Below are 144,179 nucleotides of genomic sequence, written 5' to 3' on the forward strand. Positions count from 1 at the left end.
GTGTGCATGGTTTAAAAACCCAGATCGGTGACTTTTTAAAAAAAAAATTCTAACCATTTGAAAAACATGCAAAAAATTTACTTCCATGCCCAAAAATTAATAAATTAAACGTCGGTCAGCCCTAAATTTAGGACTTGCAATACACAAGCTCAAAGAAGTTGCCGCTTGGAAGCTTCAAGCGGCGAAATTGAAGAACCCATGTCAAACTTCAATTCTTGCTTCCAAAACAACTTCGTATTCTCAAAAAAAATAAAGGAAGTTACTTTTTTAGGAAAAAAAATAGAAGTAGAAAAGGATTATGCAATAAAAATTCAGATTTTTCATTCAAAGCAGAGAACTTCAAGATTGCATTGTGGGTGAAAGCAACACATGTAGTAACCCAGTTTTACCGCGGTTAATTTAATTTTAACTGGCTTGGGTTCGGGTGGCTGAACCTAGGTTCGGTCGCCCGACAAGACATATACAAAAAAGTTTTTCAAATAAGTTTGGTCGCCCGAATAGAGTATTAGCAGCTCGAATCAAAGTCAATAGCCAAGCTACGTAATTTCGGGTGCCCGATCCAATGTTCGGTGGCCCGAACGCATGAGTTCGATTCCCCAGGGTTCTTTTTGAACTAAAACCATCGGTCGCCCGAGTTGGTGAACAGTCCCTATCGAGGGGTTCGGGTACCCGGGGAAGATGTGTACATTTATAGTTCGATCCCCGAGGCCTGGTCAACTTTTTGACTTTCAAAGTTCGGGCGCTCGAGGAGTTTCATACTCCAAAGGTTCGGTCGCCCAAACCCTCTTAACTTGCTTAGTTTTATTCAATTTTTTAACACAATTATAACACACTCATATATTTTATGCTGTGTGTGTGAGTGTTGGAGCCTAGGGTCTTGCTATGGTCTAATTGAGCTTACGCTATATCTTGTATGCATGATGTGCAGGTGATAAGCATACATACGTAGCCTAAGTTACTATTACAGACCCATATAAATTATTACAGACCGATATGAATTACAATTACAAATTACAAATCTTCGCGGTCGTCTTTTTTCCTCAAGTGTCCTTCCTTAGGATATTAATTTGAACCTACACAAGCACTTGACAATCATCAAATATCAGTATTTGTTATTATCAAAACCGGGTGCGACCTATAAAGTCAACATTCTCCCCCTTTTTTATGATGACAAATACACCATGCAAAAATTGGGTATAGCCTAAAGAAGCTCCCCCTAACAATATGCATCATGTATTTAACCTAAGTTCCCCCTAACAATATGCATCATATTTAACCCAAGTTTTTGCCCTATATCTTCCCCTTATGGCAACAGCAGAAAGGGTCATAGGAGTGAACACTCTAGGCAATGAGTAAGTGTTACGTTTATACATAAGAAATTTTGGAAGGATTTTGAAAAAAATTCGGCAGAGTGCCGTTTGTAAATCATACTTTTCCAAAATAAACCCTATATAAAGTGTAACCTGTTTGAGTTTATATTCCCTAACAGTTTATCCACAACTACTCAAGCAGTTCAGTATTGGCCAACAATCAAGTAGAATTGTCAGTATCATCATGAAGGTAATAAGCAACATGCATTACATTCAATATGATCATGTTATAGATGTATGATATGTGCACACAAGCAATAGCCAGCATTTACAAAGTCTAAGGCAAGTAAACAAATTGACAATGTTATTGGTTGCTAAGACTTGTTAAGTTTTATTTTAGAGCTCCCCCTGAATTTATGCACACTATGAAACATTTAAGAAGCCTCTCTACTATGTATTGTATCTAATTCACATCTAATTTGGATAAATCTATCCTCAAGAAGTGGTTTAGTGAATATATCCGTCCATTGTTCATTTGTGCATACGAACTCAAGAGTCACATCTTCTTTTTGCACATGATCATGAAGGAAGTGATGTCTAATCTCAATGTGTTTAGTTCGTGAATGTGATATAGGATTTTTAGAAATGTTAATTGCACTAGTATTATCACATTTAATTGGTATTGTTTCATAGTGCAATCCGAAATCCCCAAGTTGTTGTTTCATATAAAGAGTTTGGACACAACAACTTCCAGCCGCAATATATTCTACTTCAGTTGTGGATAAGGCAACTGAGTTTTGTTTCTTGGAGAACCAAAAAACAAAAGATTGTCCTAAGTAATGACAAGTGTCGCTAATACTTTTCCTATCAACCTTACTACTGGCAAAGTCAGCATCAGTATAACTAACAATCTCAAAAGTAGTATGCTTAGGGTACCACAAACCTAACTCTATAGTCCTAACTAGATACCTAAGGATTTGTTTAATAGCTTTTAAGTGAGATTCCTTAGGGGCAGCCTGAAACCTAGCACACATGCACTAAACATAATGCTAGGCCTACTTGCAATAAGATATATAAGAGACTCCCAATCATGTCACGATATAATTTTACATCAATAGGGATTCCTTGCTCATCTTTATCAAGCTTAATGGAAGAGTTCATAGGTGTACCAAGAATTTTACAATCTTTCATATTGAATTTCTTTAGCAAGTCCCTAATATATTTAGACTGGCATATGAAAGTTCCATGTTTGGCTTGTTTGATTTGCAGTCCTAAGAAGAAACTAAGTTCACCCATCATACTCATTTCAAATTCACTTTCCATGCATTTTGCAAACTCATTACACAACTCATCATTAGTTGCTCCAAAAATGATATCGTCCACATAAATTTGAACAAGGAGCATATCATCATTTTTGGATTTGATGAAGAGTGTAATGTCAATATTTCCATGGGTAAACTCATTTTCTAGTAGAAAACCACTAAGCCTCTCATACCAAGCTCTAGGAGCTTGTTTCAATCCATATAAGGCTTTAGACAATTGGTACACATGATCGAGATATTTATGATTTTCAAAACCGGGTGGTTGTTCTACGTATACATCTTCATTAATGTAGCCATTTAGAAAGGCGCTTTTATATCCATTTGAAACAATTTAAAATTTTTAAAAGCGGAAAAGGCAAGTAGAATATGAATGGCTTCTAACCTAGCAACAGGAGCATATATTTCGTCAAAGTCAATCCCTTCCTTCTGGTTATACCCTTGGGCAACTAATCTAGCTTTATTCCTAGTTACTACCCCGTTCTCATCTTTCTTATTTCTATATGCCCATTTAGTTCCAATAATTAATTGATTATTAAGCCTAGGAACTAGAGTCCACACCTTGCTTCTCTCAAATTGATTAAGTTCTTCTAGCATGGACATGACCCAAGACTCATCTTATATTGCTTCTTTAATATTTTTAGGTTCTTCTTGGGACAAGAAAGCGGAATGATTCACTAAATTTCTCAGGGAGGATCTTGTGGCTACACCACGGGACGGTTCACCTATGATTTGATCTATAGGATGATTTTTAATAAATTTTCAATCTCTAGGCAACTCCTGATTTTCATTTTCATTATCTTCAGGTGATTTTTCATTTGCTTCTTGATTTTCTCTTACATTGTTTTTAATAGACATTTTTTCTAAGCAATTTCTAATATCAATATCATCTTCATCATCTTTATTAGAAAATGGATTAGATTCATCAAACACAACATGAATAGATTCAATTACGCTCAATGTTCGTTTATTGAAAACTCTATATGCTTTACTATTGAGTGCATAACCTAGGAAAATGCCTTCATTAGATTTAGAATCAAATTTTCCTAAGTGTTCATTATCCCTAAGCACAAAATATTTACAACCAAACACATGAAAATAGGAAATATTGGGTTTATGGTTGTTCCACAATTCAAAAGGGGTTTTATTTATTGATGGTCTAATCAACACCCTATTCATAACATAGCATGCAGTATTTATGGCCTTGGCCCAAAAATATTTAGGTAATTTATATTCAATCAACATGGTTCTACCCATCTCTTGCAGTGACCTATTCTTTACCATTTTGTTGGGTGTCCTAGGTGCAAAGAAGTTGTGTGATATGCCCTCTAAGTCACAACATTTTTCTATGTTCTCATTTTTAAATTTCATGCCTTTATCACTTCTTATATGAGTTATCTTATATCCTTTTTCATTCTGAATTCTCCTACAAAGTTTGGTAAATTATTCACATGATTCATTTTTATGTGCAAGAAATAATACTCATGTGAATCTAGAAAAGTCATCCACAATTACAAAAACATAAGATTTACCACCAAGATTTTGCACAGAATTAGGTCCAAACAAATCTAAGTGAAGCATCTCAAGTGGTCTAGTAGTAGAAATGAATTTCTTTTTCTTGAAACTAGATTTGGTTTTCTTACTCATTTGACATGTATCACAAATTTTATCATTTACAAAAGACATTTTAGGTAAGCCTTTTACTAGTTCTTTTCTAACAAGTTTTGACAACAAATTCATGCTTGTATGTCCTAAGCACCTATGCCATAACCATCTAGCTTCATTTACAGTAGAAGAGCAGGTTACTTGTTGTGAAGCTAAATTATCAAGAGAAGTAGTGCAAACATTTTCATTGCGATCGGTAGTGAAAAGCACTTTGTGATCTGATTTATTTTCTACTATGCATTTATCATTTTCAAAAGATACTTTATATCCTATGTCACACAACTGACTTATGCTAACTATATTATTCTTCAGTCCATCAACCAATAAAATGTTATCAATAGTAAGATAGGAATCCTTACCAACCTTACCTACCCCGATGATGCGTCCTTTGGCGTTGTCGCTAAATGTCACGTAGCCTCCATCCTTGGGAACAATTGAAGTGAATTTTTCCTTGTCCCCGGTTATGTGTCGTGAGCACCCGCTATCCAAGAACCACCAGTCCTTGGAGGAGGACAATCTTAGGCATACCTGCAAAATAAGCTAAGTAACTGATGCTGGTCCCCAAATTTTGTTGGGTCCACGGGGGTTAGTAGCAGGATCTCCCTTAACTACTCATACCTTCCTAATTCTAGCATGTTTATTCCTAAGTGGACAATCAAATTGAATGTAACCAATCTGTTTGCATTTAAAATATTTTAATCTACACTTAGGATATGTAGGAGGAATATAAGATTTTGACTCATGTGTGAAATGCCCTAGGTAAAGATTGGGTCGTCTAACATTTTCAACATCATTAAAGCCAAGACCCTCTTTACTTAAGGAGTTTCTTTGGGTACCAAGTAGTTTTTTAAAATTGCATTTGCCCTCGGTGAATTTAAAAATGATTTTGGAGCTATCCTCCAATTTCCTCTCAAGCTTAAAAATAGTAGCATCTTTTTCTTTTAAAATAGAAGCATCAGAGGTTTTGTCATATTAAACGACTTTGACCAATTTTCACATTTCTTTTTCAAATCATTATTTTCTTTGGTCATTTTTCCTAACAATTTAGAAACACAGATATATTCAAACTGTAACTCTCTAAATATAGGCTTACAATCAGAATCACAATCATCAAATGAATAGTATGAAGATAATGAACTAGAAGACAATACCTCATTCTCGTGTGTCATCAAGCATAGATTAGTGACCTCCGAGTCGCTGTGATATGATTCTAAGTTGCTACTACTGAGTTTCTCCCATGAAGTCCCAGCCTTCATGGCTTTCTTCTTTTTCTTAGCCTCCTTTTTTAGCAATGGACAGTCAGGTTTGATGTGCCCCACCTTGTTGCAGTTATAACACATAGGAGCATTTGATTTTTCTTTTCTTTTGTTGGACTCTCCCTTCTCATTAGTGGACTCTCTATATTTTTTATACGAACTCCTGTTCTTTCTGAAGAACCTGCTGAATTTTCTAGTTAGCATAGCCATTTCATCATCAGTGTCAGATTCACTGCACTCACTAGATGTGTTAGTGGAAGCTTTCAATGTAGTAACCTTCTTAGCCCTATTATGCTCATTAAGTCTCTCTTTTATGCTCAATTCATATGTGATGAGGGAACCTATCAATTCATCTAAGGTCATGGCCTTAAGATCTCTACCCTCAGCAATGGTCATAGTTTTGGCTTCCCAAACAGAAGGTAAGCCTCTAAAGATCTTCCTAATCATCTCATATGTGGGATAGGTCTTTCCTAATGCATGCAGTGAGTTTATGATATGTGTGAATCTAGTGTACATGCTCTGAATGGACTCACCTATATTCATTCTAAATGCCTCATACTCGCTGGTCAACATATCTATCCTACTGTCTTTCACATCTCTAGTACCCTCATATGTGACCTCTAACTTGTCCCATATTTCTTTTGCAATAGAACATGTCATAATTCTATTAAATTCATTTACATTAAGACTACAGTATAAAATATTCATGGAAGTGGCATTAAGGCTAACAACTCTCATATCATCATCATCATATTCATCTTCAGTCTTAGGAACCCTAGCTACACCCTTTGTTTTCATAGGGATATAGTTTCCCTTAGAGACAATCCTCCACACCTTCCAATCAGTATTCTAAAAGTATATGCGCATCCTCTATTTCCAGAAGGTGTAATTAACACCACTGAAAACAGGAGGTCGTGTGGAAGATGGTCCCTCAGGGAAAGGGGTCACGGAACTATTAGTCATATGTGATCTTTTGCAAAATAACAATTAGTTTATGCTACGTATCTCTGATACCAATTGTTAGCTTTACCATGATCCCAAGAAGGTTGTGAATTGGTATTTTAAAATTTAAGCCCTAGGTCAATCACCTAACACCAGTATATTCACAACCCCATGGTCAATCTAATGCAGGTAATGTAAATATATACCAGAAAGTAAGTGATTACGCGTGCAAATTGCGTAATTGGGCACTTTAACTCGGTCTTTATGGCGTATATTTTTAATTAAGTGTCTAAATTTGTCCAATATTTCAATAAAGTGCTGAAATTATCATGCTTGAGTTTTATTGTGCAATTTACGAGTTTTTGATAATTTTTTGTCGCAGGAAAAGTCCCGAGAACTAAAACTAACACTTGTTCGTATTTCATGCATAACTTTTCTGTTCAAACTCCGATTGAAGCGATTCAAATTTTTGGAAAAATAGAAAAGGATTATCTACAACTTTCATGTTTTGAGTTTTGTGAGACACTAGCTTCAGAAGGGTCAAATATTGTAGTGAACAGAGAGCAAAAATGTGACCCGGCCATGTAGGCCGGGTCGGGTCAAGTTGTTGGGTCGAGTTGGCTAACCGGGTCTAGGGCTTCCCCCAATCTCTTTTAAATTCTTCTTCTTCTCTCCCTTCTTTCCTAGACAACCCTGTGGGCTGCTCTCCATCTTCCTCTTCTTCTCCTCTTCTTCTTCTTTTTCTTCTTCTTCTTCTTCTCCTACTTCAGTTTTCTTTTATTCTTGCCTCTCTTCTCTGCCCTCTATTCTCTTCTATCTTTCCCCTTGGGTCTTTGTTCAAACAACCAACCCCCTTCTATGCCAGTAGGTTCTTTAGCCAGCAGCAGATCCTCTCGGCCACTCTTCCAGTCTCTCTGCAACCCAGCACAGCTCCGGCCACACCAGTTCCAGTCGAAGACCCAACACAGCAACTCTCCACCCTCTGTCCTCTCTCCAGCGAGCAGCCCCCTCAGTAGGAATCAGCAGGCTACAACCAAGTCCGGAAGCCCAGCCAGACCACAAACCAACCAATGATTCATAACAGAGCATCTCCAGCTCCGGCCATTCTCCAGCAGCCAAGCTCCGAGGACTCTCTCTCTCTATCTCTTTTTTTTTTTTTCCTATCTCTTTCTTTTATTTATTTATTTATTTACTTTTTTTGTATTGAAAGTTGGACATGGTTAAATTAGTATTAAGGTTTATTTTAGATTTTAAATAATTGTTAAGTCGTTTTTGCCTTTGGAAAATTAAATTAGTTGTGTTTTTTTTGTTCAAGATTTATTTTATTTTTTTTTTTGTTGAAACTCAATTTAGATTAGGTTCAGTTTTATCAAAGTTTGTATTTTTCTTATGGTTTTTCGTTTTATTGATGCAATGAGCCACCATAGAATTAATTTAACCCGAAAAGTGTGTATTGTTAGCATGAGTGGCTAAGTTCGGTAACTCGGGTTATTGGTCGATGTTGTTTGCTTTCTATGGTTTATTAGTTCTCCTAAGAAATTATTGATAAACTTTTATTTGGTTGAACCCAAAAATTTAAGGTATCGTTGATAAATCACTAGCTCTTATTTCTTATTTTATTGTTGACGTTAGGCACATCAAAACCTTGATTTAATCTATGATTTTCATTAACTAGTTTACATGACATTCGATTGATGCTTAATGAGAGTGTTTATTTTCTTCCGTTTGGATGTGGCCAATTTACTCGATCTTTAGTGATAAAATTTCATCTTATTAATGCCTTGATTGGATTAACAAGAAGAGGACTAAGGCCTAGGAAATAAGTAAACGGTGGAAGCAAACAGATGTTGAACCCGTAACCCGAGTGTTTGGTAAAATTGTTTCAGTTAATTTGTTTAGTTTTGGTTGCGTTATTTGATTTACATTTTTGGAAAATTGATAAAATTTTAGTCTCATTTTGATAGTTTACTCAAGCATCTTCCTCTTTGTTTACTGTTTTTAAAATCATAAAAGACCAAAAATATTTTCAACTTACATTTTACAGCAACAGGATTTCACTAAACTTTCGCAAATACTTTGATACTCAGTGGTCCCTGTGGAATACGATCCTGGACTCATCCTTGATACAACTTGACACTTCTGCACTTGGAAGCATAACTCAAAACAAGTCAAGTTTTTGGTGCCATTGCCGGGGACTAATTGGTGTCATCAAAGTGTTTCTTAGATTTCAGAGAGGTGTTTTAGAGCTATGAACGTCTTCACAGCCTGGGTGATATCTACCTCCTCTCCTTTGACTTGTTTGCTTTTATTGCATTTATACTGAGTTTGTATGACTGGTTGGGCTAGAGATAACACATTTAGGCTAGTCAGGACAGACTCATCCATCTCATCATTGAGTGAACCTGTTTCACTTGAATCACTTGAATCACCATCTGACACGCGTCGCATCATGGCTGAAAATGAACCTCATGATATGGAGAACTCTAATAGGACACTCATATGTGATCTTTTGCAAAATAACAATTAGTTTATGCTACGCATCTCTGATACCAATTGTTAGCTTTACCGTGATCCCAAGAGGGTTATGAATTGGTATTTTAAAATTTAAGCCCTAGGTTAATCACCTAACACCAGTATATTCACAACCCCATGGTCAATCTAATGCAGGTAATGTAAATATATACCAGAAAGTAAGTAAATCAATTTGATCAAATACATATGCACCAGAAAGTAGTACATTAAAGGTGACACGCAGAAATGTTATCGAGGTTCAGCCAACTACCTACGTCCCCGCCTTGGCTAACAAGCACAAGGAATACCACTATAACTTGCTCACTTAAACAGGTAGAGCAACACCTAATACAACCAAGTCAATTCAATGGGCTGACCTCAACCGTTACATACAATCCTTAGTGGACTAGATTACCACCCCCTTAGGCCACGCCTAGAAACACTAAGATTTTACAATCAAATGGTATAGAAATAGTGCTTTCACGTAAAGCAAATTTATACCCAAATATGCACAATCACATACGCATCAATAGCACGGATATAGTGTAAGCTCAGTGATGCAAGATTTGTTCTATCAATACTCAGCACAGTATAGTCAATATGAAGCTCAAGAGTATTCAACACAATATGATTAGTATGATGCTCAAGAATAATCAATACAAGCAATGACTTGGAATCTAAATAAGATATTTCAACAACATATCAATATTCCAAGTGTACCAAATAGATAATCAAACTAGTTTCAGAATAGTTTTCTTCAATGAAATAAGCACAATGCTAGTTTGAAAAAAATTACTTGCTTGTTTGAAAAATCTTTGCACACCAAAAGCAAAGCTCTTGGACACTTTCAATGAAATGCAAATATCCTAAGCTTTCTTGGTTTAATCTCACACGAGATTTATAAAGGAGAAATCCGTGGGATAAACCTAAGCTAAGCTCCGAAAAATTAATCTCAAGCACACACACAAGTGGGAGTATTAGCATAGAACAATAATCACATAAGCACAAGAGAAACTTTCACACTCTCAGATTTCATCAAAAGGATGCAAGATATGAGAGTATTTGGACAAAGGGTAATTTTTCAGTAGAGAGGATTTTTTCTTAATCACTTTTTTCTAATCTCCCTTTAATCATGAAAATGAAGGCATATTTATAGTCAGGTAAAAAATTATAACTGGTCAGGGAAAAATGGGTATTATTAAAAAAAGTCCCAAATAATTAAAATCCAATTAGCCTCATTTAACCCAATTTTACCGCTGTTAATTTAATTTTAACCGACAGGGGTTCGAGTGGTTGAACCTAGGTTCGGTCGCCCGACAAGACACATACAAAAAAGTTTTTCAACTAAGTTCGGTCACCCAGATAAAGTATCATCAGCCTGAATCAAAGTCAATAGCCAAGCTACGTAATTTCAGGTGCCCAATTCAATGTTCGGTGGCCCGAACACATGAGTTCGGTCTCCCAGGGGTTCTTTTTGAACTAAAACCATCGGTCGCCTAAGTTGGTGAACAGTCCCTTTCGAGGGGTTCGGGTGCCCCGGGAAGATGTGTACATTTATAGTTTGGTTACCCGAGGGTTGGTCAACATTTTGACTTTCAAAGTTCGAGCGCCCGAGGAGTTTTGTACTCCAAAGGTTCAGTCGCCTAAGCCCTCTTAACTTGCTTAGTTTTGTTCTATTTTTTAGCACAATTATAACACACTCATATATTTTATGTTGTGTGTGTGAGTGTTGGAGCCTAGGGTCTTGCTATGGTCTAGTTGAGCTTACGTCATATCCTATATGCATGATATGCAGGTGATAAGCATACATTCATAGCCTAAGTTACTATTACAGACCGATATAAATTATTACAGACCAATATGAATTACAATTACAAATTACAAATCTTCGTGGTCTTCTTGTTTCCTCAAGTGTCCTTCCTTGGGATATTAATTTGAACTTGCACAAGCACTTAATAATCATCAAATATCAGTATTTGTCATTATCAAAACCGGATGCGACTTATAAGATCAACATAGAACACAGAAATACTCATGTTGCCACACACTAGTACTAGTTTATTTCCCTTACTAAGAGGTGTCTCACCCTTAAACTTCATACACATTTCAGGAGCCCCGGATAGGAGAGCGGATAAAGCTCCACTGTGATTGTTACGGCTGATTTGCCCTCTCTAAAGGGTATGTATTTTGTGATAGGGTCAGATGGATTTTTATGGGAAGTGACCCTAGGACTCCTTTGGGTGGTTTACATATGTAATTACAATGGATGTAGTAACTCTGGTGTTGAGATGGATGATTTGTATTTATGATATTATGATTTTATGTTTCTTAGCTGCTTAGGCTTCCGTTTTGTGTTTCTGTTATATCCCTAGTATCCACGGGTTTAGGTTGATTATGATCTGCTGGATGAGTTATACTGATTTGCATTATTTAAGGTAAAAAAAAAAATTGTGAAAATTAAGCATTTCATTACAACACAACCCAAAGAGAACGCTAGCTAGAGGACCATATCAAGAACATAAATGCAAAGAAAGACAATCAGGAAAAAAAAAAAAACAAAGAAGAAGAAGAACCTACTAGCCGAGCTTTCGAGTTAGTGGAACGACCTCAGGTGAGTGGCAAGAAGCAACAGTGGCGGGAAGCAATGACGGCGGCAAAGGGGGCTGTAGGGATGGCTAAAGAAGACATGCATGGACCGAAAAGAAGAAAGGAACAAGGAGGAAAGGAGGGGGGATCGACGCAAGAGATTGGGGAAATCATGCGGAGAGGGTAATTTTGCTAGGTTAGAGTATCAGTAACGGTTTTAAAACCGTCATAAGAACAACAACAATTGTTGACCTAATTAGACTTTTCAATCTTGTTTTGATGATAACAAAATGAAGGATGCTTTAACATATGATATTAAGTGATGTGTTTTAGGTAAAAGAACTCTCAAGGTTGATAGGTTGAAGCTCAATGTTAATCTAGTGAAAACTCATCAGAATGTTGAAGACAATGAATGACAAATGAAGAAGTTTAAGGGCAAGCAAACTCAAAGTCAAAAGTGAACCTCAAAAGGCTGAAGGAGGCTAAAGAATTTAAGAAGACCATAATTAGAAGAACTGTTGTAAGTACTTCAAAGCCAAATGCTAGTTAGATATGTGAAGCTATCATAAGTCAAAAGAAACAAAGAAACACCTTGTTAAAATAGCTTAAAATACGTTTTTTCTTTTTTTTTTCATTTTGAAGCTTATTAAGCAAAGAGACTTAGAGACTTTAGTTTAAGTCTTGGAACACATTTTTCAAGGTTAAACAAGTTAATATTCCAAGATTAATTAAGCAAAGAAGAGTTCAATTCAAAAATTTAATTAAATAAGGAAATTGTTCTTTGGAAAAATTTTGAATTTCAAAATTAGTTCAATAATTTAATTAAATGAGGAAATTGTTCTTTGAAAAAATTTTGAATTTCAAAGTTAATTCAATAATTTAATGCTACCTAATTAAATGAGGAAATTATTCCTTGGAAAAATTTTGAATTTCAAAATTAATTCAATAATTTAATTAAATGAGGAAATTGTCCTTTGGAAAAATTTTAAATTTTAAAATTAATTCAATAATTTTTGGTACCTAATTAAATGACAAAATTGTTTTTTGAAAAATTTTGAAATTCAAAATTATTTCAATAATTTAATGCTACCTAATTTAATGAGGACATTATTCTTTGAAAAAGCCTATAAATACCTCTTTGGATAATGAAAAAACAAGAAAGAGAAAACACAAGAAAAGAAAGAAATCAAATAAAATTTGAAGTTCATCTTGTGCTGAAATTCTCCTGAAGTTCTCCTTTGCTCACATCTTTTGCTCGAGAGGAATTCTACAATTTGGTAGATTGAAAATATCAAAGCTCGGTTCCAGGTTGCAATTCCATTTCTCTTTTAAACGAACCATTGGTAACTTCTAAAAACTTTAGAGATTCATATATTCTAATTTTCTTTGATTTTTTTAATACAATTTACATCTCAATTTGTACAACCTGCTCTAAATTTTAAGAGTATTTTTTGTACGCAGAATTTATATTATATTCTTGTAGATTGTGACAATTCCAGGTTTTTTGGATCGTTGGCTAGGCGAGGGATTATTCCTTAGAGAGGTGCTACTCTAGCTTTCTGAAGGAGTGTGTAAAGGTATTGTTCCACCCAGTAAAGGAACAGGTTTAGTGAATCCTTTGGTGGTTTTTCCAAAGGCGAGGATGTAGGCTGTGTTGAAGCCGAACCTCGTAAAATTCTGTGTCTCACTCTCTCTTTCCCTTACTCTTTATTTTCAGTATATTTGTATTGCGTGAATGGTTTAAATTTGAAATCATATACACTACGTATATTTGGAAATCAAACAAACTTAAAGTTTAATTTTGATTTAAGTTGCGGAAACCGAAAGGGAGTACGTTGGTTAAACATACTTTACAGAAACCATACGGGAGTACGTTACTTGGTTGAAACACCCAAAGAAAATTAACTAATAGTTTAATTAAATTATGAATTTTGGGAAGAGTGTGGATGTGTGGTTGTAAATTATATAAAAGAAGCAAATTTATTTTAACAAGCATATCATTCAACTACAGGGCTTGATTCATATTTATAAGGCATACATAAACAAACAACCGTCCTAATTTCTTACTACTGTATATCTTAATTTTGGTTTGGTTGTTTGCTTTCAAATTGTGTTTGATTAGTTTGGATAGTGTGGTTGATTAAAAGGTTGTTTGGTAATTTAGTTGTTTAAGTACTTGTGTTGTTGATTGTATAAAAGAAACCAAGTTATTGTGTGTTTGACAAATTAAACAAACAAGTAAAAGAATTGGTTAAACAATAAAAGAAGTTAAGTATTCTTAAAATGGATTAAAAAGAAAGTTTTTAAATTCCCAATTCACCCCCCTCTTGGGAAGCTATCCTAATTTCAACAACAACAAAACCAAGCCTTAGTCCCACTAAGTGGTGACAGCTATATGAATCATTTTCCGTCCATTTATGCGATCATGGACCATTTCTTTTGATAGATTCAAGAATATTAAATCCTAACTCACTATCTCCTCCCAAGTTATTTTATATCTATCCTTACCCCTCCTACTGCTCCCCCATAATAACTGTAACGATATAATAAAAATTATCAGGGTCCCGTCGACGAACACAGGGGATTTGTCGACGAGAGTACAAGAGGATCTCATCGACGAGGACACGTTTTGTCAACGACAAGATACCAAGAGGCTGTTTTTTCAAGTTCTGAATTTCGTCGACGAAAAAATGGCATTCATCGACGAACCTCCTTCTTAACCTTGTTGACGAGATGACGTGGCTCGTCAACGAAGTCCACAGTATAAATAGTGTTAAACTCTGATTTTATGTAGAAATTTTCAGTAAAAAAACCCTCTCTCTCTCTCTCTCTCTCTCTCTCTCTCTCTCTCTCTCTCTCTCTCTATTCTACAATTCTTTCCTCCTCTCTCTTTGATTTCAGCCCCGTTAGTCGCCGGATCGATGATCTGAGGCCACCACGGCACTCCTAGGAAAGTTACCTCCAAGTCTGCCGGAGCAGATCGTTGGTGGGACTAAGTTACATTCCATCCTAAATAAAGTGCAAGGCCTTTTATTCAAAGTTAGACTTTCCGGTAGTTGTAGAAAATGTAGTAGACATATAAATAATGATATTTTGTTCTGGGAAATGTTGCTTTCAGGGTGTTGAGTAGGGAACCCTACAAGAGTAGAACCTATCACAGTAGGAGATTTTCATAGAAATCAGGTAAGGGAAATATGCTATGCTAGGCAAATCTAGTATGATTTTCAGTATATAGATATATCTTACCAGATTATTATTCACAGCTAGAATTTTATACAGTTTATTAATTATGCTTAAGATGTTTTAATTACTATGTGGCATGAGAATATGGATACAGTATAGAAATATGTCTTATAGTATTTTCAGGATTATATTTTACAGAATATACAAAGAGGGAACATGTTTTACAGTATTTTTTTCAAAATACCATAATTATACAGTTTTACAGTACCATGATATACAGATTTACAATTTATCTCAGAAATACAGTTAATATAGTTAGCGACGAATTTCCAAACCGTCACTAATATAGTTAAATAAATTATTTTTATATTTTTTTAAATAAAAACACTATTAGTGACGGTTTTCATAAACTGTCCCTACTATCCTATCATTAGGAACGAATTTTCCAACCGTCAATAATATAGTTAAATAAATTATTTAAAAAAAAAAAAAAACTATTAGTGACGGTTTTCATAAACCGTCACTAGTATCTTATCATTAGCAGAAAATTTTCAAACCATCACGAATATAGTTAAATAAATTATTTTTATATTTTTTTAAAATAAAAACACTATTAGTGACGATTTTCATAAACCGTCACTAATTTTTATTATTAGTGACGAATTTTCAAACCATCACTAATATTGTTAAATAAGTTATTTTTATATTTTTTAAATAAAAAAATACTATTAGTCACGTCTAATAACGTTCGTCGCTAATAGTCTATTATTAGTGACAGTTTTCATAAACCGTTACTAATAGCATATTAATAGTGACGAATTTACAAACCGTCACTAATATAGTTAAATAAATTATTTATATATTTTTTAAAATAAAAAAAACTATTAGTGATGGTTTTCATAAACCGTCACTAATAATAGACTATTAGTAATGAATTTTGAAATCGTCACTAATATGGTTAAATAAATTATTTTTATATTTTTAAATTAAAAAACACTATTTAGTGACGGCTAACAACATTTGTTGCTAATGCTAGACTATTAGTGACAATTTATAAAAATCGTCACTAATAACATACTATGACTAACAGTTTCTTAAATCGTCACGAATATTAGCTTTACTGTGATCCCAAGAGGGGGGGTGAATTGATATTTTTTAAATTCTAAGCTTTAGGTCAATCACCTAATACCAGTATATTCACAACCCTATGGTCAATCTAGTGCAAGTAATGTAAATGAATACCAGAAAGTAGATAAAGCAATTTAATCAAACATACATGCACTAGAAAGCAGTAAAGTAAGGGTGACACACATAAATGTTATCGAGGTTCGGCCAATTGCCTACGTCCCCACCTTGGCTAACAAGCAAGAGTATTACCACTATAACTTGCTCACTTAAACGGGTGGAACGGCACCTATACAAAATCAGGTCAAATTATCACAGGGCTGACCTCAACCTACACAATCCTTACCAGACTGGATTACCGCCCTCTCAGGCCACGCCTGGAACGCTCAAAATTACAATCAAATGGTACAATCAGAATGCTTTCATGTAAAGCGAATATGTACCCAAATAAGCTCAATCACATACACCACAATATGATTTAATATGTAAGTTCGATGTGATCTTATATTTTAACTCTCAAGTATGTTTACTATAAGTGTAATGAGTGTGAGAGAGTATCAATAAACAATCTTTGCATCTCAAGATATTCAAGCAATCGTGTTCACACAAAGATGCCAATCACACTTCATATATTTTAATCAACAAGTTCTCTCAATATATATATATATATATATATATATATATATATATATATATACATATAAGTATATGAAGCTTTGTATAAGTTTGGTTTGCAAAAAGGTTTAAATCTTTGTATCCAATAAAAGATATAACTCAATGAATGTTTCTCACAAAGATTTTTATCACACAAACAAATATCTACTCAAAGATTTATCAAAACAAAGCACACAAGATATTTAAAAGTATTTTGAAAATATTTTGCAACCAAAAACAAATAAAATCTTCTTAAGATGTTGCAATGAAAGTGCAATTCTCAGAAGATCAAATAAAGTCTTCTTATGATGAACTTATTAGAAAATTTCCCTAAGAATCCTTTTTGGTTTGGCTCTCAAGAAAATCGTGTCAATCAAACAAATCAAGGAGAGCAAACCTTTCCAAGCAAAACACTCAATCGACTTACAGCGTGTTTAGACAATAGTTGCAAGTAAGTATAAGTGGATGGATATTCGAAGTTACAAGGTAAAAGCTCTGGAGAAATATTCTTAATCGTATATTTTCAATCCATATCTAATTTCTCTAAATAACATGTATATATAGGTATACCATAAATGATGCTCGCTGGGGACACGATCGGAATTATTAGAAAAGAATAATATCGTTTTTAGTAATTATTATAGTTAAATATGGAAACTTTTCAAAATAACCTGAGAGCACCGATTGACTAGAAACTTTTTCGGTCGACCCAAGTTCGTATGGTTCGGTCGACCAGGCCAAAAATGAACTTTAGAGTCGATTGACCAAATTAGTATATCCTAGGTGATTTTTCCAAATTATCGAGATTCGGTCGATTAGAGTAAAAATGAACTAAGGTCTCGGTCGACCAGAAAGAGGCAGTTTTTCGATTCTCTGAGGTTCGGTCGACCAAGATTAGAATGAACTAGACTGGTCGGTCGACTAGACCGTTGGATCCCACACGTGGGGATTCGATCGACCAAGTTGGTGTAGTATAAAAATCTCTCGGTAGACCCGGAGGTCAAAATGTTGACTCCCAAGTGGTTCAGTCGACCGAGGTCAAATGAGCTGTAGAGGCTCGATCGACCAGACAGTGGTCAACTTGTTGACCCGGACTGGTTTCGATCGATGAGGAGAAAATGACCTATATAGGTCGGTCGACTGAAAGTACAAAACTAGTACATTTCTGTCATTTTTCAAGCATGCAATCACCCAAATCAAATTATCAACCATATGTATGCATGAGTGAATGTCCTAGGGTCATTTCAGGCCTTTTTGAAGACACCGAAAAAATTTGGTATTAGTCGACAGTGTAATGACCACCTTAATTAATTGGGTTTTTTTTTTAATATACTATAACATTCTACATGCTCTAATACCATACTGGGAGTAAACTCAATCAGTAACCTAAGCAGCAAGAAGCATAAATCACATAGACATAACCATATGAAAATATATATAACATACCAAACCAATACCACACAATACCAGAGTACTACATGTTTTCCAAAATATATATACATATGTTTGTTCCCCAAAATACCCTTAACTAGTTAGGGTATACAAAAATACTCCCAAAATGTACTCACTCTCCACTGGCAGGGCAGTACAGAAGCTCCTCTATCTACGAGCCTGGTCTACTCGCCTACCTGGATCTCCTGAAAAATGTTTCAACACTGGGATGAACCAATGCTTAGTAAGAAGAAATATGCTATTACTAGTGTGTGGCAAATGAGCTACTATATCATGAAAATCTGTTTTCAAATAAACGTGTATGACTGAATATATAAATAAAGTATAAGTGATAAAATCCACCACCCCTGTCCCTAATGTTTAACATGCTAGTATCGGAGAATATTATTTAAAATACTTCTAGTATAAGTAAGTATGTTCCCTGTTTCTGCAAATATATACATACGTAATAATAACTGAAACTGTTCCCTATGGATATCTGTGTGTCATGACTTACCCCCTCATGACAAGGTTGTGAGGCCCGTAGGCGGGATTTACCCTAACTGGCCAACCAGGAATAAATCATTATACTCCATCGGTCAATCTGCCCACCTCAACCCATATCTGGATGGGGAGCCTAACCTCTTCAAGGGCCTACGTGATCGACCTTACCACGTATTATCTAAATCGGTGGTTGCACTCAAAAAGTAACGTAATATCTGTAGCAATGATACCGTGTTCTGTAGCTGCATAGTCCAATAGGGTCTAATATCATATAATATATTTATATATATATATATATATATATATATGATTTACCATGATTCTGAAATACTAAAATAACCATGATGCTGCATAAACTGTAACTATAGTTCATATGTAATACTGAGAACTGTATAATCATAACATTGACATCTGCATAATCATAGTACTGAAATTGCATGATCATAATACTGATATTCGTAGTATCATGGTACTGAGGTTCATGAAATCATGGTACTGAAATATCGTAAAATCAAAATACTGAGATATCGTAAAACATATCTCCGTACTATATTCATATTCACAAGCCACACGATACTGTAATATATAATTTTCATCATTTAATAAACTATATAATATTTTAAAAATACCTAGCATAACATATTTCCCTTACCTAACTACTGGAAAGCCCCTATGGAATACTAGCCTAACACCCGCAGGGCCTCCTATACAACACCCTGAAAACAATATTCGCTAGAACAAATTATCAATATTTCATCGCCTACATCATTTCTTATAACTATCATAAGGTCAAAAATAGGCTAAAAGGTCTTACCCTAAATTTGGGATGAAATCCAACTTCGTTTTCCCAACGATCCGCTCCAGAAGACTTGCAGAGAACTTTACCAAGAGCGTTGTGGTAGCCTCAAATCTTCGATCCGGCGACTGGCGGGGCCAAAATCAAAGAGAGAATGGAGAGAGAGACGTAGGAGAGAGAGAAGCGTTAAAAGTGAATAAAAATCCGGTTTTTAGCTATTTATAGGGCCAGATTTGTCGCCAGATTTGTCGACGAGACACGTCACCTCGTCGACGAGTCCTTCATTAAATGCGTCGACGAAACCCTATATTCGTCAACGAAATTTAGAGCAGCCAAAAACCCCGCTCGATATTTTCTCATCAATGAAACCTTGTATTCCTCAACGAATTTCCTTATGCACTCGTTGACGAAGCCCTGTATTCGTCGACGAGTCCTAGCAATCCCTCGAATTTATTATATTCTCCAAAATGCAATGTCATCGACGAACGCAGGGCGTTCGTCAACGAAGTCTACGGCCTCCTTTTATTTCTGTTTCTATTTCTATTTCTCTCCCTCTTATTATTATTAAAATGCTATTATTCTTCGGGTCATTACAGACAGGGTGTTAACATCCTAAGATCTTTCTATGGTCATTATGATTTTTAGGAGATGTTCGGTTTGAGCTTACAAATCAAATCATGCATGTGATGTGTGTGATTGTTATAAGTAAAAACCCTAGTTACTATTACATACCCTTTACATAAATATTAAATACAATACACATAACACTTGAGTCTTCAACTTCACTTTCTCTTTGTGTCTTATGATTTGTCAATTTGAGTTCCTGCACATAACCTCAAACACCCATTAGATATAATGAGTATTTGTCATTATCAAAATCGGGCATGACCTATAAGGTCAACATTCTCCCCCTTTTTGATGATAACAAATACAACAAGCAAAAATATGGGTTAAGCCTAAAGATGCTTCCCCTATCAATATGCATGAAGTATAAGTCACTTTTTTTAAAAAAATTTTATTTAACCCTTATTATTATTTTTGCCCTTTACATTTCCATCTCTCCCTTTTGGCAATAGCAAAAAGGCTATAATAATTAAGAGCTTAAGGCAATGGGTGAGTATCATATCTATACAGTAGAAATTTTGGAAAGATTTTGAAGAATTTCGGCAGAGTTCCGTTTGTAAATCGGACTTTCCAAAATAAATCTTGTATAAAAGATAATCTGTTTGAGTTTATATATTTAAACAGTTTATCCATAACTACTCAAACAGTTCAGTATGGTCCAACAGCCAAACATAAACTTCAATATCATCATATCGTGAACAAAGGAATTGACCATCACAAGGTATACGCAGTATCCATTACATCCAATATTATCATGCTATAGATATAAGACATGTGCACTCAAGCAAAAATAATTATGCATAAAGTCTCAAGCAAGAAGACAAATCAACAATAATATTAGTTGCTAAGACTTGTAAATTTCATGTAAGAGTTTCCCCTAAGTATATACAGGTTATGAAATATCTAAGAGATTTCTCTACATACATCAAACCTAATTCGCGTCTAATTTGTATGAACCTATCCTTGGGTAGTGGTTTAGTAAATATATCTGCCCATTGTTCATTAGTGCATACAAGCTCAAGAGCCACATCTCCTTTTTGCACATGATCACGAAGAAAATGGTGTATAATCTCAATGTGTTTAGTTCGTGAATGTGAGATAGGATTCTTAGAGATGTTGATTGCACTAGTATTATCACATTTAATTGGAATTGTTTCATAATGCAATCCAAAGTCCATAAGTTGTTGTTTCATATAAAGAGTTTGGGCACAACAACTTCCAGCCGCAATATATTATGCTTCGGCAATGGATAAGGCAACTGAGTTCTATTTCTTGGAGAAGTAAGAAACAAGAGATTGTCCTAAATAGTGACAAGTGCCGCTAGTACTTTTTCTATCAATCTTACTACCGGCAATGTCAGCATCGGAATAACTAACAATCTCAAAAGAAGTATGCTTAGGGTACCACAAGCCTAACTCTATAGTCCCAACAAGATACCTAAGGATTCGTTTAACAGCTTTTAGATGAGATTCCTTAGGTGCAGCCTGAAGCCTAGCACACAAACACACACTAAAAATAATATCAGGCCTACTAGCAGTAAGATATAGGAGACTTCCAATCATGTCACGATACAATTTTTCGTCAACAGGAATTCCTTGCTCATCTTTATCAAACTTAATGGAAGAATTCATCGGTGTACAAAGGATTTTACCACCTTCCATATTAAATTTCTTTAGCAAGTCCCTGATATATTTAGATTGGCATATGAAAGTTCCACATTTAGCTTGCTTAACTTGTAACCCCAAAAAGAAACTAAGTTCACCCATCATCATTTCAAATTCATTTTGCATGCATTTGGCAAACTCATTATACAACTCATCATTAGTGGCTCCAAAAATGATATCATCTGCATAAACTTGAATAAGAAGCATATCATCATTTTTGGATTTGGTGAAGAGTGAAGTGTTAATCTTACCATGTATTAACCCATTTTCTAATAGAAAACCACTAAATCTTGCATACCAAGCTTTAAGAGCTTGTTTTAATCCATACAAGGCCTTAGACAACCGGTAAACGTGATTTGGATATTTATGATTTTCAAAACCGGGTAATTGTTCTACGTACACCTCTTCATAAATATAGTCATTTAGAAAAGCACTTTTAACATCCATTTGAAATAATTTAAAATTTTTAAAAGCGGCAAAAGTAAGTAGCATACGAATAGCTTCTAACCTAGCAACAGGAGCATATGTTTCATCAAAATCAATTCCTTCCTGCTGATTATGCCCTTAGGCAACTAGTCTAGCCTTATTCCTAGTTACTACCCCATTCTCATCTTTCTTATTTCTATATACCCATTTGGTTCCAATGATGGTATGATCACTAGGCTTGGGAACAAGAGTCCACACTTTGCTTCTTTCAAATTGATTTAGTTCTTCTTGCATGGACAGTACCCAAGACTCATCTTCTATGGCTTCTTCAATTTTTTTAGGTTCTTCTTGGGATAAGAAAGCTGAATGCCTCACTAGATTTTTCAAGGAGGATCTTGTGGCTACACCACGGGATGTTTCACCTATGATTTGATCTAAAGGATGACTTCTTATATATTTCCAATCTCTAAGGAAGCTTCTGTTTTTCACTTTCTTCAGATGATTTTTCATTTGCTTCAGGGTTTTCACTTGCATTTTTTTCAATAGATAATTTATCTAAGCATCTTCTAATGTCAATAGCATCTTCATCATCTTTATTAGAAAATGGATTAGATTCATCAAATACAACATGAATGGATTCAATGACAGTTAATGTTCTTTTATTGAAAACTCTATACGCTTTACTGTTTAGTGTATAACCTAGGAAAATACTTTCATCAGATTTAGAGTCAAATTTTCCTAAGTGTTCATTATCTCTAAGCACGAAACATTTACACTCAAACACATGAAAATATGAAATATTAGGTCTATGGTTGTTTCACATTTCATAGGGAGTTTTATTGATAGATGGTCTAATTAGCACTCTATTCATAACATAACATACAGTATTTATGGCTTCAGCCCAAAAATATTTAGGTAAGTTATGTTCATTCAACATTGTTCTACCCATTTCTTGTAGTTACCTGTTCTTTCTTTCTACCACACCATGTTGTTGAGGTGTCCTAAGTGCGAAAAAGTTATGTAAAATGTCTTCTAAGTCACAATATTTTTCTATGCTTTCATTTTTGAACTCTGTGCCTCTATCACTTCTAATATGAAGTAGCTTATATCCTTTTTCCTTCTGAATTCTTCTACAAAGTTTGGTAAACTGTTCATAAGATTCATTTTTATGTGTGAGGAACAGTACCCATGTAAATCTAGAAAAGTCATCCACAATCACAACGGTGTATGATTTACCACCAAAGCTCTATACAGGATTAGGACCAAACAAATCTAAATGGAGCATTTCAAGTGGTCTAGTAGTAGATATGATTTTCTTTTTCTTGAAGCTAGACTTTGTTTGCTTACCCATTTGACATACATCACAAATTTTATCTTTTACGAAAGACATTTTAGGCAAGCCTGTAACCAGTTTTTTTCTAACAAGTTTAGATAGAAAATCCATGCTAGCATGTCCTAAGCGCCTATGCCATAACCAACTGGTTTCATTCACAGCTAAGAAGCAAGTGACTTGTTGTGATGCTAAATTATCAAGAGAAGTAGTATAAACATTTTCATGGCGATTTGTAGTAAAAAGGACTTTATGATCTGATTTGTTTTCCACTATGCATTTATCATTTTCAAAAGATACTTTATATCCTATGTCACACAACTGACTTATACTAAGTAGATTATGTTTCAGCCCATCAAACAATAAGACATTATCAATAGTAAAAGAGGAATCCTTACCAACCTTACCTACACCGATGATGCGTCCTTTTGCATTGTCCCCAAATGTCACATAGCCTCCATCCTTGGGAATGATTGAAGTAAATTTTCCTTTGTCACCGGTCATGTGCCGTGAGCACCCGCTATCCAAGTACCATCGGTCCTTGGAGGAGGACGATCTTAGGCACACCTGCAAGATTAGCTAAATAATTGATGCTGATCCCCATATTTTGTTGGGTCCATGGGGGTTAGTGGTTGGATCTCCCTTAACTATCCATACTTTCCTAATCTTAGTGTGCTTATTCCTAAGTGGACAATCAAATTGAATGTAACCAATTTGTTTACATTCAAAACATTTTATTCTACACTTAGGATCTTTAGGAGGAACAAAAGACTTTGACTCACGTGCAAAATGTCCTAGGTAAAGATCAGATCGTCTCACATTTTCAACACCATTAAAACCAAGACCTTCTTTACTTAAGGAGTTTCTTTGGGTACCAAGTAGTTTTTCAAAATTGTGATTGCCCTCTGTGAATTTGAAAATGATTTTGGAGTTATCCTCCAGTTTTCTCTTAAGTTCAACAATAGTAGCATCTTTTTCTTTTAAAAAAACCGTATGAGAGGTTTTTTCAATGTTAAGCATTTTTGACAAGTTTTCGCATTTCTTTTTCAAACCATCATTTTCTTTGGTCATTTTACTCAACAGTTTAGATATGCGAATATAATCAAATTGTAATTCTTTAAATATAGGCATGCAAGCGGAATCACAATCATCAGATAAATAATATGCAGATGATGAACTAGAAGACGATACCTCATCAAAGTGTGCCATCAAACACAGATTAGCAACCTCTGAATCATTGTTGTCTGATTCTGATTTGCTGCTGCTAAGTTCATCCCATGATGTACCAGCCTTCATGGCTTTCTTCTTTTTCTTAACTTCCTTTTTCAGCAATGGGCAGTCTGGTTTGATGTACCCAACCTTATTGCAGTTATAACACGTAGGAGCATTTGATTTTTCTTTTATTTTGCTAGACTCTCCCTTCTTAGTCGTAGACTCTCTGTACTTTTTGTAGGGCTTTCTATTTTTCCTGAAAAATCTGCTAAACTTTCTAGCTAGCATTGCCATGTCATCATCAAAGTCAAGTTTGCCGCAATCACTAGATGAGTTAGTGGAGATTTTCAATGTAGTCACTTTCTTAGCCTTATTATGCTCACTAAGTCTCTCATTTATAGCTAATTCATACATGATAAGAGAACATATCAATTCATCTAAAGACATAACCTTAAGTTCTCTACCCTCAGCAATGGTTGTAGCCTTGGCTTCCCAAACAGGAGGCAAGCCTCTAAAGATCTTCCTAACCATTTCATATGTGGGATAGGTCTTACCTAATGCATGCAGTGAGTTAATTATATGTGTGAATCTGGTGTACATGTTCTGAATGGACTCACCTACATTCATCCTAAAAGTCTCATACTCACTGGTCAACATATCTATTCTGCTGTCTTTCACATCTCTAGTACCCTCATATGTGACCTCTAACATATCCCATATTTCTTTTGCACTAGAGCATGCCATAATTTTTTTAAATTCATTAACATCAAGGATACAGTACAAAATATTCATGGCAGTGGCATTTAAACTGATAACTTTCATGTTATCATCATTATATTCTTCCTCGGTCTTAGGAACCCTATTTGTACCCTTAGTTTTCATAGAAACATAATTTCCCTTAGAGACAATCCTCCACACCTTCCAATCAGAATTCCGAATATAGATGTGCATCCTCTGTTTCCAGAAAGTGTAATTGACACCACTAAAAACGGAAGGTCGTGTGGAAGATGGTCCTTTAAGGAAAGGGGTCACGGTACTATGATTCATATGCGATCTGTTGCAAATTAACAACTAGTCTATGCTACGTGGCTCTGATACTAATTGTTAGCTTTACCTTGATCCCAAGAGGGGGGGTGAATTGATATTTTTTAAATTCTAAGCTTTAGGTCAATCACCTAATACCAGTGTATTCACAACCCTATGGTCAATCTAGTGCAAGTAATGTAAATGAATACCAGAAAGTAGATAAAGCAATTTAATCAAACATACATGCACCAGAAAGCAGTAAAGTAAGGGTGACACACATAAATGTTATCGAGGTTCGGCCAATTGCCTACGTCCCCGCCTTGGCTAACAAGCAAGAGTATTACCACTATAACTTGCTCACTTAAACGGGTGGAACGGCACCTATACAAAATCAGGTCAAATTATCACAGGGCTGACCTCAACCTACACAATCCTTATCGGACTGGATTACCGCCCCCTCAGGCCACGCCTGGAACGCTCAAAATTACAATCAAATGGTACAATCAGAATGCTTTCATGTAAAGCGAATATGTACCCAAATAAGCTCAATCACATACACCACAATATGATTTAATATGTAAGTTTGATGTGATCTTATATTTTAACTCTCAAGTATGTTTACTATAAGTGTAATGAGTGTGAGAGAGTATCAATAAACAATCTTTGCATCTCAAGATATTCAAGCAATCGTTTTCACACAAAGATGCCAGTCACACTTCATATATTTTAATCAACAAGTTCTCTCAATATATATATATACATATAAGTGTATAAAGCTTTGTATAAGTTTGGTTTGCAAAAAGGTTTAAATCTTTGTATCCAATAAAAGATATAACTCAATGAATGTTTCTCACAAAGATTTTTATCACACAAACAAATATCTACTCAAAGATTTATCAAAACAAAGCACACTAGATATTTAAAAGTATTTTGAAAATATTTTGCAACCAAAAACAAATAAAATCTTCTTAAGATGTTGCAATGAAAGTGCAATTCTCAGAAGATCAAATAAACTCTTATTAGGATGAACTTATTAGAAAAGTTCCCTAAGAATCCTTTTTGGTTTGGCTCTCAAGAAAATCGTGTCAATCAAACAAATCAATGAGAGCAAACCTTTCAGAGCAAAACATTCAATCGACTGACAACGTGTTTAGACAATAGTTGCAGGTAAGTATGAGTGGATGGATATTCGAAGTCGCAAGGTAAAAGCTCTAGAGAAATATTCTTAATCGTATATTTTCAATTCGTATCTAATTTCTCTAAATAGCAGGTATATATAGTGAAATAAGGAATAGCTTCCCAAGTGGGAGGGGGGGAATTGGATTCTTTTGAATTTTAACGACTTTTAAGCTTTTGATTTTAACACCCAGAATATATAAATGATAATCACACTTAAAAATATTGAAATTTAAATTCACAAGTCAATTAATGAAATCAAAGTAATTCAATCACTCAACCAAGAATATTAGAGCTTTAGTTAATTTCCCTGTAAGCTTTTAGAATGCAACTCTCTTGATCAAGATTTCCGCAAATTAACCAACGTACTCCCTTTTGGGTTGCCGCAAACAGTTAATCAAAACGTACTTTTTGAATTTCAAGTATCTTTGTTTCTTTCTCACTTAAAAACCTACCACTTTTAAACCATACAATGATAACAAGTAAAGAATATAAAGCAAAGCAGAGAGAAAGAGACAAGAATTTTTACGAGGTTCGGCTTCAACACAGCCTATGTCCTCGCCCTTGGCAAAATACCAAAGGGTACCACTATATCAGTTCTGTTACTAGGTGGAACAACACCTGTTTACAACCACTCCTTTTGTTAGGCTAGAGTCTGCCTCTCCAAACAACAATCCCTCGTTTGGTCCAACAATTCAACAACTCCAAATCGTCTAAGAATCAAGATAAAGAGATTTTGTGTACAAAAGAAAAACTCTCACAACAAAGTAGATTAGTACAATAATCAGCACAATGATACTTCAAGGTAATTCAAATATAAAAAATTTGAAGCTCAATACTTAGTATGAATTACCAAATAATTTTCAAAGAAAATTAAAGATTCTGATTTTTGAAAGCTTTGCTTCAAAGTATAAATCAATAGCAAATCAGTAATTTGAACACAAGAGAATTTTAGATCCTTTGAGAATTTTGAATGCTTGAAGATCTGATTTTTGACAACTTTGCTTCAAAGTAAAAATCAATAGCAAATTAGTAGTTTGAATACAAGAGAATTTTAGATCCTTTGAGAATTTTGAATGCTTGAAGATCGCTTGATTTAAAAAACCTTTGAGGGTTGCTTGATCTAAAAACTTTTGAAAATTACTGGATCTGAAAACCTTTGAAGATTACTTATTTTCAAAAACCTTTGAATATTGCTTCAATTTGAAACCTTTGAAGATTTAGACTATTTATAGATGTTTTAGAAGTCATTCATTACTCCCAAAGATTCCTAAAAATCATTTCCAAATATTTTGAAATAAATATGTCCAAAAATGTGGTTTAAAAGATCTTCCCGTTGAGAGATTTAATGCCAACGTTTGAGTGGCAGTCGCCTGCCACAGAGCAATCTCTCAATACAGAATGCTGGCAGTCGCCTACCAAAACCAGGGCAGTCGCCTGACTTGTTCACGCAGACGTCTGACAGGTTTAGGCAGTCGCCTGTCTAGCTACTGACTTTTTAAAAAAAAAAAAAAAAAACTCTTTCTTAATATGGCAGTCGCCTAGCCCTTCAATATATGAAATTTTTTCCTTTTTTCAACAACTTTCCTTTTCATTGATTATAAAAATATTCTTTAGAGTATATATATAAAAATATATTTTTGAATTTCTAGGAGCTTCAAACCAATTTATACTTGAAAATAACTTTGAAGTACTTACATCTAGAACATCCTTAAAAATATAATTCTTTGATATTCAATCTTGTTCTTCCATCATCTTTGTTGTTTCAATCTTTTTTTTGAGTTTTTCACCAGTATAACTTTATTCCTCATGCTCTTTGTAATCCATAAACTTTACTTTATGTTCTTCAAGAATTCTTTGTAATCCATAAGCTTCCTTATGCACTTGAGCTTTGTCACTTTCCTGAAAAACTTTTACTTGAAACATATTAAACACATCATTGATTTGTTATCATCAAAATAAGAATTGTAAGCCTTATTAGGCCAAAAATTAGGTATACCATAAATGATGCTCGTTGGGGACACGATCGAAATTATTAGAAAAGAATAATACCGTTTTTAGTAATTAATATAGTTAAATATGGAAACTTTTCAAAATAACCCGAGCACCGATCGACCAGAAACATTTTCGGTTGACCCAAGTTCATATGGTTCGGTCGACAAGGCCAAAAATGAACTTCAGAGTCGGTCGATCAAATTAGTATATCCGAGGCGATTTTTCCAAATTATCGAGATTTGGTCGACCAAGGTAAAAATGAACTAAGGTCTTGATCGACCGGAAAGAGTCGATTTTTTTATTCTCCGAGGTTCAGTCGACCAGGATTATAATGAATTAGACTGGTCGGTCAACCAAACCGTTGGATCCCACACGTGGGGATTTGGTCGACTAGGTTGGTGTAGTATAAAAATCTCTCGATCAACTGGGAGGTCAAAATGTTGACTCCTAGGTGGTTCGATCGATCGGGGTCAAATGAGCTACAGAGGCTCGGTCGATCGGACAGTGGTCAACTTGTTGACCCAAACCAGTTTTGATCGACCAGGAGAAAATGACCTATGTAGGTCGGTCGACTGAAAGTACAAAAATTGTACATTTCTGTCATTTTTCAAGCATGCAATCACCCAAATTAAATTATCAACCATATTCATGCATGAGTGAGTGTCCTAGGGTCATTTCAGGCCTTTTTGAAGACACCAAAAAAATCCGGTGTCGGTCGACAGGGTGTTCCCTAAGGTCTTTCTATGGTCATTATGATTTTCAGGAGATGTTCAATTTGAGCTTACAAATCAAATCATGCATGTGTTGTGTGTGATTGTTACAAGTAAAAGCCCTAGTTACTATTATTGACCCTTTACATAAATGTTAAATACAATACACATGACACTTGAGTCTTCAACTTCACTTTCTCTTTGTGCCTTATGATCTGCCAATTTGAGTTCCTGCACATAACCTCAAACACCTATTAGATATAATGAGTATTTGTCATTATCAAAATCGGGCGTGACCTATAAGGTAAACAGCTAATATTGTTGACTTTTTCTACTAGTACAATACTATTAATGACGGTTTATTAACCATCACTAAAAAGTGCCTTTTAGTGACGCATTGAATTCGTCACCAATACCCTAGGAATTGTCGCTAATAATTTCTCGGGATGGTTTTTGTGCAAAAAGTGATTTTTCGCGATGGTTTAAGTGGGGAAACTAGTCAAAACCATCATTAATACCACACTTTTAGGGACAAAATTCAAATCATCACTAATACTTCTATCACTAAAAATCAGTTTTCTTGTAGTGTTAGTTACTAATCCAAAATCGTCACTAAGCCATCACTAATAAGTATTAGTGACAGTTTGTAATCATCACTAAAGGCCTTGTTTTTTGTAATGTGAACACATTTAACAAATCAAATGATGGAATAAATTATAAAATGAAGCAATGATGTCCTAATTTTCTTAAGGTGTAAACAACAACAACAACAAAACCAAGTCTTAGTCTCACTAGGTGGGGTCGGCTATATGAATCATTTTCCGCCAATTTATGCAATCATGAGTCATTTCTTTTGATAGATTCAATGATATTAAATTCTTACTCACTATCTCTTCCCAAGTTATTTTAGGTCTACCCCTACCCCTTCTACTGCCCCCCACAGTAACTAAGTCTCTTCCTCACAGGTGCACTATGTGGCCTACGTTGCAAGTGTCCATACTTTCTCAATCGTCCCTCCCTTATCTTATCTTCTATAGGAGTTACATCTAACTTACCCGAATATGTTCATTCCTTAATTTATCTTTCAATGTTATTATAACGCCCCAACCGGGGTCTGTCAGGGAGCACTGCGTCTCTCCTCCTCCACCTGGATCAGACAACAGGGGGCGGGCCTTATCAGACTAAAGACTGGCCCCACAAACCGACACGTGTCCTTTTCAGTGTATTTTGTCCTCACTCACACACTTCCTGAGAAAACTTCTCAGGTGGTCACCCATCCCAAGATTGCTCCAAGCCAAGCACGCTTAATTATGGAGTTCTCATGGGAAACCTCCCGAAAAAAAAGGTGCACCTTGTTGATATAGGTAGTAACATCTAATCTTTTAAGTCTTTCATCCATGGGGTATCATAGTTATATCACTCATCTATCTAAGCATTCTCGTCTCGACAACTTTTACTTTTTAGATATTATGTTTCTTCGTCCCCCAACATTCCGATCCATGTAGCATAGCTGGTCTTATAGTTGTCCTATAAAACTTCCCTTTCAATTTTAAGGGTATTCTACGATCATAGAGCACACTTGAAGCACTTCTTCATTTTCCCCAACCTGCTTTAACTCTATGTATTACATCATCTTCAATTTCTCCTTCAGCTTGCCTAATAGATCCAAGGTATCGAAATCTACAAGTGCTATTTATTTTTTCATCATCAAGTTTAACTTTGCCTCCAGTATTCGTCCTATCATTACTAAAATTACATTTCATATATTCTGTCTTATTTCTACTTATCCTAAAGTCTCTAGATTCCAAAGCTTTTCTCCATAATTCTAACTCACCCTCTACTTCGTCCCTAGTTTCATCAATTAATACAATATCATCTACAAACAACATACACCATGTGATGAATAAACACGATTAATTTTTTAAAAAGTCATATATGAAAGAATTCATAGTTTTATTAATTAATTAGGTACCATTTCATGGAATAGTGTATAAGGGGAAATAATAGCTTTCAACTTTTCTTTTTTCTTTTTTCTTTTTTCTTTTTTTTTGGGTAAAAGAGGGCGGCACCTCCTTTCTTTATTAGAAACCCCCTCACTTATGGTGGAGGAATACTGTAATTTCAGCAAAATAAGGTACAAACAGATAAAACAATAATTGCTCTCCCCTACTTACCCTAATCTTGAATTATACCATAGTAGCATAGACTGAGATTACAAATCCCTTAAACCTGCATTTATCTTACAGTAAAGTAATCAATAGTAATTAGATAATATAACCATACTTGAAAAAATAGAAGGTTAAGAACTTTGTCTATAAGTAATGATAAATCCATATTCTCACTATACTACTCTCTTAGTTGCCATTTGGATCAAGCTTGCGCATTATGACAAGTGTCATTTTTAATCTTACATTCATTTTGACAACTAATGAGAACAAGCAAAGTCTAGGTTGATTGATTATACGGAGTTGTATATGAAAAACTGACAAGATCACTCAAAATACACTATGTGTATACCAATGTTCTTTCCCTTTACTAACTGAGAAGTAGATATCTTAAATTATTTAATGCCATTCTCCAACTGCAATTGATTAATTAAATTAAGTTAAATTAGAGGTTTTAAAAATCTATCTGATTAACATGCATCACTAATAGAAATAAAGAATATTTTCTTTCAATTAAGGAGATGACAAATTCTAATGCATATATATGCAAATATATATAAATGGACAGCAACTATATAGGAATATATATATATATATATATATATATATATATATATATATATATATATATATCTATATATATAGACATAGACAAAACATTCTCCCTACCACCTCATCAATTAATCAAAACTTCAGACATTGATCTTGAAGGTAATTAATTAGTTCAAATCTTGAAAAGGGTAGAAAAAAATGTGAAATGAAAGGCTGATTACTTCTTGCTAATGAACTATGAAGAAAAAGAAAAAAAAAAAACTTATGTCACCCTATTATAAATCAAGGTTATGCAATCAATTAAGTTGGGTCAAATCAAATCAACACACAAAGTGAAAATTGCAGCCATGTTTACTTGGGAGCACGTGAGGGGTAGGACATGAAAAGGGACAGAAACCCTAAACCCCATTTGTATGCACCCCCTTTTCCTTTCCAGCCCTTCACTTCTCTTCAAGTTCCAAGAAAGGCCCATATTAACATAATCTTCTTTTGCCTTGGGTTCACAAAATCACAAGTTCCGGTTAATAATGATATGGCTAAGCTAAGCTAAGCTATAGGTAAGGTTGGTTCATTTGCATCTTCTCAGTGAATCTCATGAACTGCAAAGAAGTGATTTCGGGAGCTGCGACGGATGAACACATATCGAGTACAGTGAAAATCTTAGTTAATTAATTGTGTAAGGTGGAATTGCATGCAAATAATTTTAAAGAGAGAAAAGGGTTTATGTTGGTCTACGTGTACGTATGATTTGTTGATGATTGACATCTGGCCAACCTCCCATCCCTCCCTCGCTTGGGAGATGTGAAATAATATGTATAATCAAATCTCATTGGTCTTTCACTCTGCCTAGCTACCCAACGAGAAATTATACAAGATACTTGGCCACCATAGTTATATTTTTCAAATATTAAAATATATGATGAATGAATCCTATTTTTTAGAGAAAAAAAAAAATTTAAGTCTTCAAAGATAAATAATGTGGTCCTCCTATCAGATTTTCTCATCTAATAAAAATACATAAGATAATAGATATCATATGGTAGGGCTTAGATATAATTTGATATGATTTACTATTTATTATATTTTCATTACATGAGAGGGTCTGTGGGACGACACATTTGTGAGATTCACAGTTTGGAGTTTTTTCATTGGATGGGAATCCTTGATGGTAGGACCATATTGGCTTCTTTTTTTTTTTTTTCCATTTTTGTATGTATGATATTAATGAGTTTAGAACGCATTCACCACATCTGTAGTATCACAAAAAAAAAGCATAGAGACAAGTCTCATGTATAATTGTTCCTACCAAATGATGATGGGTGAAGGGGACATTCAATCACCGGTTGTGACTGAAACTCAGTGAGAATTTGCTGAACAATAAACACTTATCAATTTATTTCAAAAAAACTGAATTATAGAGGAATCAAAAACACTCTTACTCACTGGCTATTCACCCTCTCTACACCATACTACATTGCACACACACACTTCTATTTATAGTAGATACTAAACCAAAATAATCAACAAATGCAGCTTGTAGGTGAGGTTGGTGATCAACAGAAGCGGCTGGTTGGCAGTCTTCGTGAACCATTGCTACCACCGTCCACCGTCAAGTTTACTCTTTCAACGTCCCCCATTAAACTTGACTCTCTTAACTTTGTCATTCCGAGCATTGTCTTTAGTCTTGTAAAAATATCATGTCTGAGTGGTTTCGTGAAAATATCAGCAATCTGATCATACGTTCTGCACGATATCAACTCCACTTCTTTATTCTTGACATACTCCCTGATAAAATGATACTGAGTATCAATATGTTTGCTTCTTTCATGATAAACTGGATTTTTCCCAAGTGCAATCGCTGATCGATTGTTGATGTAGACTTCTTTGGGGTAATCTTGAAAAAATCTCAGATATCTCAGTACATTCCTAATTCATATGTCATGACAAACAGCTGAGCTGGCAACAACATACTCTGCTTCACATGATGATAGTGTTACGATGGGTTGCTTCTTCGATGACCATGTAAACCATGTATCTCTCACAAAAAAATATGAATCCCGTCATGTTTTTTCTTTCATCAAGATCTCTTTCCCAATCGTTATCTGAATAGCCGATAAGTTTGTTATCACCTTGTAAACACCCTATTTTTGCCCTAACCGAATAGAACAAAGGGGTCCCTTCTCATTATATTATTATTATTATTACCTTATTTTTATTATTATTTTTTTATTATTTTTTTATTATTTTCTTGTAATTATTTGTATTATTTATTATTATTCATTACTAGTATTATAATTAGTGTTACTTTACTATTATTATTATTATTATTATTATTAGTATTATTATTGTTATTTATATTATTATTATTATTATTATTATTATTATTATTATTGTTTTCCTATATTATTATTTATACTTTATTATTACTATTATTTTGCTATTATCATTATTATTATTACTATTATTATTATTATTTTATTATTATTATTATTGTTTACTATTATTATTGTTAGTAACATTATTATTATTATTATTATTATTATTATGACCAATATTATTAGTAATACTATTATTATTATTATTATTATTATTATTATTATTATTATTATTATTATTATCTTGCTATTATTATTGTTATTATTATAATTACTATTATCATTATAAAAACAAAAATAAAAAAAGGAAAGTTCTTTTAGGGTTTTAGGTGAAAAGCCTATTTATAGGCTTGATTGGGTTGAGGCCAAAGGGGGTCAGCGCACAAGCCAGAGGGGGGCGGAAACAAAATAAAAAAAAAACCTAGCTGCACGCTATCCCGCTCCTCCACCACAGCCAACCCTCTTTCATTCCCTGCCTCTTTCACATTATTCATCCGTACCCGCTGCAACTCCCATCTCCGTCCATCCTCTTGCCTTCCTCAGCCTCTCATCTTGCTCCCAACTCCCTCTGCAACTCCGGAGACCCTCTGCAGCCACCCGAGATCCCTGCTCCCGGCCACAGCAACCGCCATAAACAGAACCACACCTATCAGCCAAGACCCGAACATCTTCTCCAGTAGCCAAAGTACCGCACCAGCAGCAGAACTCCTGCCCCCTTCCTCGGCCAACCACCAGTCTCCATAGCAGCCGACCTTCCTTCTGCAGCAGTCAAGAACCAACCGTCGGCTACCCGGACACCCGACCAATTCCAGCCATCAAGTCCGGCAGCCACCAGCCACTCTCTGCCGCTGCAAAACAAGACCACCGCCGTGAATCTGCTGCAACATCACCATCCGCCATCTTCCCTGCTCCGCGGACCACCATCAAGTTCCCTTGCGCCACACTACTCTCTGCAACTAACGTTCCTCTGCTCTCAGCCATCATCTCCGGCGGCCCCTCACAGCAACCACAGCGACTCTTCCCTCGGCCACTGCTGCTCCGGCCAGACACCAGACTTCCTTCTCCACGGAGCCACCTGCCAGAGCCCCTTACTGCTGTTCGTAAGCCACGAGTCTCGACGGCAAGATCTCCCCGGTAAGTCCCTCTGTAAGTACCCACTGCAAGCCCCAGCGTGCACACGCACACACACATGCACATGTGATGTTTTTGTAATTTTTTTATTTTTTTTTTCTTATTTTTAGTCTATATATACATTGTATTATTATTGTTTTATTTGTTCTAATATCTAATGTTTGGGGTTGTTTTTGTTTTTTTTTTAGTATATGCAAATATGTAGGTTTCTTTTGTTTTTGTTGGTTATTTTATTGTTTAGTATTCATGGTAGGTTTTGTTGTATCATTTATATACATTAAATTTCTTTATTGTTGAATCTTTATGGAATTTGTTTGGATAATTAAAGTTTAATTTTGTTTTATTCGTTGAATCGTTAATATCATCATTGCATGTTTAATAGTAGTTAGAATAGCTGTTATAATTATTTACTTAGGGCGTCTTTGTTTGGCATCCATATTATTTCCATATTGGTATTTTGGGTTTTTGCCCTAATTGATGTTCGTATGTAGTGTTATTATTGTTCATATTTAGTGTTTACTGCATATCCAGCATATTAATTTTTAGGGTTGTACATCAATTTTTTATTTGATTTATTTCCATAATTCCCCATTTAGTGGTCACATTGTATATTTACATATCAGTATCAGTTTTAAATTGTTTCCATAATTTCATTGCTTGCTTACCCTTATATAATTACCTGCTAACCTTAGGGCTACTTGGTTTCCATAATTTGATGAGTAGATTGTTTCCTTAATTTTGATAATATTGTTTCTATATGTATTAAGTATATCATTGATTGTGTGTTCATAGTAAGGTAAGTGTCTTTTAGTTAAAATATGCATATTGTCTTTATTACTATTTTAATAATATTATTATTCTTACTATTATTATTATTATTAGCACTGTATTACTTATTATTACTGCTAATACTACTATTATCATTATTATTACTATTAATATTTATTATTATTATCATTTTTAGTATTGTTATCATTATGGTATTAATTATTATTACTATTAATATTAGTATTATTATTACTATTATTATTTATTAATATTATCATTATTATCATTATTAATATTATTATTACTATTGTTAATATTTTTTGTTATTTGGTCTTATATGTACTAGAGTATTTATTTTTATGAAAATATCTTCTTAATTTTATCCCTATGATTTTAATGGTAGGGTATGAGCCTTCGGGCTCCACTTACCCTTAGTTCTGAGGGAATATGTAAATATTCATATATTGCATATATTTTTGCATTATTTATTTATTTATTTATCCATTTATTTATTTATCCATTTATTTATTTATTTATATTGCATGTATATTTGTAAATCTACTAATAGAGGGGTAATTTGAAAGACTTATTAGATTAACTTCGGGATAATTCCGAATTACTTAGGTATCGTTCGTAAGAACGGGCGCATAGAGGGTGCTCGTACCTTCCTCTTGCGTAACTGAACTCCCGAACCCAACTCTGGTAACATAGACTCATTCTACCCTTAACAGGGTAGTAATCATGTGTTCTAACCACATTAAAAGGTTAGTGGTGACTCCGATATTCCTATTTTTCCTTGAAAATTAAAATCAATTTTTCATTTCGCCGCTCGGGGCACACGTGCTCCTGGACGTCGCGACACACCTCTTGATTAATAGAACATACCATCGGTGATGGTACCCTTGACATATCGAAGTATCCTTTTCGCTGCATTCAAGTGGGACTGGTCAAAAGTCTCCATGTACCTGCTGACAAGTCCAACTCCATAGAGTACGTCTGGTCTGGTGTACGTCAAATACCCTAAGCTTCCAACCAGACTTTTGAAATATGTGGAGTCAACATCTCCTTGTTCATTCTTTCTCAATTCCAATATCGTTTCAACTGGACTTGTCACAGGATTGCATTTGTTCATCCCAAACTTTTTCAGTACTTCTATTGCATAGTGGCTTTGGAAGATGAAGATTCTCTTCTCGCTTTGCACAACTTCTATGCCAAGAAAATGAGTCATCTGGCCAATATCCGTCATTTCGAATTCTTTGACCATGCTCCTTTTAAAAGCGGCAAACATCTCTGGATTGTTGTTGGTGAAGATCAAATCATTAACATATAAACAGGCAATCAGCATGCTCCCGTCTGTCTCCATCTTTATGTATAGCACATGCTCGTAGGGACATTTCTCAAATCCATTTTTTTGGAAGTAGTCATCAATCCTCATGTTCCACGCACGAAGTGTCTGCTTCAAGCCATAGAGTGCTTTCTTCAGCTTGTACACTCTATCTTCTTTGCCCTTCTTCACATATCCAGGTAGTTGATCGATATAGATCTCTTCTTCTAGAAAGTCGTTCAAAAATGCTAATTTCACATCTAACTGGTAAATCTTCCATCCATTTAGTGCTAATAGTGAAATTAGTAATCTAATGGTTTCAAGCCTAGCAACCGGGACAAATATTTCTCCATAATCAATCTCTTCCTTCTACTTGTAGCCTTTGGCGACAAGTCTTACTTTATATCTCTGAACTTCTCCTTGAGCATTCTTCTTGGTCTTATAGACCCATTTCACACCAATAGTTTTACAGCCCTTCGGGGGATTTGTCAACTCCCAAGTCTTGTTTTTATCAATGGATTGAATCTCCTCATCCATCGCTTTTCTCCATTTGTCTTCTTCATTAACTTCCTCAAAGCTAACCAGGTCACTAGTCAGCAATAGACAGCATAGAGTAACATACTTTTTTATAGGTTCTGTAATTTCATACAAATCAACTAGATTACGAGCCCCTCTAGGCCTCATGTCTGAGATTTCACGCTCATTTGGTGATGGAGATTCATTCCTCTGTGGTGAACCATGTAGAGGTGTCTGCAATTCAGGAACTTGTGAGTCGATAGCCACCTCTCTTTTCTGTGTGGGTTCTTCTCCTTCAAGCATCAATTCCGCATCTTTGGAAGATTCAACCTGGTCTTGGGTCGAGCTGTGCGCCATTAGTAACAATGACTCTCCATCTACATGTTCAGTTTCGGTAAGGTCAGCCTCCTCGCTAACCTTTTCTTGTTGTGGCCCCCAACACTCATTGCTATAGTGTCCATACTTATGACGGTTGTACCACTGAACGTTTCTTTTGTCTACGTTCGGGTAGTTATTGTATCCCCCTATTCTTCCTTATCCTCTGCCTCGTGGGACATAGCTTTGTTAATTGGGTCCTCCTTTAGTGAGACCTCTTCTGCCTCTGCCACCTTCTCTGGATTCAAAATTTTCAGAATTTCTTCCACGAGATCCTTGGTCTCGTCCTCTTCCTCCTTGTGAAGTCCCCCCTTTGTCGTATCTGTCTGCAATGAGGGACAACTTCGTTTGCAAGGCTTGCTCTAGTGCTTTATCATCACTCCTTTTGTTGACTTTCTGCTCATGGGATTGGAGTGAGCCCACAAGTTCTTCTACAGACATGGTTTCCAAATTTTTTGTTTCTTCCATGGTCACAGCTATATAATCAAATTTTGGATCTAAAGATCGCAAAATTTTCTTGCAAATTCTCTTGGCATTGAGAGTCTCTCCATTTCTTCTCAATTGATTTGATACTATCATAACTCGTGTATAGTCAGCAATAGATTCAGTAGATTTCATTTTTAAAATTTGAAATCACCTCTCAATGTTTGAAGATGAATCTTTTATACTTTGTCTGCACCTTTGTGTATTCACTGGAGAGAGTCCCAAACTTCTTTGGATGTCTTGGCGGAGGCGATAATTTCAAACGTGGCCTCATCAAAACCTTGGTAGATTATGGACTTTGCCTTACAATTCTTCTTTCGATCGGCTCGCAAGGTCGTTCCTTGAGCATCAGACATAAATGCTTCAGCTTCTTTTGATGGACTTTCTCTATACCCATCTTCTATGATGTCCATGACATCCTGAGTACCTAGAAGGGCTCTCATTTGAATAGACCAATTGTCATAATTTTCCCGGGTCAACTTTGGAATGACCGCCTGGGTAGTATCGTTAGCCATCGGGTTTAATATATCAAAAATAGAGTGATGGGGATAGATTTTAGCAAATCTGATGCCACCAATGTATTCAGAAGGTAGAAAAACCTTTGGAACCGGTTTTGGGTTGCAAAGAGTCGTCCAAAAATCACTGAACCAGCTACAGGAAGTTCTAGTGTTCTAAAATGGGCCAGTTTAACTTAACGCCCGTTTAATGGCGTCAGCACTTACCGGTAGGGCCACATGGCGGCTTTTGCGCGTGTCGCATGTCGGCAGCTAGACGCTGGTTGGGTCGTGCTCGTGGGGACGGGGCCGGGTTGCTGGGCACGGGTCGCTAAGCCGGGTCTCGGATTGGGTGGTCGAGTCGAATCTCACCTGTCGAGCGAGGAAGACGCGTGTGAGGTGCGTGGAGCACGTGTCGCCAGCACTCAGAGTCTTCGTCAGCACGTTCGGCGCGTGGGAAGGGCGTTGAATATGCTGGTGGCGCATGTGAGCACGTGTAGCGTCTCCTAAAGTCCGTTTGAGACGTGGTTTTCACCGTTGGAATCCTCGCGACGCAAATTTTACAATAGTAGACTCAATTTTGGATTTTGAGTAACTTCAAATCTAGGAGAAAATTGATTTTCTTTTCTGTTCGCCTCTGTTTGGCGAATTCCGGTGTACCTGAACGCTCTGATACCACTAATGGGTGGAGGGGACACTCAATCACTGATTGTGACTGAAACTCAGCGAGAATTTGTTGCACAATAAACACTTATCAATTTATTTCAAAAAAACTGAATTACAGAGGAATCAAAAACACTCTCACTCACTGGCTATTCACCCTCTCTACACCATACTACATTGCGCATACACACTTCTATTTATAGCCGATTTTAAACCAAAATAATCAACAAATGCAACTGGTAGGTGAGGTTGGTGATCAACAGAAGCGGCTGGTTGGCAGCCGTCGTCAACCATTGCTGCCACAGTAAAGTTTACTCTTTCAACAAATGACGATCTTTAGACCTTAATTAATTAACTAATCAATTATAAATGTTCTAACTATACATAGAACATTAGTTTGAGAATACATAAAATATTTATTATTAAGGCGTCCTTAAAATTTGAAAAAAAAATTTTAAAAAAATATTAAAGAAGTAATCATAATTATGAAGAAAATTTAAAAAGAAATAAAAATATATATAATAACTCAATGAATAAAAATTTAATTTTATATTTTATATATAATTTTTTGATTTTTTTTTTTTAAAAAATTGAGCTAGGTACATGCATTAGAATAATTTTTTTAATAACATTTTATTCGTGTACCATAAAATAAAATTTTAAAAAAAAAAAACCCTTTTTATTATATTGATCCAAAAAAAGGTAAAGGATTTTGTTAATTATTTTTGGGACATTTCATCTCATCAAATACATTTAATTAAATACAAGTTTGAATTTTATTAGTTTATTATTTTCTTTTTTCGAAAAGAAAGTGAAAGAAAGAGGGTCAATGCTTGTGTGCGTAATTATTGAAAAGTTACAAGAGAAAAAAATGAAGGGGCTAGAATAGAATAGAATAGGATGCATGATAAGCTGTGCCTTTGCATGGTTCCAAGCTTGGCTAGCTGAGTTTGGGGAGGCAGGCAGAAACTCACACGCTTGGGCATTGGCTGTACCGGCGGTTTCCCATAGGCCGAAGCCTCCATCCACGCGTGCCAAGGTTCCCCTCGATTGGCGGAGAGTCATCCAACCCACTCACGCGCACCTCACATGCACTGTTTTACTGCACGAGGTCGACCATGACCCCCACAAACTTCAGTCTTCGTCACAGTGCAAATATTCTTATATATATATATATTGTTTTACTTGAGTGAATTTCTATGGGCTGAGCCAATTGGCCTTACTTGAGCGTCCATAGATTTGTCCACTACTCGAATGTAATATAGTAATATCAAATTTTGTGTGCATAGGGCTCATCTATTTCACTTATTCTGTTACTGTCATATGAGTCTGTGTTGTCACTTGATTGTATAAAAGAGTAATGTTCCTTCTCAAATAAAACACTAAATTTAATTCATCTTACTTTCCCGATATTACAAATTAAGTACATTGTTCTTCAAAATTTTACAATATTTAAGTCTTAGAAAGTCTGCATCAATAGATAAGAGATATTGATTTTTGTTAAGTTTTATTACATGACATTATACATTTGTTGTGGCAATTAAGCTCACTATGTACTAAGCAAATTGAATGAAGTAGTTTGGGTTAATTAGCTTAGACAACCAATTCAAAACTTGGACATTAATCATAATTAAGTTTTTGTTGTCTTATCCTATATGTTAGATTATTAATTTACCTAAAAATTTAAACTCTTAGTTGGGGGTCAACAATGCACATCAAGTTTTAACACTCCCTCGTGCATGCAGCCCGACAGTACGTGGAGAAAGAAAACACCTATTATAGGGAACACAATTTTTTTTTTTTTAAATACCACAGAATAAATACAGGTAACAAGACTAGAACCCAAGACCTAGGTAAAGTGGAAATCTAGCACTATAAATAAGGCATTGGACAATAGAATAGAAATTGATCACGATCTGAAAGGAACTTAATGGCAGAATTTTTCCTAATTTTTTCAAAAATAATGATTAAGATTTTATTTTGCTTTGCATTTGATCGTTGATTCGAATAGAAATTTGAAGCATTGTGCCCTTTTTCTCCTAGATGAATTTCTTTTAATCCCTTTCTTCGTAAAGACTAGGGAACCTCTTTAGTCATTTTACTGATTTTTTCAAAGTTCTAGTATTTCTTTCTCAATTTCCCACTTGTATATGATTTTATCATTCTTTACATTCCCTCTCTTTTAATAAATTTTCATTACCTTTCACAAAAACAAAAACAAAAACAAAAATCCTCTTTTAGGATGTTTTTTTTTTTATTTTTTTTCAATACAATACTAATACATATACATACTATACATACATACATCATATATATATATATATCCCAAGTTCAAAGGAGGTTATTAGGTTATTAATTTGGTCTGACTCCCCTGTTAATTAATTAGTTTATCTCACAAGCTTTCGATGGCCTTTAGCTGGTATTTATATGAATATTATATATATATATATATATATATATATATATATATATATATATATGTTTTGGCGTGAAGGTCAAGACATAAATGCTTCCCTAGATTTTCTCACTTTACTAACCAGTAGAAACATCCCTTCCCACCCCTATATACTCACATAGGTACGTTCAAATATAATATTTTTCATAAATAATAATGCTGTTACGTACGCATAACATGATATATATATATTTGAACGTACTTATGTGAGTATATAGGGATGGGAAGGGATGTCTCTACGGTTAGTAAAGCGAGATAATCTAGGGAAGCATTTATGTCTTGACCTTCACGCCAAAACATATATATATATATATATATATATATATATATATATATATATATATAACCCTTTCAAATGATGATCAATGCTTTGATTAGGGATGTATTTGAGTTAAATCAAGTCAATACAATAAAATATTGGAACTTGACTTGATTCGAAAATATTAAACTCGAAAGTCGACTCAAACTTGATCAATTTCATAATAATTAAACTTGAAATCGACTTGATTATAAGTTCATAAAATTTGAGTACGACTCGATTAAATTTAATTCGATTATAAATTAACATTATATATAATTAAATATATTTATAAGATATATATTATGTGACATATATAATATAAAAATAATAAAACTAAAAAGATCAATTAGACTCGAAACTCAACTCGGGTACTATTAGTGAACTTGAACTCAACTAGTTGGAATGCTCGAGTAGTTCGAACTCAACTCGATTATTACTAAACTCAAACTCGATTCGTTAAAATACTCTAATTGTTCGAACTCAATTCAAATTTAAGTATGATAAAATTGAGTCGAATTAGGGGATGAATCGAATCTGAGTAGCTCACGAGTAAACTTGACTCACTCACACCCCTAATTGGCTCCACAATTTTCCAATTTGATGCTCTCCCCAATCTTAAGTACTCCATTCTCACCAAAAAAGAAAAACATGAACACAATTAGGGCACGAAGTACTTATATATATACCAGTTGTATGATCATACCATTTAATATTATTGGGTTCTACACACATGAAAAATATAGAATTTTTCTCTTTTCAATTCCTTTCTTTTCTTTTTTGAAAGGTGCAATGCAAAAGTTGTTTTCCGGTCTGGTTCAACCTACGATGCCTAGCTTGACCAATTCACTTAGTTAAAGAGAGAGAGAGAGAGAGAGAGAGAGAGAGAGAGAGAGAGAGAGAGAGAGAGAGAGAGAGAGAGAGAGAGAGAGAAGCCACCATTGATGTAGTGGGTTTCAGGATCCAAAACCAGAACCAGCAATGTTTGATAAGATGAGGGAATATATATATATATATATATATATATATATATATATAAATGAGCGGTTTTACTTTCACTCGAAACAACTATTATTCGCTCTATAAAGTTCTTCATACAAACATATGCAACATTGATGAAACCAGCTGCACTACTACTACTACATCATATCATCTGCAGAGACAGTTCTACTTTAACTTAATTCAGTGAGCTTCTCTTCCAATTCTCTTCACTTCACAGGCATCGGTTTTTACATATACGTGCTTTACTTTATAGCATATATATAATGTAATAAGAGCCCTATATGTCTTGCAGGTATTGAAAACCCTAGAGGTGGTGTTGCAGCTGGCTAGGTACATACATAGAAAACTGCTGATCATCAAGCTAGTTAATTAGGTAGGTTGGTCAAGGATCGATCAATGGGGAGGGGAAAGATAGTGATAGAGAGGATCGATAACACAACGAGCAGGCAAGTGACTTTCGCTAAGAGAAGGAAGGGTCTGCTAAAGAAGGCCAAGGAGCTCACCATACTGTGTGATGCCCAAGTTGGGGTCATCGTCTTCTCCAACACTGGCAAGCTATATGAATTCTCTAACACCAGGTTCGCTTATTCATTTCTGCTTCTTCCTCTATATATCTTTTTTTATGTAATCTCTATGCCTTCGATCGATTCTTTTTCTTAGTATTTGTTTTGTCATATTATATCACATCATATAATCACTCATTCATTGCTGCTTCTTCCTCTTATTATATTTTTCTTCAATCTTTGCATCTTTGATGACCTCCATTCTCTTTTTAGTACCCTAATACTTGCTTGGTTGTATCATATAAATTAATTATGTTGTGCAACCAAATCGTTAATCCTATTTTTTTTCTATTTATTTTTTATTCTTAGTTTTTTATTAGCTTCTTTAACTAAATATTAATCCTTTAATTTGTGGACACAAATATTCATGTTTTAATTAGATTAACTAGCAGGCCATAGTGACATAGAACTTTTGTGCGTGTCTATGTCACTGTGCGTGTGTGTGTGTGTATAGTTTGCATGCATGACCATCTTATTGAATTTATCCTTATCCAATCCTTCCAGCATATAGCTAACATAATTGAATTCTAGACCTTCAATATACATCCTTTAATTGAAGCCCCTCATTTGTCACTGTAAAAAGATCGATTACAAAATTCGGACTAACCCAATGAAAGGTTTCCTTTCTTAGTTTATCTTCTGATTAATTTTTCTTTCTTTTTTTCTTTTTATCTTGTTTTGTGAGGTTCAAGGTATGGTTTTAATCTCTTGATGTGTAACACTCGCTAAAATAAAATTTTAAAAAAAAAAAAAAAAAAAAAGGACAAACAAACAAAAGCACCTTCTATTTATATTTCATCAAAATAATATTTTAATTAAGCTTCATATGAAATCACACAGACCCTGCAGGAAGAAATTGGAAGTCATTAATTAATTGATTACAATTTAATGCAGAATTAGAGGATTGAACACAAGCTTGGCATGGTTAGGCTTAATCATGGAATCCATTGGCAGCTTAATCACTATATATATGTACAATATTAGTTATGGACCCAGTGAATTATCAGGGGTGCGTCAATAGGCGAGCGGCTTTTACCCTTCCGAGTTTGGTGTCGCACCATAGTGTCCAAAGTAGCGCGATGGTGGCTGGAGTTCTCGAGTTATCAAAAAAAAAAAAAAACTATTATGACCTAGTTTTCTCCCCATTCAAAGGTAATTAGGGTTGCTCTCTCTATACTTCTAACTCATTAGCATAGAATCATCCATAACTCTTTCTCTAGTATTGTCTATTTTTAACAGCATAAGATACACACACACAATTTCAATAAAATAAAATTTATAATTAAATTTTTTTTCATCAACCATTATAATAGTACACAACATGTACATTAGAGATTTGGTTCATAGAATATCTATTTTCCATAATATGAAGGAAGAGATCAAGAAAGACTATTTCCGGATTTTAATGTTGAAATGCCTATTCCATCTCAAGTTGAAATGTGGAATAATACAAATTTTTAAGGAATAAATTTTTTTAAAATATATTATTATATTCGTAAACAGTTGAATAGTTGTAGAAAAAAAATTTCTTTCCATAATTTACCAGTTGAATAGTAAAGTTAATGAGTATATAAAAAAATTACATTATGAATAAGTAATTAACCCATAATTATTTTGTAACTAAAACATAAATCTTTCATAAATACCAATAACTCTTCCAATGGTATATATATTTTTATTTTAATACGATGGTGTCTATAATCTTTTGGACACTCAAGCAATTCATTGAAATAACAAGTCTATCTATTTGTCCTCCTCTTCACTTAAATATCAAGGTCTTATCAAATAGAGGATTAAAGGAGCACTCAAGCAACACCCCTCTCCCCCAAAGAAAAAAAAAAGTGAACCCCAATCTCAATTCTTTTTTTGAAATAAAAGTATTATTATACTTTAAAATATTTTTTCTTAGCATTACATCATTCTCCTCTTATTAATCTTTTGTGTTTATGTAGACAATTATTAAGATTAGATGAGAACAATATCCTTTTTATATATAAATCCCTACATATATTGTTCCAATTTGATTTTATTCTTGGGAGATCAACAATAAGCTATGTATCTTTTAAAAAGTTTAAGGAAAAGCAGAGGGGCTTGCATATGGTTTTTATTTATTTAGAGAAAGCTTATGATAGAGTACCTAGGAAAGTGTTTTGGTGGGTATTAGAAAAGAAGGGAGTTTGCAGTAGATATACAAATGTCATTAAGGATATGTTTGATAGAGTCATAACTAGGGTTATGAACATAGGAGGAGAGTCTAGAGAGTTCCCAATCTTAATAGGTGTTCATCAAAGTTTTACTTTTTAAGTCCTTATTTTTTTAACTTAGTAATTGATAAAATTACTAGGAATATCCAAGATGAGATACTTTGGTATATGTTATTTGCAGATGATATCATGTTGATTGATAATAGTAAGAATTGAGTGGAATCTAAGTTAGAAATTTGGGGTCACATTGGAGTCTAAAGGGTTTAGGATAAGTAAGAATAAGACTGAATATATAAAATGTAATTTCAATAATATAAGGAGCAACAATGGAAAGAAGAATAAACTGGATAATCAAGAAATTAATAGCATCAATAGATTTAGATATATTGAATCTAATATGCAAGGTGAAGGGGAAATTGAAGAAAATGTAGTAGTACATGGAATTAAGACAGATTGGGTAAAATGAATGAGTGTGTCAGGTGTGTTGTGTGATCATATAATACCCTTAAAATTAAAAGTTTTATAAGATGGCCATAAGGTCAGCTATGCTCTATAACTCAAAATGTTGGACAACTAAGAAAAAACATATACAAAGAATGAAAGTTGTTGAGATATATATGTCAAAAGGTGGATGAGTGGTTTAACATTAAAAGATAAAGAAATGAATATATACGCAAAAATTTAGGCATAGCACTAGTTAAGATAATGGAGGGGCGACTTTGATGGTTTGGGTATCTATATATATATGTGTGTGTGTGTGTGTGTGTGTGTGTGTGTGTGTGTGTGTGTGTGAGTGTGCGCGTGTGTGTGTGAGCGCACATGCATGTTTGCATTTTATACATATAAAGTCTGTGTGCATTTTATACTTTATGTGTGTGTGTGTGTGTGTGTGTGTGAGTGTGCGCGTGTGTGTGTGAGCGCACATGCATGTTTGCATTTTATACATATAAAGTCTGTGTGCATTTTATACATATAAAGTGTACATTCGTATCTTTTTTGTTGAACACAACTTTTATTTTGTTATAGTTTTAGGTGTTAAATCAATAATTTCACAAGGATAGAGTATCTCCAAAATATTTTGAAAAAATTATATGTACACGCAAGTGTGTGTGTGTGTGTGTGTGTGTGTGTGTGTGTGTGTGTGCACGCGCGCGTGTATATATATATAGTTAAGATTGTTTATTAATAAAAAGTTTGAAATAATTGAGTCATCAAATTATAATAAAATGTGAAAACGGTATAAAACATTAATTAGGTGTTATACTTATTTTACTAAATCCATTCTTAGCTTAGGGCTTGTTTGGTATTATTATTGTTTTCTATTTCTCTACAATAAAAAAAAAATTAACAGATTATACAAACTCAATTGTTTCTGTTGTTAGCTTTCTATTTCTATTGTCAGTTTGCAATTGTTTACCAAAAAACTAAAAACTAAGTTTTATAATTTTCAATTGTTTTGACAACCTATTGTCATAAATTTTAATATTTAAAAATGATTTTTTTAGATTAAATTATTCATTTTATACACTTTCAAATTAAAATCAAAATTAAATTATCATGTGAATTTACATATAATTAAAATAAAATATTCATAAATTTAAAAATAATAATAATAAAATCAATTACAAAATACTTTTATCGTTTTTCAATTGTCCTGTTTGATAAAATTTTTATTGTAAAGTAAAATTTGAAAGTAAAACAATTAAGTAAAATAATTACAATAAATTTTATTTTTATTATAGTAATTTTTTAATGTGTATTATTTGTCATTTTATTATTTTATTCATATTTTTATAATATTTTGATTTAAAGATGAAAATGAGCATTTTTTTAATTAAGTTTTAAATTTTCATTTGCTTATAAATATTAACTAGACGGGTTGTTGATTTCTAGTTTTTAATTTATATTTCTGATTTCGGTTTTCGTTTTTTGTTTCCATTTCTCTAATTTTTTACAATGATACCAAAGTGCATCTTAAATATCAAGGTCTTATCCAATAGAGGATTAACCACTAGTCTTATCTCAATTCATGAAAATCCTAGCTAGATTAGCCACTAGTCTTATCTCAATTAATGAAAGACGATTACTCCTACTTAAGACTTGAACCCTATTGTAACTAAGAAAGCTCAACTCATTTACCAACTAGTAATACTTGGATAAATTCTTTTGTGTTTATTTATTAACATGCTAAAATTGTTGTCAATATGATATTGTTGCAACCGAAAATTAAACAATTTTCACGAATTGATTCTTAATCACAACCACATGAAAAAGAGACAAATAAAAGTGGCTTGGAGAACACGAGATGTACTCTAGGGGACCTCTCTGATACCTAAGTAAGGGATGGGTTTAAGAGGTTTTTATGCAACAGTAAAGTGTGTTAGGATGAGATACCTTAATCTCTTCTCCAAATCCCTATTTATAGTGACGGAAGTTGACCCAAGGGTGTAATGTCATTTATTGGTGAGTTATGGTGCGGGCGTGAATCGCTCTGCTTATTATAAGGTGGGCGTTAATTGCTCCGGTCGGGGCGGTTGACTTGGGCGGTAACTGCCCTCATACTGCACTCTGGTCTCTTCTAGGTAGGTGATATATTTGGAGTATATCAGTTGCCCCCCCCCTTAGATTCGAATTTTTGAAGCTGGCTTCCAAAGTTCAAAAGTTATTGTTGTTTGTTTTTTTTTTTTTTTTTTTGTCGAGCAGCTCTTCTTGAGACATTTTGGATTGCTTATGACTTAATGAGTCGTGCTCTTCTTTTTTGTCGTTTCTGATCTAATGAGTTGTGCTCATATTTTGGGCCGTTTCTGGACCTCACGACCGTTGCTCGTCAGTTGGGCCGATTGTTCTTTACCTAATGAATTGTGCTCATTTTTTGTGCAGTCTTCTGACCTCACGAGCATTGCTCGTCAGTTGGACCGATTTTTCCTTGCCTAATGAACTGTGCTCATTTTTTGAGCAGTCTTCTAGCCTCACGAGCGTTGCTCATCAGTTGGGCAAAGAACAATCAATCCAACTAACGAGCAACGCTCGTGAGGCCTAGAAATAGCCCAAAATATGAGCACAGCTCATTAAGCCAGAAATGACAAAAAAGAAGAGCACGACTCATTAAGTCACAAGCAGCCCAAAATGTCTCAAAAATAGCTACTCGACAAAAAAAAAAAAAACAACAACAACAACAACTTTCGAACTTTGGTAGCCAACTTCAAAAATTCGAACCTAAGGGGGCGCAATTGATATACCACAAATATATCACCTACCTAGAAAAGACCAAAGTGCAGCATTATGAAGGCAGTTACCGCCCAAGTCAACCACCCCAACCGGAACAATTAACGCCCACCTTATAATAAGCAAAGCGATTCACAACAATGAGGTAAGAACCAGAGCGATTCACGCCCGCACCATAACTCACCAATAAATGACATTACACCCTTGGGTTAACCTCCGTCATTATAAATAGGGATTTGGAGATGAGGCTAAGGTATCTCATCCTAACACACTTTACTATTGCATAAAAACCTCTCAAGCCCATCCCGTACTTAAGCATCGGAGAGGTCCCTCGGAGTACACCCCAAATTCTCTAGCCACTTTTATTTATCTCTTTTCAGGTGGTCGTGATCAATGATCGATTCGTGAAGATTATTCAATTTTCGGTTGCAAAAGATATATATTTCTCGTATTTGTTTTAAAAATTTCTTGATCTCTTCTATGTTCATTTTGAGAGAGAAAATTAGTGATAGCAGTATATGACCATTAATAATTTAGAATCATGTTGGAAGTCCAAATTGCTAGCTCTACAATTACTTGATTGTAATTTTTGAACTAAATAATTAATAATATTATTTACACATACTTCTCTCTGATATCATTCAAAAAATTTTGTTATTTTTCATTAAAATAGCCATATGCAAATTATTTCTAATTTCCAACCAAAATAGTTACTATTACTTATTGCCTAATGACCTACAATTTTCAATAAGTTAGGTTACATTTGGCTTACAAAATACTTATTCTCGGGGATAAATTAATTTAGCGGGTTAATTATAATTAATTATATAAGAAATTATGTTATTACTATAAAGCAAATTAAGTACAATGCAAAATATTTTATGAATCCATTGTAAGAAATAGATAAAGAATAACTATTCTCAAATTTCATCGTAGAGATGTTTATTCCTTCCTTTCTTATTACATGTTAAATGAAATAATAAGGAATATGCAAGGAATAACTATTCCTAAATTTCATAATGAAAATATCTATTCCTTTCTTATTACAGGTTAAATGAAAAAACTAGTAATATATAAAAAGAATAACTATTTCCTTCATTCCCAAAATTTAAATGATATTATATCTTATACCAATGAATAACTATTTCGCCACACAAAATGAGTTATGAGATGTACAAATTTTTAATTATACTATAAAAATATATTTGAATTAATAAATTTTACTAAATTTAGATAATATTATGTTGCACATACCAGATGAATAAAATTGCTCTAAAAATAATGGTTAGTAAAATAACTTCTTTTGTGCAATAGATACTCTTAATTTTATTTTATTTTTTTGTTTATTCAAATTCCATTATTCAATGCTACTCATCAACATTCCTCCGCGTTTGGTTTATTTTAATTTTTTTTATTTTACCTTTAAAAAAAACAAAAAAGTTTATTTTCTCTCATATGATACTTTCAAATTTTTTTGTTATTTTTTGATTGAGCGACTTTCTTCTTCTTTTATTATTAATGTCTTCTTCTTTTATTATTAATGTCATGCGCATACGCTCTACTTTACTTTTAAATATTTTTATTTTTACGATCAAAGATGAAAATTTTTTTCCAAAGAATTATAATTTATTTAAAATTGTTTCTCACCAAGCGCACGACTGGAAACTTATCATGAAAGAAAAGTTAAACAAGTGGTAATAAGAATTTATGATTAAATAAATTAACTTAATAAAGTGATTCATACATTGAATTTTTTTATAAAAAAAAAAATAGAAAGTTTTTTTGGTATTTTGCTTAGTTTGGCATCCACTCCTAATACATTAGGGGTTTTTTCTATTATTATGTAATATATAGTTTCAATGCTATTTTAAAAATATTTAGTTTCTCATTAATAATGATGTTTATCATAAAATTCTAAAGAGTTAATGCTAAAGATGTAACAAAAAAGAATTTAATTAGATTATAAAAACTTCAAGGATCAAATTGATTGACTTTATACGTTTGAAATCATAGATTTCGAATCTTAGTTTTGAATTTAAGTAAATTTAAACAAATTTTAATATAATTTTATATTATGTCTTGCCCAAAAAAAAAAATCCAAGATTTCTCAAAACATAAAATTTGAGTTAGTACTCTTATTTGTGGCAAATAAGTAATTTTTTAACTTCAAATCATTACTAATGAACAATTTTTGAGTTAATTACTTTAGTATAATTCTTAGTGACAAATGAGAAATGTTTTCCACACGCAATTAACCAAGAAAATAAATAATAAAAAAAACTTCACTATATTTTTGCTTTTTTAGAAACCCTTACTTTAAGACTAACCATAGGCACACACACTAGGAGGAATGCTTTTATGCGACACTAATGGTTTAATAACCATCTTTGTAGCTCAAGAATGTTTCGATTTATACTCCTACCTATTATCTAGATATACCATAAATGTCTTTCTAGATGAAAAGTAGAATGAAGAAGTCTTAATGACTCAACCACTAGGCTTTGTTGGCCCTGCTACCCTAGAATGGCCCTTAGGTTCTCATACACTTGAATGCACATGAATATAAGACTTTAACCCAAAATCCATGAGGGTTCAGTCGACCGACCTTGGCAAGTATATTTGCCTCAGTCGACCGAACCGTGGAAAAGTCAGCACGTTGACTTGACCTTCGGGCGATCGAACTAAAAAGAACACATTTTCCTCGATCGACCGAAATCCTATTCAAACTTCCGTCTCAAAGTTAATAATGGTCATCTTTACACAATTTATAAATAGACTTCTCATAAACACAAATTAGTGAAGAAGGCGTTCTTAATTGTCGTATACATACATCGGTGGAGAAGATAGACTTGTAAGGAATGGTGTAGGATTAACTTTTGGTCCCACTAAAGTGTTGTGCGACATGAGTAATTGAGGAAAAAAATTTAAGTCTTTTGATAGGATTAACATGATCATATCATCAAATCTTCTCATCCAATGAAAATATACTCTGTCACATGATAGGACTCACATATAAACTAAAAGGATCATAATGACCATTGTTTGGTCTTATATTTTCTCGTAATTGAGATCCATATCAAATAATAATTCTTACTTGTATGAGTCAAAATGCTAACATGATATCCTATTATTGATAAAGTTCTAAATCTAAATGGAGGAATTTTTATATTGAAATTATGAAACTTAACTTGCAATCACAATCATCTTCATTATTGATTTAGAGAAGAAAGGGATGATTTTTTATTTTATATTTTTTTCTTCTCATTCTCTTTAGAATGCCCCCCCCCCCCTTTTTAATCTTATATATATGTTCTTGCTAATTATTGATTTTTATATTCGTGGCTAGATGCAATTCTATTTAAATGAAAACCTCCAAAATAAAAATAGCTAATTTATTTCTAAGAATTTTTTCACTCACAATGTTTTCTAACATCTCCAAATGTAATATTCAAAATTTTTCATCATTTTACTTATTTGTGACAAAATTAGGACACACCATAATTTTACATTCCTAAAAATAAAAACTTCCCCCCTAAAATACATGGACGCCTTTTACCTCGTGCTTCTCTAAGAATCCCATCCATGAGACCGCTTTTTTCCTAAACTAAATTATTTCCTCTACCTTGGCTAATTGGACTTTAATATTTTCATATATAATATTATTACGTACTATTATATTTATAATAATAATTCAATTTATTAATAACCAACAAAATTAAAAGTAATATTATTATTCTTATGCATTACAATAACACAATTATACTGCTAGGTAATATAATAGATCCAAATGGATGCAAATAAATAAATATACATATACATATATATATATATATATATATATATATGGAAATATATTAATTAATAACACATACGAATTTTTTGCCGTCTCCAACATTGGTACGTAAATAAATAAATAAATATAAAACATATATATATACATAACTTGTATGTTAATCAATTAGATATATATTATTAATCAATTTTTGTTTATATAAGTACATATAAACATAAGCAAGAAATTTGTAAAAATGCATGATAAATTAGGCATAACATACATAGAAAATAAGATGGGGAATGGGCGGCTGAGATGGTTGCAAGTGCACAGGCCAAATAATGCATCAATGATGAGAAATGAACTAGTTAATGTTAGTGGCCAGAAAAGAGGGAGTGCAATAGACCTAGATAACTTCAAATGAGATAGTAAGAATATAACAGTCCTCCATTAGTCAAATGTCATGCACAGGAAAAAAAAAATAATGTAATCAACCCAACCTAATCCTACTTAAGGTTTGATTGTATTTTGTTATTGTTGCATTTCATTTTTCAGAGGTAAAAAATTTTGCAAAATCCAAAAATATTCTTTCCTGATTATTTTGACACTTTGATAGCTGGAAATGAAAACAATGCTAATCCAAGGTTGTTTCCGAGAAGAAACTAAATGATAGATGAAATGGAGGGACCAGAATGTCCTCCATTTCTATTTAAAATAGCTTTTTATGCTCCTGTGTTATATGAGTTAACTAACAAACCGAAATACTAATTCGAAATTACATATGGTAAGCATAATAGCTACGTCTCCTTGAAACCATCATTCTTAATTCATGCATGAAAGGAAAGCTGCTAGGAAATAAATTGTCAACAATGTAAATTACAAGTTAAGAAAGAAGTTATGTGCATCAAATACTATGCGAGATTTTACAAGGACAAGATCCAAGAAATCTACATCATGTTTGATTTGCAAATACAGTGACAGCAAGAAAAGAATGAAATGAAAATTTAAATAGAAAATATGACAAGATAAAATTATGAATACGATTCCATTTCACTTGATTGCATTCCATTCATTTGTATCAAACATGTAGCTAGCGTCTTGCGCTAACCTCTTTCAGGATTCTTCTTGCTCTAGCCTACACTCGTGGAATTAGAGTCCAAATTTTCTTCACCTTGTGAAAATGTTGTAATTGTTTTACTTAGGTTCTCTTTAAGTTTACTGCACAGGGATATTATGAAGATTTCACATTTACTAGACATGAGTTAATTTTTTTAGTAGTAATTTGGGTTTATTCGAGTTGTTTGCGCCTTAATGAGTCAGTTACTATTTGGTAAGGTTCCTATATTATAAACCTAATCGGATATAACTGATAAGTAAGAGACTTCAGGCAAAAGTGTTTTATCCTATATTTGGAGGCATCGGATTGGAAATTCATGATCCCAAATGTAACATTAGTAAGATTAGATTCACAGCCTCACTATTCTGTCCTATTTCTTTCCTATTCTCCTCGTTTTCCATGGAAGTTTACCGGTCATCTTCATGAGATTCTAACTGAAATTTTGATGTTGAAAGCTTTAAGACAATTGATAAAATTGTACAAAAAAAATTGATTAGCCTATTCTCTACTCTTACAGCATGGAATCAGTAATCGATGGATACAACAAATCAAAAGGGGAACATCAACTGCTGAATCCAGCCTCAGAAGTCAAGGTATACTGTCTTGACCTTGCTTTGCATGTTTTCAAGCACAAGACTGGTGTTCTGCAGCACACCTTCGGATAAGTTCCATTAGGTTACACATGCAAAGTAATTAAGGACAATATTAAACAGGTTTGAGTATACAAATACGAACATTGCATTACTTAAAAGGAGAATATTAAATCAGGTTGAGTTTACACATAAGATGCACATATGAACTAACACCGGATCAGAGAAACGAGCAGAGAATACCATATCAATCAGTCACACAATCGATGATTTTTCCAGTCAGCCACACAATCAATCAAACGGTCTAGCAACACAATCAACCAAAACAGTCTTAAGGTTGTTGCACTGCCAACCTCATTCAACTTCAAAAAACTAGTTGATTCCAGCATATAAACATCAATAGAAAAGGAAAAGAACACAGAGAATGAGGCACATCTTGAAAGAAAAAGGTCTCCAATGAATCATTACGACTCAATAAGAACCTACCGAATCAACAGTTGCACAAGAAAGTCCGCTGCACTCCCACAGGCAAATAGACCAGAATTTCAAAATATATATTTGCTGAAATTACATATACAGCATCCTAGCACAATATGAAATAAGAAAGTCTCACAAATCAAAAAATTACCTCTGCTCTAATTATAAATAAACCCTGTCAAAGAAATAGTAATAAGAATCTCAATAAAACCCTCCTTGCTCCCCAGGAAAAAAAAATGTTATACTGATGAAAGGTTTTACCACATCACCCTTGGCTGACCACAAAAATGCTTCAAAAAAGGCATGGATATTCATCAGCTAGGAGCTTTGTCCCCAAGACAAGAAAGGTCTCTTCAGCCAAGCCTTATCCTCCCTAATGTAGGTAAATTCCTCATTATCAAGAAGAAGTCTCCTACCAGCATTATCCCCTTCCATCAAATATATATATATATATAAACACTTCTAGTGTATGTTTTGTTTGGTGGGTTAAGCACTTGATACTCCTTGGCAGTTAGCAAACACTAAATTGTGCTTTTTTCTGAGTGTTTGGTAATTATCTAACTTTTGCCATTGGCAACTTCCAAAAGCAAATAAAATCCCAAATTTTAAGCTATTGGCAAAAGCTCCATTGTAGCTTTTTTCAACCATAACCTCATAACCTCCAACGACAACTGTCGCCATAAATGCAATCTCAACAGCAACCACCAATTGCAACAGTAATCATCAATCCCACATCTTGTTTCAACTTTTAATTTTACTAAAAATATAATCAGTATGATCTTGGCCCCACCATCTTATCCAGTCCAACTAATTTTGATACCTTTATATTCTAAAAAGCTTTCCTGTGTTGTTTTGACATTGCATCAAAAATGAATCAACTAACTAGCTGTTATGAGTCAATCGCATTAACAATTGACAAATCACCCATATTTTGATGCTTTTTTTATGCACTATTTTCTTACTTTAGATGTAACAGATCACCAGAAACCTCAAAATCATCAAATTCAAATGCGAGCACACCAAACTAACGTGTAGTAGGTCCATGAGAAAAAGAAAAATAAATAAATGAAAAAAGTCCTGGGCCATAATATAACATTAGATTGGACACTAAGTCTTGTTGAGTACATTTGTCATGTTCATAGAGTTTGACTATATTTCATTCTCTGCAACAGATTGGGTGTACCACTGTTTGATTAATAATGATATCCCCCTCCCCCACTCCGCCCCCCAACCCATGGATTTAGGCTTCAAAGCAAACTGCGTAAGTTGGTGCCATTTGGCTGTTTAGCTTTGTTTCACTTACATGCTGTGTTTGTTCTATGGTTTGTTCTTAACCAGTTTGCACGATGGCACTCAACTAAAACAAACAAAAGACAAAACAAAATTTGAGCTCTGTGCAAGGGGATTTAAAGCTTCAGCCAAAAATAAACACAGACAAAAGACACCAAATTTTTAACATGGTTCGGCCAATATTGCCTACGTCCACAGTCGCAAAGCAACAATCCACTAATCAATTTGAGAACAATAATTACAAGAACTAATTTCTATCACAAAAAGGAAGAAACATATGATATGAATTTCCCTCTGATTTTTTCCTTCCTCACTGGTTGATCCTAGTTTGATCCAACCAATTGCATTTCAAACAAATGCAACCTCATATTTATAGGACAATAGGAGTTTCCAATTTCCTTCTCCATCAACAAAATACAGCTACCTATTTCAAATCAACAATGGCTGCAGCAGTCACTCAGTCAAGTCTGGTGGGCTTCTAAATTGACGGTGGGATATGGAATACCTAACAATTCTCCCCCTCCATACCCACCGGAGGAGAATGCAATAGGTCATTCAAACGAGTGGACTTCTAGCAGGAACCCATTCCGGCTAGTTCCCTGCAAAGTTCAAACTTATTGTGAGTTATTACTTTTTTCATCATGTCTGAACCATTGTCATTAGTATGAATCTTCTCAAGCTCTAACAACTTTGAGTCCAAAACATTTTGTATCCAATGATACCGAACATCAATGTGCTTTGAACATCCGTGAAACGTAGAATTCTTGCTGAGGTGTATAGCACTCTAACTATCGCAAAACAAAACATACCTCTTCTGCTTTAAACCAAATTCGCTTATGAAATTCTTCATCCACAACATCTCTTTGCATGCCTTCGTCATAGCAATAAAATCGGCCTCAGACGTAGACAAGGCAACACACTTCTACAACCTAGATTGCCAAGGCACAGCTTCCCCTGCAAAGGTAATCATGTAACCCAAAGTAGACTTCCTTGTGTCAATATCACCGGCCATATCTGAAACAATGTAGCCCTCAAGCACGGGTTTGCCAGTGCCAAAAATCAAACTCAATTTGGAAGTACCACGTAAATATCTTACTATCCACTGTACTCCATTCCAATTCTCCTTTCCCGGATTGGACATAAAACGGCTCACTGTACCAACTGCGTAAGCATTGTTAGGCCTGGTGCACACCATGGCATACATAAGACTACCAACTGCTGATGTGTAAGGCACATTTTGTATATACTCCTTGTCAGCATCACTCAAGGGAGATTGTTTCTTACTAAGTAAAGTGAGTAGCAAGAGGTGTACTAACCATTTTAGCTTTATCCATGCGAAATCGCTGAAGTACCTTCTCAATGTACCTCTCTTGAGATAACCATAACAGCTTACTCTTCCTATAGCAAACAATAGAAATTCCGAGAATTTGTCTCGCAAGTCCCAAGTCTTTCATAGCAAATGCTTTGTTTAGCTCCATTTTTAACTGACTGATCCTGGAAGATTTCTGTCCAACAATAAGCACATCGTCGACATGGAGTAGCAAGATGACAAAGTCATCTTCTGAGAACCTCTGCATAAAAACACAGTGATCTGAAGTAGCCTTCATATAACCTTGTTGAGCAATAAACTGCTCAAACTTTTTGTATCACTGCCTAGGAGCCTATTTCAAGCCATATAAACTCTAATTCAATTTGCAGACATAGTCCTCCTTGCCTTTGGCAATAAAACCCTCTAGTTGCTCCATATATATCTCTTCCATCAAATCACCATGAAAGAAAGCAGTCTTCACATCCATCTGCTCAACCTCCAGATCAAGGTTGGCTGCCAAACCCAAAACAACCCGGATTGAAGACATTTTTACCACAGGAGAGAAAATCTCCTCAAAATCTACACCTTTCTTTTAACCAAAGCCTTTGACAACAAGTCTAGCTTTGTATTGTGGATGTGAAGTGTCCCTTTCGTGTTTCACCCTGTAAACCCTCCGATTCTTCAAAGCTTTTCTACCCTTAGGCAATTGATTTCATTTCATCCTCCATAGCTTTAACCCACTCTAAAATTGTTCACTCTCAACTGCCTCTATGTAGCATGCAAGTTCTCTCCCGTTAGTGAGGAGCACGTACTCTTCCGGTGAATACCATGTTGAGGGTTGATGATTTCTCAAACCTCACCCCAATGGAACAGTTGGCTCTTTAGTAGGAACCTCCTGCTGAACATCATCAGCCTCTTGCGAGATATCCATGCCCTCGGCAGTTTCATGATCACCCTCAACTTGATCATCTTGAACATCAACTAGCGCATCATTATGGTCATAGATGCTTTCTACACCTGTTGATTGTGGAACAGGAACTAGATTCAAATCAGCCAAAATATCATAACTTCGAGTTTCTGATTTATCAGCTTTTTCAATGTCTTCAATGGTTTGGTCTTCCATAAAGACAACGTCACAACTTCTAACAAGCTTTTTAGAAATAGGATCATACAATCTATAGCCAAACTCATCCTGCCCGTAGTCGATGAAAATGCATTGTTTGGTCTTGACGTCTAGCTTGGACCTTTCATCTTTGGGCACATATACAAAAGCCTTGCACCCAAACACTCGCAAATGATCATAGGAAACATCCTTTCCATACCACACTTTGACAGGAACATCTGTATTCAAGGCAATAGTTGGAGATAAGTTAATAACATAGGCAGTTGTGTATAGTGCCTCGCCCCAGAAAGAATTTGGTAGCTTAGCTTTAGAAAGCAAGCATCTCTCTCCATCAATGTCCTGTTCATCTTCTCTGCTAAACCATTTAGCTAAGGAGTCTTTGGTGGTGTCCTTTGATGTCTAATTCCTTGTTGCTTACAATAAGCATCGAATGGTCCATAGTACTCGCCACCATTATCGGTGCGAACACATTTCAGTTTCTTCCTTGTTTGACATTCAACAGAGGCTTGAAACTCTTTGAACTTGTCAAGAACCTGATCCTTGGATCTCAATGCATAGACCCACAATTTCCTGGAATAATCGTCTATGAAAGTAACAAAATACGATGCACCACCAATTGTTCGTACCTTCATAGGACCACATACATCCGAATGCACCAATTCAAGTTTGTCTGGTTTCCTGAAAGGAGAAGGACTCTTGAAGGAAACTCATCTCTGCTTCCCAACAAGCCAATGAGCACATTTGCTCAACTTTGTAGCTTTGAGTTCTGGAAACAAATTCTTTTTTACTAGACAACCTAGTCCCTTCTCACTCATGTGGCTGAGCCGCTTGTGCCACAAATCTAAAGAACCAGCAACATCAATTGCATTCACAGAAGTAGTGGAGATTGAAGCTTGCATTACATACAAGCTAGATGACTTCCTCCCTCGAGCAACTACAAGTGCTCCTTTTGAGAGCTTCCACTAGCCATTACAAAAAGTACTACAGTACCCATTATCGTCAAGCCTCCCAATCGATATTAAGTGCAATCGAATGTCCAGTACATGCCGAACATCTTTGAGAATCAAGCTCGTCCCATTGTCAGTGTTCAAACAAATAGATCCAATACCGAAAACCTTTGACAGTTCGTCGTTGCCCATCTTTAACACCCCAAAATCAGCGAGAGTGTAAGATGTGAAAATTTTCCTCCTTGATGTGACATGGAAGGAAGCACCGCTATCAATGACCCATCCAATTTCGTTGGATGCTAAATTGACATCAGTCTCATCACAGACCACAACAAGGTCTGAAGTGGTGGTGGCCACATGATCATCTCTACCGTTGTCTCTTCTTTCCTGCTTGGTGTTCTTCGTCTTGTTCTCAGCCTTCCATTTATAACAATTCTTTCTTATGTGGCCCTTCTTACCACAATAATGGCACTCAAGTTTCTTGTACCTGGACTTGGATTTACTCCCGCCTCTTTTGTTTTTTTCTTGGCCTTTGCTTTTACTTCTTCCCCTATTTTCTGATATTAGAACCTCAGATTGTGATGTGGTGGCAACTTGAGCTTGTAGCCTCATTTCTTCATTTAAAATTGCGCTTCTTGCAGACTCCCACGTCATAGCACCACCGAGAGCAGAATTGACCAAAGAAACACGGAAATTTTCCCATGAGTCGGGCAAAGTATTCAAAAGCCACAAGCCCAAAATATCGTCATCAAATTTGATGCCAACATCTGATAATTGTTGAAAGCATCCGGTCAATTCATTCAAGTGATCAAAAATAGAACTACCTTCCTTGTACCTGAGATGCATCGCTTGATCGAGTAGGAACAATTTCTTGTTCCTAGTCCTTGATGCATACAAGGCTTCTAGCTTGATCCATAAGGTTCTAGCATGATTTTCGTTTTGAATATGATTCAAAACATTATCTTCAACCCATTGCCGAATGAAACCACATACCTATTCATGTTTGAATGCCCACTCATCATCGGACTTATCTTCCGGTTTTTGAGTGGCAAAAACAGGTAAATGTAATCTCTTTAGAAAAAGAAGATCTTTCATCTTTCCCTTCCACTTGTGGTAGTTGGTGCCATTCAAGCAAATCATCTTGCTCATATTAGCCTCCATGATCTTGTCAAAGATCTAGCCTTTATAGAAATTTCGAAACAAAATCTCACAAATCTGAGAACACCAGTGCATCCAAAACATTTGATTTTGTTGGAAACAAGTCCAACCTTGCAAAAATTAGGTCAAAATTGGCTTGGTTCGGCTCAAAAACAAATTTGGATTGGTCTGGTTCAACTTAATGGAATATTCCCCTAGCTAACGGAATTTTCTAAGACCGTTTGCTGACGTGGGTGAGGTGGGACCTGTTGAAGTCGTGGCAAGTGGGGTCCACGCTAACGTGGCAAGTGGGACCCACTAATGACACACGCGTTGGCAATGTGGCAAGTGGGGGCACGCTGATGTGGCACTTTTCTTCTTCACACCAATTTGAATTTGCAGGTTCTGCAAATTTAAGGAGAAATAGAGCACTTAATTGAGTTATTGCGTTGGTTCATGTGACTTCGTTCGGAGTCGGTTTTTCACACTATTTTCACCGCTGCGATCGTCTTGACACGAGCTACATGATGGTATGACCAATTTGACATTTTGAGCAACTTGGAAAAACTTACCAAGAGCTACAGATCCTTCTTTCGCCGGAAAAACTTGCTGGAAACCCCTCAATAATGCTTTGATACCAATTTGTAAGGGGATTTAAAGCTCTAGCCAAAAATAAACACACACAAAAGACACCAATTTTTTAACGTGGTTTGGCCAATATTGCCTACGACCATGGTTGCGTGACAATCCACTAATCAATTTGAGAACAACAATTACAAGAAGTAATTTCTCTCACAAAAAGGAAGAAACAGATGAAATTAATTTCTCTCTAATTTTTTCTCTCCTCACTGGTTGATCCTGGTTTGATCCAACCAATTGCATTTCAAACAAATGCAACCTCATATTTATAAGACAATTGGAGCAGCCAATTTCCTTCTCCGTCAACAAAATACAGGCACCTATTTCAGATCAACAATGGCTGCAACAGCCACTCAGTCAAGTCTGGTGGGCTTCTAAATTTGCGACTTCAACTCCGATGGGCTTCGAGATTGACGGTGGGATATGGAATACCTAACACTCTGAACTATAACTCAGGGGTCACAAGGCTGCAGAATTCCAAGGGCTCAAGGAACTTTACCACTGCCTTTATCTGCCTAAAGTATAACAAAGTCATGCCTGTGCAGTGACAAGGCTACACCAAGTCCTGCCCAGCCATACTCATCCTCAACAATGGAAACACTCCAATATCCAATTCAGTGGTCAAGTCTCACGCCCTTGTCCCAACTAAGATTGTCATTTAAGGAACCATGGATCTAACATTCAGGTGTTAACTCACAAGCCACCAACACTGAGGGTAATTCCCATCTCCACAGCACAATCCTAATGTCAATCTATCACTTGCCACCCACTAGCTAGAGCTAAGGGAAGTGACACCACACATTGCTTGACTAAGACATACGAAGGATCAACGCCCTCATTAGTCCAAACGAGTATGAAATGACACTGTCCAAGAGTTTAGTCGAGGGCATAGATCAATGCAAACCACATCCTCCGAACTGAGAGCAACTTCTTACTCCAATAAGTCATCTATCAGCCTCCCAATCACACATTAAAGCCCAAGACACCCCTCAAAGATGTCAAGAGTCCGCCCTGAGCTCTCCTCAAGGTGCACATTTAGTACCCCAAGAGGACAACAAGGGAGGTAGGTCGCTACCTAGTGTCCCCCAAAGGTAATCTCTTTGAAATATTCTCATTCACATATAAGTAACCAACCATGGGTCTAATGATCATACATCATAGCATGAAAATACCAGTGTGGCAACCGCCCAAATCCACCAAACTGCCACAGTAACATTCAAAATACATCCTATGACATCTCCATAATCAAATCCATGTAAACCAAAGTTGCGTCCAAGGCAAAACAACAAGCCAAAGACATGTGTCGAGGTCACAAGAATTATAGCAACATGACATCTTCACCCCCACCCCCCCAAAAAAATCTTATCAACATCCTTGTTGATTAACACGCACTTTTGTCTTCCAGTATAACTCCCAAAAACCCAACATAAAAGGCTTTGGAACAATGAAGCTCCAATGATCCATATTTTCACGGCACCCAAACTCGTCTCTAATCCTGCCATAGACTTGAACAACTGAGCCAAATCCTGTCCAAAGACTCCTATGGAACACATTCCCAAACCCAAAATCTTCCTCCAATCTGAGACCCAAATTGCAATTTAGCTCCCTCTGAGAACCACTCTCTAATCTTTGATTCCCCAATGAAGTTACATATCCAAGAACTTTGCTCAAACCCATTGGCCATCCACAATCCTCATTATCCCAAGTTCTCGAAGACACAATCCAATAAGTCTACCTAACTAGTCCTTGATACGAATTTGTATCTAATCCTCGTCCCTCAAGCCCACGCTCTCACCAGAGTGAAGTAGATTCGTCATTTGAATTAGTAGGGTAGAATCCTTCCCAAAGCTGATCTTTTTGTTGGAACCAACTAAGAATCTTATCAGTTCAGCTCAAAAAGCTTCATATTCAAATCCCTTTCTGCTTATGATTCCCTCATAATTCATTTCTTACACTTTGATCTAATACCATCCTCTGAAAATTGATAGAAATTCCTTTTAGGTGCAAGGAGATCCATTCCAAAATCTTCATCTTTCCAAGACAACACCAACGGCTTCTCTATTTTCCTCTCTCTACCTTCTTATTGCCTATGGAGAAGGTTCCAACACCAAATACACCACCAAAGTTCAATTCGAACCTTACACTTAAGGTTGGTCCACATCCGAATGGCTCCCCAAGCCTAACAATTGAATGAAGTGATTACACCAAGTAACATCCAAGCTCAATTCCACCGTACGACACCAAAGGTGAGCCCACATCCTTAAGTCTCTCAAAACATTACCAATCTCAAAATTTGGGGTTCGCATCCCAAGTTCCTCAAAGCATACCCAATATCCTTGCAAATCCCATGATTCTAAAGTTGATCATTTTTTAGCCATCAAGGATCAATTGCTTAAATCACACCTGAAGTGTTAATACTCAATATCGTTTCAGCTTTCCGTGTCCTTAGACGTCCAAGTCTCACGACTCTCACCCAAAGAAAATGCTCAAGATTCAAATTTCAACTGCTTGCTTGTGAACCAAACGTAACCACTGTTTGTTATGGCTAACTTTCTAATACCACTACCATCTAGCTTTTTCATGCTCAAACTCAAACTCAATCTTTCGTCAATATGAATTGCCCTCTCACCAAATTGCGCAAAAAGTAACGTGTACAACAACAACAACAACAAACAAACAAAAAAGGCCTTTAGCCACGCTCATGTGGCCACTAGCAACATAGATCAAGTGCCCTCTAGCAAACCACATCCCAATGCCCTCTAGCATGGGTAAAGATAAGGTTGAAAGGCCAACAGTGCAAAAGCACTCAACTATCAATTCTGCCAATGTGGTCTTCAACTGCATTCCCACTAGAATTCAAATCATAAGAACATCTTAAAGTTCCATCGAAGACCTGTGAGCAACATTCGCAATTCCCTTCGAGTCTATATACCCCACAAGGTTCTCGTCACCACTATGACCAACATAGATTCATGTTTAAGTGTCTCAAGGATTATTCGTTAAGCGCTTTCACACTTATTCTTTCCCATAGATCCAAAAATTTTAAGCGCAATACCTACAGCAGGTGCTATTTTTACCCAAGGTTTGTTAACCCTTGGAAAAACTCGTACAATTGTTTTCTTCCATTAGATCCAAGAGTATCATCTTTGCTTATGGAACGATGACACCACAAAGTCTCAATAGATTGTCATCTGAGCTTAAGCACCAACCATAATAGGAAAACTCCCATAGTGTGGCCTCAATACATGCCTCAAGGCACAAGGTATTATCTTAATTCCCAAAAATCAACCCTCATCCCCTCATCAAGGGCACAAGGTACAATCAAGCATCCTAAATTTCATAAGACAATTTACCCTTGTGTCAAAGCATCTATCACTTATGGCCCACTAGCCAGAGTTTAAGGAAGTGACACCATACACTATTTGAGTTAGACATATGAAGGATCAATACCTTCAATAGTCCAAACGAGTATGAGACAATGATGCCCAAGAGTAGACTCAAGAACCAATATTAGTGTAAGTAGCAACCTCTAGATTAAGAGTAACATGCAACTTCAATCTCTAGTAAGTCATCCACAGGGCTCCCAACCCAATAATAAAGTCCAAGATATCCCTCAGGATATTAAGAGCCTGCCCTTGAGCTCTCCTCAGGGTGCTCACTTAATACCCAAGAGGATAACAGAGGAGATAGGTCGCTCACCTAGCGTACCCTCAAAGTAACCTCTCTGAAGCATTCTTGTTCACATAGAAGTAACCAACCATGGGTCTAATGATCATACATCTAGCCCAAGATGCCACCATGACAACTATACGAATCCACCACAATGTCGCATGACATTCAAAATACGCCCAATGACATCTTCATAATTGAATCCATGTTAACCAAAACTCCCTCCAAGGTTGAACACAAGCCAGAGACGTGTCACAGTTACAAGAATTGTACCTCTATGAAACCAAGCAACACCATAATAGGAACTTACAAACATTAAAAAAACACACAAGAAAAAATAAAAAAATATATACACACACTAAATAGTGGTTGTAAGTTGTAACCAACATAGTATTAAATATAGCCAAGCAGATACTTTAGTCACTTTGCTTGCTTTTGTGTTATTTCAATTTATTGAATTTGCATCAACTTGTGATTAAATTTATTCAAAAATTCAAAAAGAAAATATTATTATTGTCCTATCACATTCATCAAAATCATTATTACTATTTAGTGACAATGATGAAAGTAACTTATATTTGCATATTGCACTTTTGCATGCACTTCATCTATGCGATTGGACTTGCTAGTATTGGCAAAGAGAGGCAGCAATCTTAAGGCAACAACTACTGAACTTGCAAGAAAACCATCGGTACAATCTTTCTATTTATGCACAATATACCTTCACTCTTATAAGAAAAGGTGATTAAAATGAATATATATATAATAACCATGCTCTATCATTTTTCAAAATGTACATGCAGGAATATCCTTGTTCCTCATATGCAACTGTGCAAGTCAATGGACAGGGAAATAAATAATAAGGCATCACTTAATAGAAAAAATGAACAAGAGTATGATTAATAATCCATACTGCATGAACACTTTTGCATTAAATAAAATAAGAAAATGCATGAGCAGATAGAAGTAAAGCCATGGGCAAAATGGCATCAACCTAGACAATCATTGGCACCACCTGACAATCCATTTGACATGGCTATAATTGTTTCAATTTACTACATGATCATTACACATATCCTTCGTAGTTGTTCATGGGAATATTAGAATAAGATATGCTTACTGAATAATTTTTGGTTGTGTGTTGCATTATGTGACAAGAATATGTTGAATACACAAAGATTATACCATAAGATGGGACAATTATAAAACTACTGAAGGCCAAACATACTAAGCCACTTCTTATGCTTCATTTCATTTTCTTATGCCTTCTCTAGCGCAGCAGACACCTCACGCTGACCAATCTTCCAATTTCTTTTTATTTTTACCCTGTAAAGTATCAACTAGTATTGCATCTCTTGCTTGATCACCCTTCACAATTTTTGACTGTTTTTTCTTTATTATTACTACATTATTTTCTTGATTAGATCATGCTCAAACAGCTTGGAAATGTTTATGTACAATATTCAGAAAAGAGGTTAATCAGCAATGAAATATTGACCACATCATTATATGTTCTCAATCTCATACGCTCATATTGAAATTTGAATAAATAAATTACCTACATTTATTTATTTTTTTTTCTTTTTGTAATTATCTTTCATTATTTCTTAAAAAAAAAAAAAAAAAACTAATGAAAAATTGCAAGCTTGATGCCTGGCCCAAAAGTTAGTAAACACATTGCTATAGCTTGATGCACAATACTCAAATACCAAAGCACCTTTTTAATCACTTTCACCACATGGCTGCCGTGCATGCGATGTTTCTAGCATCATTTAGCGCTTGTTTAGTTGGGAAAATATTTTTAATTTTTCATGTTTAGTTTAATGATTTCCAACTTCTCCATATAAACTTTGAAAACTGGAAAAAGTAGCACTATTTAATTCCTGAGAAACTGAAATGAAAAATGAAAGCTGTTTTTTAACTACTAAACAGGCCCTTAAAATCTCCCAATAGGACATTACTTATTTTGTTCTTAAAATGAGTATCACGGTTAGAAAATAATTAAGACATAGCAAAACAGCGAACTGTCACATACCAGAAGTGATACTACCAGCAGAAGGACAAGTCACTGCTCAGTATGCTCAAACACAAATGAATTAAAAACAACACAAAGGAAAGAACCTTCTGTAATAAAAAATGTTAAATAGCATGCACAGCTATGGTTAATTGGACATCAGCTTCGAAGCCAATGTGACCATGTAACCCCCCATGCATGCGGCATGCATTGTAGTTGTGATTTGCTTGATGCCCAATAAATTAGTAGTTGTAGTTCTTTCTACTTACCAGAATATGCTTTATAACTTGCCCCTATACTTGCTATGTGTAAGGAACTCATCAATATTAACTGAACTAATTAGTAATTACCATTTTATACAGCAAACCTCTGAAAACAACTTTTTAAAAAATATATATTGTCCAGCTTGCAAGCTAGCTAAGCCTTTGCAGCAATCAGCTATTCATGAAAAGGTGCTTCATGAATGCACATTGGAGAATTTACTCAATTTGTAACTCGAGGAGGAAGTAAAATGTTACGAACGTAACAATGTATCACTGTTTACACAAGTCAGGACTGCAAAAAGTATGTCAATAATTTCATGTAAGGAGGTACAAGAGGTCAACTTTACAAATTTTCAGCTTGGCAGCAATAAGGAATGAGATTGACTTCTCCCAGTTAGACAGCAGGCTTCAAAATTACAGTCACCTTAAAATGAAGAACCATTCCTTGTCAATTCTAGAGAAGGTCAAAATGCTTATTAGTATTTTCGAAACTGACTCCAGCCTAAATTTTTCCACCGTCAACCCTGTTTCACAGGACAGGTCAAGCCATCCATTTGTATAAGTCTATAAGATAGACTGTTTGCAAGTGGAATACAATAGGAATATTGAAACTATTAGGCACATCCTAGAAAACTGAAATTCCAAATAAGACTTATGTTGTAGAGACTCCAAACCTACTTTCCCATCTAAGATAAAGAGTAAGCTGAATGACGTGAGAATACGGAAACCATACTGCAATGGCTATGATGGCTTGAACCTAGTGAATTAAGCAGCTTAAAAAGTTCATAACCAATCTGTTGTCCTATCACGGCCAATTAAAAACCTTTAACTACTAAATAAACATCTCACACATGATTTAAACTTCATACAGTGACAGCATCAGTGCCAATTGTAGGATGACCTAAACTCGTAAGGGAAAAGGAATAGTTTATAATTTATTAATGCATTTAGTAAACCCCATTAAATATAAAGCTCTAAGGAATTGATCCCACCACAGATAGCTCCAATAAAAGGAGAACCACAGGTATGTATACCATTACAAAAAAAAAAATTCGTTGCCTTTAGTATCAAAATGGAACTCAAACCCTGATAATCTCTGCAAAATCTACCCCAAATGTGTGTGTGTGCTTGTGTGTGTGTGCATAACCAGAAGTAGCAGATAGCACAGCAGACTGATAAGGAGTGTGGTGGAACCATGAATTTTTTCAAGCATACACAACCCTACCTACATTGAACTTTGAAGAACAGGCTTATAACCCTGTATAATATGATTTTGAATACTTTATTCAGCCCGCAAAAACTCTTTAGTAGGGGGATTGAATATATATGAATGAACAGTAGCAAATAGCACAGCTGAGTGGTAACAGTGTAGTTACACTGTGGAACACAGCTACAATGACCATGAACTTTTTTCAGAACACATACAACCCTGCCAATGTCGAAAACAAGCCTATAATCCTCTTTGCTATGATTTTTAATGTTTTCTTCAACCTACAAAGTTCTTTTGCAAGGGGGATGAACTTAATTGCAAGCTGCTGCTAAGAAAAATTATATTGCTTTCACTACTTTAATGACCAAAAACTTGAGAAATATAATTAAAATGGACGAGTAATTTATTTAAAGACACAGAAAGTAATTAAAAAAGGGCATCAATAATCATAATATACATCGTAACTCATAACTTCTTACCTAACAAAGTAATTTGTACCACATGTCTGACAAGAGGCTCTATGTAGTCTCTCCATGCCTATCGCTCTGAGTTTGGGATTGAGCATTATTTCCCCACCCATACAGAATGTCCACTAGTGGAGAAAAACTGGGTCTAGGAGATAAAACAGGTGCAAATACTTGTCCTTGATGATATGTGAATATATTGGAATTAGGGCTAACCCTAGGTAATGATTAGGCCCACTAAGATAATGATGCAGTAGATCAGGATTATAATAACCCATTGAAGGATATTAATGGTCATTATCATAAGAGTGATAAGACTGGGATGAATCTTGACGTCCAAAATCACCAAAATTCAGTTTACTTGGGACAGGATCCAACATTTGGTTTCTATTTGGGCTCATAATGCTGGTTGTTTTAAGGGTTGCTGCTTCCAAGATGTTGTCAAAGACTGGAATGCTTTATGAAGATGATGTTGTTTTATTCTTCTTTGCTCTGTTTGAAATCTGCTGGGTCTCCTCTTGTGTATCTTACTCTTATGCTATTCAATAAAGTTTCTTTTTCTCAAAAAAAATCTCCAAAATTCCAGGCCGTACTATATCAATCATTGAATGGATCATGCTTTTGTTGGCAATTGTTTCTTGCAAATTTCCTCCCACCACCACCAGCACCACTCATACTCCTAGTTCCATGGTTAATCTACCGCCAAATAAAAGTTACTGTCAGATGCATCATGAAATCCAATATTGTCAGCAACCCAGCAAAATGCCTCTTGATGGCCCTATGCCATACCCTTCTTCTTTCCCCAATACCCCATAACCATAAGGTTCCCTCTCTCCACCAAAGGGTAAGACCTTCACTAGTGCTACCACTACCACTCAAAAAAAAAAAGAAGATGAACAAACAAACAAACAATTTAAAACTCTTAAGACTAGGAATTTTTCAAATGGGGATGTGAGAAGTGGATCATACTTTTTTTTTTTATCAAGGGAATTTATTGAAAAGGCATCAAGGGAATGCCGACCCAAGTTACAAAAAATCAACCACCCTGAAGAGTGTCGCAGAGATCAAAGATACATTAAAATCATATACAACATTTCCACTATGCCAGCTAGTAACTGCCTATAACCACTGCTCTTTGCTTGTCTGAAGCGCTGGGGTTAAATTACTAAACACTCTATTGTTTCTCTCTTTCCAAACACACCAGAAAATTGCAAAGGGATGAGAGACAAAGCCTTTTTCTTCTCTTTTGTTGCCTGAATCCCTCTCCTGGCCCAGAGTCCCCCCCCCCCCCCCAACAGAATCGGTGGTGACCCACCATTGCCTGATCAAATTCAGAGCCAAATTCTACAGATTCCTGGTCCAGGGGCAATGGAGGAGGATATACTCACTGATTCAGCATTGGCTATGCAAAGGTGGCATCCATTGACGATGGATAGCCCCCTTCTCTGCAAGTTATCCAAAGTCAGGATCTTACCATGAGTTGCCTCCAAACAAGGAAGACAACTTTTGTGGGGCCAGCTGTCTTCCAAATGAAAAACTAGTACTGTTAGACTCTGAAGGACGGAGTTTCCAGTAAAAGGATCTAACGGTGAAGACCCCCTTCCTATCTATGGTCCAAACTGGCTGATTTCTACTATTTTGATGCTGGAAGTTGTTAAGATAGCTGTAGAATTGTAGAAGTCTGTGAGCTAGTAGAGTGGACCACACTTTAATTTGATTTTGAATGTCAAGATTGTGTTTTCATGCACTAAATTAGTACATCTAAGCTGAAATCTGTTGGAAAAAGGGTAGAAATCTGAGAAATGCCCAAAAAATTGAAAAATAATAATAATAAAGAAAGGCAGTCAGCCGCCATCAGCCACCACAGTGATCCATGCAGCGACTTAACAGCCACTAAAGTCACAATTTTCATGCTCAGCACTAAAGTGGCCTGTAGCAGTATCAGACTCTCATTTTTCCTGTACATAGCAACTATTGTGTATACATTGTATACAAATGTTTATAGGAGGTGCACTAGAGACTTGAGGTCCAAACCCAACTTTATTAGGGTTGAGGCATTAATTGGCACAGGAGAGGCATTCATCCACATAAGTGAGGCCTACCGCACACCCCACCCTCACCCCCCCGAAACGCAGTATCGTCCTTTGTTGCATTTAGATCAAAGAGTAAAGTCTTTCCAAATTCCATGTAAAAAGAAAGAGGAGAAAAGGTGGTAACTTAAGGTGCTTGTCCAAGACACTATGAGGCAAACCATAATTTGCAACAATGAACACAATACAAATAATAACACGTTTCTCATGAATAGAGAAGCCCCATTGTGTCATCTTATAGCACGAAGAAAAGCCTCAAAGACTAAAACGGATATTCTCCTGAGAAGCCAATGTAAGCCAAAACATAAGAAGTCTTTTAAATACATTAAACTTGGATTTTCCCTCACCACTGTCTTTTGGTCTTTAAACGGATAAAAATGTTAAGCAAAGAGTCAGCAAAGTAGAAATAAGTACATTGATAGTGATTGGTGGTAACTACAAGAGAAAATAGAATGATTGAATGAGAAATGAATCAAAAAATTGCATACGTAAGAGGTTTAGTTTTGCACCAATTGAAGATAGATGAGAAAAAACTAGTTAACATGGTTCAGAACATGGCTCCCTCTCTTTCTCTCGTACATCTGCAATGAAATGATGTAAGAGACGAGAGAATAAGAATGAATTGCAGATATGAGAGGTCAAGGGTAGCACCAATTGAGGAAAAGGTGAAAGAAAATACTAGCTAATATAGTTTGCATGTGCAATGGAGGCTTGATGCAACAATAAGAAAAATAATGTTATGATCATGGTAGATAATAATGCTATTAGGACAAGAGGGTAAAAAATTAATATAGAAAGAATTATTATAACAATGGTTGAAAATAAGACTCAATTGTTGATTTGTTATCACTTATCATTACATGATTTTTTATGTTCCTTTTCACTGTCATGTTCCATCATGTTCTTAAATTTCAGCTTTTAAAAAAGAAATATATGACTATATTTTCCAACAAAGCATCTAATTTTTTTAATAAAACATAAAAAATGAAAAAATAAAAAATTTATGCTTGAGGAACAGGACAGAGTCCCAATTCACCCGTCCTCATCCAGAGATACACACACATCCCATGGCATAAACATGTAAAAGTGGATTATGTCTTCCTAAAGTGATGAGAATTTACTTTCTCGTTTCCTTAAGATGTTCTCTCAACAAAACTAGAGGTTTCATCAACAATAAGTGCTTAATCTAATTAAAAATCGAGATAACACTAATTAAACAAAGGAGGATAGTTGAGGTAATGCAGTATATGGCTAATCAAATTGGCTTTAAAGGAGGAAAAAACTCAGGCTAATGGCTAAAGTTACCAAAAGAAAAAAAACATGCACTCAGAATTCTTCAAGAATGAATTTAGGCAAGTAACAACAAAAACAACAAGAAGCCTTATGTCTCACTAGGTAGGGTCGGCCACATGAATCCTTTTCTGCCAATTAACACAATCAAGGGAATTTTTCTCAGCTGTCTCATTCTAAGTTATTTTAGGTCTAACTTTATCCCTTCTACTACCATTTATAATAACAAATGTTTTAAAAGGTGAAGGCGTAAGGCAAGGCGTTTTACCCTTCGCGAGGCCAGGCGTAAGCCTCAAGGCATTGAGGTGTAAGTATTTCGGGACTATATTATTTAAAATAATTAATAAATAAAAAAATTTATGTATAGTATAAAAATGAGAAAAATGTTAGAATAATGGAGAAACAAATAAAAACATGATTCTTAAGAGAGCAGAGGCTTCGTCGAGCTTCGTCAGAGAGAGCAAAGGCTTCGTCGAGCTTCGTCAGAGATAGCAAAGGCTTTGTTGAGGCTTCGAGAGAGAGCAAAGGCTTCGTCGAGGCTTCAAAAGAGAGAGCAGAGGGTTCGTCGAGCTTTGTCGAAGAGAGCAGAGGCTTCGTTGAGGCTTCGAGAGAGGGAGAAGGCTTCGTTGATGCTTTAAGAGAGAGCAGAGGCTTCGTCGAGCTTCGTCGGAGATAGCAGAGGCTTCAAGAAAGAGAGCATAGGCTGCGTTCTGGGTTCTAGCCAAGGATACTAAAAGGCATACACCTAGATGTTGAGGCGTAAAAAGGCGAGGTATTTGCCTAATGCGTACGCCTTCTCGCCCAAGGCGAATGCTTTTGTGGACTTGCGCCTTGGTGCGTTTTTGCCCTAATACGCCTCTAAAAACATCGATAATAACTAACTCGCTCCTCAGTGGTGCACTACTTGGCATGCCTTTCAAATGCCAAACCATCTAAACTACCCCTTTTGTATCTTATCTTTTACTGGTGCTATACCTAACTTTTTTGTGAATATGTTTGTCCCTTAATTTATCCTTTAATGTAATACCACTTATCCACCTTAGTATTTGAATTTCAAAAATTTCTACCTTCTACATATGTTGCTTCTTCGTTTCTCAACATTCTAATCCATATAGCATAGTTGGCCTTATAGCCATCCTACAAAACTTTCCTTTCAATTTTAAAGGTATTCTACGATCACATAGCTTGCCCAAAGCACTCCTCCATTTTACCAACCTACTTTAACTCTAAGTATTACATCCTCTTCAATCTCTCCTTCACTTGCATAATAGATCCAAGGTATTGAAATCTACTAGTGCTATTAATTTCTTGATTATCAACTTTAATCTTATCTCCAATACTCTCCCTTCCATGGTTGTAGTTACATTTCATACATTTTGTCTTATTTCTAGTTATCCTAAAGCCTCTAGACTCTAAAGTCCATAGTTCTAACTTAGATTCTACTCCACTCCTACTTTCATCAATCAGAACAATACCATCTACAAACAACATACACCATGGGATCTCATTTTGGGTATTCCTAGTGAGTTTATCAATTACTAAATCGAAAAGATAAGGACTCAAAGTAAAACCTAGATGTACACCTATTGTCATTGGAAATTCTTTAGACTCTTCTCCTGCAGTCCTAATGCTAGTAATTAGTCTATCACATGCATCCCTAATCACATTAGTATATCTACTGCATACTTCTTTCCAAGGTCTTAAATTTTGATTTCTCCTCAAATTTCGAAACTCCAAAGTACAAAAATTTCGAAAGAATTTTCAATTTCAATGTCAATTTTAATTTCAATTTGAAAAAATAACCGAAATCAGTAGTAAAGCTTGGAATTCTTTGTGAATCTTTAGAAATGGTTAACAAACATAATAATGTAAGTTTGACTAATATATTGCAAGTAAAATATATATATGTTGTGTATGAGGTGGAAAAGTTGTAATATAGTATGTGTATCAAACATATTTGTAAGATAAATGTACATTAAACATATTCAATTAATACAAATGAAATTCATAAATCATTTCATTATTATTTATTATACAAATAATGGTAATTTAGACATGAATGGTTAAATTAAATATTGCTATAAGTTTTTTTTTTCATATAATTTCAAAAGCACTTGTAATAATATTTTGTTCCAATAAAAATAAATAAAATAAATCAAGAGAGAAATTTCACTTCACTCCTAAATCTCTCATTTGAATTCTGAAGAAATTTCATTGTATAGTTAAAATTTCGACAAGTTTCACTAAAATTTAGAGATTTTGACAAATTTCAAACGATTCGTTGAGATTTCGACGGAAATCGATTGCCATTTCGATTTCGAGGGTGACAGAAACCAAAAATCTCGACTGAAATTTCAACAATTTCGTGGAAATTTAAGACCATGCTTCCTTCTTTTCTAAAACCCACCAAAGAACTTCCCTAGGTATCCTATCATATGCTTTCTTTAGGTTAACAAAAACCATATGCAAGTCCCACTTCTTTTTCCTAAACTTTTTCCATTCATCTTCTTAAAGATGAATAGCTTCTGTTGTCAATCTTCAAGCATAAAACCAAATTGATTCTCTAAGACCCTCATTTCTAATCTTATTTTTTGTTAAATTACCCTTCCCACAATTTCATCTATGACTCATAAGTTTGATTCCACAATAGTTATTACAATTTTGAACATCACTTTTGTTTTCTGTATATAGGAATTTAACGTATTTTCCCCCAATCCTCCAGCATTTTGTTAGTGCTTAATCTTTATAGTTGTGTTGAATAGAATTGTTAACCATATACTTGCATTATCCCCAAAACATTTCCAAACTTCAATTGAAATGTTATCCAATCCCCTAAACATATCCAAGTCCCTCTTCTCTGCCTAAGATCTTGTGCTTAAGATGACTCATTTCTTTAGATCGTGATCTTGTATCTTAAAGATCTCTTAAAATATTTTTTTCCAAACAGTATATATTTTATTATCTTGAAAAATAGTACAGCCTATCCAATAAAAGACATTGATGCATATCACCGAAGATATTATATACACACACACACACACACACACACACACATATCAAATATGAAAATATATATTATATTGTACCCTCATGAGGCAGGCAGTTGATGGGAGGACTGCATAATTTGAGCGTTGGAGACCTGCAAAGTCTGGAGAACCAATTAGAAACAAGTTTGAAGAGTATCCGCATGAAAAAGGTCAGAAATTTTTTACTTCACAGGATGCGTTCTATCCAATCTTGTGGTGATTCAGGCAAGGAATGACTAATAATGTTTCCTAATTTCTGCAGGAACAAATTTTGACTCATAATATACAAGAGCTAAACCGAGAGGTCTTTCCAAAAGGAACATCAGCTTCTTGTCATAAATTTTTTTCACAAATAATTTTAGAAATGGCATCTAAATTTTCTTGGTTTTGTTACAGGAAAACCTTCTTTATCAAGAAAATGTGGAACTGCATAAGAAAGTAAATCTTATTCGCCAAGAAAACATGGAATTGTATAAAAAGGTATTCCACTTAACACACTGTTTCAGAGATCCCAAAAACTTTTGTAGCCACCATTCTGATATTTTATGAGAAACTACTAATTTGACTGCGGCTAAGAACACAGCTTCCTGTCTCAGGTTTATGGCATAGGGAATGCGAATGCAACAAGCGAGAATGCCTTCATTCCATACAGTTTTGGCATTGATGATGACTCAAATGCTCACATTCATCTTCAAATAAGCCCACCGAGCAACTGAGTTATGAGACTCCAGGAGCAACAAAATCAGGGTAAATTTCTTCCTTTTTTCACACCCTTGGAAAAAAGAGTTAGAAGTGTGAAAAAAGTTTCACAACAACCGCATTACAGGGCTGAAAAAATTTTTAACAAATGTTACTTCATTTACACCTCAATAAAAATAATACCCCACATTTCTAGTAGTTCAAGTTTAGTCATATACAGATTTAGATAATTTAATTAAATTCATTTATAAAAATAAAAATTAAAAAAAAAAGGAAAAGGAAAAGGAGTTTGTCTTCACCCTGATTTAGTAACTGGATGATCTGTGAATCCAACAAATGTATGTATCTTGTACTTGGTGCTTAAAAAGTAAAGGATGAAACAAACAAGCATAACTACATTTTGACAAAAGCATTTCTTCCAAAATATTTTGCATTTAGAGATTTAAATAAAAGGGCGTCCCCAGGCCACAAGGCTTCCCACTTTGCGAGGGTATGGGGTGGTTTGTCACAATGTAAGGTGCCTTACCCCTGCTTTTATGCAAAGATGTTGTTTCCTTAAACTCAAACTCATGACTAACCAATTAGAATGGAGTAAACTTACTACCAATAACATTACTCAAATCCTTGCAATTTCCATCTAAGTTATTCTAGATCTACCCCTCCCCGTCTTACTACCAATAAAATTACTCACTCCTCACTGCCTACACCAACCATTCTTCCCTTATCTACCTTATCTTCTACAAGTGCAACACCCAAATTACCTCAAATGTATCCATTCGTTAATTTATATTTCAAAGTTATACCACTCAGCACCTTAGCATTCTCAGGTCAACAACTTTGTTTCCAAACATTCTAGTCCATATATCCGTCCTATAGAACTTCTGTTATAATTTTAAGGATATTCTAAGATCACACAACATGCCAAAGCAATTATTCATTTTACCCAAGCTGCTTTGACTCTACACGTTACATCTTCAATTTCTTCTTTAGCTTGCAGCCTTGAATAATATATTCAAAATCCACTAGTTTTAAAAATTTCTTGACTATCAAGTTTAATCTTTTCTCAAATATTTCTCCTAAAATGTCCAAAATTAGGTTTCATGTACTCTGTCTTATTTCTGCTTGTCTTCATACTCATACCTTAGATTATTCTCTAATTGTAACTTAGATTCTATGCCACCTCTAGTTTCATTAATTAAGACAAATATCATTTGCACACAAAATACGCCACGGAAGTACATCCATCACCTAATGCAAAAAAATAAAGGACTTAAAGTAGACACTTAATGTACACCCCAAGAATCTCAATTCATAGTGCTAACATTAGTCATTACCAACTTTTTTTCTAGAGAACACCGACCATAGAACTTCTCTAGAACCCTACCATAAGCTTTCTCTATGTCAATAAAAACCACATGCAAGAGTCAATCAGCCAACTCAATGATGATGTGGTGCCATGCAAATGCATGTGGGCATTATATGGATGCTTATGTGAATCGTCTCTAAAGTATTTTTGGTGAAGGATCTAGAGACTGTAATTTTTGTATAGATTTATGAAGATTATAAAAGCTTCCATGGAGCATCTAGGTAAACCATACGATCAAATCAATTTCTACAATTGGTTAGGGAGGTGTAGTAGTATAAATAAGGTTATAAACCTCATTTGTAAGCATCCAAGAATAAGACTGTTCTTACTCACATACATCTCTTGAGTCTCCTTCATTTTTTTCTTTGTGATCTTGGTTCTATTAGGTTGAGGCTGACTTAGCACTCTACATCTTCTAAGAGTGTCCAAGTGCCATAGAGGAATCATTGGAATTCCCAAGCTGGAAACAAGTGGTATCAAAGCATGATTGCATGGGGACGTGAATAGGCAAGATATCTAACTCGGTGTTGCCAAGTAGGAAAGCAACGTGAAGGGGAGAAGGATATCGACAAGGTAAGAAAGGAGAAGCCCCACTCAAGAGACAATGTTACTTCCATGGAAGCGCAGCTTGTTAAGGTGGAGGTTGCATGGTTGATGGACAAGATAAGTTTAGTAGATTGGTCAATACATTAAAGAGCTTGAATTATAAGACAATAAGTTCTCTGGGCATATGCAAGGCCTCCTCAACTATGTAATGGATTCATGGAGGAGCCAATTTGTTTCCTTAGGAAGAAATCAAGGAGATGAAGGTAAATTGGTCTCTTTTTAAAAGGACGATAACACAAGGTAATATTACTACCCATGTTACATCTAAAATTGAAGTTTCACAATTAACTCTAGGAATGCTAGAGAACTTGATATTTTCCTATAGAGCCTTGAATAATATTTTGATGCTATGGGCAAGAGGGATAATACTATCAAAATTAAGATCATCCCTCTCTATCTTTTGACTCTACCATAGTGTGATGGAGATGGAGATATTTTGACATAGACCATAAAGAAAGGCATCTGCACCAACATTTGGGTGACCTCAAGAAGGAGACCAAGAAGTAATTTTATCTTGAGAACATGGAGCGAAAAGCTCGTGGCAAGCTTCTAGGGCTCACACATGAAAGGAGTGCGAAGATGTTTTCCCAGCTAAGACTTGAAATATCAAACATGCCTAGAAGGAGTTCCTTTGTGCATCCACAGATGGTCTCCAATCATGGCTAGATTGGAACTACTACAAAGGCAGGGTGCAAAGGACCTTGATTCACCAATAGTGGTGATGGAATCTTGCAAAGTGGTTGGCTAGGAGGGACATACTTGTAATCCTAGATTTCCTTGCTACCATGCAGTTACGATTGTTTTTTTTTTTTTTTCATTGTTTCTATTGCACTTGAGTGGCATCCCATTGATGCCTTTGTCTTTATTTTTGTAAAATGTCACTTTGTTGATGAAAAGAAAAAATAGCAGTGGTGGAATCTTTATTGGAATTCAAAAAGTCCCAAGGAACAACAAGGATAAAGGTGGAGAAGTCAATGAGATTTTCTGAGCAAAAGAGGCAAGTCACAAGAAATCCTCTAGCAACAAAGGAAAATCTAATTATGTAAACAAGGATGGTTATGACACACCAAAGATTGCTTGCTTCCTTTGTGAAAGCCCTCACCGAACATGGAGTTCCCAAAGAGGAGCAAACTCTCCTCCTTTAATGAAGAAGAGGGGGAGAATTATTGAGAAGAGAAGACATAGATGGGCTCATTACAATTCATGAACAGCATCAAGGCCAAGGTAGAGGTGTTCAAGACCAAGAAGAAAGGTCGCATGCATATAAAGACCATAGTGAGTGGATTGGAGAGTAAATGCTTTGGTGGATACAGGTGCTTCCAACATATTCAACGATGTAAAGGAAGCCAAAAGACTTGGGTTCAAATGCAATAAGGAACATTAGAGGCTTAAGGCCATAAATTAGGCCATGTCCATCTATGGTGTAGCATGCAGGATAAAGCTATGCATTGCTGAATAGTGTGGTGAGGTGGATGCATTAGTGGTGCCCATGGATGATTACCTTATTGGAATGGAGTTCCTAGATGGTGTTCAGGCCTTTACACTCCCCTTTGCTAGCACCATGTACATCTTGAATGAGGGAATTGCTCGCATCGCACTAGTCAATCATGAAGCATCCAACAAAGTTAAGTCTCTTTCCACTCAGAAACTCTTTGCAATAGTAAAGAGAAAAGAACCAACATATCATGCAACCTTGACGATGGAGGAAGCCCAGACACCTTGCCTAATGGAGAATCTACATATGGAGATCCAACATCGAAGACTACAAGCCAGCAAAGCTCCTGAAGAAGCTACCACCCATTAGGGAGATGGATCATAGGATCAAGTAGGAACCCAATGAAAGATCTCCAACCATGGCACCATATCAAATGGCTCCTCTTGAGTTGGAAGAACTTCAGAAACAACTCAGAAACAACTCAAGGGGCCAACGGATGAGGGCTACATCCAACCATCAAAAGCCCCCATAGTGCGCCATCTATCTTTCAAGTGAAGCATGATGGCTCTCACAAAATATGTGTTGACTATAGGGCACTTGAGAAGATCATTATGAAAAACAAAAATCCCATTCCATTAATTACGAATTTGTTTGACCAATGTGGAGATCCACGATGGTTCAGTATGTTGGACTTAATTCAGGATACAACCAAGTAATAATAGCCTACGGAGATGGACCTAAGACCAAAAGTGTAACACAATGATTCTTATAAATTCTTGGTTATGCATTTTGACCTTACAAATGCTCCTGCTACTTTTTGTACTCTTATCAATAGGGTTTTCCAACCCTTCTTGGATAAATTTGTGGTGGTGTATTTAAATGACACTGTAATGTCTAACTTGAAGAACAAGTAGAACACCTATAACAAGTCTTCCAAGTGCTAAAATATAAAGAACCCTATGTGACGAAGGAGAAGGATGACTTTGTTTGTGATGAGGTGACATTCTTGAACCATATAGTGGGAGGTAGGAAGCTTGGATAAGACCAACGTGTAGGCCATCCGAGAATGGGAACCACCGAGGAAGGTGAATAAGTTGAGATATTTCCTAGCTTGGTGAATTATCACTGAGGGGGGTTCATCATGGGATATACCATCCAAGAGAAGAAGATGACTATGGTGGTACATTGCTTTCATACATGGATACATGGAGACACTACTTATTAGGGGCGAGATTTAAGGTGAAGACCAATAACATGTGACTACTAGCTACTTCCTCACTCAAAAGAAGCTCTCCCCAAAATAAGTGAGGTGGCAAGACTTCTTGGTAGAACTTAATTGAGCTCAAGTGAGTCCAAGCCAAGCAAGGCTAACTTGGTGGCAAATGCACTAGGACAAAAATCCGAGCCTGCTACTACTAGTAGACCCCAAAGTACTTTAATGATTCAAGGAGGGGTTAAACATTGATCCTCTAGCCAATAACATGATGGACTATGTCAAATGTAGGAAGACACAATTGTTCCGGCTTAAGGATGGTCTACCCTTCACTAAAGGGAGTTGTATGTGCCAAAGTTGGGGAACTTGAGAAAGGAGATCCTTAAGGAGCATCAAGGCTGCAAGTGGGTTGGACTTCCAAGGGTACTCCTTACACCCATAATTATGGACGATTCTTACCATGGCAAAAAATATGGGACAACACCAAGCCTTATGCACGACCTTGTCTTGTGACTTTTGTGTACTAACAGAACAAGGTGAATCAATTTTTCAAAACCAACCTATATAGGTGTCAAAGCCTATGCTCATACCTGAACAGCTAAGGGAAAGCATTTCTAAGGATTTCATCACTTGCTTACCCACTTCAAAAAGATATGGTGCCATCATGGTGGTTGTGCATAGATTTTCCAATAATAGGATGTTCATAACTTGCCCTAAGGATTGTTGAAGAAGAGGCTTGTGCTTAAGGGTTGAGGAGCGTCAACCATGGCGAGTGATCGAGATGGAAGATTCATGGGGTGATTTTGGATGGAACTCTTCCAAATCATAGGATCAAACCTTAACTTTACCACAAGTTATCGTCCACAAACCAATGGTTAAATAGAAAGGGTGAATGTTTTTTTGGAGCTATTCTTGCGGCATTATGAGAATATTAACTAAAAGGATTGGACAAAGTTGCTTGATGTAGCTCAATTCCCCTATAACTTTCAAAGAAGCAAGTCCACACATCAAAGCCCTTATGAGACAACAACTGTTGATGCCCAAACATAACTGCTATAGGATACATAGGCAAGAGTCCAGAAGCTTACAAATTTGTAAAAGGGTGGCATAAGCAAACCAACATGGCTTAATCATTCTTGGCCAAGGCAGCTAATAAAATGAAGAAGTCGGCAAATAAGAAGTAGCAACAAATGGAGTATCATTAAGTGAAGCTCCTTCCCCACCAAGCTAAAGCATTCCACAAGTTACTCAAGGGGTTAGTAAGGAGGTATGAATGGCTTTTCCAATCATTCAAGGGGTTGGCAAGGTGACAGGCCAAGTGAGATTACCTCCAAAGCTAAAAAACCATCCTATTTTCCATGTGAGCCTACTCAGTCATATCATGCTAACATGAAAGACCTAAGTCAAGGGCATTCAAAGATGGCTCCCACATCCATAAACATTTCTTATGACAAAAAGGTGGACTTATCCTTGCTTATCTAGTCATTCCTAAATATTAGATCATACCAAGCTTTGTTGAGAGTCTTTAGTGAATTGGAACAAACAACCCAATAGTGAAGCAAGTTGAGCACATGAAGCCTTGTTGTGCAATTCAAAAATGAGATACTCAACTTCCAAGAAGAAGCTATGATAAGGATGCAGATGGAATAGTTGGAGAAAGTAACAATACACTAAATCATTGGTGATGTGGCCCCATGTGAATGCAAACAGACTTTGGACATTATGTTGTGGGTTGCCTCTAAAGTCTTTTAGAGAAAGATCTGGACAACATAGCTATTGTACAGATTTATAAATTCTAGATGCTCGGTGTGAACCATAAGATCAAATCAATATCCACCCTTCGTTAAAGAGGCAGACTTGTAAAAGTAGAGATATGAACCTCATTTGTAAGCATCCAAGCAAAGTGAGCAATAAGAGTGTCCTTAGCCACATTCCTCTCTTTACTTATTTCACTCTTTCTTGTGAGTAGGTTAAGGTTGACTTAGCTCTCTAAGTCTTTGAAGAGGAAGAGTGTCCAAGTGTTGCACAGGCATTGTTGGAATTTCCAGGGATGTGACATTGTGACACAACTCTCTTCTCTTTTCCCTAAACTTTCCCATTAATCTTCTTTACAGATATATACAGCTTCTACAATGATGCAGTGCTCTGGTTCAGTGAAGCATTAGTTAATATTTTTTGGAAAACAGTCCACTTCCCATTGATGCACAGTAATAGCAATAGTAGCTATTAATTATTGTCATCTTAGTGTCATTATAATGGTCGAATCAAAGAGTGTCATTCACTAAGTCCAATTTTACTATTTACAAAGTTCAATTATAAGCCTAAATGTCTAATTCCATAGTTATTTATGAGGTCTTTAAGTCTCGAGAAGTCAATACAGCTGTAGTCAGAAATAGTATTTTTGCCAGGCACACTTGATGCCCAAAGTTGTCATGTACTTGTACTTATCTTAGCCCAGATAATGAAGAGAGATTATGGAATTTTCCCTTTCCATTTTGCCAATCAATTCTGACCTGCTCCGAATTTTCCTAAGATCTGATAAGTGGCTCCTTCCGTAGCCTCCACTGCAACGTTTCCACACAAGAGGATCCCTCTTTTGTCACCATATCTCCCTGTGATTATCCTAATTTGTCAGATTTCTAATCTGACAGATTCTGCAGCCTATTTCTTCCATGCACTGTACCAAATTGGTATTAGATAAGTTCCTTCCTTGGGTTTGTTTCTATTGCTTGCTATTTTCTGTTTCATATTGGATTTTGTGTATCACATAATTTAGTTATTCCACTTGTGTTTCAAAACCAAGTCAATTGGTTTTGTTTCTTGGATCTGCTTGGTATTTTTATTCAGGCTTCAAACAATTAAAACGGCTGCCCATCCATATGTCAAAGATAAATTCAAGTGTCAAGAAAACCATTGGTTATTGCTACTAGAAGGAAGACCTTGGTTGATAAAATATGTAATATGAAAGTAGCAACTTCAAAAGAAGAACAAAGGATAGATTGTGGAAATATTAAGGATGACTTCCTGCAAAAGACTCATTTTAGAACAAGATGCACATCAGGAGGAAAGCTTTGAGTTATTGAAAGTGCCTGTTAAAAAAATCTGCTTACTGAAGCAGTGGTTGAAAAATTGGAGCTTGACACAGTGGAACACTGCAACCACATCACATTGTTTGCCCCGATAAAGAGAAGGAAGTATCAATGACAACAAGGTGTACGGTCCACTTTTCAATTGGAGTCTATTATAAATAATTTTTCTGGTGTGACATAGAAACAATGGAAACACACCATATTCTACTTGGTTGTCCTTGGAAATGACTGAAATGCTGTCCATGATGAGCATGCCAATACCCATTCTATGTAAAAAATGGTGACAAGAAGAAGAAGCAAGTTCTGAAGCTCATAAAGGATGTTTATGGGACAAGCAATAAGAAGGATGAAACGCAGGCCCATAGTTTTAGTAAAACAACCAACATGTCACTGAAAATCGAGTTACAGCCTACAGCCTATAAAGCTTTTGGTGCATCTATTCTCCGTAAAAATATGAGTTATGTTACAGAAAAAGCAAGCTGTATCACTAATGTTGATCCCGTTCCTATGCACAAAAATAAAGCCTTTGACAATCAGCAACAACAAATTGATGTAGCAGCAGCAAAGCGCATTCAAGAGTGAGGCAGAAACAAAAACCAGGTTTGGCAGCAAAGAACGCTGGAAATGTGCTGCAGGATGTTCAAAGAGTGTAAGGGAAACCTGCGATGCAGGCCAAAAAGAATCTACTGATCACCATTGCAAGTTTAGAAAGGATCAAGCAGCGACTTTGGCTGTCGTTTGCAGTCATATAATGAGTTCCTAATAGGAAAAATCTCCAGAGTGATTACCTACAATGAAGAAGATGTTGCAAAAAGATATTTGATGCTTATTTTTTTTTTCTTATCAGCAAAGAGAAATTATATAAAATGAGGCATCAAGGGGATGCCGCCCAAGTACAAAGAAACAACGAAAATGAGATACCCTTACTGAAAAGTACGAAGAAAATCAAGGATTACAAAGGGGTCCCTTTCAACTAGCCCAGAATGCCAGCTAGAGATCATAGCAATCCAATGGTCCACGACAGCCTAAATAGGAGAGATAATTTCTCCACACAACCCAGAAAATAGCAAGGGGAATAAGGGAAAAAGATATTCTCCCTTCCTCATTTCTGATCCCTTTCCAAGCCCACAGTTCACCTCCCACTGTAGCTGCAGTGATCTATTTCTGATTTACAATGGGGATGGCTAAGTTAGACAATTATTGGTCCATGCACAATGCAGGAGTACATGATCAATCGATTCCTCCTGCTCCAAACATAAAAAGCATCTACTGACAAGAGCGATACCTTTTTTTTCTGAAGATTGTCTATAGTAAGGATTTTTCCAAGAGATTGTGAGGCTTCATAGCTTTCCCTAGACAATATTGAATAGAGATTTCAAATTCCAGTTTTTGAATAAGCACTTTAAATTTCTAGCTGTGTGGAAAAGAAAGCCTCACAAATGAAAGTCCTAGATAAACAAGAAGTACAGAGTGATACCAAGATGAGAACCATTAAACATGGAAAACTCGCATAGAGGCGAGTTTCTTCTAACAATAGGAGGGGGGGAGGGGAGGAGGGAATGATGTAGCGCTGCTGCAGTGAAGCATTAATTAATGTTCTCTGAAAACAGTCCACTCTTTGCCCTGTTAGTAGCAATAATAGCTATTAATTATTGTTATCTTGGTCCCATTATTATGGTCCAGCCAAAGTGTGTCACTTCCCAAGTCCAAGTTTATTATTTACAAAGTTAATCTATGAGTCTAGTTCCAAAGTTATTTATGAGGTATTTTAAAGTCTAATGAAGTCAATACAGATATAGTCAACAATTGATTCTTTTCCCAGGCTCATTTAATGCCCAAAGTTGTCATGTACTTGCATTTATATTAGCCAAGATATGAAGAGAGAGTACAGAATTTTCCCTTTCTATTTTCCCTATCAATTCTGACTGGGTTGAGGATTCGCCCAGTGGCTCCTTCCATAGCTCTTAGAATACGACTTAACATAAAGCTTAGGCTATCAGGTTGGGTCAACAATGCATATCAAGCTTCAACACCCCCCTGCATAGCAGCCCGATAGCACATAGAGAGATAAACACATGACAAATAACATCTATCATGGGGAATACAATAATTTTTTAAACACCACACGATAAACACGGGCAATGAGACTAAGACCCAAGAAATCCTAGTGACCAATTCAATTCTGATACCATGTTAGATTACCACTTTACCTAAAAGCTTAAGCTATTAGGTTGTGGGTCAACAATGTACAACAAGCTTTAAGTCTTTAACAATAGCATCCAGCGCTGGATTTCCCCACGAATATCTTCTTGAACCTAATCTGCAGATTCTGCAGTCTATTTCCTCCATGCACACAGCATCACTGTAGTTGATCTCCTAGGCATAAAACCAAATTTGTTCGCTGAAGCCCTCATTTCTAGCCTTAGTCTTTATTCAATAAACCTTTCCAAAGTTTCATTCTTTGACTACAAATTGAAAATGATCAAGTTGATTACAGAACTATTTCAAAATATGAAAATCTATCAACAGAAGTGATGAGTATTATCAAGTTGTTTCAAATTTTTTAAACGTGAAAATTGTAAGATATCAATCTATTTGTTTTAAAATGAAAAATATTAAAGATGCATCTATTTGTTTCAGAATGATGGTAGTGAAAATACACTTGCCAAATTTATTTTTTGTTTTAAGTAGTAAGTGTTGTGGGTAGGGATGCTATGACAGAGTAATTATAGTGAAAGCTTTTAAAATTTTACAATTGCAAAAATGGAAAAAATTGCTACACAAGATAGGGAGGAGGATAGAAAGGAGGAAGCTAGAGTCCGCACTTCAGCATGGCTGAATAAAGAAATTTTAAGATACAATAAGTTACTCCCAATAGTCGAATATCCTAGCTCTACCACTGAAAGCAATATAATAAAAAATTAAGCAATAAAAAGAGCACATGCATAAGGTAAAAAATTATCAAAGAAATTAAGGAGAAAATGAACAAAATGAAATAAAAAGTAAAGAAACTCTAAATGATTTGAATAGTAACATAAGAATATAAAGATAGAATAAAAGAAGCTCGACACCAAAATACAGGAAAATTGCAGAAATTACAAAAAGAATTGTCAAAAGTTGGAATATTTTTCCGATTCTATCCTTTTATCTGCTACTTTCCATTGAAAAAATATTGAATTATATTAGTATATGCTGCAAAGTTAACCAACATTGTAATTGTTAGTTAAATGTTAATGAACTTTGCACTTAAGTAGTTATGTTTAACCAATAGAATGGGAACAGGATCATATGGTATGACACATGCACACTTTTATACATATATTGATGAAATATATGTAATGCACTTGCATATTTTGGGGAAATTTTCAAAATGTTTCAAAATCTATAAGAGATTTTATTTAGTGAAATAGATTAATAATGACTGAAAATAGAATTATAAGTCAATAATTCTCCACTTTAACTAGTAACAAAAATTTATGTTATGCGAAAAATATTGAACTAAAATTTTGGATCATTAGATTTAGCATTTTGGTAAGAAAATGTACCAGTTTCAAAATATTTGCATCACTCCGCAGTTTGCTAGTTTGTCGGCATTTTCCAGTAGCTATGGTTTAAACTATGTTTAGGGAACAAATAAGAACCCATTGATTGTTTAAAACATAGTTTCCCCCTTCCTAGTCTAAGGAAACAAAAGGCCAGTTGGATTTTTCAGAGTGACTAGTTTTCAGGAGTTACAAAGAGATTGGAGGAACATACTGGCTACTTGATCTTTTCTCTCTTTGATGCTCTTAGTTTATTTCTGGTTTGTTCCTGATCATTCTCAGGAGATGTCTCAATCTCCCTCTTTTAAATTCTTTTCCTATTAATGAAACTTCCTTTTTCTATCAAAAAAAAACAAGGAAATGAAATGCCAAAAATAATGCAAGAAAGTTATAGTGACCATATTAGCAACACATGGACCAATTGTCAAAGGTTGAAAGGATTAGGGCATGGTTCGGAAGAAAAATGTGGGCTTAATAACAGTAGGCCCTAGGCTAGCCACTAAGTTCCCCAATACATCCCCTCTCTCAAGTTTTCAGGCAAAGAATGCAAGTGCTTTAGTGAGAACATATAACTAATTCACACCTTTAAAGGTTGAGGTCTTTCTTCCTCTAGCTCAAAAGCAGTTTAAGAGTTACATCAAGGTCAACTATAACCTTATGAATCTTCCGTACTTGCAACACAAGTGTACAAAACAAAAGAGAAATTCATGTGGACTAACACACATTCACATCAAATAGTTGTTTTATTTAACTTAGTATCACCTTATAAAATTACTTGGTACCTAAAAATTTTTATGTGCATAAAAGGATTATGACAGCAAGCATTAAAAATCCAACAACCTCAAAGGATGTTTATAATCCCTATAGGTTGAGATCTGCCACAGAAATTTCTTTTCACTCTATCTAGGCCTAGGTCCCCTTGGCTAAATCATTTGCCATCATCTATTCTTATTATACATCATCTTGATTCACTTTCATTTTGGTCCATAAAGCCAGCATTTTCAAGTCTTTAAACCCATTATTGATAACCAGATAGAGCTCAAAATATTTTAATAGGTTGGGAATGGAGGGATCAATGGGTGGGGGAGATGCCTTTGGCTATTGCATTCCCTCATTTTTTTGGTTATCTAATCATCATGATACCGCTATTTCTGCTTTCTTTCTTTTGGAAGAAGATTGTCTGGCCTTGTCTTCTTGGCCTTGATTTTTTTGGTTATGTTGATAGAACCATTCCCAAGCCCACTGCCACTCTTCCCTGCACTGCCTCCACCGGTGACTCTATTTCCCCTTCTCCCAATCCTGCGCATGCTCAGTGGATTCGTCAGGATCATCATCCTGAGTGCTATTGTGTCCACACTAACCGAGCCTATTGTGGCTCAGATTGCCTCTCAGCATACCTCCTATAATGTCTAGCATGCCTTTGAACAAACCTTTGCTTCTCAATCCAAAGCTCGTGTTGTCCATCTTCACTCTCAACTTTCTAATATACGCGAAGGTTCTCAGACAGCCACTGATTATTTCTTCAGTGTAAAGAAGATCACTAAAGAATGGGCAATTGCAGGCCAAAACTTGTTATGTGATGATGTGATCACATATGTTCTTGCTGGACTTGGCCACGACTATGACTCGTTGGTCACTACTATTGCTGCTAGAAAGGACTCTCAGGAGGAGCTTTATTACTTGTTTTAAAAAACTGAGTCTCAGAATGCCGCCAATAATTCAGCCTCTCTTATTGTCAATGGATCTACTAATGTGTCTACTCACCAGCAAACTACTTTTGCACCTTGAGGTCGTGGAGTCTTTTGAGGGCGACGGCGTGGTAACTATCGTGGTGGATCTAGTTCTCGTAACTCCACCTCTTATCATGCTAGCCGAAGACCGTTTAATCGGGAGCCCACTTATTGTCAAGTTTGTGACAAACCAGGCCACATTGCCAAGAGCATGCACAGGATTGGGAGAAGGGGAAATAGAGTCACTGGTGAAGGCAATGTAGGGAAGAGTGGCAGTGGATTTGAGAATGGTTCCATCAACGTAACCAAATAAATCAAGGCCAAGAAGATAAGGGACAATTTGAGCATTCCATGTAGTGTAGTTGTCCTTGGTTAATTTGTGGATATTGACAGCAGGCGGGGTGATAAAGGTGCGAAGAGTAGCAGAATTTGAAGAATTGAAAGAAGCCATCTTAGACATTATTCAATTGGTTCAGTCTGATACCATGTAGAATTTAGAATAAGGAAAGTATGTGAAATTGTATTTTCATTTACCTAAATGTATATCATGTACATACTATTTAAAGGCAAATTGAAGCATAACAGCTGTCGTGAATTGTGCCTATGAGTTACAAATTCAAATTTGAAAAGATTCAAAATAGCAAAACTTTGGGCTCCAGGATTGATGATTTCTCCTGATTATTTGCCTCATTATTCTGCATGTTGATTTGGTTTACTTGATCCTCGACATTGTAGAATTTAGAATAAGGAAAGTGTTTGAAATTGTATTTTCATTGATCTCAATGTATATCATGTAAAGACTATTTAAAGGCAAATTGATGCATAACAGATGCTGTGAATCGTGCCTATGAGTTACAAATTCAAATTTGAAAATATTCAAAATAGCTAAACTTTAGGCTCTAGGATTGATGACTTCTCCAAATTATTTGCCTCATTATTATGCATGCTGATTTGGTTGACTTGATCCTCGACATGCCCCTGCAATCTCAGGGGAAGTTCGCAGACATTGAGATTGGACCAAATGTGTGTAAACCGATTAGTAGCTAGAGGTTTGGTAAGAAAGTCAGCAATTTGTTCTTTAGTGGACAAACACTTGACCTGTAGCTTTCCATTTTTGACAAGATCACGCACAAAGTGGAAGTCTATCTCAATGTGCTTCGTTTGAGCATGAAAAATAGGATTCGCAGAAAGATATGTTGCGCCGATATTGTCACACCAAATAATGGGTTGCTGTGTAGTTTGAAGACCAAGTTCAGCCGAAAGTTTTTGTAGCCACTGTAATTCGACTGCAGTATTAGCAAGGGCTTTGTACTCAGCCTCTATGCTGCTACGAGCAACTGGGCATTGTTGCTTACAACTCCATGAGATTAGACTTGATCTGAGATAAATACAGTAGGCACCAACTAATCGACGATCGTCAGGATCTCCTGCCCAGTCACTGTCCGAAAATGCCTGAAAATTTAATGATGATGAATTTGGCAAGAATAGTCCAAAGGAAATTGTGTTTTTAAAGTAGCGCAATACAGCTTGCCAATGAGGATCCTTTGGGTCATGCATAAATTTGCTGACGCGATGGACTGCAAATGCTATATCCAGACGAGTGAAAGAGAGAAAATGAAGACTTCCTACAATGCTTCTGAACAGATTTGGATCAGCACATTCGGGGCTGTCTTTTTTTTTTTTTTTTATCCAAAATGTAAATATATTTATCAAAATGGATATGTACATAATCTCTAGGCATACCCGAGAGGAGGGAGCCAAACTCCCAAACAACCAAATGAAAGCAATACAATCAAACCTAGGTATACCCAATGGCAAAAAGGCCAGATACAATCAAGATCACAACAAGAAACAGCAAAACTAATCAAACAAAACCTGCACCATCAAATAACGGCATTGTGAGAGGTAAAGACCATTAGCGCAATGTAAAGCTTCTACACCAAGAAAAAAATTCAATTGGCCAAGATCCTTGATAGCGAAGTCTGCGTGAAGATTTTTAATGACATCATCGATAGCTGCAGCGTAGGAGCCCGTGATGATGATATCATCAACATAAATTAATAGGAAAATAATTACAGGCTCCTTGCGGTAGATGAACAAAGATACATCTAATTTGCTACCACTAAATCCATAAGTAATTAACTGATCTGTTAGCCGAGAAAACCAAGCATGAGGAGCTTGACAAAGACCATATAATGAGCGACAAAGGTGACAAACATGGTGTGAAAAATGAGGATGTTGATAGCCAGGCAGATGAAGCATAAAAACATCCTCCTATAAACTTCCCTGAAGAAACGCATTTTGCACATCAATTTGATGCATTGGCCAGCCAGAGAAGACAGCGATAGTGAGGACCATTCAAACAGTTGCTGCTTTAATAACTGGACTATAGGTTTCCATGAAATCAAGCCCTTGCTACTCGTGGAAGCCCTTGGCTACCAGCCGTGCTTTATAGCGTTCAACAATACCGTCAGCTCGTTTCTTGATGCGGTAGACCCACTTACAGCCAATGACATTGGTATTAGGTTTCAGTGGAACTAGAGTCCAAGTTCCATTTCGCAAAAGTGCATCAAATTCAGTATCCGTAGCAGTCGGCCACTCACTATGTTTAGAGGCTTCAGTGTAGCATGTTGGTTCATTTTGAAGAGCTTTAGCTACAGCAAGGAGGGCACGCGGAGGAGGGTATCGAATTGAACCATCAAGAAGCGAACTATCAATATTTGGATTAAATTCGATTGCCAGAGCTGGAGGTTCACTTCCTACTCCTGCAGAATGATGAGCTTGAGACAAAGAACTTGGTGAGTTGGCATTAGTAACATAATGAGATACTTGAACAGGTTCCTCATTTGGACAGATTTTCAGAATTTGTAGAGAAGTGGTAAGTGGCATATGTGTCGGCAGAGAAGGTAGTTGGGGTGACTGATATGGAAAACTGTTTTCATCAAAAATGACATGGCGAGACACGTAAACTTTTCCCATTGAAGCATCTAAACACTTGTATCCACGATGGTTTAAACTATAACCGAGAAATATGCACATTTTCAATCTAAAATCCAATTTATGCTTGTTAAAGTGTCGTAAGTGAGGCCAGCAACCACAGCCAAATGTTTTAAGAAAATGATAATCTAGTGTCCGTTTATAGACTACCTCATAGGGGGATTTGTTTTGTAAGATTGGTGTGGGAAGTCGATTAATTAAATATGCAGCAGTTGTAAAGGCGTCCTTCCAGAAAATATAAGGTAGATTAGAGCGAGAGAGAAGAGATAAACCAAATTCAACTATTTGTCTATGTCAGCGTTTTGTAGCACCCACGTGTTGGTGTGTATGAGGACATGCGATTCGATGTTGAATACCAACCTGTTTATAGTTTAAAATTCTTCGGTATTCACCACCCCAATCTAATTGAATGGACTTGATTTTAGTTTCAAAGCGTCGCTCGACATAAGCTTTGGATTGTAAAAAAATGTTTTCAACGTCATATTTTAATTTCATTGGAAAAACCCACAACAACTTAGTGCAATCATTAAGAAAACTGACATAGTAGCGGGCACCAGTAGTAGAAACAATAGAAGCAGGTCCCCATACATCTAAATAGACCAAATCCAAAGGAAAATTAGATTTTAAATGACTAGTTTTAAATGGCAAATTACAGTTTTTTGCTAATTGACAATCAGAACACACAGAGTGTTTTTTATTTGCTTCAACAGGAATAGAAAACTTAGAAACAGCTTGTAGAACTACAGGGATAGAGGCATGACCCAGCCATTTGTGCCATAGATTGAGTGGTAGACAAACAGCAAAGAAGGCATGGTGTGGTTTAGGATTTGCGCAAGCAGAGAAGGAGTAGAGACCATTTTTAAGCAGACCTTGGTGAAGGACGTTCCCTAAGTGATCCTTTACAAGAAAAAAATACTCGTGAAATTCAAAGGATACATTATCGTCTTTACTTGGGGAACGTCCTTCACCAAGGTCCGCTTAAAAATGGTCTGTACACCTTCTCTGCTTGCACAAATCCTAAACCACACCATGCCTTCTATGCTGTCCGTCTACCACTCAGTCTATGGCACAAACGGCTGGGTCATGCCTCCATCCCTGTAGTTCTACGAGCTGTTTCTAAGTTTTCTATTCCTGTTGAAGCAAATAAAAAACACTGTGTGTGTTGTGATTGTCAATTAGCAAAAAACTGTAATTTGCCATTTAAAACTAGTCATTTAAAATCTAATTTTCCTTTGGATTTGGTCTATTCAGATGTATGGGGCCCTGCTTCTATTGTTTCTACTACTGGTGCCCGCTATTATGTCAGTTTTCTTAATGATTGCACTAAGTTGTTGTGGGTTTTTCCAATGAAATTAAAATATGATGTTGAAAACATTTTTTTACAATTCAAAGCCTATGTCGAGCGACTCTTTGACACTAAAATCAAGTCCATTCAATCAGATTGGGGTGGTGAATACCGAAGAATTTTAAACTATAAACAGGTTAGTATTCAACATCGAATCGCATGTCCTCATACACACCAACAAATGGGTGCCATAGAATGCTGAGACAAATAGTTGAAATTGGTTTATCTCTTCTCTCTTACTCTAATCTACCTCATATTTTCTAGGAAGACGCCTTAACAACTCCTGCATATTTAATTAATCGACTTCCCACACCAATCTTACAAAACAAATCCCCCTATGAGGTAGTCTATAAACGGAAACCAGATTATCATTTTCTTAAAACATTTGACTGTGGTTGCTGGCCTCACTTACGACACTTTTAACAAGCATAAATTGGATTTTAGATTGAAAACGTGCATATTTCTTGGTTATAGTTTAAACCATCATGGATACAAGTGTTTAAATGCTTCAACGGGAAAGTTTACGTGTCTCGCCATGTCATTTTTAATGAAAATAGTTTTCCATATCAGTCACCCCAACTACCTTCTCCGTGTACACATATGCCACTTACCACTTCTCTGCAAATTCCGAAAATCTGTCCAAATGAGGAACCTGTTCAAATATCTCATTATGTTACTAATGCCAACTCACCAAGTTCTTTGTCTCAAGCTCATCACTCTACAGGAATAGGAAGTGAACCTCCAACTTTGGCAATCGAATCTAATCCAAATATTGATAGTTCAGGCTTCTTGATGGCTCAATTCGATGCCCTCTTCCGCTCTTCAAAATGAACCAACATGCTACACTGAAGCCTCTAACATGGTGAGTGGGGACTGCTACGGATGCTGAATTTGATGCACTTTTGCAAAATGGAACTTGGACTCTAGTTCCACCAAAATCTAATACCAATGTCATTGGCTGTAAGTGGATCTTCCGCATCAAGAAACGAGCTGACGGTGCTGTTGAACGCTATAAAGCATGGCTGGTAGCCAAGGGCTTCCACCAGTAGCAAGGGCTTGATTTCAAGGAAACCTATGGTCCAGTTATTAAACCAGCAACAGTTCGAATGGTCCTCGCTATCGCTGTCTTCTCTGGCTGGCCAATGCATCAAATCGATGTGCAAAATGCAATTCTTCAGGGAAGTTTACAGGAGGACGTTTTTATGCTTCAGCCGCCTGGCTATCAACATCCTCAATTTTCACACCATGTCTGTCACCTTTGTCGCTCATTATATGGTCTTCGTCAAGCTCCTCGCACTTGGTTTTCTCAGCTAACAGATCAGTTAATTACGTATGGATTTACTGGTGGCAAATCAGATGTATCTTTGTTCATCTACTGCAAGGAGTCTGTAATTATTTTCCCATTAATTTATGTTGATGATATCATCATCACGGGCTCCTACGCTGCAGCTATCAATGATGTCATTAAAAATCTTCACGCAGACTTCGCTATCAAGGATCTTGGCCAATTGAATTTTTTTCTTGGTGTAGAAGCTTTACATTGCACTAATGGTCTGTACCTCTCGCGGCACCGTTATGTCACTGATATCTTGCTGCAATCTGGTATGGACAAGGCCAAACCATGTACAACTCCAATGGCGACATCCATTAAAATGTCTAAGCAAGATAGCCCCGAACGTGCCAATCCAAATCCATTCAGAAGCATTGTAGGAAGTCTTCATTGTCTCTCTTTCACTCATCCGGATATAGCATTTGCAGTCCATCGTGTCAGCAAATTTATGCATGACCCAAAAGACCCTCATTGGCAAGCTGTATTGCGCTACTTAAAAAACACAATTTTCATTGGACTATTCTTGCCAAATTCATCATCATTAAATTTTCAGGCATTTGCGGACAGTGACTGGGCAGGAGATCCTGAAGATTGTCGGTCAGTTGGTGCCTACTGTATTTATCTCGGATCAAGTCCAATCTCATGGAGTTGTAAGCAGCAAGCCACAATTGCTCGTAGCAGCACAAAGGTTGAGTACAAAGCCCTTGCTAATACTGCAGTTGAATTACAGTGGCCACAAAAACTTTCTGCTGAACTTGGTCTTCAAACTACATAGCAACCCATTATTTGGTGTGACAATATCGGCACAACATATCTTTCTGCAAATCCTATTTTTTATGCTCAGACGAAGCACATTGAGATAGACTTCCACTTTGTGCGTGATCTTGTCAAAAATGGAAAGCTACAGGTCAAGTGTTTGTCCACTAAAGAACAAATTGCTGACTTTCTTACCAAACCTCTAGCTACTAATCGGTTTACACACATTTGGTCCAATCTCAATGTCTGCGAACTTCCCTTGAGATTGCAGGGGCATGTCGAGGATCAAGTCAACCAAATCAGCATGCATAATAATGAGGCAAATAATTTGGAGAAGTCATCAATCCTAGAGCCTAAAGTTTAGCTATTTTGAATCTTTTCAAATTTGAATTTGTAATTCATAGGCACAATTCACGGCATCTGTTATGCATCAATTTGCCTTTAAATAGTCTGTACACGATATACATTGAGATCAATGAAAATAAAAATTCAAACACTTTCCTTATTCTAAATTCTACAATGTCGAGGATCAAGTCAACCAAATAAGCATGCAAAATAGTGAGGCAAATAATCAGGAGAAGTCATCAATCCTAGAGCCTAAAGTTAAGCTATTTTGAATCTTTTCAAATTTGAATTTGTAACTCATGGGCACAATTAACGGCATCTGTTATGCATCAATTAGCCTTTAAATAGTCCATACATGATATACATTTAGATCAATGAAAATACAATTTCAAACACTTTCCTTGTTCTAAATTCTACATTTATCATCTTAGTAAGAACAGACAAACCCAAATAGGTGCATTATCTGCAAAGAGATGTAAGATCACAACATTTTGAAATGTAAAGTGGCATTCAATTTAGGAATTCTTTCTCTCTTATTTGCAATTTGGTGGGTTTTGCCTAAGTTAAACTTTCCTGTTGTATAAAGTATGTGATAAGAGAATAAACAGGGGGAGCAAAAAAAATATGATTCGAGTTCAGTGCCTCTTGTTGCATTTGAAAGATCCAAGAGAAGAAAAATAGAAGGCTTTTCAACAAGGTGAAGCTCCCTTCATGGAGCTCACGCTTGCTGCTAGAAGGCTCTATCTTATTCGGAAAGGCTTAGGAACGTTTGGATGTCATAAAATTCTGAGATTCATTCCCCTTACTTCAGTTCTCACTTTTCAAAGCTTTTTGTGTATACCTTGCACACAGCTTTCTAGGCCTTCTTTTTCTATCAATAAAATTAGTATTCATTAAAAAAAAAATTATACTTTTTAAAATTAGGCACATGAACATACATATTTATTTCAGTTGAAGTATTTTTTAAATTTATTGAACTAAAATAAGGAGGACACAACTTTGAGCTATTGCAACTCCGCCTTCCCCTGTTTTTAGGGGCCTCCCCTGGAATTAAAGAACTATTCCTTAAAGGTAACAACAAAAGAACTACATGTAAGAACTACAAGAAGGATCTTTTGTCATCAACATATCTAAAGCCACAATCTTAAAATCATCGCAAAAAATTGTGTGTTTCTGTCAAAGGAAATAATGCAGGAATACCAGCAAAACACTAATTTTTTCAGTACACACAATTGCACCATAGCAGCACTACTTTTTGGCACTCCACACACTCATATTAAAGTAGAGGAGTCCATATCCCACAGTAAAAATGTTGATTAATGTAAATATTGCTCCCTAATAATTACTACATTGATTTATTTTAAATGATTCTAGTTACCTGCAGGTAAGCATGCAGCACTGCAAACAGAATTTCCAGGATTCAACAACTATGAGGTTTGGAACATTTGACACCAGATAATTGGTGAGAGATTATATGTAATACTGGGAGTTTTGCAAAGTTTGTGAGCAAGTTAAACGTGATTTGAATAGCAAACTCGGAAATGCCATGAACAAGCCCAGGCAAGGACTAACTTTACAAATGGTATCATAGAAATTGAGCAAATAACGTTGCACATCATAATTAAGCATAATTTCACCAAAAAAAAAAAATTTTAGCATGCAGGATCGCAGGAATCAATAAACAAAAGGACTTATTCCTTCACTTAAAGCAAATAAACAAAAGTATAACTACAGGAAAATCTTTTTTCCAGCATTCATACATCTGTATGTACATACATTTTTTAGCAGGATTATTTAAGCAAGTTTGCATAGAGAGCACATCTCTATGGGGTAGCAAAATTCAACCAATTCCCTCAAATTCAATAGAAAGAAGTTGAAATATAGTCATCTATTGAGCCAATTTTCTCGTTGGTTGACATGTTTGCATCTTCCTTGTGTTTAGTCACTAAACAGGCATATCTACTATAACGAGTAATGCAAAATTCAAAAAAGGATGGTTTATGTTATGGATTAAAAAGGCTTAGAGTATAACTTTGTCCTCCCTCATAATGGTTTTCTCTATGTGCTAAAGTTTTTTTTTTTCTTACCTTCCTCCCGAAAAAAAATCCAAAAGGAGGAAAATAAATGAATGGTAGATTAAGTGAAAAAAGAATATTAATTACAGTTTTGAAAGAACAATAAAATTGAATACAATTAACCCACCAGGAAGAAATGTAATTAAAAATCCTCTCAACTGCACCTCTATAGTGCTACTAAATACAATTAACTAGTACCATATGCCAATAATGGATTTTACATACACAATGAGAAATATTGTAAGTGCTTTCTTTCTATCAAATCCATTGAAAAATTTAATCGGAGCTCTTTGTTGTCACTCTATGTTTAGAAATTTTAAATACACATAGGTTTCTGGACATCTAAATGCCACATTTACCAAATATCATACCCCCAATGAAACGTATATCTCCTGTTTTGGAACAACATGCAACATCAGAGCACAGGAAACTATGAGTCTAGCAACTAAACAGGGAACGTGTTTCTCCCTTATTTTGTTTTACAGACCACTCAAATACATTCGACATTATACATGTCAAATGCACGCCAACACCACTGTCATGTCTTCTGCATCATGGGTATTTCACTTATTTTTTAAACCCAATAACCTGTTATATTCGAGGTTGCTACTTCATACCTAATACCCAGTCTCTTCTATTATATTCAAGAATCAAACTCGGTACTTCACTAATGGCAAATCCATAACATAATCTGCGTCCCTCCCCCTCCCTCCCCCACCCCCCCAAAAAATAAAAGCATTGAACTAAAATCAAAACCTCAGTATATTTTTGCACTTATTCACACAAATAAAAATTTAAATTCCAAACTCCAGATTCAAGACATAGGCTAAATAGATTTCAGGCATCAGAACTATGTGCTAACGCATTCGATCGCATTAACACCACAATCCAAAAGGCATTATGTGAATAATATCTCATGAAACGCTAATTTGGGGGCCTGTCTTGTGTTCATATGTGCTTCTATTTGGAAAATGTGAAATTCGATGAAATATATTCTCATGTTGTATTCTATCGCATCCGAAATTTCGAATCAACAATTCAAGTTCACTCCACAACACAAGCAGCGTAAAAATTCAAACAATAAAATAGATAAGAAACCACCATAAATGTAAAAAACTTCGTGATAAGAAGCACATGCAGGGGAATGCGTTGCATACGGAGAATAGAAGATCCGATTCTCACCTGAAAAGAATGCAGAAGCAGAGAGAGAGAGAGAGAGAGAGAGAGAGAGAGAAACTGAAGCCATAGGAGTAGGACCATTCTGGTAGAGCAGCAGAGCTTTATACATTGGGATGGTTGGTTCGGAGTCCCGATCTCTAGTATTATTTTTTTTTTTTTTCATTTTTTTTAAATATACTGTAGAAAAAATTTTCTACCAATGTATTTATTGATGATATTAATTTTTTATTTATAGTTTATTTTTTATTATTTTTAAAAAATAAATTAAATAGAATAATTATAATGTGATAACCCTAAAAATGTATATACAAGTATAACATAATAATAACAATAAAATAATAAAAATAGTCATTTAGTTAGTGTCAATACGAAAGTGTTTCTCTGTTAGAATCATTGGTTTCATATTTAATGCCTAAGAAATATCTCGTCTAAGCGAGTGCTTAGAAACCATTGTGGCTCAGTCGATCTCTGGAGGTCGGCCTGATCAAAATAAAATTTCATAAGCTAAACAAAGTAGACGCAAAGGATGTAATGATTTAAAAATTAATTAATCAATTAATTAATTAAATTAATTAAATGAGTATCGTCAAGCACTCTCTTCTTTTTTCTTCCCCACATGTATCCTCATACCTGACTCATCTCATGTCTATTCTTTTATTTTAAAAAAATTATAATTTCACTTTTTTTCCCACACTTTTATAAATTTTATTTTTTTTCAAAAATTTTTCGATAAATAGGAAACTCTTAACCTTCATTTTTTACAAAAATTTTCTAAAGAAATAAAAGGATTAGTGAGTAAAAAAATTAACGATGGAGGGAGAATTTTTGTTATAATTAAAATTCTCACTCACCCACTTTTTCAATCTCATTTTCAAAGATATTCGTGGTTACCGTTTCACAAGGTTCAGAAAGGGTAAGAAAATTTGATTATATTATATTTTTATTAAAATTTATACTCGAATTTATTTGTACGTAAATTTTAATTATATTAGTTATTTTTTATAAAAAATTTTTGAATTTATTTTTACGCCTATTTAATTATATCAATTTTATCTTTAGTATACTTGCGTTTATTTTTGAGTTAATATATGTTCTAAACCCCTCGAGTATTTTACAAGATTAATTTCTATTCAAAAAATATTTTTAACATGAAATTTGTGTGGCATAAGTTTATTTTTACATTACATATTTCACGAAAATATGAATAAAAATGACATGAGTTTATTTTTACGTTACATATTTCATGAAAACATGAATAAAAATTATATTATATTAATTACATAAATTATATAATAAAATATTTTCAAAACCCATTATAACTCAGAAGATATAGAAAATTACGAATATTCAGTACCATTGCTTAAAGTTTGAACGAATCAGAGTACACCCACACTGTTTACAGAGTGGTTATATATGATAGTTGTTGGCTTTTTTGAGTCTGATCTTTGTTCTGATGCTGACAAATACAAGTATTTCTTATATGTGTGTTTTAGTGGGTGAACAGGTATTATTTAGGTCACACATAAGATCAAGAGAACATGGAAGTCAAGGCAAATCTTAAAGTACAAATCTGATGGATTCCATGATGTCAGAGAGCAAAGGAAAAAAAATAAGACATGTTTTTAATTGTATATGCATTTATGTTTTATTATTTTGATCTGTAATAATGTATGCATCTGCATGATATGTCTAAATGTTCAGATTAACCATAGACAGACCTTAGGGTACCTAGAGTTTTACCAAAAACTCTTTTTTATAAAAACTAAAATCAAACAAAGGTTTTGGAATAGCCTTAGGTGACTTCAGTCGACCAATGTTGGGTTTTTAGGCTTAATTCAAAAGTCTCGATCGACCAAACCCTTTAGTACAATTCAGCTTAGTCGACCAAACCAGCCCTAAGCCAAAAATTTTTCTGTCTCGATTAATCGAACCCTTGGCAGTATAAATGTCTAGGTCAACCGAACAAGTCAGAAGTCGACATGTTGACTTCGCTTGGTCGACCATTCTATTTTGAACGTATCTTCCTCAGTAGACCGAACCAACACGTATCTGACCCCCAACTACTTGGTTGACCAAACTAATAATTCAAATTGGCCACGGTTGACCAAACCTTATGAGCGGTCAATCAAACCTAAGCCACGGTCGATTGAACCTACAAAGGGTTCAAAATTGTCTTAAGATGGTCGACCAAATTCATAGTTCAAAATTGACACAGTCGACCAAAACTTATAATATGGTCGACTGAACCTCTCAGGTTGGAAATTTTTAAAGGGGTAAAATGTTATTAACTTTTAATTAAATATTTCCAAAATACTGAGTGTATCCCCAACGGTCATGATTTTCAGAAAATCTATAAATACCCTCTTATAACTTCAGATTAGCAACTTTGATTAACTCACAAATCCTCTCAGATTATTTTGTTAATCAAAGTTTCCCCAAATCATTTTTAATGCAAAAATATTTTCTTTGAGACAAGATGTTTTAATCTCTCAAACTATCTTTCATTCTTTCTTTGAAATCATTTTAAGAGGGTATTTCATTTGGGCATTTATTTTTGCATCTATACTTTCATAGATAAAATTTTATGTTGCAAAAGTCATTTGAAAAACCAAAATCCTAGGTCCTCCTACTTCTCATCAAAAAATTTTAAAGCATTTTATCATATATATCTTTTTTCAAAGATTAGAATATTTATTTTAAAAAACACATTTACTCTACTGAGCATATATTTCATATCATATTACAGAGTATGCATTTGAGCTTAATGTGTACATATCTTGTAACGACCTGCTTAATTAACTGGTTTTTTTTTTTTTTTTTTTTATACTATGATATTCTACATACTCTGATACCATGCTGGGGGTAAACCCAATCATTAACCTAAGCAGCGAAAAGTAGAATTCAAATAAACATAACCATATGTAAATATGTATATACAATACCAATACCAGCGTACTAACATGTTTCCCCAAAATATACACATATGTCTGTTCCTAAAATACCCTCAACTATACTGAGATATACAAAAATCTTCCACAATACTAACTTCACTGACAGGGCACTACTGAAGCCCCTCTATCTGCGAGCTTGGTCTGCTCGCCTACCTGGATCACCTAAAAAATGATTCAACACTTGGATGAGCCAACGCTCAGTAAGACGAAATATACTATTATTAGTGCATGGAAAATGAGCTACTATATTATGAAAAGCTATTTCATATAATCATGTATAACTAGATACGTAAGTACAGTACAAGTAATAAAATACACCACCCTTTCCATGTTGCTTAACATAACAGTATTGTAGATTACTATTTAAAATACTTATAGTGTACATAAATATGTTCCCTATTTCTATAAATCTGTACATACGTAATAGTAACTGAAAACTTTCCCTGTGGATAACTGTGTGTCGTGATTTAACCCCTCATGACAAGATTGTATGCCCCGTAGTCAGGATTTACCCTGGCTGGCCAACCAAGAATAAATCACTATACTCCATCTGTCTGATCTATCCACCTCAACCCATATCTAATGGGGAGTCTGTCCACGTCAAGGGCCTAGGTGATCGACCAACTACCACGTATTATTTAAATAGGTGGTTGCACTCATAACATAACATAATATATATAACAACGGTACCGTGCTCTATAACTGCATAGTCCAACAGGGTCTGATACTATATAATATATTTCTATATACAACTATTTAATTTACCATGATTCTGAAATAATCGTAATAATCATGATATTGCATAAACTGTACTATAATTCATATATCATAATACTAAGAACTGCATATTCATAATACTAAAGACTGCATTATCATAATACTGAAGTTCGTATAATCATGGTATTAGAATTTATATAATCATGGTACTGAAATACGTAAAATCATGATACTGAAATTCGTAACATAACTTCGTACTATATTCATATTCTCAAGCCACATCATACTTTAATACATAATTTTCATAATTTAATGAACTATATAATGCTTTAAAAATACCTAGTATAGCATATTTTCCTTACCTGACTACTGGAAAGCCCCTATGGTATACTAGCCTAACACCCGCAAGGCCTCTTACATAACACCCTAAAAACAACATCTGCCATAATAGAATATCAGTATTTCTTCGCCTACATCATTTCCTATAACTGTCAAAAGGCTAAAAAAGGGCTAAAAGGTCTTACCTTGAATTTGGGATGAATTCCAACTCGATCCCACCGACGATCCATCCTAGAAAACTTGAAGAGAACTCCTCCAAGAATGTCGTGGTGGCTTCAGATCTTCAATCTGGTGAGGAATAGGCCCTAAAACGAAGAGAGAAGTGAGAAAGGCACATAGAAAGAGAGAGGAGAGAGAGAGCGGTGTTGAAAATGGATAAAAATCTGGTTTTTCACTACTTATAGGGCCAAATTCGTCGATGAGACACGACACCTCGTCGACGAGTCCTTCATTAATTCGTCAACGAAACTCTGTATTCGTCAACGAAATTCAGAGCAACCCATTCCTCGATCGGTATTTTCTCGTTGATGAAATCTTGCCTTCGTCGATGAGGTCCTAAAGACCTTCGTCAACGAAACCCTGTATTCGTCGACGAAGTCTACTGTCTCCTTCTGTTCCTGTTTCCATTTTCCTCACTCTTTATTATTAAAATAATATTATTCTTCAGGTCACAACATTCTCCTCTCCTTATAAAATTTCGTCCTCGAAATTTACTATCTGCATCTCTATCTATACTCTTCATCATCCAATAAAAGAAAATGGTCTATTTATTTTATTACCTGCCCTCACTTATGGCGGAGGAATACCATGGTTACATGGGTAATTCTGGGAGATTACAAATATAAAGGAAAATTTCCCCCAAAACCAAAATACTACCTAACCTATACTTTACATTACCATTACACTGAACTCAACAACATAAAATTACTATCTTAGCATATACATCAATACTATAATTCATCAAATAAATAGGAATATTTCTGCCTGATTTCATCTTCAAGCTCCCGTGAGGCTTCTTCAATCGCGTGATTTTTCCATAGAACTTTTACTTGTGGTATCTTCTTGTTGCGCAATTCTTGTTCTTTTCTGTCTAAGATCTGAACTGGAGCTTCTTCATATGCTAAAGCCTCACTGAATTCCAATTCTACATGGCTGATGATATGGGAAGGATCTGGGACGTATTTCCTTAACATAGAAACATGAAATACGTCATGAACTTGAAATAGAGACAGTGGTAAAGCCAGTCGATAGGCTACTGACCCAATCTTCTCAAGTATCTCAAATAGGCCAATAAACCTAAGGCTCAACTTACCCTTCTTCCCAAATCTCAAGATCCCTTCAATGGAGTTATTCTCATAAATACATGATCACCCACTTCAAATTCTAGTTCTCCGCGACAAGTATCCACGTAGCTTTTTTGCCGACTCTACGCTGCACTGATCCTATCACGAATAAGTCGGACTTTATCACACGCTTGCTGAATTATCTCTGGACCCAACACTCGTCTTTCACCTACTTCATCCCATAAAAGAGGAGATCAGCATCTCCTACCATATAATGCCTCGTAGGGTGCCATGCCGATGCTAGTCTGGTAACTGTTATTATAAGCTAATTCAACTAGCAGCAAAAACTGAATCCAGCTATCTCCAAAGTCTAGCACACAGGCATGAAGCATATCTTCTAATACTTGGATTGTTCTCTCAGTCTGACCATCGATCTGAGGGTGGAAAGTTGTGCTAAATGCTAGCTAAGTCCCTAGTGTCTCCTGCAAACTCCTTCAGAACAGCGATGTAAAACATGGATCACAATCCGAGACTATGGATACCGGCACTCCATGGGGTCGAACAATCTTTTGTATGTAAATCTCTACTAACCTGTTCATAGGGTAGCTAATCTTAATAGGTAGGAAGTGGCTATCTTCGTCAATCTATCAACCACCACCCAAGTAGCATTCTGACCATGCAACGTTGGCGGTAGCCCAGTAACAAAATCCATGGATACATGGTCCCACTTCCACTCGGGAATGAATAATGGTTGCAACTGACCAGCTGGTCTCTGGTGCTCAGCCTTAACCTGCTGGCACGTCAAACACTGCTGCACAAACGCTGCTATTTCTCTCTTCATGCCACTCCACTAGAAATAATCTCGTAGATCCCTATACATTTTCGTACTGCTAGGATGAACAGTGTATAGAAATCTGTGTGCCTCCTCTAAAATCATCCTCCTGATGCTGTCATCTGCAGGCACATATAATCTGATACGAAATCTCAAAGCCCCATCATCAGAAATGCTGAACTCCTCTCCTTGACCATCCTATACTCTGGCTAGCACCTCCACTAACTCTGGATCATCTCTCTGAGTAGTTCTAATCTTTTCATACAATGTGGGTTGTACAACCAAACTGGCAATAAGTGCCTGAGAATCATCCTCCATTAATTCCACACCAAGTCTTTCTAAGTCCATCTGAATTGGATGCTGAATTATCGCTGCTAGTTAGGCTATGTCTCCTGATTTACGGCTCAGAGCATCAGCCACCACATTTGCTTTACCTGGGTGGTAACTGATGGTACAGTCGTAATCCTTGATAAGCTTCAACCACCTTCTCTGCCACATATTCAATTTTTTCTGTGTAAATAAGTACTTGAGGCTCTTATGATCAGAGAATATCTCACACCTCTCACCATATAAATAATGTCTCTAGATCTTCAGTGCATGTACAACCGCAGCCAATTTTAGTCCGTGAGTAGGGTAATTCTTTTCATATTCTTTCAACTGTCTGGACGTATATGCTATCACCCTACCATGCTGCATCAGCACACAACCAAGTCCTTTCAAAGACGCATCACTGTAGATAACATAACCATCACCTCCCGATGAAATCATCAATACTGGTGGAGTGCCGAGCCGTTGCTTTAATTCCCTGAAGCTCTGCTCGCATTCTTCATCCCACATAAATCTAGCATTTTTCCTAGTCAACCACGTGACAGGATCTGGCAAAGCCAAAAACCCCTCAACAAAATGGCAATAATAACCTGCCAGTCCTAAGAAGCTCCTAACTTCCTGCACATTCCTCGGCCTAGCCTAATTTACCATCGCATCAACCTTACTAGGAGCCACTGAAATACCATCCCCTGAGATCACATGGCCTAAAAATGTCACCCTCTCAAGCCAGAACTCACACTTACTAAACTTGACATAAAACTTCTCCTCCTTGAGAGTCTGCAGCACCTGCCTCAAATGCACCTCATGATCTTCAAAAATCCTCGAGTACACCAGTATATCATCGATGAAAACTACTACAAACTGATCTAAATACTTGTGAAAAACTTTATTCATCAAGTCCATGAACACGGTCGGGGCATTTGTCAGACCAAACGGCATAACAAGAAATTTATAGTGCCCGTACCTGGTCCTAAAGGCTGTCTTCGCGACATCCTCTGCTTTTACTCTCACTTGATGATACCCGGATCTGAGGTCAATCTTGGAATATACCCGTATCCAAAATGCAAAGCACCCCTTGTCCAAAATGCAACAAAATGCATTGGGGTAAGTGTTGGGTCGAATTAGGGGTATGTTATCGATGCGGTAAAGTTGATCGTTTGCAACGAGAATGCCCAAAAAACAACCCCTACAACCCAAATCAACAAAAGGGAAGCAACTAGGTACCTCGAAACAATAATCAACAAAACACCACTCAGGTGCATGTCTACGCCCTCACTCTAAGAGATACAAAAAATACTAATGATGTGGTGATAGGTATTATTCTCATATTCTCCAAGAAAGCAGTAGTATTATTTGATTTTGGAGCCACACAGTCCTTTATATCTACAGTTTATGTTAAAATATGTGGGGTAGAGACTCAACCATTAGAAATTGAGTTATCTGTGGTTACACCAACGAGAACCTCGATAGTATGTAAAAAAATACTTAAAGGCTACCCAATTTGTGTTGAGGAAAGAATACTACCGGCTAACTTGGTAGTATTTATTATGCACGGGTTTGACGTAATTCTCGGGGATGGACTGGCTAGCTTCTAACTATGCTAGTATAAATTGGTATAATAAGGAGGTGGTGTTCAAACCTCCTAGAGAGCAAGAATACAAGTTCAATGGAACTCATGTACACCCTTCACCACAAATATTGTCGACCGTCCATGCAAAGAGATTACTCTTGAATGGATTTCAGGAGTATCTAGCATGCGTGGTGGAGGCACAAAGGGAAGAATTAAAGCTTAAGAATATCCCAATAGTAAGAGAATTCCAGGATGTATTCCTTAAGGATTTATCTAGGCTACCCCCTGATCGTGAAATCGAGTTTGTTATAGATCTACTACCAGGAACGACATCGGTATCCAAAGCTCCATATAGAATGGTACCAGTAGAATTGAAAGAACTAAATGAGCAATTACAAGAGTTCTTGGACAAAGGGTTCATTAGACTCAGTGTGTTACCATGGGGAGCACCGGTATTATTCATTAAAAAGAAAGATCGATTGATGAGAATGTTTATTGAATATTAGGAAATAAATAAAGTAACAATTAAGAATAAGTCGCATAGATGACTTGTTTGATCAACTCCAAGGAAACAAGTCTTCTCTAAGATAGACCTCGTTCAGGGTACCGTCAAGTGAAAATCAAGTCAAAAGATGTTCCAAAGACTGCATTCTGAACTAGATATGGTCACTTTGAATTCTTAGTTATGCCATTCGGACTGACCAATGCTCCTATTGCATTTATGGATCTTATGAACAGGGTTTTTTGTGAATATCTAGATTAAATTGTGGTGGTTTTCATTGATGATATTTTGATTTATCAAAATAGCCCCAAGGAACATGAGAACCATTTGAGGCTAGTACTTAAAGTACTAAGAGAAAAGAAACTCTATGCCAAACTTAAGAAATGTGAGTTCTGACTAGAAAGAGTTGCATTCTTAAGACATGTTATATCTAAGGATGGCAAATCTGTGGACCCAAGTAAAATAAAGGTACTAGTGGCTTGGGTGAGACTGAAAAATATTCATGAGATCAAGAGTTTCTTAGGTTTGGCCGAATATTATCGCCAATTTGTGGAAGGGTTTTCTAAAATATCTAGTCCTTTGACGAGGTTGACAAGAAATAATGTGAAATATAAGTGGATTGATGAATATGAGCAAAGCTTCCAAGAATTAAAGGAACACTCATCACTGCCCCCGTGCTGAAAATTCCATCAGGAGAAGGTGATTTTGTGATTTACGATGATGCATATCGAAAAGAGCTCGGGTGTGTATTAATGCAATAGGGGAAGGTCATTACATATGCTTCTCGACAACTCAAGGAGTACGAGAAGAATTATCCTACACACAATTTGGAACTGGTAGTTGTGGTATTCGTACTAAAGATTTGGAGACACTATCTGTATGGTGAAAGGTGTGAGATTTTACAGACCATAAAAATCTCAAGTATTTCTTCATGCAAAAGGAATTAAACATGAGACAGAGAAGATGGTTAGAATTAATCAAAGATTATGATTGCAACATCAACTATAACCTAGGAAAAACCAAAGTGATAGCAGATGCGTTAAGTTAAAAGTCATCGAATGCATCAATCTGAACAATGGTGACCCAACATCAAATCATGATGGATCTGGAAAAATTTGGTGTGGAAATAATGGAGGGAAATCATCAAGCTCTCATTGCTAATATGGTAATCCTACCAACCTTATTGGAAAATATTAAGGCTACACAGATGGAAGATGTAGAGCTAGTGAAGATTATGAGCTTGGTACAGAGTGGACTAAAGGCGGACTTTAACATCTCTGACAATGGGATTTTGAGATTGCAAACCAGATTGAGTGCACTCAATGACAAAGAGATCAAAAGAACAATCTTGGAAGAAGCTCATCGATTTCTTTATATAATACATCCGGGAAACACAAAGATGTATCGAGACTTGGGAGAGTCTTTTTGGTGGAATATTATGAAAAGGGAGATTGCATAATTCGTGAAACAATGCCTTACTTGTCAACAAGTAAAGGCTGAACATCGGAGGCCAATAGGGCCACTACAACCACTTCACATTCCCAAGTGGAAATGTGAGCATATCTCCATAGATTTTGTAACCAGGCTACCTTCAGCACTCCATGGACAAAACATCATCTGGGTGGTGGTTGATCGTCTAACAAAGACTATCTATTTTATTTCGATCAAATATAACTACTCTATGACCAAGCTTACAGAGTTGTATGTTCAAGAGATAGTTAGACTACATGGCGTGCCTGTGTCTATCGTATCATATCGAGATCCACGATTCACAACACAATTCTAGAAGAGTCTGCAAAGAGCCTTGGGATCCCGACTTACTTTTAGCACGACATTTAATCCTCAAATTGATGGATAATCAGAGAAAAACCATTCAGATAGTGGAGGAAATTTTAAGAGCCTGTGTACTAGATTTCAAATTAAGTTGGATTCAGTACCTGCTGTTAGTTGAGTTTGCCGATAACAACAGTTATCAGCCCAACATAGAGATGGCACTGTATAAAGCGTTATATGATCGAAAGTGCCAATCCTCATTATATTGCGATGAGGTTGGCGAACGACGACTTTTAGGTTCCGAGATTATACAAAGGACCTCTGAGAAATTTAAGCTCATCCGGGACAAAATAAAAACAGCTCAAAGTCAACAAATGAGCTATGCGGATACCCGTCAACGTGAGTTGGAGTTTGAAGTGGCGGATAATATATTTTTAAAAGTTACTCCTATTGTGATGTCCCGGACCCTGCAATAGAAATCCTCTCTCTGGAAAAAATGTGGGTTCGGCTACGAATTGGGAAAAATAGATGTGTGATTTTGAAAATATGATTTTCATGAAAAAACAATGTGTGATGGAGTCGCCACTAACCTTTTGAAATGTGGTTAGAACACTTGATTGCTACCCCGTTACGGGTAGAATCGGTCTGAGTCACTAAAGTCGGATTTAGGAGTACGGTTACACTAGGGGAAGGTATTAGCACCCTTTGCGCGCCCGTTTTTACGAATGATACAAGATTAATAAAAAATTTATCTCCGAAATAAATCTAATAAGCTTGCCAAGATTACTTCCTTTCAAAAATCAAAAGAATAAAAAATACTATATAGGTATTCCCTCATAATCGGGGCAATCCAAAACTCCAAAGAGTCCATGCCCTTAGTTACAATCATCGGGATGAAAAATCAAGAAAATAAGGTACAAAATTTGCTCTTAGGGGTTTTGAAATTTGTAAGTTTTTCTAAGTAGGAAAATACTATTCCGGGAGATTTTTGAAATTCATTCGGGGGATGGAAATGATTTTTTGTGCCTAAAAAATATTTTTGTGATTTTTCCTAAGTGTGAAAACATTTTTTTGTGATTTTTCAATATTTTTCCCGAACCTCAAAATAACACAAATAAAATCAATGGAAATTAAAGCATGAAAATAGTTTTGGGAATTTCTGAGAATTTTGTGATTTTTTTGTCAATTTTATGGATATCTAAGTAATAATATACAAGGGAAAACCAGTTTAAGGTCTTGATCGAGGCCATTCAACACACGTTGTCTTCCACGTGAGTTTGTGTGTGTTTAGGTGTATGTTAGAGTGCGTGAACGATGCATAATGCATGTGTGAGTATGAATACATGACCGTGTGCATGCATGGATGAGCATGTGCATGAATGTGCGCGCATGCATGAATGAGCATGTGCACGAATGTGCGTGCATGTACGAATGAGCGTGTTCATGAATGTGTGCATGCACGATTGGGTACGTGCATGAATGTGTGTGCGTGTGTGGATGTGCACACATGTGAATGTGGGTGTACATGAGTGCATGTGTGCATGTGTACGTGTGAAGGTGGGTATATATGAATGCATGCGAGCATGTGTACGTGACAAATTGCGTGCATGTATATGCACGTACATGTGAGGGTACATGAATGCATGCACGAATGAGTATGTGAGGAGTGGCATGCATGTGTATGCATGCATGTGGAGGTGTGTGTACACATGTATGTGTGTGAGTGTGTGAATGCATGTATGTGTGAATGCATGTGAGTGTATACGAATATGCATGCATGTATGTAGGAAATTTTAAATTAGTGGGTAGTGGTGTGCGTGTTAGGGTAATTTTAAATTAGTGGGTAGTGGTGATGGCGGCTACTTGGAGAAGATGGTGGTGAAGATGGGGTTGGGAGAATCGTGAAGATAGTGGCTACGGTGGGAGATGGAGAGGCAGTGAGAATGGAGTTAAGGAGGGAGGATGGCCAGAGTTGTGCCCAAATAGCCTTTTTATATTGAGTCTGTAGTGGGAAATGGGGCGCACCAGCAGAGACGGAAATGTTCCTTTCCTGCACTTTTTGTTCCTTTATTCCCGCCGGGAAATATTGCAACCATGCACATGCCAATTTAGTTGAAGGCTTTGCGGGTATGAGGCTTATGACTCTGGATTTACTATTATTATTATTATTTTGCTCAATTATACTCCAAAGAGAAGCTTAGTTTTAAAACGGCTTAATTCTCGACGATGAGAGGACCTGAACCCGACTCAAATAAAATACCAGGATTCAATTGAAATTCAATGGGACTCGATTAAAAATACTAGGACCCAAATAAAAATACCAGGACTCGATTTAAAACATCAGGTCTTGGCTTAAAATACTGGGACTCAATTTACAACTCTGGGACTCAAATTAAAAATATTGGGACTCTATTTAAAAAGAGTAGGACTCAAATAAAAATACCAGGACTCAATTTAAAAACACTGATACTCAAAAAATTCACCAGGATTCAATTAGATGCTCCCATTTGGGATTCAAGTCAATTTTTCATTGCACCGAGTCTCCTCGGGAAGGGTCGGTAAAAATTGGGGTGTCAACAGTTGCCCCTCTTTATAGGCATCGTTGCTTAAAATAACAGTGGAGATTGCTCCTCTATTATTTTAGAGCAACATGACTATAAAGATAAAAGACGCCAATTTTTACCAGTGCAGAGCAAATTGATCATCAAGGGATTTTTTTGTTATTGTTTTTGTTTTTGTTTTTGTTTTTGTTTTTGTTTTTTGTTTTAATGGTGATTGTGGTAGATTCCATTGTATCTTGTACTGGATTTGAGAATTTGAGCATTTATAACAATTAATGACTCGCACCCGGATAAACCTGAATGTTATAGCAAATGACAACTTGCACTGAGATGAGCCCAAGTGCTATAGCAAAGGACTACTCGTACTGGGATAAACCCGAGTATTATAGCAAATATCAGCTTGCATTGGGGTGAATCCAAGTGCTATAGCAAAGGAAGGCTTGCACTGGGATGAACCTAAGTTCGATAGCAAGGAATGGTTTGCACTAGGATGAACTCAAGTGCTATAACAATGGATGGCTTGCACTGGGATGAACCCAAGTGCTATAGCAAAAAATGGCTTGCACTGGGATGAACCCAAGCGCTAGAGTAAAAGATGGCTTGCACTGGGATGAACCCAAGTGCTACAGCAATGGATGGCTTGCACTGGGATGAGCCCAAGTGCTATAACAACGGATGGCTTGCACTGGGATGGACCCAAGTGCTCTAGCAACGGATGGCTTGCACTGGGATGAACCCAAGTGTTATAGCAAATGATGGCTTGCACTGAGATGAACCCGAGTGCTATAGCAAATGAGGAAAATTTTAGAAAAGATCATTTGAATGTTGAAGACATATTTTGGGATTTGAAGGTATGTGCCTCTCTCTCAAAGTGATGTTTTAAAGCATGTCATTCTGTGCCTGGGATCAATTGCCTCAGTTTCAAGGTATATCATTCTGTGTCTGGGGTCAATTGCCCCAGTTTCACTTATTCTCAAAACAAGGAAGACTCAAATGAGGATGCAAAAAATTTATGGAAGACTCAAACGAGGATGCAAAAAATTTATCTTAAAAATCCTATTCAACAAGATTAGTATGAATGCAGGGTATTCTATCACTATATGTATGCATGTTGCTATATGTGATCTAGGATGCGAGGACATATGCATGTTGAACGACATCATGTGTATGCAATGTGTATTTATTTTATGCAATGCGTGAAATGCATATTGAGGCATGCACTTTCCAATGTGCTGATGATCGATGATCTCAACTCTAACTTTGGTCATTTTAAATTCCAAACAATAATGAGGGTCCCTAAATTGGTTTGTCGAAGATTCAATCCGTCATTTGCACTAGTTACATTCTTTCAACTCCCCCCCCCCCCCTAGTGTGAAGATACCGGGACTGATTATAGTAAGGCTCAACTCAAAATTTGCCCTAGTTGCCACTGATCATGACCAAACTTTTATCCTCTGATTTCTATTCTGATGCAAAGGTACCAGAACTGATTATAATGAAGCTCTTCACAAAATTTGCCCCAGTTACATGCATCTATAACGGCTTCTTGCCTTCTCTTCAAATCATGTTTGAGCAAATCTCTGAATTGGCTATCTTTGCCGAATACTTCTTTGACTATCCAATCATCTTCTGGAGCTTTTAAAGGACGGAAGGGGTTTTTGTGGATGAGAAATCATGCATTTGGACAAATTTGTAGAGTCAAAAGGGGATATGCACAAGATAGATGTTTTGCCATGTTCATGTAGGAGAGGAAAATTTTATACCAGTGTTTGAAAGTCATGTGATATTGATGTTGGTCTTTCATCCTGGATAACTGGCTTTCTCTCTTTGTTGATCGCCCCAGTTTATTGAAAGAAATATTCCCTTTCTCTTTTGATGGAGGAACCATTGACACTTCTTTCTTCTGATCATTGTCCATAGCTTAATGAAACTTTACCTCTGTTTTGATCTTAAGATGGACTTTAGGAATCAGGACGAAACATAGGCCTTAGGATATGGGTTCTCAAAAAATAAGGAAACTAAGGCTCAAAATTCCCTTCCCCAAATGATATTTGTTGCCCCAATCTGTGGTGGGGTACTTGCAAAGTATTGACCGAACCTGTCTTTTTGAACAAGCTGCCTATGTACCCTTTCGGGATTAGGTCATAACGTAGTTCAGACTCAATATTGAGTCTGACAAATCCTTGAGACAACAATGTATTACCAATCTGGTTAGGACTTTATTTGGACTATAATGTAAGCTTAGGGATAAAGGTTACTAAAGAAAAAGGTATGATAAACCTCAAATTTTGTTGATATTATCAAGGGTATTCATTGGTCAAGGATCACATCTCAAGCATGTCCCTTTTCATTCCTTTTCTTTTTCTTCTTTTTCTGCATTTTCTTATCTTTTGCCTTCCCTTTTTATGGAGGATTTTTTAGCATCATGTTCATTGGGAGCTCAATAGGGACTAAACTTTTCAAAATTCTCCCAGCGTGGGGTGTGACCCTTTGACGAGTTAAATCAAGAATTGAATATTTTAAGCTCAACAAGGCTAGCAAGGGATTTTTAGATCTCCTTTCTTGGTAGTAGAAATATGACCTGCCATCATTTTGGATAGTCAATTATTGTCTCATGCAATTTGTCAGACTCCTGAAACCCTGAACCCAGTTTAATTTTGGGAAAATGACTTTTTAGAAGAAATGGTTTGACATTCGGGCTCAAGTTGTGTAACAAACAATAAATCTGTACTTGGTTCTTTTTGTGGGAAAATTGGTTGGCCGACAATGGCCATCTGTCATTTGATAAAAGCATCATAGGCTTATGGCATAAACGACACTATTTCACGTGAAACCATGGGGTGAGGGAAATTGTTTCATCTTTTCATCCTCTCTTTCCCAACTTGAGTTTTCATCATTTTTATGGCTCATGAATACTGGTATTTTGTTTTCCTAATCTTAGCATGAAAAATGAGCAAACAAAATATTGGCACTTGAACTCATAATGAGAATGCATGATTTTATTTAACCAAATTGTCAAAGGATTACAAGGAAAAACTAAAATAACAAAATATGACATAAAGTAAATCAAAAAGCAAAAGGTTTTCTATTTTGGTGATCAAAAGACAAGTCAATTTGCTCTGTTATTAGTGAGCTTCTTTTCCCTTTCACGACTCTCGGACCCTTACTTGCTGCTACCTTCCCCGTGGTCAGGTAAGGGATTGCTCTGAACTCCAGACTGCTTATCATCAAACTGTAACCACCTTGCATCCCTCAACATCTGCACCTTGTTTTTGAATGTTCAACAGCGCTCAATGGAATGCCTAGGAGTATTGGCACGATAAATGCATCAGACATGTGGGTCATACCAACGCGGAAAAGGAGGTGAGATAGGAATCCCCAGAATGGTTGTAACCATGTTTCGTTCCGCCAGTTGAGTGAACAAGTTTGAATACGCCATCAGAACGGGGTCTATCTTCCTGACATTTCTTTGGACGCCCCTTTCTTGAGCTTGATTAATCGGCTGGGCAAGTCTAAGCTCAAGAGGAGCTTTTTGAAGTCTCGCGCCTGTTTGCGTAATCTGATTAACAGAGGGTCCTAAAGTAAAGTTCTTCATAGACCAATGATTTCTACCTCCCTAATAATAATTTCCCTGAACCATATGAGCTTCCTTATCCCTCTTCCTACCCATCCATTTCTTGTCTAGACTAACCTCCTTTCCACCATCCCTGACTAGACCTGCCTTGATGTCAGTTTCAATTCTCCCTCCTGCAGCCACAATATCCATGAAATCATGGGGAGTTTCTCCCCGAAGGTGCATGCGGTAGAGATCTTTTAGCGTGCCTAGGAATAAAGAAATGGCTTCTCGGTCGCTTACAGGGGAATCCACCTGGATCGCCATATCCCTCCACCTATAAGCATACTCTCTAAATGTTTTAGTAGGTTTCTTCTCCATTTCTTGTAGCATCATGCAGTCAGGTGTCATCTCTATCACGTGGTGGTAGTGAGTGACAAAGACGTTGGCCAAGTATTTCCAAGTACGGACTCGAGCCTTATCTTGTTGAATGTACCAATAGATAGCTAACCCGGTCAAACTGCTTTGGAATCAATGCATCTTTAGTTTTTCATTGTCTAAGAATGCTTCCATGGCTTGGCAATACATTAGTGAGTGGGCTTGAGGACACTGGGTTTCGTTGTATTTCTCAAAGTCTGACATCTTAAATTTCGGCGGTAGAGTGACCTTTGGCACCAACTAGAGGTATTTCAGATCAACGGTACGGAATGAATTGGACCCTTCGATGGCTCTTAAATTCTTTTCAAGTACGTCACAGCAACACTCAGTTGTGATTCTGTTTGCCCCCATATCTGTCATCATTATCGAGGGTACTCCGACTGTTGGGACCCCTAGTGTTGGTGCGATAGGTATGAATGAAGTACAGTTTGGTGGGGGGGTTTTCTATGGCCATTAGGGGTTGTGTTGAGGTCTGCCCGTGTAACAGGGTGAATCTCAGAGGATAGGCGGGGTATGAATCCTCCTCAATGTTTTGTGGTTGCATATTCTTGCCCTTGTTCATAATTAGGTCCAGAAGCTTATTCATCTTGTTATTCAGCTCTTCTTGCCACTGCTCCATTCCCAGCATTCTGCTTTCCAATTGTTCTTCCATGATCTTTGTTTTACTCTTGGTATTGTAGTGGTGAGTGGTGGTGGGCTCAATGTTGGAATTCTGGATTTAACTTCGCCTGACAAGAAGTCGGAAAGTGATTACCGGCCCATTGGAGAAGAACATGCATGCATGTATGCGTGTAATGCAACCAAAGCAATCATTCGGCCAGAGTTTCAGGAAAAGCCTTAATAACCCCATGAATGATTCATTTTCCCCTAGGTAGGGTACTTTAAGAGATAAAATTTGACTTTTTCATGAATGAATTAGGCTTTTCTCAAAACATTGGCCAAGTGATATTAATGTCTAACATGGATGTAGGATGTACACAACACAAAGCATTTTTCAAAACATATATACAACAAACATGGATTGCAACATGTGGAGAAGGATGTGGCTTCTGTCCCAACCTTGGGAAAGGTATGTACATAGGGTTCTCTGAGGCTCTACCGTAGGCTAGGTATTATGGACAATCATGTGTAGTTAGGCTCTAATCCCTATTGACAACAGGTTCCCAGATTGAAACTTCATCCTCCCTCACAGAGGTTTGGATAAATCTCGCAGTGAGCGGAGTGCTTCGCGGGTCCCCATAGGCCATGCCACATGGGAACTGACACTGTTACACTTATTTCTATTCCTAGTAAGGGAATGCCCGGGTATAGAGCTGTGAAGGTGTGTGAGTTTAACAATTTCAGCCTACACCCTCTACCCGACATCCATCCGTTATTCAAAATTAAATTCTTAGCAAGGGAAAGTCCGGGTATAGAGTTGTGAAGGTGTGTGAGTTTAACAATTTCAGCCTATACCCTCTACCCTACATCCATCCATTATACAGAATTAAACGCATGCTTAACAAAATAGCAGAGGAAAGAAAGCATCATGCTTATTCAAGATACAACTAATCACATGCTTATTCAAGTACCAAAGCAAGCAAGGCATTTATAATTATTCACGCATATGCAATCGAGTTGTCAATTTGTACAAAAATGAAAGGGAGTAATCAAAAAGGCTTATTTAGATTTGAGATCGGGATAATTCTCAATTAAACACTAGTTTAACTCTCAAGTGTCCCCAGCAGAGTCGCCAAGCTGTCACAACATCCCGGACCCTGTCAGAGAAATCCTCTCTTTGGCAAAAATGTGGATTCGATTGCGAATTGGGAAAAATGGATGTGTGATTTTGAAAATATGATTTTCGTGAAAAAACAATATGTGATGGAGTCGCCACTAACCTTTTAAAGTGCGGTTAGAACACTTGATTGCTACCCCGTTAGGGGTAGAATCGGTCTGCGTCACCAGAGTCGAGTTCAGGAGTACGGTTACCCTAGGGGAAGGTATTAGCACCCCCTGCAGGCCCGTTCTTACGAACAGTACCAGATTAATAAAAAAATTATCCCTGAAATAAATCTAATAAGCTTGTCAAGATTACTCTCTTTCAAAAATCAAAAGAATAAAAAATACTATATAGGTATTCCCTCAAAACTGGGGCAATCCAAAACTCCGAAGAGTTCATATCCTTGGTTGTAATCATCGTGATGAAAAATCAAGAAAATAAGGTACAAAATACGCTCCCGAGGGTTTTGAAATCTGTAAGTTTTTCTAAGTAGGAAAATACTATTCCGGGAGGTTTTTGAAATTTGTTCGGGTTGAAAATGATTTTCTGTGCCTAAAAAATATTTTTGTGATTTTCCCTAAGTGTGAAAACAATTTTTTTGTGATTTTTTTTTATTTTTCAATATTTTTCCCGAACCTCAATATTACACAAACAAAATCAATGGAAATTAAAGCATGAAAATATTTTTGAGAATTTCTGATAATTTTATAATTTTTTGTGAATTTTCTGGATATATAAATAATAATATACAAGTGAAATAGAGAAAATCAGCGTGAACTGGTTCAGGGGGTGATGAACCGGTCAAACGTTGACCGATTTGGGGGAAAAACCAGTTTAAGGTCTTAGTCGAGACCATTCAATGCGCATTGTCTTCCGCGTGAGTTTGTGTGTGTTTAGGTGTATGTTAGAGTGCATGAACGATGCATAATGCATGTGTGAGTATAAATACATGATCGTGTGCATGCATAGATGAGCACATGCATAAATGCGCACGCATGCATGAATGAGCATGTGCACGAATGTGCGTACATGTACGAATGAGCATGTTCATGAATGTGTGCATGCACGATTGGGTACGTGCATGAATGTGTGTGCATGCGTGGATGTGCGCATGTGTGAATGTGGGTGTACATGAGTGCATGCGTGCATGTGTACGTGTGAAGGTGGGTATATATGAATGCATGCGTGCATGTGTACGTGAGAAATTGCGTGCATGTATATGCACGTACATGTGAGGGTACATGAATGTATGCACAAATGAGTATGTGAGGAGTGGCATGCATGTGTATGCATGCATGTGGAGGTCTGTACATATGTATGTGTGTGAGTGCGTGAATGCATGTATATGTGAATGCATGTGAGTGTATACGAATATGCATGCATGTATGTGGGAAATTTTAAATTAGCGGGTAGTGGTGTGCGTGTCAGGGCAATTTTAAATTAGTGGGTAGTGGTGATGGCGGCTATTTGGAGATGATGGTGGTGAAGATGGGGCTGGGAGAATCATGAAGATAGTGGCTACGGTGGGAGATGGAGAGGCAGTGAGAATGGAGATAAGGAGGGAGGATGGGAGATGAAGATGGAAAAATCTACCCCTGGAGCTGTGCCCGAATAGCCTTTCTATAGGGAGTCTGTAGTGGGAAATGGCGTGCATTAGCAGAAACGAAAATGTTCCTTTCTTGCACTTTTTGTTCCTTTATTCCTGCCGGGAAATATTGCAACCATGCACATGCAAATTCATTTGAAGGCTTTGCGGGTATGAGGCATATGACTCCGAATTTTATTATTATTATTATTATTATTGCTCAATTATACTCCAAAGAGAAGCTCGGTTTTAAAAAGGCTCAATTCTTGACGATGAGAGGACTCGAACCTAACTCAAATAAAATAATGAGATTCAGTTGAAATTCAACGGGACTCGATTAAAAATACTAGAACTCAAATAAAAATATCGGGACTTGATTTAAAACATCGGGACTTGGCTTAAAATACCAGGAGTCAATTTACAACTTCGGGACTCAATTTAAAAATACCGGGACTCTATTTAAAAATACTAGAACTCAAATAAAAATACCGTGACTCAATTTAAAAAAACTGATACTCAAAAAAATCACCAGGATTCAATCAGATGCTCCCATTCGGGATTCAAGTCAATTTTTCATTGCACCGGGTCTCCTGGGGAAGGGTCGGTAAAAATTGAGGTGTCGGCAACTCCAATGAAAAGAATCATAAGATTTGGTAAAGAGACAAACTAAGCCCCAAGTATCTTGGACCATTTGAGGTATTGGAGAAGATTGATCCAGTCGCTTACAAAATTACCCTACCTCCTACACTATCAAGAATTCATGATGTATTTCACATTTCAATGTTAAAGAAGTACGTTCCAAACCCTTGTCATGTGATAAGCTCTAAGTCGTTAAAAGTTAGTGATACTCTATCATATGAAGAGGTACCAATCCAGATTTTAGATAAGAAGGATCAAGAATTACGCACAAAGAAGATTCCATTGTTAAAAGTGCTCTGACACAACCATGACATTGATGAAGCATCATGGGAACTAAAAGCAGAAATACGACAAAAATACTCACATCTTTTTTATGATAGTAGGACAGGATAAAAACACAATATTATACAAGGTACTTATGTTAATTTTAGCAAATTTCAATGACAAAATTTTTATAAGGAGGGGAGGATGTGGTTACTCAAAAAATGTATATATAAATAGAACATGATAATAACAATAAAATAATAAAAATGGTCATTTAGTTAGTATTAATATGAAAGTGTTTCTCTGTTATGATCCTTGGTTCCGTATTTGATGCCTAAGAAAGATCTTGTCTAAGCGACTGCTCAGAGACCATTGTGGTTCAATTGCTCCCTGGAGGTCAACCTAGTCAAAATGAAATTTCATAAAATAAACAGAGTAGATGCAGAGGATGCAATGATTTCAAAAATTAATTAATTAACTAATTAATTAAGTAAATAAATTATTTAAAGACTAATTAAATGGGAGTGTCCACAAGCACTCCCATTTTTTTCTCCACTACATGTATCCCTGTATTATATACCTAGTCCATACCTACTTCATGTCATGTCCATTCATTTATTTAAAATATATATATAATTTCACCCCTCTTCCCACACTTTTATAAATTTCATTTTCTTCCCCAAAATTTTTCTATAAATAAAAAACTCTTAACCTTCATTTTTCACAAAAAATTTCCAAAGAAAGGGGTTAGTGAATGAAAGAATTAATGGCAGAGGGAGAATTTTCGTTACAATTAAGATTCTCACTCACCCACTATTTCCAATCTCATTTTTAGAGATATTCGTGGTGACTGTTTCACAAGATTTAAAAAAGGTAAGTAAATTTGATTATGTTATATTTTTATTAAAATTTATACTCAATTTTTTTTGTAAGTAAATTTTGCTTATGTTAATTATTTTTCATAAATTTTTCATGAGTTTATTTTTACACAAATTTAATTATACAAATTTTATCTTTAATATACTTGTATTTATTTTTAAGTTAAGAAATGTTATAAACCCATCGGGTATTTTACAGCATTAATTTCTATTTTAAAAAAATATTTTTAACACAAAAATAGCGTGATATGAGTTTATTTCTACATTGCATATTTCACGAAAATATGAGTAAATATGACATGAGTTTATTTTTACGTTACGTATTTCACGAAAATATGAGTAAAAATGAGATATTCGTGATATTATTTTAATTGAATAAATTATATAATAAGATGTTTTCAAAACCCCTCATGGCTCAGAGGATATAGAAAATTACGAATGCTCAGTACCGTAACCTAAAATTTAAATGAATCAGACTGCACTCACATTATTTACAAAGTGGTTATATATGATAGTGAATTTCTCCTGAGTGCACATCTAGTTCTAGATTAAGATTTAATATAGAAAATCTCACTTGATGATGATGTACGTTGATTTAGTTTGACCGACCAACTAGTTAAGTTCTGTTTTCAAACCGCACAACCTAGTTATGAGGGTAAACATGATTTACGATTAACAGGCCCAAGGGAGGTTTTTACACTATATGCATATACATATATAATTAAGTGTACAAAGATATTGATGATTTGAATGAAAAGTATACGTTTATATGAACAAGACCAGTTTTGTGCCTAAATGATGATCTAAAGGAAATATATAAGGAAAAGTATATATATATATAAAATTGAGTACTATAGTTACAATTTTTGTTTAAAAGTTAACAAGTTCAAATTAACAGTTGCAGTGTATAATTATGAAAATTTTACTATTATAGTTGATGGTAAAAATTTTATATAAAAATTTTTAATTTTACATTTATTTTAAATGCAGTCTTGAAATTTTAATATTAAATGTTATTTTATGAAATTATAATATTATGAAAGCTCATTTTGACCACACACTAATAATAATCTTATTTACTTACTGAGCGTCGTCTCACCAAATCATTATTTTACATTTCAGATAACTTTGAAGAGCATACAAGAAATCAGGAGTAGCAAATGCATGAGCGGAGATTAGAAAGAGTTGTTAGAATAAATATTAATGTAATATTAAATGATTAAGTTTTAAATGTTTTCTTTTTGTTGATATTGAAGATATTGATGTAATGAGATGAATTAGTGTTCTAGTAATAAAAATAATTTAGATTTATTTGCTTTCGCTGAAAATTTATATTTAGGAACTCATTCAAGTTCGGGCCCTTAAATATAATGCTTTATTATAGTATTTTAAGTTTGTACTCTTTTATATTTTACTATTATATAACATATTTTTAAATATTATTTGATTATATAACATATTTTTAAATATTATTTGATTCACAGGAGAAAAAACATTTATTTAATTAGGTTTTTTAAGGCATCATTTGCAAAAAATGTTAAACTTATTGTAATTTTGCCTCTAAATGTTACACTTTATTTTTCTAAAAAACACAGTATTTGATTTTTGTAAAAAATAAAAATTTTAGAATTTCACTTCTGTTTTTTTTCTAAGGTTGTGGCATCCTACCATGCTGCCCCATAGGGACCCCCACAGCAAATTACCCCCACAACCCCTTCTCCCTCTTCTACGCCTACCCTTAAAACCTCACCCAAACCCCGGATTTGAAGCCTGGTATCCCCAATGGGAGCTTGAAGGTAAACTCGTAGGTTCAAAGCCCGACGTCAATATTTTATAATTAGAACATAAAAAATCAATATTGTGTAACTCCTTAACTAAGTAGGGCTCAGATTCACACAAATTAGTTAGCCCATTCTCTCTCTCTTTTTTTTTTTTTTAAGATTATGTCGGTTGTCTTGACTCTCCCGGCTCATCCAATTATGGCGGCATCTTTGGGGTACATAGACTATTCCCATGCCGAGGGAAGCCGCCCCCACAGTTCCGCCGGAATAAAGTAGAATTTGATCCAGCAATAGGAATCGAACCAGAGACCTCACTGTTCATAAGATGGGTTTGTAATCTCTTTCTCCTCAATTTTTGTTATAATAATTACCCTCCTCACCATTACTCAAAGTAATTATCCGTGTTTCATTATTTGGCTTCTTCTTCTTATAGAAGGATCAGCTATACTTAAAATGCCATAGTTGCTTAGAATAGTAGCACATAATTTACTTTTAAAAAAATTACTTACCACTTCCTCTCTTCTAAAATTTTTTCTCTTTTTTGCCTCTTTTATTAGTTTAAAAACTGAGTTATGCTAATATCATCTTAATCCAGAGTTTATTCACCAAAGTTGACTTTATTTAAGGGGAATCCATTTATTATATTTAGCATTGTAGTTTTCTTTCCTTTGTTCTTTTACTCCCTACTCATAATTATTTCACGTGTGAATAGGGATCCAATGAGTTATTCCAACTTCACTTTCTTCAAATTCTTAACATTGATTATTATTGTCACATTTGCCTTATAATTTTGTAGTAGAAGCCTAAGAACTTTTACTACTAAATCACCATTCGCACAATATTTATTCAACAGCCCCCCATACTACATGTCAACATTTGAACGTGGAGGCGCAACTCCATGTGGAGGAGCCGGCTCCCTGTATAATTTCCCATCAAGTAGTTGAGTGCGAAAGCATAAATTTTTAGCGATATTTACAGAATTGTCCAACCCAATACACTCAACCCAAATTGTCAACAGAGAATGTCTTCAAAAGTGTTTAGGTTAGTAATATATTGGAATTAGATATAAACCAAACATGTGCATGAATTAAGCAACGACTTATTCGTGTGCAAATCACCCTATCCAACTTGATTCGAAAAACAATAACAACTATAACAAAAGCAATAAAAAAAAAAAAAAAGAGAAGGTCGAAGGTTAATAGTCAAAATTGCACTCTCCGTTGCATTAGTTTCGGTACTAAATCCTTTTTTTCCTCAATAATTAAACATAACTATTCTCTAGTTGACAACAACATTCATAGGAAAAAAATTTCTCTTCTCCATTTTCCAACGAACCTTGCATATGTAATAAAATATTTCAATTCTACTAAACCTCCTTTGTGTTATCTGTTCATAAAAAAAGAACTAGACCGTCAATCCAACCATGAACCAACTCGCTTTAATTTATCAAACCACTTCCAGTACGATTCAACTTCACTTATATTTTTTCTCAAAGCGACCAAGCTGATTCGATAAACAATTTAAGCCCTACCCGATCCATTAACATCCCTCATTATGCTTTTAATCACCATCTTTAATGCCAACGATTGGGGAGAAAAATAAAAAAAGGAAAAAACATCAGCACATGCAGATCTCAGAGATTATGGGATGCTGCTGACTGCAGTCAATTAGGGACAAAAATAAAAATAAAAAAACAAAACAGAACAAAACATTTGGTCATCCCATTTTCCCCCGCGCCCTTAAATTATTATTATTGTTCTTAGCAACGCCCACTCCGCAGCGGCAACGCGCAGTTCTTGGCGTAAGCGCCCCACATGCCCACACCCACAGACACAAAAGTCACAAACAATCACGGAAATTTCTTTCTTTCTTCGCCATATAAAGAAGGAGACAATTTTTGTGGAATCTTTTTGATACGCTTTCTCACCTAATGGGTCCAAGCTTCCTCTTTCACCTAATTTAAGAATTATATTTTAATTATTAAACTAGTAAGTGGTTAATTATATTGTGTGTGTGTGTGTGTTTTTTTTTCTTAAACCCAAATGGGTGACTTTCAAATTGTACGTTGAGATAGAAATTAGGCTTGCTTGATGGTAATTTACGTAAAATCAGGTCAATATGAGTTGAATCGAATAAGACAAAAGGTAAATTGCTTCATATTTTTTAAGAACAAATTATAAAGTTGTACATTTTAGAAAACTTGGATTTGAAAGTATTTGAAGGGAAATTATTGAGTGAAGATAACTAGGGGAATATTTTTCTATGTTATAATTATATATGATAAAATATTAAACAATATATTCAAATAAAATTTACCATAGTTTTCTAATGAGTTAAAATAATCTTAAAAAAAAAAAAAACATTGATAATTTTACCAGCAAATTCTTAAAATTTTCAAGTTCATGATCCCCCACTTGAAAAACAACAATAATTAAATCCTATGAAAATTAGAACCACTAATATGAAAGAGTTCATTTTTGAACTTAGGCAGATCCACTGTCCTGAAAATAAAAAGGTTTGCATAAAGCATCATATATGTACATATGGGAGAAAATTAAATGGGCAAAACTCTCTTCTTCTTCTTCTTCTTCTTCTTCTTCGGAGCAAAACTCAAGATTGAGCAGAGAAAGATCCCACTAGTGAGTACAACGATCCAAGCTAGCTCTACCAACCGATTGAAAACAGAGGCATTTTACTCAATTACACGGGAACCCCATCTGAAATCTCTGACCTCCGACCGGCGAAATCGGCCGGAGTAGCACGCGTCGTCGTGGCATCCGTCGTCGAAATTCTGGGAGTAGCTAACGGCGTCGTACTGGAAAGTCAGGGGCTTGGACCCGTATATGCTCTTGCTCTCTCTGACGAGCCTCTTGAGGAGGTTCTTCCAACGCCGCCGGCAGCCGCCGCCGCCGCCGCCGCTGCCGCTGCCGATGCGAATGCGAGAGTACTCGTCGTGCACCGGGAGGCACGACGTCGACGGCGACACGCAGCCGGAGAAGTACGACGGGCGCCGGTGGGAAAGATCGCTCTCCATCTGAACAGATAATTAACTTCAACGTTTGGATCACATAAAAGTTTGCAAAAAGGAAGATGCAATGGTGGGGAGTGGGCAGAGGATCGCAAACCCCTTTATATAGTGACCAATGTGATCATTTGGTGCTTTAAAAATTAGAGTGTAAAATTAGTCATGTCCTACTCACCTTGTTGGGTGCCTCCCACACCAGTAGTTTATCTCTCTCCAACACGGCCCCAACGCGAGAGTTCATTACCCTACTGTTATGTTTGGCCGTTGGCTAGTGTAGATTTGGAGGCTACAATTTAAATTATTATAAAATATAGTTTTATATTATATTTTTTATTTTCATTTAAATTTAATTTTTAATTTGGAATAATTCAAAACATAAGCTAAGGTTGATTTATATGTTTTGGGCTTTTAATTTAGATAATAATTTACTATAATTTTATAATATATTTTATTCAAATTTAAAATGTAAAATAAATAAATTTGAACTTTCGAATGTAGTATGAGTGGTGGTACTCATATTTTATGGTACATATGTTTTTTTTTTTAATTAGAGTGATGAGGACGACCCGACCCAAGTTTTGAAATAGTTATGATACCATGGGGAAAAAATTAATTAATTTAAATATTCAAAATTTTAAGGTCATATTTTAAGACTACCTTTGATATTTCTTTGGGGCATATTCTATTTGAGTTTTGTTAGTTGTGGGTATTGTATGTTATTCTATGTTTGGACAGATCTTGAGTTTGAATTTGTATTGAATTTGGATAAGATGCAACAAAAAGTTGTATTGATATTCGTTCAAATCTATGCAAATCCAAATCTAAATTCAAGGTTCGTAATCCATGTTTTCAAATGTTAAAGTATTTCTATTCTTTATAGATGAAATAATTGATTCATTAAAAGTTTTAAGATTCTAAAAAAATCTATCTTTTAAATTATTTATAAGGCACTTTCACATGTAAAAGTCCATTAAACTTTAAAATAGGAGAAAATTTTGTATGGAAATTTTACTTTTAGTTAATTAGAAGAATAGAGTATTTGAAAATCAAACTCTAAACCTTTTTTAATAAAAGAGACTATCAATATCTAAGTGCGTAAAATATGGTATATGACAATTAATCGATAATTATCTGTAACATTTTGTATTAGATTAAGGGTTTTATAGTCTCTAAATAGCCATTTTCCATCTCACAGTTCCCATCTTTTACTAAGGTTAAACTTTAAATTTATGACCTTCAAAGATGTCTCTTAATCAAGAGACAAGTTTTACTTTTATTTCGATATAAATATTTTTCTATAATAGCATATGTCAATAAAGCAACACAGTACTCACTATATATATTTTTTCCAATAAGAATATGCGATAATTTAGCTAGTTACTCAAAATTCTCTCCTTTTATATATCAAAGTTGTAGGCATCGAAGGCTAACTAATATCGTAGACTATTAACTCACTTAAAAGTGTCTTGCTATTAAATTGATTAGAGTGAGAAAAGTATGAGATTAGGACTAGATCGAACAGGTCATAAGTTACCTTACAAATAAGCTTATTATGGCTTAGTAAAAGCCTTTTAGACTTTGCGAGCTTTTTGAAAATAGTCTGACAATCATTTCCTTCCTCCAAAGAAAATAAAAATAAAAATTTTAAGAATTTCTATATTTTATATTTATGTCTAGTTATATTATTTTTGGGGAAAACTACATAAACCCTCTCTGTGGTTTAACCCAAAATCAATAACTTACCCTGTTATTTTATTATGATCGTTAACCCTCACCCTATGATTTTTAAATAATGAAAAGTTATAATACCATTAATTCATCTTTACCCAAATATGTTAAAAGTATTTAAATATATTTCATGTAATTAATAATAATATATTTTTGGGTTTGATTATTAGATAATATTGATATTGGATGTTAAAATAAATATTTGGAATTCTTATTTTAATTTCATATCTAATGTATCTAGTGATTAACTTATATAGTATCCTTATAGGTCATAAGGAACATAATAAGTTATTTAATAATAATGGTAACTATAGTAAACCATTATCATTTAAGAACATTTTTATCCATTAAAGTAGCATTTTTTGTATAATATATTGATTTTAATATTAAAAAAAACTAATGATATTATAATTTTTTGCAATTTTGAAAACCATAAAGGGATTCAATGTTCACAATAAATCGCTGGATAGTTCAATAAATTTTTGGTCAAACCATAAGGGGGAATTAGTATTCACAAATCACAAGATAGCTCAATGATTTTTTATCAAACCACAAAGAGAGTTTATATAATTTTCTCTTATTTTTTTTGGTTGACAACTAATATTGATGTCATATTACAATAATATATTTATATCATAATGTAGTAATATATTTGTATTGTAGAGTATTGATTTGAATATAAGACATATATATATATATATATATATATATATATATATTAATTTTATAGTTATAAAATGATATATTAATGTATCTATCATTAGTATAAAATTTTAATATTCCATAACATTTATAGTCAATAAATAAATTACTAAAATAATAAAATTGAGAGAAAAATTATGCCAAAATAATATGACATTATATTAACAAGTGCTTTAGTAATTATAATAGTATTATGAGACAATTATTAAAAACAAATACTATAATAATAATATAATTATAACAATATTATATTGTGATAACAATAAATTATGCTATGATATTTATTATATAATAATAATTTTTATGATGAGTCCAGCCGAGTTTACCTAAGTGGTAAGGGGGGAAGTTGCACTTTGGTGATCCCAGCCAAGGCCTCAGGTTCGATTCCCCACTTATAGTTTACCTAGTGAATTAGTAACGATGTGTCAATGGACGAGTGGTAATATTTTCATTTTCCGTTCTGGTGCTATTTGGATGGATCCAAAGGGCTTATCCAGATTAAAATTTTGGGTTATAAAAAAAAAATATATTATTATGATATAATATATTATAGTGTTATATGTATCATTATTATTAGTCGAATAAATTTTTATTAACATTATCAATTATTAATGCCACTTTTAAAATTTAAAATTTATAACTAAAAATACTTATTAAGTTATTATTTTTTTTGTATTCTTTATATTTGACGTCAAAAAAAGCATTAGTATGTAAAATTATAGGATGAAATAATTTTATGAAGTATATTGCATTATTGAACTGTGACAGAGTGGAAGAGTCACTTAACACTAGTAAGAGTAGTCCTACTTATATGTGTTCATGGCCTAAAATTAGGGTTTCTTCGCCAAGGTTTAATTTTGAATTTTGGGATTAACCTAGCTAAATATTGCAATTGGCCCACAAGATTTTAATGATAACTAATAAGAAATTGAATTTTTATAACTAAATCAAATATTAATATTTATATATTATGATGGATGCATGAATCCTATTTTTTATATAAAAGGGAAAATGATTGTATGCCCACCAATAATTTGATAAAAATTTAATTCCTTTATTAAACTTCAAAAGAAAAAGCAATCATAGTAATGTGTAAGGAAGTGTTTGGCCCCTAATTTGCAGACATCTATGCATGTGGAAAGATTCTAAAAGAACCATATCTAAGAACAAAATACAAAGATATATATACATAATTAATTAGTTAGGGCACATTATGATTATCAAATTGACAATGGCATTGATTAAAGCATTCAGCAACCTCCCATATATATGTAGCCAAACAAGCAATTGAATTATGCAAAAGAGAAATAATAACACATACATATTTAAAACCACAAAAAACAATTGATGAAGACTGCCAAGGCTACAATATATAGGGACCAATGGGCTATAGATTTTTATTTAATTTTTTAATAAATTTTGTGCTTGATGCATTGTTTTTTTAATTCCTATTTTTCTTTCGTTTGTTGGTTTTGTAATAATTTTCTGTAACATTAGTTTGTATTTATTTTTATTTATATAAATAAATTATTTTTATATACTTTTAAGATGCGTGTATTTTAAGAAGTAAATACTATTAAAAGAGTTATAAATTAATTTTGTGTTAGTTATAGATATTCTCATTTTATGAAGTTTTTAGTACGTTGAACTAATATTTTTAGAGAAATATTTTTAAAAATAAAATATGTGCACCAAAACTGTAACGACCCCAAAAATAATATGCATACAAAAGTAAAAAAAAATTAATTAATTAAATTAATTAAATGATAATTATTATTAATTAAATAATATAATATAATATGTATATAACTTTACAAGAAAAACTGAGAGCAGAGAAGCTCTCTTACACCACTCTCTCTCTACTTCTCTCAACTTTCTCTCTCCTCCACCGGTCTCCCTCTCTCTTCAATCTTTTCTCCGATACTCGGCCAATCGAAAAACATAAAATACCACTAGGTTCCTATCTCGGCCACCAACACTTTAGCTAAAGTGGATTCATGATTAGGGCGTTGTAAGCACCACTCATAAGGTAAGGTAAAGTCTCACTCTCTCATCAATTTTTCTTTAAATATTTAACCAAATCGACATTAGACACCACCACAGGATTTTAGCTCTGATCCTCATCATTTTAATCGGAGCATATTTTTAATTTAAATTTCCTAGGCACCACTCTAAGGTTAGGGTAAGGATAGTGAAATTATATCCATTAATTATTTTTAAAGTTTAATTAGTATTGAGAGTGGAGGCCTAGGAAATGTTAAAATAATTGTAATTCCGGGGTTGAGTTAATTGAATTGGGAAAAATGTGATTTCAGGGTTTTGAATTCCGAACACCACCGGCGTGAATTTAGAGATTTTAGTAGGCCTCTCAGTAAGCAGGTAAGAGGAATAAATTATAACAGTTATTTTTGGAAATTATTGGTTAAATAAATATATGAAAAGATAATATGATATTCTGCTTGAGATTATTATGATACGAATATCAAATAAAATTGCGTGGTATATGATTTATACTGTAAATGTGTTTGAAACTGAGTTATGTGATTTGCATTGAGAATAAAGAGATTATAATATATATGTTGAAATGTTTTACGCAGAAATGAAGATAATGAAAACCAATTATATTTTATATACTAAATGGTGATGATATGAGATTTGAAATATGGGAAATAATGAAAAGTGGAATACAAAATTGTTTTATTAAGAACGATGAATTGTGATATACCAATGTGTATTTTACTGAAAAATGATGGAATATGATATATATATATATATATATATATATATATATGTATACAAATGTTTTTTATGATAAACGAGGAAATAAGAAATATTGATATGCTTTATTAAGAAATGTTGAAATACGTGAAATGAGATATATACTATTATGAGATGAAATGCGTACTGATATGATGAGAATGAAACAAAAAATGGTGAGAATATTTCTGATGTGATGAAATGTACCAACATACTAAAATGTGAATACTGAAATGCGAATACTAAAATGTGGAAATGAGAACCCTGATGAATTGGAGTTAGATAGAGAGTACGGTATCGTTGTTAGTGAGGTGTTAGTGCAACCACACGGTCTTATGGAGAGCGTGGCGTGGCAGTCGATTGAGCCCGTGAGAAGGGTAGTTTTGCCACCTGGCGTCCGGACCAGGAGTGGGCAGACCAATCGTACTACAAAGAGATAGTTTCCTTAATTTGATCTAATCGGGTAAGCCAACTGCGGTTAGGTCCAGCCTTTAGGCCGCACAACCAGGTCATGGGGGGAAGCATGGAGATGTCAATATCCTTATGGCAGCCATGAGTTACAGACAGAATGTGTATTTGTTACTGGTGGACTGTCATGAGCTAGTTTGTGAAATGAAAATGAGAAATGAAAGAGTGTGAGTTTAATTGCACAAATAATTAGGGCGAAGTAAAACTCTCCACCTGAGGGCTTACAAAGTAAGGTGAGTGTGCTGATAAGTATCAGTTGTAGCAGCACCCGAGTTAATCGGGTAATGTTACAAACGATATCAGAGTAGAGGGACGCTACATGTATGGGTGTGTAATCTCCCCTATCTTGGAAAACTTTCGCTGATAAATATTGGTTGTATATGTGTAAGTATAAGAAATACATAGCTTATGAAATTATATTTTATATCTATATGATTATGAGTACATATCAGTATATTTTCTCAAATGATGTAATCACTTAAATGAGTATATTATGATATAACTAAACTCATACTACCACACACTGTGAATAATTTATTCTGTTTTACTGAGAAGTGTCTCACCCAAATATCTAAACATTTCAGGAAACTGTGACAAACCAGTAGATAGAGCTCCGAGATAGAGGGGAGCTGGTACCCTGGTAGACGGGATAAGTGTTTTGTGTTGGGAATATGTTTGTGTAATCCCCTAGGGTACGTTATGGATTTTTGGGATATGTATGGATGTATAGAACTCTAGTTATTTGTATTCTGAATGGTTTGTAAATACTGACTTCCGTTGTTAAGTTTGTTTGTATGAGATAAACTGTTTACCCAGTATCCATTTTGGGTCGGGTTATGTTAGAATGATATCAGAGTTTTTGACATGACAGATGTTTGATTAATATTTATTATTTATTAAAAATGAAAATGAAAAAAAAATGGTATGAGAATCGGGGCATCACAAAGATGCGGGATCTCCTTTACATACATGTAGATAATGAACACATGAATTGAACAAATAGGTAAAAAATAAAATACACTAAACTATAGCTTTCACCTTCATATCCTAAAGTAATAGTGGATATATGTAGATCACGTCCACACCTTGTATTTCTATGAAACTCCATAATAAAAAAAGAAGACTACATTAATTATTGTGTTCCTAAAAGCTAGTCTAGCTACTCCTATCGCTAAATAAAAGAATCGAAATAGACATAGGTTGAAATGATCGAGGACGTGCTCTACTATTTTATGTTGTAAGAAGTTGCAAGCCTTTTTAGCAATTTATGCATATTTTTCAAATGTTCATATAAGTTGCTTAAAATAAAACATCATGACTTGTCATGTGTTCAAAAGAGTCTTTTTTTTTTTTTTTAGCACAAGAAAAATAATTAAAAGAATAAGATTATCCAATGAATAAAAAAAAAAAAACTTCAAATTGTTTGACAGAGAGCAATTCTTCGAAAAAGATCAGAAGTATCAACATGTATGAGATTTGAAACTCCAATTTTGAACCAAACTTTGGCAACAAGTTGCATGTTAATTATGCTCACAAAGAGTATGTTTGAAGATGAGTTACCAATATAAGTTTCTATAAGTTGAATAATCTCAATACGAATAAAAAATTAATGAGTTTGGGTTGAACAATTGCCAATTAGATGTAAGCCTACGAAGGAGTCACATTTTAAATGAAATATCATCCCAAAATGAATTATATTTTTTTTGATAATTCATATACCATGCGAGTTGAAGTCATATCCTACCATACTTAATTCTATTGTCATCTTAATTACCGAACGAAACCTGAAAATTCAATCTTCCCCCCCGACTTTATTGTTTATAAAAATCAACTTTCTTTATATGTAAGAATGTATGAAATTACGTGATTGTATCACTACTTGTTAAATGAAATAAAATAACTTAGCTTTCCTTATAGGTTTGTTCCAAGTGTTAATCAGATGAATTCGCATTGAAAATCCCTTATAAACTAGTAGCCTTTAGTGTATAAAATATTAAATCAAAATATATGTAGTTAATTGTTGGAATAAAATCGAACGGGCACATGTATTCGAACAATTGTGACTTTAAGGGACCCCTCCTTACCGAAATAAGAGAGCACTTCTCACAACTTAACTCCCATAACTTCTTCAATGGTAAAAAAATTTATAAATTAAAAAAAAATGACTACTCAAGATAAGGTAAACAAACTAACTTTGAAAATTTTCCTTATTTAACTTAAAATTTTAAATAGTGAGAGATTTTCTCAAAGTTTGAAATTCAATTACCATCGTTTTCATCTTACAAGCATACAACAGAGACGACAACAAGAATATAATTTCTACAAAAATCATTTAAAGCATGTATTTTTGTGGAGCAATAAAGATATGAAATGGATTTTGAATCAATATTCTATGCCACAAAAGAATGGTTTATTCCAATGGAAGCAACAAAACTGATAAACATGAATGAAAAATCTACAAGTGAATGATGACACTACACAACCAAAAAAGAAAAAAGAAAAGCAAGAGAAAAATGAGAGGCATAGGTAATAGGGATAGGCATGTGAGAAGGGATTGCCTAATCCACCCAAAGTTGAAGATGTGGAGCTCTTGTCATGTCCTCTAAACTTGTAGGGGAGGAATCCATAAAAGCCAAAGTACAGTGTCACATGGAAATATTTCATCCGCCTACCCCACCGTCTCTTGTTCATCGTGTTGTCCTTCTCTTTGGATTCCTTCTCTCTCATTTTCTATTTTTTTTTTTGCTTTTTTAAAATTAAATTACACATGTGTGATTCTTAACCATGAATGATTTTATTATAAATTTGAGTCTCTAGCGCTTATACCGCATTCATTAATTTTAATTTGAGTAAAATTGTGTTATGCTTTACGATAACTCAATTGTCTGTCATTTGCAAAGAAAGATTACGAGTAGTATTTCTAAAACTAAAGGAAGAATATAAGAAGTAACTCCTTCTCCTCCAAGTATTGGATATAGCCGCTACAACTTTTTTCTTGTTGGAAAGACATATAGTAATAGAAGGTGAGAGGCTGACTAAGACATGCTAACTATAGCCGTAACTACCACTTACCCAATCCTAATTTTGACTTAGGCATCAATAGGCCATTAGAGATCTCTCAAATTATTTATTTTTTCTATTTGTTGGAAATCGTCAATGATATGTGGACGTAAAGATTGACATAATTTTTGAGATCAATAAACTTACTATCATATAACCAAATAAATTTTTCAAAAATAATTAATTTGTTGTTAACACATATGAAATGATATAACAACAGTTAGGAATTCATCCCTAATCTCAAAAAATAAGAATAAAAAGAACAAAGTTATTTGCTACACATTTTTCTATTTACAACTATGTAATTCCACTTCCCCTCAAAAGAACTAACTACCATATGTGGCATTGGTAGTACAATACTACCAGTACTACACTAATTATCAAAATATTACACTTCTTTATGTGATTGTATTGCACACGCAGTACAATATGCACAAATAAATGTTTAAATAAAAGTGTGATACTAACTTGGATAAGTATAACATTTCTAATATAATGTATGTTAAAAATGCAATATAAAGTATTTTAGGTCGTAACACATGATGATCTCTTTTTATATGTCTCTTACCCAAGCGGGTTTGAGGGCAAACATTAATAGGCAGATACTAATTTTTTGTTTATATTAGATGGATTTGCATCATCATTTTGGTTGTGCAAGTCTTTCTTTCGAATTTGGGTCAGTTAGGATAAGGACTCACTTTTGGTTTTTTAAACTTGGGTTCGATCAAGGTGGAAACCATGCCCCTTGTTAAGATCCTGTGAGCAACCAGAAAAATTAGGACACCAGAAATTTACGCGATTCGGTCAAGATGGATCTACGTCCATGGAGCACACGACAATTCACTTAAAAACTGTCGGAAAGAAATACAATTCTCTCAGCTTCTCTCTTCCTCACACTCTCTTCTTCCTCTCTTTTCTTCTCTATATTTTCATCTCTCAACGGCTCCTCTATTTATAGGTAGTTTGGAATCAATTACAATAAATTACATTAAATCAAAATTGAGAGGTTACATTCATCAAAATTAAATGGATAACATCTTTAGCTTGTAGCTCACGCGTTTCGAGCTCAGCTTACGTGTCTCTAGCTCCAGCACAACACCCTTAATGTTTTTTTTTCTCTCATTTTGCACAAATTACATATTTCTTAAATTCTTGTAATAAAAAAAATTGGTAGGAAGAATTTTTATATTTTGTCTTAATTCTTTTCTAATTTAGTTATTATCATAACGCTATTGTTGTGACCTCGATTAGTTGATATATTTGATAAATTGTCTCTCTATTCATGTATTTGTTACTTCAACAGTAGTTCTAAATATGTGCGTTTCAATGACATTCATATATATGATTTATATTTGTTCTAAAATATTGAAACGAAACATCATGTCACCTACTATGTTCCAATAACTTTTTTTCTTAGTAGATGATCTTGTCCAAAGCGCAGATACTTTTTTTATAGTTTGAGAATGAATTTCTAACCATGGTTGTGCCATTTTATTTACTCAAGGGCGAGATATCTAATTTTTTTGAAATTGTATTTTGCCACTTCAAATATCTGTGAATTATGGAAGTTCGAAAAGTGTTTGCATCATTTTATTAAATTATGGAGGGGCTAATTTTGCTTAGAGTGGAATAGAACAATTCACACACATAATATTTAGAAAATTTTAATTTAGTTTTAATTTTTTTTATATTTTATTAAAATTATGTACACAATTCTTTAGTTGCAAAAAATAAATATTAGATATGAAAATTTTATGACAAGAAGTAAGTTGGTACAACAAATGAAAATTGAAAATAAAAATTAAAACTAATAGTCACCTATTTTTAATTGTTGAAAAATTAATTTAAATATAATTTTAATTTGTGGGCCGCCGAAAGGCTACAGCAAACAAGGTACTATTAATATATAGCTAGTGGATGGCTTTGATTTGACATTGATGAATGATATTATTTGAACATGGACATATGTACTTGTGTCCAAGTCATCAAAGTCAAGTTTCCTAGTACTACTGGAAATTGGAAAGCGTGTACATTTAGCTTATTAGCTAGTGTTGAAATTTGTGTGGACATATAATAATTTGCAAATCAAATTTGTATTGGGAAGGCATTTTGTCCTAATTGTTCTTGATCTTATAACCTCTCTCTAATATTTAAAAAAAAAAAGAAAAAACCTGGTGCGCAAAGTTTCTGCGTATGCGAGGTCCATGGAAAGGGCAGACCACTATTAAATAAGTAAAATTAAATTAAGACCTTATTTTAATTTAAGATAATCACTAAGAAGGTTTTAGAATTTCAAAGTTATTTTGGTTGGGATCTTTGTAATTTTTTTTCTTTCTCTTATTTATTTATTTATTTTTGGGTTTTGATTGGAGTCAACTCAGTCAGGAATATTAGGTACCTGATACCACATCTTATGTCTCTTACTTCTTTATTAAAGTTTGAATTTAAAATATGCAATATAAAAATTTAACTTTAGGGGTTGTTTGTTTGGCATCATCGTCGAAAAATTAAAAATATAAATTAGAAAACAAACACAACAAGTTGATTGTTCAATATATGTACAACTAAAAATAATTAAAGCTTAATTAATAGATACTTATTTTTTGTCCTTGAATCAAATAATGATTAAAAAAATAAAGTTACAATAATAAAAGGACACACATAATGTAAATTAAAAATACTAAAAGTTTATAAATTATACTAATTACTTTACTTAGCATATCAAAATTCACTTTAAAAGAACACGGCAATTGAAAAATAGTAAAAAAAAAATTATAAATAAATTTTATTATTCACTTTAGCCCACTAAATCTCATGGTTCTAATTTATAAAATGCATCTTACAAGATTGAATGTTATATTATCATTACACATCCAAAATTAGTTTAGTAGATATTATAGAAAATGCAAGACACTTTTATTGTAGAGATGTCATATATATAGGACTTGTACAAGATATAGTTTGTTATAAAATTCAAATACAAATTCAAAAGTATTTAAATACTAAATCAATGAGATTTTAGACTGTCAAATACATACAGATATTCAAGTAATACAATCTGAAAAATCCCAGATTGCCGCATATAGTATGATATTAGCACAACCTAGGGTCTGTCTAAACACATACCAATTGAACAGATAAATTATCAAGCAGATATTAAAATAAATAAACAATTCTCAGTAATTCACAATCATTCAAACTGCGTATGTAAAATAATCAGAGCATTAAACAATGACATATAGGTGCGGAAAATAAATTGCATAAATATAAAGCTGACACCAGATATGTAATTGGGGTTCGGCCAAAATTGTCTACGTTCCCGCCTCAAACTCACAAGTAAGAGGATTCACTAAATTTGCTCACTTGTGGGTGAGCGACACCGTTTAGAACCTCCCTCTCCTTACTGGGTAAGGGAAAACCCTAGGTCAGATTAGCAAGGTTGACCCCAACCTTTACAATACTTTACCAGGATGGTGCACCTAATTCTCTTAACCGAGTCTAAACCAATCCGGTGCTCTTCCAACCGAGTCAAAGGAATTCGAGACTATTCACAGGGTTAGTCTCCATTTTCCAACAACCCATCGTGAATACAACAGATAATCAATAAATTATTTTCGTACAACAAAGATGATTCTAAACTAAGCAGATGTGTACATCAATTAAAGCACAATGCCCTCACGTATGATATGAAATGAAACTCAATGTGAGTGTGTGTATTTTTCACTCAACAATATTTTTCAATAAAGATTAGAGTGTGAAAATTAGTTTTCTCAAAACTAAGAGTAAGAGACTTTTCGAGTAAAGATATTATAGTTTAAAATATGCTCAAGGCTCTTCTTAATAACCCATAAATTTTCCCCAAAATGATTTTTCAAAACAAAGCTTAAAGGAAGTATGGGTTTTTACTTTCAAATGAACTTGCAAAAATAATATGTTTAGAGAACCGAAGAATTATAGTAATTAAATAATTAAAGGAAGGAGAAAAAGAAATTTTCAAAAAGAGTATTCAGCAGGGTCTCGTTGATGAGCGCAGAGCGTTCGTCGACGAATAGGCTTCTTGGGCTCGTCAACGTGGACGTGTCTCGTTAACAAGATATTACCGAGAGAAATGATTTCAAGGCCTAAAATTCGTCGACGAGGGGTAAGTGTTTGTCGACAAATTTCCATCATGGACTCCTTGACGAGGTGACGTGTCTTGTCGACGAATCCGCACTTTATAAATAAGCTCGATTCGGGTTTCAGCGAGATTATTTTTATGCAAAACACTTTCTCTCTCTAAAAATTGTCTCCCCTCCTTCTCTCTAGATTTTCGGTTTCATTTTTCGCCGGTTCAACGATCAAAAGCCACCACGTTACTCCTGCGAAGATTCTCTTCAAATCTGCCGGAGTAGATTGTTGGTTAGGCTAACTTGGGCATCATCCCAAAATTTGGGTAAGTTGGTTATTTTAGGCCTTATAAGTTATTTGGTATTTCCGGACTGAAGAAAATGTAGTATATGGGATAGTACTAGAATTTTTTTGGAAAAATGTGAATTTTAGGGTGTTGAATTGGGAATACTACAGGCATAATTTTGGGTTAGATTGTGAGCTTCTCAGTAAGTTAGGTAAGGGGATAAACTAAATTAGTATTTTTCATGAAATTATTTATTATTATATAGCATTTATTTTCAAAAAAATATGTATGATATGGAACTATGTTTGAGAAATACTGCTATTTAACAGGGAAATAGTTTTAATATATTTTATCAGGAAATATGATTTTAGTTCAGATTTATGTTAAAACATTACTTATACTTGTGTGACATGAGTATGATTTTTCATAAAAATTATGTTATATCAAAATATTATGTTTTCTTTAGAATAACCATGTTATGACAATTTTCAGAAAAATCATAAAAAACAACACATAAACTATGATTTTGAAGTATTATGTTAAACAATACAGAAATATCAAGATTTTGTATATTATGATTTATGCCAACGCAGATGTCGTGATTTACATGTTGTGATATACCGACGTAGATGCCATGATTTATGTTTGCGTAAATGTCATAATCATGAATGTTATGTCAATAATTCATGAAAATATGATCATATTAAATATTTCTACGAAATATGAAACAGTTATGTATCAGTATCATGAAATGTATTATATGTTATCAGAATCCAGATGGCTTAGTTTAATTTCACAAAGTATGGTACCGTAACTAAATGTTTAAGATCATGATTATGTTAGTGCTACCATACATCTTAGATAAAGTGTGGTAGATGGCAGTCGATGTGGCTTCGTGGTAGTGCAGGTGTCCCACTGGCAGTCTTGACCAGGTGAGGGCAAGCCCATCATACTTACAGACTTATGTTGACTTAGTGTGGTCGACCAACCATTGTTAGGTCCCGCCTTCAGGCCGTACAACCCTGTCATGTGGGGGGTAAGATATGACATCAGCTAGTTATCTATCTTGGGTATTATTTTAAGTATTGTATAGTTATATAAGATGATTTACATTGTGATGACCCAAATATATATATATATATATATATATATATATGATTAAAGTACAATAATAATGAAATAATAAAAATGGTCATTTAGTTAATATCAATACATAAGTGTTTTTCTGTAGGATCCTTAATTCCATGTTTGATGCCTAGGAAAGACCTTGTCTTAGCGAGTGCTCAGAGACCATTGTAGCTCTGTCGCTCCCTGGAGGTCGGCCTGGTCAAAATGGAATTTCATATGATAAACAGGATAGACACTCTTTGTACATGTAAATAAGTATATATACATAAAATAATGTTTTGACAGACATAATTTGTAAAAATACATAATAAGATGATAATAATATAGGTATCATATGTGGGGCCCACAAGACTATGTGGGGTCCACATGAGTCCCGGAGCCACAAGACACTGTTTATATACGTAAATAAGTACATAAAATAATGTTTTGACTGATATAATTTGTAAAAATAATAATAATATAGGTATCCTATGCGGGGCCCACAGACTGTGTGGGGCCCACATGAGTCCCAAAGCCGTATGGAGGTTTACACGAATTTCGAAATTATGTAGGGTTCATAAAATCGTATGAGGATTATTGGAGTTACGTACATCCATTTGGGTCTCGAAGTTGTGTGGGGCCCACAAGACCATCTACATGAGTTTTCAAATTTTAAATTTAATTATTGTTCAAAAATAAATAATAAAATAAATAAATACTAAAAGTAGTTTAAAATTAATAACAATGATAATAATAATGATTAGAAAAAAAATAATAAAATAATAAAATAATTAATCAAGTAATTAATTAATTAATTAGGTAAGTGATTAATTAAAAAATTATTTAGTGGGAATGGTGGCAAGCACTCCCACATGGCCTCCATCCCTATCCCATACTCAACCCATACCTTGCCCATTCTTTAATTTTTAAAAATTATAATTTCACCCATCTCCCCACACTTTTATAAATTTCATTTCTTCCCCAAAATTTTTCTATAAATAGGGAGCTCTCAACTTTCATTTTTCACAACAATTTTCCAAGGAAGAGAAGAATTAGTGAGTGAAAGAAATTGTGGTGGAGAGAGAATTTTTGAGTAAGTTCTCAATCACCCACTCTTTCCGATCTCATTTCTTAGAGATAGTTACAGTGTTCGTAAGGAATGAGGTAAGTAAATTTTGATTATGTTAGTTTTTTTATTTATTTAAAATTTATACCCGAGTTTATTTTATAAGTAAATTTCAATTATGTTAATTAGTTCGACAAAATTTTCATGAGTTTATTTTTAGGCGTATTTAATTATACCAGTTCTATTTTTAATATACTTGCATCTATTTTTGAGTTAAGAAATGTTCTAATCCCCTCGGGTAAATTTTCAGTGTTTATTTCTATTCAAAAATAAAATTATATATATATTTTTAACACAAAAATTGTGTGACATGAGTTTATTTCTACGTTACATTTTTATGAAAATATGAGTAAAGATGAGATTTTCACGATATTATTTTAAATTACATAAATTATAATAAGATGATTTTAAAACCCCTTATGGCAACGAAAGTTCAAAGTTACAGATGCTCGGTACCGCAGCTTAAAGTTTATACGGATCAGAGTGCACCCACACTGTTTACAGAGTGGTTATTTATGTTAGTGGATTTCTCCTGAGTACACACCTGATTCCGGATCAGGACTTAATAAGGAAAATCTCACTTAAAGTTTATGTACGTTGATTTAGTTTGGTCGGCCAGCCAGCTAAGTCCAGTCTTCGGATCGCGCAACCCAGTCATGGGGGTAAACATGACTTACGGCAAACAGGCCTAAGGATGGTTTTTACAATATATGTTTATACATATTTAATTACGTGTACAAAGTTACTGATGATTTGAAGGAAAAATATAAGTTTATATGAAAATGATCATTTTAGTGCTTAAATGACGATCTAAAGAAAACGTATAAGGAAAAGTATATGTATATTTATCGTTAAATATTTATACAGTCTTAAAGTTAAAAATTTAATTTAACAGTTATAGTATATGATTATAAAATTTTACTGTTATAGTTGATGGTAAAAGTTTTATGTAGAAATTTTTAAATTTATATTTATTCTAGAGACAGTTTTGAAGTTATAATGTTAAATATTGTTTTACGAAATTTTTAAAAAACTTATTTTTACCACACACTAATAATAATCTTATTTACTTACTGAGCGTCGTCTCACACCAATCATATTTTTTATTTCAGATAACTCTGAAGATCATGTTGGAAATCAGGCTTAACAAGCATGCGGGTGAGGATAGAAAAATAAAGATTTATTAGAAATATCAGTATGATTTCAGATATTTATGTTTGTATAATTTTCTTCTTCTGAAATAAGTGATTGTAATATGGATAATTAGCGCGCTGGTTTAATATAAAAATAATAATTGAGTTTATTTTGCTTCCGCTGTAAATCAGTAGTAAAAAGTTAATATCCCAGGCCCCTCAGGGTCGGGGTGTTACATACATGATTTAGAAATACAGTATGATATGTTATGTTACGATTAATTATGCTTATTTAGAAATCGTACAAACAGTTTTTACCAGATATGATTTATGTACTGTTTATATTTATCACGAGAATGCTCATGTTGCCACACACTGATGTTAGTTTATTTCCCTTACTGAGAGGTGTCTGACTCCAACATTACAAACATTTTAGGGAATCCAGGTAGGAGAGCGGATAAAGCTCTGCAGCAGTAAAAGTTGACCGAGCTACCCTATCAAAAGGGTAAGTAGTTGAGTTAAAGTCAGATGCGTTTTTGGATTAAGACCCTAGGATACTTTTGGGTCTTTTGTGGATGATTGTGCATATATATATGACAGATTCAGTAGAACTCTGGTATGGTTTCTGGTGTTGTATGACATATATGTAATTTTATGTTTTCCGCTGCTTAGGTATTAGAGTTTTATGATAGATATATCTCTGGTATCCATGGGTCTAGGTTGATCACGACTATGACTATTTAATAGGATATC

At 35.0% G+C, this 144,179-nt stretch overlaps 2 protein-coding genes and 1 long non-coding RNA gene across 4 annotated transcripts; 1 reads left to right on the forward strand and 2 right to left on the reverse strand.

Moving 5' to 3' along the window:
- Positions 1-34,921: 34,921 nt before the first annotated feature.
- On the forward strand, positions 34,922-98,509 carry LOC131158155 (agamous-like MADS-box protein AGL21). Of its 2 annotated transcripts, none has more exons than XM_058112821.1 (9): positions 34,922-35,671; positions 44,339-44,624; positions 55,445-55,520; positions 66,738-66,799; positions 76,539-76,635; positions 76,728-76,769; positions 76,862-76,945; positions 77,062-77,212; positions 98,293-98,509. In XM_058112821.1, exons 2-8 carry the CDS (start codon positions 44,443-44,445, stop codon positions 77,179-77,181), a joined length of 663 nt encoding a protein of 220 aa, XP_057968804.1. In that variant the 5' UTR covers positions 34,922-35,671; positions 44,339-44,442; the 3' UTR covers positions 77,182-77,212; positions 98,293-98,509. The 2 variants fall into 2 exon arrangements, with proteins under 2 accessions (XP_057968804.1, XP_057968794.1); XM_058112811.1 differs by having other exon boundaries at positions 98,303-98,509.
- On the reverse strand, positions 55,242-100,350 carry LOC131144744 (uncharacterized). The gene is made up of 2 exons (XR_009133892.1): positions 100,176-100,350; positions 55,242-55,582 (listed from the first exon to the last, which is right to left on the reverse strand). It is a non-coding gene; the product is annotated as an uncharacterized LOC131144744 (long non-coding RNA).
- Positions 100,351-126,309: 25,959 nt separating this feature from the next.
- On the reverse strand, positions 126,310-127,242 carry LOC131156062 (uncharacterized). The gene is made up of 2 exons (XM_058109513.1): positions 127,128-127,242; positions 126,310-126,961 (listed from the first exon to the last, which is right to left on the reverse strand). The coding sequence occupies exons 1-2, from the start codon at positions 127,191-127,193 to the stop codon at positions 126,620-126,622; spliced, it is 408 nt and encodes a 135-aa protein (XP_057965496.1). The 5' UTR covers positions 127,194-127,242; the 3' UTR covers positions 126,310-126,619.
- Between the last annotated feature and the right edge of the window lie 16,937 nt (positions 127,243-144,179).

Source organism: Malania oleifera, chromosome 1 (assembly GCF_029873635.1).
Source record: "Malania oleifera isolate guangnan ecotype guangnan chromosome 1, ASM2987363v1, whole genome shotgun sequence".
In the NCBI taxonomy this organism is placed as follows: domain Eukaryota; kingdom Viridiplantae; phylum Streptophyta; class Magnoliopsida; order Santalales; family Ximeniaceae; genus Malania; species Malania oleifera.

Bases quoted from the DNA above. Each gene is read 5' to 3' on its own strand.
- LOC131158155 (XM_058112821.1), top strand. From the start codon at position 44,443: ATGGGGAGGGGAAAGATAGTGATAGAGAGGATCGATAACACAACGAGC. The intron at 44,625-55,444 runs GTTCGCTTATTC...CTACTCTTACAG, and splicing joins TATGAATTCTCTAACACCAG to CATGGAATCAGTAATCGATG. The intron at 76,770-76,861 runs GTCTTTCCAAAA...GTTTTGTTACAG, and splicing joins TACAAGAGCTAAACCGAGAG to GAAAACCTTCTTTATCAAGA.
- LOC131156062 (XM_058109513.1), bottom strand. From the start codon at position 127,193: ATGAACTCTCGCGTTGGGGCCGTGTTGGAGAGAGATAAACTACTGGTG. The intron at 126,962-127,127 runs GTGAGTAGGACA...TTATCTGTTCAG, and splicing joins TGTGGGAGGCACCCAACAAG to ATGGAGAGCGATCTTTCCCA.